This window comes from Anopheles cruzii, chromosome 3 (genome assembly GCF_943734635.1).
Source record: "Anopheles cruzii chromosome 3, idAnoCruzAS_RS32_06, whole genome shotgun sequence".
Taxonomy (NCBI): domain Eukaryota; kingdom Metazoa; phylum Arthropoda; class Insecta; order Diptera; family Culicidae; genus Anopheles; species Anopheles cruzii.
In genome coordinates, this window is record NC_069145.1 from 17,011,625 (window position 1) to 17,152,074 (window position 140,450).

Here is a 140,450-nt window from a genome sequence, read left to right on the forward strand (position 1 = left end):
GAAGAAAGTTCTTGTTCAGGCCCACAAAAAACCAACTCGCTTATCGCCAGTTCGCCAGGATCTGTGCGCGCGACGCCGTGGACTTTCTAAATCGTTAAACCCATCCCAGTCGTTATCAGCCACGGAACGGTCTTCGCGCGGGTCTTATATGCGGGTTAAGAATTTATTTTTCTCTCGCGATTTCGTGGCCCCCTTTACAGCCCGACAAGAACCCTCCGCGGTGCGTAGGGAGCGGCGGTCGGTAATTATGATTTCCACCAACCCGGAGCTAGGGTCCCGGGCCGATTATCAGCCCGCGCCGGAGTCGGACACGGCTCAGTTGCTGCTGTTTTGGGGCGAGCTTATCGTGCTACAAACCAGCTGATACGCTGCTGCTGGGACCCGATTGGAGTCGTCCAAATTCACGACCCACGGACGTGTCAGAATGCGACGAGAATGGGCCATCGGATCGATTGTCCCAAGCCAATGGCTACAAGGCATTTTGTCCGGTCTTTATTTAACGTCAGAGTGGGCTGATTAAGGTTTCGATTAGTTTAGAGATATTAGTATGGCGAAAACGAAATCCATTATTTTCTCGGTAGATGGCTTTAGTGATCGATATGCCGTGAAGTATCGATCGTACAGTCTCAAGTTTATGCTCGTTTTAAAGCTGACATTTCACACCTTAAAAGTGCTTTCGCTTTTTTAATGTGTGCCATTCGTTTGTGAGTTACAGGGTGTCAACAATGGAAGTCAACCAAGAGAAAATTCGGTTCGGTTCGGAAACATTTTACAGTCTTTTTTTAAACATAGGCGAAAATTGACAGAAATCAAGAAGTTTTGATCCATTTGTAAAACGATTGTGGCCATAGCTTGGTGAAGCAGCTCAAACGGTGGCCAAATGGGTACAAACTGCAAGGAAGGTTCTACTGGGTGGGACTTGCAAGGAATCATTTATTATGAGTTGCTTCCGTTTGGCTAGTCACTAAATTCAGACCTCTACTGTCAACAACTGCAATGCTTGCGGCTAACGATTGACCAGAAACGGCGAGAATTGGCCAAGAGAAGAGGCGTTGTTTTCTATCAGGACTGCGGAATGTCACACACGTCTATAGTGACTCGCCAAAAACTGCGGGAGCTTTGTTGGGAAGTTTCAATGCATTCAACGTACAGTCCGGACCTTGCACCAAGCGATTATTACCTTTTTCGCGCATTACAAAACTTCCTGACTGATAAGAAGTTGAGATCAAGAGAAGCTTGTAAAAATAGATTGCTAGAGTTTTTCGCTAGTAACGACCAAGACTTCTATGACAAAGTTACCTTTAAAATGACAACAAATTATACAACAAAACGGTGCATATTTGACAATTATCAATTATCAATCATTTAGTCGACGATATGTCATCGAATAAAGCCTTTTGGTTACGGAAAAGTGTTAAACTGATCAATGCTCGTAGGAAAAGTCTCCATGACGAGTGTGCGTTAATCAAACCCAAAGAGAGACTCATCCTCCGAATCCGACTTAAAGCAAGAAATCGATTGACCTGGGCCTCGGATGGAAACAAAACCGTGCTTCCAAAACGGGCCCTTCGTCCGTTGCGTTGTCCACTCTATCAAGGTTAGTGGACCTTGAGCGGGAAATCCAGTAAAAAAAAGGAAAATCCCAAAGTGATGTAGAGCGTCACAAATGGCCGCTCGAACCGGCCGCCGAGAGGCCGAGTTCGGACGAGAGCAGACCCCCCGGTCAACGGATGGCCCGGTCAACGGATAATCCGCCGGCGAACTTCCGCACAGACCCGGCGGGGCCAAACTGCCACGAAGGACCCCCGAAACCGAACCGAAAGGGAGCGAAATAAAAACTCCGCAACCGACCAACTACTGACCGACGACTCTAAACGGCGACCGATGATGATGATGACGCTGATGACCGTGGCGCCGTAAACGCATTGTTTGCCGATCCCCGGGGGGAGAGGAAAAAAAGGGACCGTTGAATCCGAAAAGATGGATTCCATCACCGGTGTGGCGCGCTCTTGCCGCCCTTTGGAGTGCTAAATTAAATCCAATTCCCCCGGAGGGCCAGGCCGGAAACGGGCGGTGAGGGACAAAAGGATAAATCTCTCAAAACACACATATTTCTCTGGACTGGACGCAAAGTGTGACAACGGACCCACTCCGGACGGAGCCGTCCCATCCGTCACCTGCCACACCGTATCAATCGAGTGCCACAAAGGATGCTTCCAGCGACATGATGGACATTCCCGCGTACGTGTGTGTGTGTGCGGTGACCGTTTCCGGACCGGTATACCGGCGGTGGAACGGAAGTTCACCGGCCCCCGGGTTGGGTTGGGGACCTCTGGAGGACCACCTTTGGGTGGTCACAGTGTCAGCAAAGAAAAGCCCCACCAACACACACACCGGCAGGACTTTCCAACGGCTCTTCACACATCCATAATTCGATTTGTCGTGGCCTCCGATCGCCGAGGGCTTCAGGCGCCGCTTCACAGCACCTCCGGTTCCAACGATCGCCCGCAGGGTGAGTTTTCCACTCATTTCCCTCCCCGCCCGGCCGCACGGATTTTTTCACCCCACCATCACGACGTTCCGGACCGATTTCCCCGTCGGAGATTCCGTTAGTTCCGTTGCGAACTACCGGTTCCTGAGCTTCGTGCGCGCGAGTGAGCGAGACAGCCCGACCCGACAGAGCACTGGGCGTCTCTTTCGGACGCCAGGCGCTCGTCGAACAGTTTTCCCACTCCACACAGGACAACGCCACCACCCCACCGCGCCAGTATAACAGTTTGCGGTGGCTCACCTCACATTACACAGGGCGTGGCCTCTGGCAGTCACCCTTGCAGCACTCTCTCTCGCTCTCACTCTACGGCTTTCTCTCTCTCGCTCCCCCCGTCGCCATCGCTGTGATTCGCCAAATCAGTCCGTTGCCGCTCGCTCACGCTCGCTCTCCCTCTCATGGTGCTCTTTCACCTTCACGGCGACGGGTTACGCGAACTCACTGAACCCCGCCGCCCTACCCTTCCGCTCGCTCCACCACACTTTGCCTGGTGGCTAGCCGACGGCGAAAGCGAGACGGGACAGTCCGGTGTCAGTCGATGGTGGGCCGTGAGCGCGAGCGGGACAAACGGAGCGGCGACGGTGGTGATGGAGGGTCGGTGGGTCGGTTGATCGCGCGGTCGGGTCGGGTCGCGTGTACCTTTAGCACCGGTTCAGATCCGGCCGCACGGTTAGTCAGAAACGGAAAGGCCATTCGGATAGATCCTCTGTGCGTCTGTGCGTCGTGCGTTGCGTGTCTGTGTGCGCTGCGCGGTTTCACGAGTCACGAGACGACGTCACGGCGACGACCCGAGTGTTTTGTTTTTCCTCTCTCTGTGCTTTGTCAACAACAACACAACAACAACACAACAAGTCACGCGGAAAACTCGTGAGCTTTTCCGAGCTTTTCGCGATTCCACCGGATCGTGACCCGTGAAAAAGGTGTGTGTGTGTGCGCGGGATAATTCTGAATTCTGCGTCCCGTTTCCCGTGAATCGCGTGAAAATCCGGGGTGAAGGATAACGAAGTGAGTAAGTGAGACACAGCGTGACGTGACGAGACCGATCACTCACCGATCATCGGTTGCACGAGGATAATAGTGATCCGTGGTGCCGCGCGCGCGTGTGTGCGTGTGTGTGGGAGTGTCCGGTGTGAAGTGAAGTCGGTTGTGATCCCCACACACTCCCACTCCTCTACATGTGGTCTCCTTCGACGATCGTGAATCCCGCGTGACGTGTTGGTGAGCGAGAATAAACAAAAAAGGAGAGCGAGCGAGACAGAGCCACCGCCACCCGCCTTTCTTGTGGCCCCGGGGTAGCGAAAGGCCGGAAAAATTTTCCTCGACAGCGTCGGCCCCCCCGATTGCGGGGCCAAAACCGGAAGCAATATTCTGGCACACAACACGCTCAGCATGTACGGCGGAGGCGTCCTGTGCCCGTCGCCCTCGACCGCGACCGGGTTCTACAACCCGCGCGGCCAGGGCTCCGAGATCGGGGCGCTCGAACTGGGCTTCCCGCGGGGGATGGCCCTGGTGCCGCCACCTCCGCACCACGGCGCCTGGCGCAGTGATCCGGCGACGCTCGGCGGAACCCACCTGCCGGTGTCGAGCGGTGCCGCCGCCGCAGCGGCCGCTGCCGCCGCCGCCGGATCGGCCACCGGTGACGACATTACCACCCTCGGCCCGTCCGTCATGCAGACGTCCTCCTCATCGTCCTCGTCCGGTGGGGCGACGGCCCAGGACAAGAAGGACTTCCTGTCTTCGGCGTCCAGCGGACCGGCCGGAATCGGCCAGCACCCGGGTGGGTTGGGTGGTGTGGGCGCGAATAGTGCGATCGAGAAGAAGGAGTTCCTGTCGCTACAGCAGAGCACCACGCCCGGCTCGCAGAACAGCATGGCCTCGCAGAACGGCAGCCAGCAGGACCTGAAGGCGCAGAACATCGAGTGTGTGGTGTGCGGCGACAAGAGCTCCGGCAAGCACTACGGACAGTTCACCTGCGAAGGTAAGATCCTGCCCGTCGGACTAAGCACGTGTACGGGAAATTGAGTGATCATTTTGAGAGTTTGAGTTCGGAAAAACGGAAGAGTGAAGCAAACTGTTCCGCCGCCTAAGACGGCCGTAAAGAGGTTCAAACTCCCGCCCGGGGGAAACCGTTTATGGTGTATCGGTGGCTTCGGGTTCCGCCGCAAGATCCACAATTAATCATAAGAAATAAGCATAAAAAGCATAATCACTCATGCAAAACCCGGACCCGGAAGGAACCGCCAGAGTCGGAGGCCGCAACCCGCCTCCGACGATTCTAATGGGGGATTTATGGGATTTTTTCTGCCCCGCAAGACGCCGGAACCTTAGGGGCGGCGGCCGAACAGGTTCAGGAGGCGATAGCTTCCGCCGTATAGTAAACGACAACATAATCATAAAGCAATTGACTTCTTACATCGGCGCGCACTTTCGGCGGTCCCCTCGTTCCCGGAGAACGATTTTCTTGCCACTTTCGTCCCCCTTTCGAAAGCAATCTCCGGGCTGCTGCGGCCCCGTCTTATGCTCTGCTTGGTTGTTGTGATTTTATTTAAAAGGATCGTTGCGTTTTATGTCGCTTTTTTGCGCTCATGTCCTGCAGCTTCGTGTGTCGTCTTCGAGGATCCCGCCGCTCGGTTGGTTGGGTGATCGTCGCAATGTTCGCTGTGGAAGACGAAGCAGCTCGAAACGCCGTCGCCGTCCGTCGGCTCGCCTTTATTGATGGCAATCCATTTGTCAGCCAACCATATGGGGTGGTGTTATGGGAGCGAAAGTGACTTCTTGCCGAACTGTGCGTAAGTGTGTGTGTTCCTCCTTCGGCCCGGGCCCGGAAGAGTCACATAAAAACTCCCCACGGCTGCGTGTGCGTGTTGGGGAACGATAATCCCGTTTTCCCGACAATGTTGGGCGGCGCTCCCGGTGAAATATGGATATGCAAATCAATCGGCCTTGGACCTGGAGCGTCCGGACGGCCCATCCTTGAACGGCACTCGGCATCCTTCGGGGCTTCGTCGTCGTCGTGGTCGTCGTCGGGCGGAAGGATGCATTTCCGGAAGGATAATTTTCCGCCTCAGTTGATTGATATCGGTGCTTTTAATCAAAGTCCTCCTGGACTGGCCCCGGGGCGGATTTGTGTCGGAAGCCCCGAACACAGGAGCAGAGCACAGAATCTTACATAATTAGATGGCTTATGTAAGCCGGTCGCTGGGGGAGGCTGGGTGGGATTGGGAACGCCTTGATGTCGGGCGAACGCGTAACAACTGGCGGATTACACGACTCTCGGAGCATTGTTGACCCGTGTTTCGGGTGCAATGGGTAGAAGGATTGAAGCAACATTTGTCGAAAGGGGACACGCAGCGCGGAGTATGTGTTTTGGTTAATGTGAAATGTATAATCCGTTCGCTACACAATCAGCATAATACGACAATCGTATTGTGCGCATTCAGAGATCATTGTGAACGGTTGCGGTTTTGGATAATGGCTGTTTATATGGTGGTTATCGGTACATCAAGCTAAGCGATCTTAACCCAAAAGGTTTCTTTTGCCTCAAAAAGTATCAACAACAACAAACCTGTTGTGGCTCGTCCGTAGATCATCCCTCTCCGGTAGCACCGATTAATCGGTTTCTAAGCGAAAGACGTTAATTCGAACCCTGACAGTGCCATTATCTTGAGTGCAAAACTTTAAGTTGGCGCTTAATACGGTTTCGTCGTTCGTTCTAGTAATAATAATTCATAAATATTTAGTTACCTCAAAAGCTCATTATTTTCTTGTCTAACAACATTCAGTTTTTATAAATACGGACCGGGCGGTATTCTTGTAAGATAAAAAAAACATTCTGGTTTTGAATTTCGTTTTGTTTAATCGCTTCTGGTCTTTTAAGTTCGTTCGAGGACACATTCGTTTTAGATTTTCTTAACGCAAACTTTTGTACAAAACATCTTCAAGCATAATTTATATTTGTTGAGTTCAATGCCTACTTTGTCCGTAGGCGTTCACAGACCATCCGTCGGCGCTGCCCCGATTTATGGGTTTCGAAAACGGTAGTTCGAACTTTGACAGTTCGCCATTAACTTGAGTAAAAAACTTTAAGTTAATACGGTTTCTAATAATAATAAATAAATAAATAAATAAATAAATAAATAAATAACAGACCTTTTAAAAAAGATCAGAGCGTAAATCTAACAAACCTATACTTCAAATTCACATAAAAAATACAACAAAGTGGGAATTGTTACCCAAAGACTGTTTCACTTTAAAATTTTTGTGTTAGAAAGTGAATACTAACATTAGCCATTCATTTTAAATGTTTAAAGCTCGCAATATTCAGTCATATTGGCAACTGGCCGTAACACCAAAACACAGGAAGCACATCACAACATAGCATAGCATAGATAACAAATAACACACAAACTCCGTCTCTCTCAATATGACGAAAAAGGGAGCGAACAAACAAACGGTCGGTAAGTCTTGGACAAACTGACCAATCAATTTAAAAATTGAGAAAGTAACTCCGATTGCAAAGAACACAGAGCTAGCACAGTAAACATCACACAAAATAAAGTTCATTGGCAACTCTTTGATCGGATCTGCGAAAAAGAGTCCCAAAACTAATTATTACCGGGATTTTAATGATCGTCTCCGGTTGAGTGCAGTAATTGATGGAGATGATCAACAGATCGACCGAAGAACCTTCATCTTGCACTACACACAATGAGCCTTGTAAATGGAGGTAATGTCGGCTATAATGCTGTCGACCCTTGCCCGGCTGTAATGCGATGCTCGCCTCTTCACACCTCGCCACCACACACACACACACACACACACACACCGGGCGGAAGGAATGAAGATCTCCGATGCACTTCATCAAGCGGCGTTTAGTGCGCGCGACGGAAGTGAACCGGTTTTTGTCGGCCAGGTTCGGTGCGCTTTAGTAGCGCATTTTTTTACGGCCCAAAGCACCCCAAAGCGTCACCGATGGAAGGAAGGGAAGGAAGCCGGTATGGAAGCCGGTGTGTCAAAAAGGATCAAAAGCCCTGCCCTGCTCGGGCTCGGGAAAAAAGCCCCGGAAAGATGAGAAGACAGGGACCAGCGAAAGACCGGTAGCCGGGGCTCACGATTGATGATACGATCTTGGCCCCGCGATCCCCGGGGATCGTGTCCTTGCCGTGCGCGCGCCCGCTCCTGGATGCTGCGCCAGAGCGCCGGTCAAATGTCAAACACTGCCGAGCCGCACACACAGTCAATTAATCTGTGCCCTCGGCCCAGAACACACACACACACCGGGCCCGGGTGGCCGGAGTGAGGAAGATTTTTCAATCCGTAGTCGAGGCCGCCGCCGCCAACCCGTTTTAATAACCCGTTTTTCGCACCACGCCGAGGATTAGGCGTTGTGTGAGTAGACCGGAACCGGCTCTGACTGTTTTAGGGCGCCGCCGCCGCCGAGATTGCGTCACGTCAACCTCGTAGCCCGTTTAGTGTTTTATGATTTCCGATTCTTTTCCGTGCAGCTGAAGTGAAACTTCGGATTATGATACGTGCCCCAATCGATCGTTTATGAGCGCGATGGGACCTTCGCGAACCTGACACAACCTCAACGTAGGGGAGTCCATCACCCCGCCCCGGGTGACCTCCTCACTCCCGGAGGCCGTCGCGGGTCAATTGCGTATTTGTGTGGTGTGGCAGATTTCAGACGTTCGCGTGGCGTTCCTTTTTCGGCCCCCTCCACTGATGAGGTTTCCTTTCGCGGACTCGAGACTCCGGACCGATCGGTGCGCGCGTGTGTGTGTGACATCCTTCAAAGTTTTTCAATCTTTTAATAATATTGGACTTCGATGCGTGGAGCACATTCATTATCAGCACGGAACCCGAGATTAGTCGACTCACCCAGAGATGGAGCAAAAACTTCGCGAAAATAAGTAAATTCAAGACTCTGCTTTTTTTATTTGGTTCGGTCCATCCGCCAAGCGCCAGAGCCTGTATCGGCGGCCACATTATCGCCGGCCGCCATCGAGGAACGGCGGACGGCAAAGTCCATCCGCGCCCAGAATCCTTTCCGAACCATCGCTGTCACTGATAACGTATCGGCCAATATATTCGTATCGGCGAGTGAGTGAGTGTCTCAATGCCAGTGTCCGTGTGTGTGTGTGTGTGAATTTATGTGATTGTTTACGCGCCACGATCTAATCAACATGGCTTCCAACGGTGCACGACGGAACAGGACCTCCGCCGTGGACCTCACTTCGACAGTGGCCGATAAGCCCGGCAAGGAATCGCGCGGCAAATGGCGGTTCGATTGTTTTTTTTCTGGTTGTTGTTTCTTTTTTGATCGCTTCGCTATTATCAGCTCTGTAGTGAACTGTGGTGTGCTGTTTCGGGCCGTGAGGCGATGTTATTTCCCCCCGGCCACAAGCCAGCCAGGAAGCCAGGACAAGTTAATCGTGTAGTGAGCCAGAGTGAGAGAGTGAATCCGGGGTGCCAGTGACACAATTGCTGTGCTGTGAACGGTGAGTGCGTGACACGATTCCGAGGTGCCGACGGTTCGTTTTTGTCACTCTCTCGTGGCGTGGCTCGTGCGTTGGTGTGGCCAATTATTGCGATCAGCTGAGCACGGCCCAGGATGGCACAGTTTTTGTGGCCTTTTCGTTTACGGTCCGCTCGGTGGTCCGCTACTTGCAGGGCGTAGCATATCGCTATGCTGCACGGGCGATGATTATGATCGTTGCAAGGTGCACCCACCCGAAGTTACCGGCCGGAACAGTAGCCCCACACACACAAGTGGTTCAAGTTCATGGCGATGAAGGCAAACGCCGATTGCGCCGTGTGCGCTGTGACGCAACCGGACGCGGCCAACGAACCCGCTGCCGGGCTGGCCGCGAGAGGCAGGGGACTAGAAAATTTATGCCAAACATGTCGGTGGGGTGGTAATGAGACCCGGCCTTCGGGGGGAAGCAAAAGATTCTCTTCCGGTCTTTCCGATCGGCCTTTTTTTTTGCTTCTCCGCCTTTAGAGTTTAGAGGAGTCCCGTCGGAACCTCAAACTGTGTCGTTATCTCCCGGCGGCAGCGGCGGCCTCCGTCGGGTGGTGCATCGATGCACTCACTCTCGGGGTGCGCTCGCTGCTGGATTTATTAAAACAGAAATTAATTATAATTAAGTCATTTCGCCGCCATCATCATCATCATCATTCGGCGCCATAAAGCACGCCTTTTCGCAACGCTGGCCTCGGTGTGGAATCGGAGCGGCCAATTAAGGTCTTAGCGCTAACGGTGGATACGTTTGCATGCAAGAGCAGCGCCTAACCGCTTAGATAACTCGCCGATCTGATAGACGGATCCAGGAGATACGGATTAAGGTTGCGAAGAGTTGGCGAAGGTGCGACTAATTAGCCGCCTTCCGGGTCCGTGTAGCTTCCACATTTGGCAAGCGCCTCCAGAAACCCGCAAACAGTGGCCGAAACTCCTTCGGCCGCACACGATTCCTGGTGACCAACTCCTTCTTTGCATCTTTCCGCAGCTATCGAGAGCGGTCCCCGGTGCATCCTCCGCAGTGCGATCCAATTAAGCGCAACACAACCGCAAGCGGCAGCGGCAGCATAATTCGTCACGATTCGTCACCAAATGCGCGTAATGCGCGAGGGTGGCGCACATTTCGCTATCGCCTAATGGGGACTGATTGGCCCCGAGGATTGGCCCCGGCTCGGAATCGGTATTGTTCCGAGCGCGCCCTCTCGGTCGGGTTTCGCCGACCCGAAGGACTGTGAACTACCGGGTGGGGAGGATCCTTGTAAGGAAGTGGTACGGCACCGTGGAGACAATCCTGCGGGGCATTTTCGGGAGACGGTTTTTATGAACCATTAACCCGGAATCGGCCGCCCAGGGAGGGTGTCGGTCGGATGGCGGCCACGCGGCTCACGACCTCGATCGATTCGATTTTAATCCAGTTGGATTAAGCTGTGGGATAGTTTGCTTCCCCCACCGGCCCCCCGGATCAGCCCAACCCAGATTGTGGTGTGCGATATCGGCGGCGACCCCAAAGAAGAAGCGGCCGAAGAAGAAGATCCGGATCCGAGACGGATCCGGGAAGATCTCGGGCGCGAGGTGAAGTGAGCAAAAATCGTGACCTACTCGTGCCCGCGATCAACTAACCCCCGCGCCCCACGTGACCCCGACGCGACGCGAGGGTGGGGTCCCGGTGAGGTGACCTCTCTTCCGTTCGGGGCCGCCTGCCAGCCCAATCCCGATTCCCAATAGTGCATTGTTTCGCGCTTGTATGCGCTGCTATTTAGCCTTTTTGCTGAACCTTTCTCGGCTCTCTCTCTCTCTCTCTCTCTCTCTCTCTCTTCGTCGTGTTATCTTCCTGTCACACACACACACGGATTGAGCGAGAAAATGCGGAAACCACCCGCCGATGGGGCGTGCGATGGGCGATCAATCGATCGATACTTTCCCGGCCGCGATCAGCGACCGATCGATCGCCATCCACTTCAGCACCAGCCCCATCACGGGCCGGCGGTCCCTTCCTTCCTTTCGTCGCTTATTAATAATAATCCGCGAGCCCTCCCGTCTCGCTCGCACGCGCCTTTAGAGCGCAAACGCATACGAACGCCCGGCCGGGACCCGCGACGCACCGCCCGATTACTTGCGGATGAAGCGGATGATGATGATGATGAAAACGATCAATATAATCGTTTACCATTGGCATCGCCATCACCATCATCATCATCATCATTATTATTGTTGTCATCACCAGCACCATCCAGTCGGCCAGCAGCGCGCCCTCTGCCTCGTGATTTTGTGACTAATTATGGTGATCGTTCGATCATATTGGCCCGATTGGCGCGGCGCCGTTTTTGGAACGTGGGCAACGTTTAAAAGGGCTGACATTCGATTTCCCCGTCCATCGCCGGCGTTTTTGGGGTGGACAGGAAATGCCATCGGGCGAAACTGGGTTCAGGAACAAACAAAATATGTTTGTGCGTGGCCAGCAAAAATGCCATCACTAATTTGCATCCAGCCGGCAATCGGTCTCTTGGCCCGATGCTAAATTGATTTTAATTAACTGACCGCTTGGCGGACTCAAGGAGCTCTTGCCGCCCTTAACCTCGATGGGGACGATCGAAACGACCGAGCAGTCGACGACGATCAGCACTTGACGCGGATGTCTTGGGTTTCGCGATGTCTTCTTTAACTCGCTCTGGGCCCCGAGGTCCCGGTGCCAATAATCTCCCGCCGCCGATCGTCAAGATTGTGTGGGGTGAACGAGCGTGATTAGCGAACGGGACACACTTACGGGCGGGCCCTCTAGCTGTAAAAAGAGCGCCCCCCAACCCCGTCAAGAGTGATGTCGAACCCATCGATAGTGACACCGCAACAACGCACGTGTCCACTTCGGAAAGCACGACCCACCGAGCGAGCCGGACCGGGTCCTGTGTTTGTATTTTGGGCAATTTGCGTGTAATGACACTTTAACCTTTTAGCCCCCGAGGCGAGTGTAAATAGAGTTGTTGTCGGTTCGGATACACACCAGCGGGGTTCGTGGAAAAAACTTAGCGCAAAAAACTGCCCGTCCTGGCAACACTGTTCCTGGCGTCGGTGATTTACGTGACACCCGGGTGGGCGATTTTCGCCGGCCGGGCCGCCGTAAAAGTTAATGAAAAACGTTCCCCCCACCCCGCCGCCGAACGGCCTCGGATCATTACCGTGGTGGCCGACGGGACGGGCACTCCGTGTGTGCCGCGAGAGGCTTAATTTCTGCGGGGCCCTGCGCTTTGCTGGGATCGATAAATTTCAGGCGGGCGAAAACAAAAACCCAGCGAAAATCCGAGCCCTTCCGATGGGTGGAGCCCTCTGGAGCTGGACTTGGACTGGCCTGAAGGGCAAATGTTTACTTTGGAACAGTCCTGCCGGAGGGAGATGCTGGGGGCCAGCCCGCAAACAATCGGATCGGAGCCCGACGGAGGTGGCAGTGATTTATTAACAATGAGCGCCCCAGCAGCACACTCGGCGGCGGTCGCGGTGATGATATTGTTTTATTAGTCAGCGAGTCAGCGAAGATCGACGGCGTACGAAAGTGAACGATAACTTCTTCCTCTCCACTGGATACCGGAGGACCGCCGGAAGAATCGATCTTGAAGCCGCACTCAGTGGGACGTGGAACATCATAGACGCGGACACAAAGTTGTCCCTACTCAAGAGACTCTGAATTGGGGGACGCCCTATTTAGGTGTCTTTTTATGTTGCTAGAAAGACCCATAAGTAATGTAATTTTCTTTCAAATTAATCTTAAGACAACAATTACCAGACCCAAACCCCGAGACCCGTTCTAATCGCCGGCGAAGCCATCGCCGGCGAAGCCATCGCCGGCGAAGCCATCGCCGGCGAAGCCATCGTACATCCGTCGCTTGTAGAGTCCCCGGTTAAAGGGCATCCTGCAAGCCAGCGCACAATCCCAAGCGCCGGCCGAGCGTAGTTCGATAATTATCGCTAGGTTTTGTGTGCAATTGTAACTGCTACAACTTCCAGCTATCCAACATGACACTCGATCCCCGCCCGTCCGTCCGTCCGCCCGGTGCAACCGGAACGACCGGAGCCGAGGGAAGCCTGGGAACTGATTGCACGCCACCGGCTTGTAGGAGGCCGTCGCGCGCGCGCATCGTGGATTTCCTTCCCTTTTTAATTCCCCTTTCGCAGCCGACAATCGATTTTAATTCAATATTATTTCGCATGGCTCCGCGTGAGGATGTTTCGGGCTGCCAGACCCGACCAGACCGAGTAGCCTCTGGCCAGCGGTCGCAGCCGCAAGGCGGTCAACCGGACCGGTCTCCCGCCGTTGCCGTTGCGCGAAGATAATAGTGGCCCGGTAAGTCACCGGCACTCACCGGGCACACCGCACCGGTGCCTGCTACCTTCCCATCTCTGTCTCTCTCTCACGATGGGATTTTAGGAGGTTGTGCGGGGGTGGGGGGCCCGGTCAACCACCCCCGGATTAAAGAGGCTTCTTCTCTGACCAACCAACCGGTCTCTCGGAGGGAAGGAGTTCCTGCAGTTCGCAGGAAATAAACTCATAAGTACCCCGGCAAGTCGTGATCTTATTCTTTATGCGCGGCACCGCGGCAGCAGCAGAAAGGAGACGCTCTGAAAGAGAGAGAGAAAGAAAGAAAGAGAGATGGCATAAGTGGATGGCACGCGGAAAATCGATCGGGCGTCTGTGTCGCATGGTTTAGGCAGAAGGCTCACTACCACCACCGGCCCCAGGGCCCCAGGGACCCCCTCTAGGTAACGGTTTAATTATGCTTTAACTGCAAAACGATAATAGGGTTAATGAAATGATTTGGTGCGCCGTGTGCCGTGATCGGTGATCCCAAAACGAGACGATGGCCCGGCCCGGCCGGTGGGAATGGGAATCGATCGAGCCCGCGATCACGGGGCGAGGAGGACGACCCGGGACGGAATATGCTCACACAACGCTCGTTCGCAAGCAGAACATTCACATTTTATGCTCCTTCGTTCGCGGGCGCGCGCGCGCGCGCCCAGACTCTTATCGTGGCGCATCGATCAGCGAGAAAAATAATTTATTATTTCATATGCCCTCCGATTTTATTAACTGCCGCACGACCGACCGAGAGAGTGGGCAAGGGGCTGCTCGGTTCGGCAAGAGGCAGCAGCGGCGATCGGCGTGCGGTCGGATCGGATCGCGAGCGGACGGCGCGAAGCGATCGACCTTGGTGTTTGCTTTGGCGAAGCGAGCCAAACCGGCCAGTGATCGATCGTTCGCTGACGTACCAACCCCCTGACACCGTCCCCTCCCCCCCGGCATCAGCCGATCGGAGTCGGGTGCGATGAGTAGAAAATTGTAAGACCCAGGCGAAAGCTTTCTTCCTTCACGTGGCGCAGGATCGTCGATCGCGGTTGGTGATTCGCGGGACCCAAAAACCAAGTGGTTGGTGGTATTGTCAATTGTTTCTCCATGAGTAACTGACCGAACGACCCCTTCCGGACACAGCATTGTCGCGCCAAGTGTGGTGCTGCACCATCGCGTGTGTGTGTGTCTAAATTTTGGTTTGCTGATTTTTAATCAAATGCAATTCAATTAAAGACCGGCTTGACCGCCGTGTCCGAAAAGGCGTCAATCCGATGCGCAGCCGTCCGGTCCCCGGGAATGCAAATTTATGCAAAATTAGCCCCCCTGTTAAACATGCTCGCCGGCCTTATGTTGCTGCGGCGGCGGCCGCCGTGGTTTGATATCGATATCCGTGTTCCGGGGCCGGCGCGACGGAGCGCAAAAAAAACCCACTCTGGTCAACCAAAGCCCCCGAGGTGGCCAAATTTTCCAACTGACAACTCATTCATGTTCTATCTCCACCCCCGGCCGTTCTGTCCACCCGGCTAGACCCGGAGGGGCCCTAGTTACAGCATGTGACCGTGCGCATAGTTTATGAATAATGTATTCATACATCAGCAGGCCTGTGTGTGCAAGCTCCCCCCCGGGTGGCCGAACCCTTTTGTGCGCCTTTTGCATACATTGACAACCCCCAGCGAGAGAGGAAGGCAGACTGTAGGGAATGGGTGTTCCAAGCGCGGACATCTTCGGGCGACCGAGGTTTCAGGATCCGCCCGGGATCCGCCACCGCCACCGGCACCGCAAACTGTCACGTTTTCGGTTCCGGATGCAGAACCGAACCCCACGTGGGGCGGGTGGCGTGCCCCCCGGGGGTCGGGTGTGGTTCATAATCAATTATCTTCCAACGAACCACAAAATTATCTCGTTATGCATCCGGCACCGCCCTAAGGACATCCCGGCCGGCCGGACCGGCCCAGCCCGGCGTGACTAGGCTGCTCGGTCGGCCGATCCATCGTTTACCATCGGTGACCGGCGGGGCCGGCAGGAGATTTCACTTACGCCGGATTCTAGATAAATAGGTGTATCATCGGATTTTTTAATTTAATTATCCGATTCCGAACGGGTCCACCGTTGCCGCCGGCGACATGATGGATGGTGCAGCATTAAAAACCCATACCCGTGTCTGTTGAGGTTGGTCCACATATTTTGCCGTTTCCGAATTCTCGACCGTTTTGCGCCGGTTTCTTTCGTTTCTTCGCCCTTTAATGCCGAACGACCGACCGAGCGTGGCCGGAGTAGTGCCTCGGTTCCGCTTTAATTAGCCTCGGGGAGTTAACGCCCGCCCGCGATCGTGTTATCTGCGGACCGCGAGCAGCAAACGGAGCGTAGCAGCAGCAGTACGGGGTACGTGCCCGGGGTTGTTGTGATTGGAAACTAAGGCTCGCAATGTGATAGGCCCGGTTATGCTAGTTCCCGAAAAGGATGAGGAGCCGAAGGATTTAGAATCGATCGCGAGTAGACCGTGATCCGACCTGAAGTTCCAATATCGAGCTCATTTGCAGATGCGGATTGGACGCATCGCTGATCCGACGAACCGCGCACTATCAACCACCATTGATTAGCCGCTGGAAGAAGGCTGTCCGGTGGTAATGTGCTACAAATTGGGCGATAATCCTAAATGAAGCAATTTCCTCCCCCCGGTGGCCGGTATACGCTCCACTGACCAAGGTGCATTACGCGCACCGAACCCACTCGGTACTCTAATTAGCGGACGAAACAAGCGCAACAATCGCGCAACGCCTTCGGGCGCATCCTACTCTGGTCCGGTGCCGCCCCGGCCCCGGCCGTTCCGATGGTAATGAGATAAATAATGAGAAACTTTATTGCTCTGCTCGCCCGGTAAGTCTGGGCGACGCCCGCCGACGTCTTTCTGTTACACAATTTGGCGTCGCTTCATAATTTCTTCATCACCGCGTTTCGATTGCTCGGGTTTTTTTTAATTTGAATTCTTGGGGTCCGGTAAATCACCGAGCCGCGTATCCCGACCATCAGGACCTCCGGCAGAGGGACCTAATTGACCCGGCCGGCCGGCCAGCCGGTTAGGTTCAGTAATGAAGTGACCCCCGCCGCCGAAGTGCGGACATCGGGTTCGGGAGTATCTACCGGTCCGGCCGAGGCCGAGGACTACCGGGTATCGGTTGCCGCCGCCACAGCCGGCGTAATCATCTCGCCCCGGGCCGCGCAAGTGTCGGCATCAGTCTTCATCATCATTACTGACACACATATTACTATGATTATGCAGATTATTTTCGCCGATCGCAGGGCAGCCACACGTGAGAGTTCCGCCGGCGGGGATCGGCCAAGGATACACATCTCACAAATTTACAGCTCTTTGCTGCGGTGCGCTCGGCCGCCGGTTCCAGATGTCTGGGATCACTCAGCCGAAAGGAGCCCGCACCGATCGGTCGGTCGGTAAAGCCATAATCGTCTGTGGTCGCGCCGGCTACCCGTGGGTCCGTCCCGGCGGTTGCAGTTTCACGTTCGTCGTTCTTTAATTTACATAAAGAAAAACGAATTCCGTTAATATCCCATTACGCGGCGGCGTGTTTATGCGGCATGCTTCGGGTTTATTGTTTTTCGCGGACCCGCCATGGACTCAGGGCCGCGCAGTTGAGGTATGATTTATGGCCAACAGCTTCTTGTGGAGCCCTGCACCCGAACAAAGCTCCTCCTGGGCCCTGTGCAGATCCGAATCCACACTCTCCGTCGTGGAATCTAACTCCGCGGATGTTAGCCACAGTGAGTTGTTATAACTCAATTTATCACCCATTAGACGCCGGCAGAGAGATAGGGAGCCACCTTGAAGTATCGTGGCCGGTGGCCCACCAGAAGCCGGAGCACCCAAACCGGACCGAATCGAAAACAATTGTCTTGCGGCGCGTTTTTGCGGTCGCAACTTCGTGCGGCGATTTTACGACGACGACGAACGGACCCCAAGACACCCGGTGTCAATTGGACACGGATGTCCCAATCGGCAGCCACGTCCAGACCACCGGAACAGAAATTTATGGCCTACCCCGCGACTCGTCTGTGCGGGGACCGCAAATCAATCCCGTGCACCGTGGCGTGGAGGGCACGGCGATGCAATTCCCGTCCGCCACCAACATCGGGGCGATCTAAAAGGAGAAAAAGAACCGGGCATGAGTCTTCCACTGTCCTGCGGTGCGGTGGTCCTTACAAGGCCAACCAACCGTTCTAACTTACCGTCGTCCACGGAACCGGACCGACCGAGCCGTGTGATGGATTTTATGCAAATCCCAACAAAGGCCACCTGCCTTGCGGGGACAGGCGCATGCCTTGGACGTGCCGAATGAATTTTCCGACACGGTGACCACCGAGAAACTGCAAGAGCAACTTTCCGTTGCATCCAAAGGACACCCGGACCCGGGTTGTGCGTGAAACTTACCGCCGACACCACCACCAACCTGACGCACGTTCGAAGTTTGAAAAGAGAGAAACGATGAAATATCCTGTCTATCCGGCAACGTTGCACTCTTGGGCATGCAATTCCCTGGTCCTTCCGTTTGGTTTTTTGATGCGAGATGGCGTAAGAAAGGCGACCTAGAAGAGGCCACGCCTGGGGTCCATTTTGCTGCATCCGTGTGCGTACGTGCGTGCATTTATTCTCCCGTCAGCGGGAGCTCCTTGTTTCGGTCCTGTTCCCAACCAGAACAGGAGTTCCCGGGGCCCCGGGGCAGATTGACGTCGGAATTGTTCCTAATTAATCGAACCAATCGCCGCACAGCTCGGACGGATTGTTACATTGTTGCCCGCTGCTGTCGGGCTGCTTTCTGTCATTGTTGTCCCCGCCAATTGTTTGACAGTTTATCCGGATCGACCCTCCGGAGTGCGCGGCGGTCGGCAACGGAACAACGGAAACCGGGCGAACCACAGCGTGTGCTTTGCATTGTGCCGTGCCCGTGGCCCGGGTCGGAAAACTCGGCTGGGAAAACGTGGCTCCGATGACCTCCCGTTGGTGCGTGCCTTGGTGTGCCAAGAAAGCATAACACTGGGCTCGAGGGCGCCGCCTTAAAAAATAACAGGAAAACATAAGACCAACCATTACAAATTGCTCGCGTTCTCAACGGCAGGGGATCACGAGACGCGCCGGCGATCACCTTTGGCTTGATGAATGATTAAAACGTTTTCTTGAGCCCTCGGTGGCCGGTGGGTCCTCGATCGGGTCATTATCGGACCATAGGAAGGCCGCCTGCCGCCAAAAAGATCACTTCTGAACGCGCTCTCTCTCGCTCTAGTAGCGAGGTTTGGCTAATTACTTCGACAGCGAGGTTAAACTAATTAATCTTTGCGCGCGCGCAAAAGCTCACGAAGGTCGGGCCGCGAGGTGCCGTGATGGTTCCGCCCAGACTTTTCAGAAACGTGTCTCAACATCGATCAATCGGTCATCAGTCTAGGGCGTCCTAGGCAGGCCGAAGCAACTGTTCGATTGAAAATAGATCGACAGCGTAGAGGTCATTATGTGCGCACAAAATGAAACCCAACACTTTATTAAAATGGGCGCGTGAAGGCGCACCATGAACGATAATAATTCAAGGGCTGATAAAATTAAGCAATGCGAGGTAGAATAGGTTATTACATGTCGTTACAGACAGAATTCTGGAGCCCATAAACTAAATTTACATCTTTTCTGCGCAATGCATCTATGGCTACGTTTGTTCCATTTTTCAAAACGGTCCGAGAAGTTCTTTTTAAGAACAGCCTTCAAGACATTCCTCGTTCCGGTTCCGATCTCAATTATTCACTGTAAAGTATGATGTAGGTAATTGCGAATCTGGATCGAATTGCGCCGAAATTAGCACGAAAATATGATGTAAAAAACTTCCTCTAAAAACTACTTTAAACTTGCAAAAACTAAATTGGTTCTGCTTATTGTTTTCCCTCAGGCTGCAAATCGTTCTTCAAACGCTCGGTACGACGGAACCTCACCTACTCCTGCCGGGGCAACCGGAATTGTCCCATCGATCAGCACCACCGGAATCAGTGTCAGTTTTGCCGTCTACGAAAGTGCCTCAAGATGGGAATGCGACGTGAAGGTAAGTGCTTCTGCGCGTCTTTTTATATCCGCCGGCTCGCCACAGCGCATGTCGCTATCGTGGGCCCTAAAAATAGATTCGCGGCACTGTCGGATCTGTGTCCTTCAGATGGTTCTTCTGATGAGAAGCCTAAAAGCTGCCGTTCGGCGCCTTAGAGGCACCGGCGCTGACACTTCAAGGTGTAAATAAGCGCGTACTAAATAGAGGAGCTGGCATCGTTTCGCGGATGAAGCATAAATCACAAATTTCGTCACCGAACGCCCGAGGCATCTTGGCCGGCTGGCTGATCTGAGAACTTGCTTAATTAGTCTCCTATGCCCGGGCTGTTCCCTGGCCGTCCCTTTGTTGTCCTTTTCGAGCTCGTCACAGGGGAGAGCTTTTCTTCGGTTCTCCCGAGGCGTTTCCGCACCGAAGATTGAACCCTTTCCTTATTTGCGTGTGCGCTCGCGTTAAGTAATTATTGCATGGGTTTGCGCTTTTCTCAAGATCGGAACGTGAACGACAGGCACAATAATATCGTTTCGCGACCACCTCCGGGGGGGTGCCATTCTTCCCTACCCCGAGGAGGATGTCCTGTGGCGCGTGTGCCAGCAGTGGGCATAAACGAGCGCATAAGAATGCGATTGTTCACCGCGTGCAAGCGCTCCGATCGGGCCAGGGACATTCTATGGGAAAACTGGAAACAGTATCGATGCTCGATCGCATTTTGATACACTTTTTAATATGGTGCAACACATTAGTGTGAGGTCTTAGTTCTTGGGTACCCTATTCTTATGCTGCGCCCTTCTTGCGACCGTTGTTTCTTGGAGTGTGCGATTGTTTTCGTCTGACCCCGTGATTGTGAGAGCCAAAAATGGTTTAAAACATTGTTGACTTTCGATGGGCGCCTCCGAGGGCAGTCCACGATTGTTGAACGGTTTGACATCAGCCATCGTCAACAGCCATTAGCGTTGAACCGTGCGAACCCGTGAAGGACATCACCCGCTGACTGTTCCGGCACCCGGATCGGGTCGAGGACTATTCTCACAACGCGGCACGTTTGCGTGTCGAATGGAAAGTGCTTGTCAAGAGGCGACCATCAAGAAACGACGCACGAAAGCCTCACCAACCGTTGTTGGGCGGTGCCAGGACTTGGGGTCGGGAAGTGTAAAAAACGGTCAATGATTTATGAATTCGTTATGATTTTTAATATTTAAAACAAATATACGCTAACGGGACGGGCGCTCGGACCGGGTCCCGGGGTCTTCAAATCGTGGCGACGACGACGCACTAAAAAGGGTTCCTATCCCTTTCTTTAGTCCTCCACGGAGGACGATTATTGGTTTTAGGCAGTCGCGGCCGAATTGCGAAAGTTTTCTGGACTCCGGACATTAGACCGCCGGTGCACCGTCATTCTCTTCCGATTCCGGCACGGAGATTAATAGCTTCGCCCGTTTGTGCGCCTTTGGGAAGAAGAAACAAAAATAGGCACAATTCCTCAGGGAAAAAAACGTAATCATAATAAAGGCCTGAGACCCGCATCGAAAAGGATGACCACCGGTCATTAATCCGCTCCGAAAACTGGGAGACCCGCGTTCCGCGGACGGAGCCCATCTTGGGAACCGGTTTTTCCGCCGTCCAGTTTCCCGAAAGGATTTCCTTGATGGATGGTCAGCTCTCGCGTCGCTGGGAAACGGGCGCAATTTGAAACCGGACCGGAGCTCGGGGTCAGAACCGCCCGTCACCGTTGGTCAAGATGGGCAAGGATCTGGAGGATAGCAAGCTGACCGTTGGAATAAATTAAAAGCCACCGAAGACGAGGTAGCTGGGTATGTGAAACAACTGGGGACGCCCGGGATGCATTGCGCAAGGACATCGTCATCGCACAGAGCGGATACGGCGGCATCATCTCCCCGTACGAATGAGGCACCCTTTCAAGACGGTCGAGGACATTCGACCACCGAGAACAACGGGATTTGGTGTGAGGATTACGGGTTTAGAAGTTTTGTTTCCTACGACTACGGACGTCAGACTCACTCATCCCGGGGTGGCGTCTGACGACTGACCACAATTTGACAGATGACCGACGAAGGTGAAAGCGACCGATCCGACCGGCGTTGGCACACGGTTCAAGGAAGGCAGGGAAGATCATCGACTCCTAGATAGTGGCCTCTCTAATTAGCGTCTTCTCGCGGGTTGGTTCCGAGCCGAGTCAAATTTATGCCCCACGCCACGCCACGGTGAGCCTTTTCACACGCCCGTGAACCCATTCCGCGCAGGTTTATTGAATGCATCGCGCACCAACCGATCCGCCGATTGCTTCCCTGCCATGTTTTTTGCTTGCTCCTCATTCTCGTCCGCAAATTGATGATTATATTGTTAACAACTATTGGCAACAATCGAGCCACACTTGCCGGCGAAGGCCAGCGAAGGCGAGCGGCATCACTGCATCATCGCTTGTAATCGACGGAATATGAACATGATCGAAAAAAAGACCAACGCAAAGCGAGGAAACTGCAATCGAGTTCCACAAGTGGGCCACCGGTGGGTGGAAAGCAACATAAAACATAATCATAAAATAACACTCTGGCGAGCGCGAGCGCGACACGACATCCACGGGTCGCGGCGGCGGCAACAAGGTCCACACCGGCGGACACATATTCTTACACCGTACCACCTTCTTCTCGCAGCTGCTCCAGATTGTCGAGGACGCAGCGGAACGAAAGGTGGGGTTCCCCGTGTGTGTGTGTCGGAACAATCATCCCGCGGTGTGTGGGTGGTGTGGCCAATAACGACGACGACGACGATGATGATGAGCGCGCAGCATGATTATGATGTTGTTTGGGGCTCGTTCGATCATGTTTTTGCGCGCGAAAGAGAGAGAGAGGGAGAGAGAGAGAGAGATGGTTCGTTGTGCAGAGGAAAGTGCGTACCGAGTTCCTGGCTTGGTCGGCTTATCTCCTGAAGCGAATCACCTGAGGAGAACTCAGGAGACTTTTCGGTACTTCTTACTTCATTAGGTCTGAAAGACATTCCGCGGGCTTGGGCTGAGATGGGCGAAGGTACTTGAAGACAAGCGCTTGGGTAGGTCGAGTTGAACACGGTTGTCTCTTGAAGTGCCCGATTATGTCCGTGCCCATCGGAGAATAGAACAATAGAAAGCCACATCTACTCGAATCGATCTTGGATCGTCGGAATCGATAAGCTCTCGCTCTCTAGGCCGATCCGCGGCCACGGCGATCCAGGGACCTTCTCGCAGGACAAAAGCCTTGCCCTGACTTCCCTACCGCAGGCCCCGGAGACAACACCGGGGGCCACAATCGGGTCCTGCTAGTCCGAACAATCTCCGAAGAGGTTCCGATTTCCGCGTCCCAGCTGGGAAGTGGTCGCTATTCCTTGAGGATCTCCCCCTGGGGTTCAGACATTAAGGGAACTGTTTTGACCACTGGTCATCTGGCGCAATCATCAAGGTGCGCACACACAAACGCTCGCAGACAGACAGAGGCCACGGCTGAATCGTAAGGGACCTCGGTGGTCGGGTTTGCTTTGCTAAAGGGTTCGATGGATCCGGTTCCCAGCCGATCCGTCCCATCACGTGAAAAACTTAATTAAAATAAAATGTCCATTTTTTAAATGACAAAACAGCGTCATAAATAGCGTAAACTTGCACCAGGAAGACGGGACGGACCGCCGGGCGCGGCGGGCCAGTAAAAACCGGCGTCCCATCTCTCGAAGGTCGGCTCGAAGAAAGGATTAAAGTTGCGTCGCCGGCCTGGGGTCCTGCCAGGTAGAGTGCGGGTACGGCGACCCTTTCGGTCACGTCACGCGAGTCTGCCTTCACGGGGCCCTTCACCACACGGTTTACATCAAACCCCTTTTGTCTCTCAACACCTGAAACTAATAAGTGATCATAAATTTGACCTTCGAGCGGTATGTTATCCGTTCGCTGCCGACCTTCAGGAGGTCCGGGGTGTTCTGCTCCGGGCCAACGAGGACGCGCAGGACACTGGAGTGTCCCTTCGGCGTCCGGTTCGCGTCCGGAGCCGAAGCAGCGACCGGAGAGGTATTTGCATGGGAAATTGTGCAATTAGAAGGAAAAATACCAACCGAGAAGGTCAGACCGATTTCGGGGCTACACTTCGGGGCTACCAGGAGTGATGGCAAACGATTAATCAAATTAGGCTGGCAGAGACCTCCCGGGAGGAGGTGTGGCCCGAAAAAGCCGTTGAAGCCCGTGCAACAGTGCACCATGTGACGGAGTTGGAAGCCGAGCCGAATCCGAGCTCTGCACCTTTTCCGGACAGTTCCTGGCGTGGACGTGGATGTGGACATTCCGGACATTGTACAATACCAGTCCAATCAGCACCCAGCTGAATGGCTCACCTTAAGTTGGCACTTCAAGCCTACGCCGAGAAACTAGAAACACGCCGCCCGCGAAGAAATTGAAAACAATTCTTCGCCCGACTTGGCCCGTGACTTGTCGTTTTTATTGTGAACCCCCCGCCGGTACCCAGTACTTCATAGAACCTTGCCACGTCATCCCGGCTGGAGTTGATACGTGGAACTAACGATACCGTTAGCAACCGACCGACCCACCAGTCGTTGCATCCTCCCTTGGCCGGGTCTCCTCAGTCCATAGTTCTGGTCTGGTCCTTTAAGGTTTACGCCGTGGCTTACAAGCTGCACACGCATATGCAAAGGCCACCCGAACCGAACCCGAGGATCATAAAAACCGGGTCCAGAAACATTTGGCAAGATTGGCCGCCATTGTCCCACCGTAGTCCCATTATCGGTGTCAAGGGTTCGCCTGGCGGTTCGCCGGGGGCCCATTATGAGAACCGCATCCGCGTACATGGGATCGACGTAATTCTCCCAAAAATATTCAGCGATGCAAAACATTCCACGTCCAAATCTGGGCTCTAGAACTAGGGTTCATGCTGCGGGACCGTTCCGCTCAAAAATCCCGTTCCTTTTTGGCGAGCATATTTTGCCCGCTCATTATGCAGGGGCTTTCGGGGCTTTGGGTGTTTTGCCAAAAGATCCTCCACTCCCAATTCACGGCAGTGTCTTAAAGACGGTGCTTTGCTCGAAGAATAGAACAACGGCGCGCTCCCTTATCTTGTCGGCCGCGTGCAGGGTTCGACCGAAACGAAGCAGAAGACGCACCCGGGGATGTGGCAAAGGGCTCTTCCGTTTGCACAATTTTCGGACGACAAAACACGAGAGTCCACACACAGAGCGAGAGAGGGTCCCCGGGTCCGGCCGATAATTATCTTGGCCCTTGCCGAACCCCTGGCCGAGTTGGAGAGACAGAGAAGAGCTCTTCTTCGGATTTGTTCGTTGGCCCAAAACGCACGCACCGCGACGCCCGGCCCGGACCACGGTACCCGGTGCGCTGTCTCGGTGTCTTCCAGTTCCAGGGCTTGTCTAGCTGTCTGTCTGTCGTCCGCGCAGTGGCACGGACATGATGCTACATGGCTAGGCTGGAAGGATCGGAGTGTTCTGGCTTCATAATACCACCGGGAGAAAAGTATCCGCTTACAGTCCGCCCGGGCCTGGCAGACCCCTTGGATCCTGGATACCTGTGTTCCACGCGTTCCACCTTGGAGACATCGCGCCGAGAGACGGCCGCGGGACGCGGGACGCGGCCTGGATTCGTTTTACTTCATTCGCTTCATTTCCGTTCCGTTCTCCTGCGACCGGAGGTAAATTAGCTCCATGAAGGCCCCTGGTCGCCGCGGTACCCGCTTGCCGCGCTGGCCGCGCTCGGCGGACGTTGAAACTGATTCGGTTATTCGATACTTTTTTCCGCTCGCTCGCTATCGCCCGGCGCAGGGACAGCACGGGTCCGGGCGCCGTGAACGAACTGTATCCGCTTCGCGCCGCTTCTTGACAGCTCACCGCGAGGCCTGCAACCGCGGCTCGGCTGGGATCGGCAGTAATTTGAATAATTGTTCAAGATGGCGTAATGATATCGGCATGGAATCACAACACCGCACCAAAACATGGCACCAGCGCGCGGGGCCGGCGATGATACTCTCGGGCCCGAAACCCGTTACACCCGTCCATTCCAATTGGGACACTAGTCCCCTCCTCAGCCACTTTGTTGCCTGCGCCGGGCAGCGCCGGGCGCGAAAAGAGAGCCCGCGATCGCAGATGGTGCAGAGATGGTCGTCGTGTCGTGACCTACAACACAGAGAACACAAACACGTCCGACACCCGTCCGGTGGGGGCCCGCCGGGAGGTTAAGCGAAGGTGACGGTAGTACCTCTGATTTTTCAATCCTCCTCCGGGAGGCTCCGGGCAGGCTGGCTGGACAATAACTCAATAGCCAATAATGCGTCGACACCTCCGCGTTCGATCGATCGTCTCGATCTCGCGCCTCACGAACGCACTGTCCACTTGCTTTTCTTGCCCTGGGGTTGGGCTGGGTGGTCGGTGACGGCTTTTTGACGTCTTCTTGGACCGCCAAACGATTACTTGCCGTTCCATTAACGGTCTTGGATCGACCCAACGCGGCGCACGTGCCTCTCAGAGCTCAGCATGATCCGTGGCGCGAAAGGCGCAATAGAAAACAGTTAATCGAGTTATCGAGTGCCTTGGTGCCTGGGGCCGGTGGCCTATGGAATGTGTGATGGCATGAGACGGCAACTTTCTCGGTCCGTCCACGATACGGAGAGACCAAAAGAACCCGAAAAAAAAAAACACTTTAGCAACATGTTTTTTGGGTTGATTGTGATGGTCAGCGAAAAATTCTGACCACTTCTGGTGGTGAAGTGTTTCGAAATTGGTTTGCCAAAAACCAACCCAGTGCGGTTGACCCTTCCTTCCGGTAGCGGCCCTCTGGCTACCGAACCACACGTCGGTTGCACTTTTCGGTGGCGGTGGCCATCATCAGCAGCAGCGTGTCTTCGGGAGCGGCCGTCGAAACGCAATAATTAACCTCTCGATGGCTCACGCTTGACTCAGCAAGAAATCGCGTGCCGCACTCCTCTCGACTAAAGAGGATCCATTATGAGGTTTTTTTTTGTAAGGCTCATCCATCTCACGACACCCGGTTTAATCCCCGCCGGTTGCCGGGAAAAGAAACAAGATCCTGGCCGAGTGAGCGAGCGAACGAGCGAGGGAACGAATAAATAAAAAACAACAACCGAAATCCACCGGAGGCTCTGTCTCGGGCGCGCTAATGTGATTAATCTTCACCTTTTATGTTGGCTTTCGGTGCGCGTGCGTGCGTGTGTGTGCACCCAACGTTGACACAACATCACCTTACCCCGTGGCGTTCAGCACCGGTACCGGTTCCGTCCGGAGAACCCCGGGGGCCCATCCTATTTAAACAACGTTTAGTCCACAGGAAGCAGCAGGAATGGTAACACAAAAAATGACGTCGCACAATATGCACGCGGCACACGGGGACATCAAACAATCTCAACAGGACACCATCAGATCGAGCGTCGGGCCGCCCGTAAGGATGCTTCGCGACGCGAGAGAGAAAGAGGTTTTCTAAGCAATAAATGTCGGCGCCCTCCGGCAGACCAGCGCCTCTAGTAGCGTCCTGAGATTGTGTCCTGAGAGCGAGCTCTGAGAGTGTGTCCTTTTGGCTTTCTAGCACAATACGACTCCTTCTTCATTTTCGAAGTCTCTCGTTTTGGGTGCATTGGCTTCTCTTGCACGATGTGTGGGTTATATGTTTTTAATATCTCCCAAGTTTTTGCAAGCATTTAACGTCTCATTTCGTAAATGTCAAAGATTTGACTAAATATTTACAATTTCCCGAATGAAGTTCGACGATTCAAAAGTCAAGTAATCGGTAGTTCCAAAATCCAAACACTAGATGGATCATCCTATCATCATTCACGTTAACAGGAGTTACTTGCCGTGCAGAATCCTATCAGCGCCGCACCAGACATAACTCCTGAATCGGCCCCCAGAAGTTCCAAGAATACCCTAGCAGATAGCAATACGCGCATCTGCTTCCTTCGCGCTCGGCCGGGAACGGCCTCTGGAAAACATTTTACTTTCCAAACAGCTCTCGGCGAGCGAACTGATAAGCGGCAACAACTACGGTACAGCTGCGCCAGTACCCAGTACCGGTACCGTACCGTTTGAGTTATCGCCGCGCTCCGACGCAGCGTTCCAGCGTTTATTTATGACCCACCAGTGCGCTCGGAGAAGAAGCGGGAATCTGGGATTTTTCGTCCGGCCCTAAAGCACCCGGACACCGGGAGGATCCGATCCGTGGACCGATTTTTATCTGCCCTCCAATCAGGGCGAACGCATCTCACAAGTGGCCCCGCGATAACTTATCGCGAGTGATGATGTGAAAAGTGTATCACGATCAGTCAGGACTTGCGCACACAGCCGGGCGTAGTTGGTCGAGGAACCACTCCACAAACGGACAACGTGTTCCGAAGTGCTCCATAACTCCTATATCTTGACGCTCGCGAGAACGGAAGCACTCGGCGATAGCCCCCGGGGATGCTGGCGGTTGGGTCCGGAGCTACATGACCCACTGCGCCCACCTGGGGACCGTGCACTCCCTGCCTGCGTGTGTGTTGCCTTTTTAGCCCGCACAAATTGCACCTCGCCAAACACAGCACAGGCCGGCCGGCCAGTCGCGACGGCGAAAGAAAAAGGCCCGACCCGATCCAATCACCCCCACAGCCCAAGACCACAGCTTGCCGGGGCACATGTAGCGGGGTCAGTCGTAGAGCTGCGCGCTGGAACCTTCCCCCGTCCGACGGAACGTAACAGATATGTAATTATGGGTAAATTAGTCGGTATTCACCTTGCCGTGAGGCAGTCTCTGCCGGATCCGCGGCTTCCCGCGCGATGATCCTCAAGGGGATGCTGTGGTCATCCATCGCTTGAAACGCTCTCTCTCTCTCTCTCTCTCTCTCTCTTTCTGCTGGTCTCCTTCGCTCGCTCGGGAACGCATTTGTTTCTCGAGTGCGTACGCGCCGTTGTCTCGCCTCTCAAGTATCTGCAACGAGGCTGTGCAACCTTTAAGGGCCCCCGCCAGAAGCCGAAGCCAGCCAGCTGTAGGGCCCTCTCCGTAGGAGCCCATGCCACGATAACTCTTCACCTCGAGCCGTCGTTGTCGTGGACTTACTCTTCCGCCATCCGTTGGACCTTTCGCTTTCTTGTGGTCGTGGCTGTGACGTGTGTTTGGAGGGTTCCTTCACACATCGAGGCACACGTGCATCCGCGGAGAGGTCAGTCCGGCTGACAGTGCATCCGTGTGTGCGTGTGTGGTTTGAAAATCGATTATGAACTGGCTGGCGGCCGTGATATGAACACATCAGCAGCGACCTCGGGGACAGCGAGTCTCTGCGAGTCTCTCCGTCTGTCCATCGACAAGATCGATGATCGAGTCGGACATGTCGGACAAGCGGCGGAGGGCAAGCAGGAGGGAGCGAAACGCTCCCCGCTTAACGTCGGGGAGAACATTTGTTTTTCCTGAGCGCCGCTGACGCCTCGCCTCGCCTGGGTCGTGTGTAGCCTTGGTCTACAAAACGGAGCTCGCGGAGCCGTTTGATCGTCGTTTCGCGCCTTTCGCGCGCACCGAAGTCCCTCTCGTTTGGTCTGTGTGTGTGAGTGAGTGGCAAGTGTTTTGATTGATGCTTTTTTTTGTGGACTCTTCTCCCGCCCCCGGGGGGTTTCACCACGGGCTGTGTGCGATGATGGGGCGATTTATTGGGATGTGACAGCGAACGCGGCGCTCACCGCGCGGGACAGATTGTGCGTCTCCTTTTTCGTAGATTTTCTATTTTCGATCACGCAACACGTGAAAGGGTGACAGATCCTGTGAAAACGGCCAAAGTGGGTCACTTTGATAGCGCGAAGAATATGGTTGGCTTTCTGCTTTCCGTGTGCGTCCAACCCTTTGGTGGTCCCGGCGATAGGGTTGGTTGTTATCGCGTCCTTTTGCGGTCACGGGTTCGATTCCCGTTTAGGGATGAGATTTGTTTCTGGGTATTCTGCCAGTTCCCATTTACCAGCACACGATGATGATTAGAGAACTCCCAAGAATGCTGCTGGAATGCTTTTCAACAAGCTGCTGATTGCTGGGGAATGTTTCGAAAAGGTCAACACGACAACCCAAACAAAGGCAAACTAATCACTGGAAACACTTCTACAAATCATCGGGAGCTCACTTCACGGCAATTCGCTCACAAATCTCATAACAAGCCCCACAACAATTTCACACATTCTTCCGAAATGCTGAAGCCACGCCGAGCCAATCAATGCCTTTTTTCGCGCCACTCACGCATCCGGATGAGGTCATTCACATCACGTCGCCTCCTGGTGCGTTCGGTTGCCGGGGCGAAGGATAACGCACTCGATGGACATCTGCTCGCGTAAGACAACGCGAAGGTGCTCGCGTTGCTGCAACAAACACAGCGCGCAACGTAATACCGCGCGATGCACGACAGCCAGCCACCCGCACCCGACTTCACACGACTTTCCGGCGCGGCCGGTCCGGTTCCGGGGGCCATATGGTGTAAATTCAATTTGAAGCCACTCGCAGCCTGTTCCCAGCTGCACGCTGTGGCCGCGTGTTCGTCTGTTCTCCCTTTTATCGGGCCCCCAGAAAAAAAAACCCCCGGCGCAAACCAAATTGCAATCCGAGAAACCCGTCTTCAGGACAGCGAAACCCCTGCCGGAGAGCGAGAGAGAGAAAGAGACCAATCGAGCGCCGAAACGTGCTTTCCATACCGAATCGCCCAAAAACTGTATCCGTTGGCTCGACGACGTAGGTGAAGGAGACCGACTCGCCCAGAACTCAACGCCAGGGATTCTTTCGCCAAGGATTGACCCGAATGTTGTCAATTTGACAAACGAATTTCCTCCAAGAGGGCTAGTAATCCTTTCGCCAATTAATCAATAGCTGTCCTCGAAATTGGTGCAGCGATCCGGACGAACGCCCCTACCTGGAGTCGCCTGGGGTCGAGAGTCCCGTCAAAACCATTAATCACTCCAGTAAATCACAACTCCCGGGGTGGACACTTCCGACTTCTTCGGAACGTTCTCACGGTTCTCGTCGATCGGTGTCGCCCGGTGGTGATACCGAATTCCGGTGACCTTTCCGAGAGGCTCGCCGGCGCTTCCGGAGTGTCCTTTGCTAATTGATTCAATTATGGTGCGTGATTAATGGTTCACCGCGCGGGCTGTCGATGCATATTTGGGTCGGTTCTTCGCGGGTCCGGAATTGGCAACCGTCAATCGATGTAACACCGAGACGCCGAGATGTTCTCGGTAATACGATCCTAGGGAAGCGTTCCAGCGAAGTCGGGAAAAACGCGCGAATTATGCCAGCCAAAATGGTGCACCGCCGCACGATGACTATCATCACCACAACCACCACAACCACCACCACCATCATCATCATCATCTGCGTCATCGTCTTCATCGTGGTCGTCGGGCGCGAACAGCGAACCGCAACAACACAAGAAAAGTGCATCGTGTGGCCGCACCGAGCGGCGATGCACCGAGGAGCCTCTGTCTCGGAGACGAGGAGAGATACCGGACCGGTGCCGGCCCCGGTGTGCCGTACCGTGAGAAAATTCCTCAACTTTTATGATGTACAATCTGCACCGCGGCGTGATAGCGCGCCGCGGAACGGGGCCCCCAACCGCGCGAGCGCGGCCAGCCGCCGATCGTTTTCTTCGGCGTCTTTCTGCTATTCTCCACGAGCTCGATCTTTGGCGCGCCGGCCGGACCGGGCCGAGACTGCCCTGCACTCGCACGTGCCTCGCGATCTTTCACGCCACGCCACGGGGATGCTGCTGCGATGAGCAACTTCCGCGCAAAAGAGTCCAAGTCCAAGTTTCCGTGTTTGGGGCTCCCGAGGAGCGTGTGATAAGACGGAGACACTGCGTTCGGACCCTATCGGACGAGACAACGACCATAAGATATTAGGGGAGGAAGGACTCTGTTGCCCTTTCAAAACACCCGGTTGAGGTGCTGATTCGTTGCTGATCGCACACCATCGATCACTGCGGGCGGGCGGTCACTAGACGACGATGATCGACTGCGATCAGCGAATTGATTTCGGGTTGCTGATTGCGATGAAAAATTGACGCGAAATTTTACGTCTATTCATTTATCAAACTTGTGTTTTACCTGATAAGCTGCAGAAAGGGGGATTTACCCGCGAAAGGTTTGTTGCCTGGTTCCATGCTTCAACCAAGGGCTGCGCTGCGGGTACGGTGAAGTGGAAACAACCAATGTAGTGACCAATTGGTAACAAACTCCAATTTTTAGGGCACAATAAACGTTCTTAAACGTTCCTGACTCGCCATGAATCTCTTCTTCTTGGAGCGGCTGGCTCTTCTGCTGCAACGGCCCTTTTGTTGCAGTTTGTTGCTGTCCATCGGCCCATCGTTTACGGAGCTGCTGCTCTCGGGGGGCTTATCTCTCGGGCTGGCTGAGAGCATACCCGTAAGCATAACGCGCGCGTCTCAGCGCCGCGAAAACGCAGAGCCTCACCGCGAAAGGTGCGCCTCAGAGCGAGCGAGAGCGAAGAATAGAGAGATAGTGAAGCGATAGCATTGTGAAGGGGGCCAGCTGGACCCCGGCGGGAGATGAGGTGAAAGTACGACCCAGCGCAGTGGGTGGGTGGGCGAGGGCGGAGCATAAGCCGCGGTTCAGGGTATTACAATCCTCCGGCCGGCCGGCCGGCCGCGGCACAAGTCAGACAACAATGTGCGTCGTCGTCTGCGGTGCGCGCATGTACCAACCACAACAACAACAACAAACGGAACGTCAAAAAGAGAGAGAGAGAGAGAGAGGTGGGTGTGGAGAGGACATGGAGAGACAGAGCGAACGAGAGTAATGAAAGGACGGGCCCACATGTGAAGATGGTCGCGGCCAGCCCAGCGGTCAGCATAAAATCGAACGGCGCACACGCGCGACACACACCACCATTCCAAACACACACACACAGTCACACAGTGAAGTCCGTACCGAAGGAGTCCGGAAAGCTGGCAGGCCACGGGCAATCGAACGCCGCGCGCGGGAAGAGTCAAGTATCAAGTATCGTGTTGAGTTTATAAGATTAACATTATTATGTATCAGATTAAAAATAAATTATAATTTTTTTCTTCTCTCTGTCCCCGCACGTTCCACTCTCGCTCTCTCTCCCTCTCTCCCGCGTTCGGGGCACACTCCTGCGTCACGCACGGCCCACGGTCCATTGTGCGCATGTGTGTCGTATGGGTTGGCGAACCGGCGAATGCTGCACTTTTGGCGATTGCTGCACCCGCCCGATGCGATGCCCTCTTATGCTCTGCCCATTCCCGTTCCCGGGAGCGGCGCGCCTTTCGTCCGTTTCGCTGCACAACATACTTTCCTTTTCCTTTCTATTTCCGGGACGGGTCGCGAATTTCTCGCGAAAACCGCCAAACCGCTTCGGCAGATTTAAAGGACGGCGGCGGCCACGGTATCCCAGGGAATCGATCTCTCCGGGCCCCACGGGTCCTCGGGAAATGCAAAAACCGAAATGCAGGGTACGAGAGAGGGAGAGGAGGAGAGCGTGCAATAAAAAACCGGAGAAAAAGGAAGCGATCGTACGGAAAGAGCAAATAAAAATGCGCTCTTTGTCGACGACCCGGCGGCTTAAGTTTATGCTGTGTGAAAAGATATAAATAATTCATTGCACGCCGGCAACCGGTCCTCGGACGGCTACGCCGGCCGGGCGGAGGAATTGAAACATATAAATTAGGCCAAACGCGAAGCGAATGCAGGCCGAACGGCGCGAATCGGCCGTCTGCTGCGCCGCCGGGTGTCCTTATGCTGCGCTGATTATGCGCCGGCGGTTGTTAGTCAATTGAATGATTCGCTGGAATGTTTATTTGATGGGTTCATTTGATTCCGAGAGGACAATCGGTCGATTAAATTATGCTCATTATGAGATGCTGGGGCGAGACCCGCGACTGGAAAGCTCCGCATACCGTAGTTCCGTCCCGGAAGATTTCTGTTTGAAGAAGAAACATAGCAGACATTTACCTTCATGCGTCATAATCTGGCAGACCCTTCCCCTGCAGATGCCGGGAAAGTCAGACATCTTGGGCCCGGACACAACTCTCGCCCGCTCGCTCGCGTATCTACAAACCTATAAAATTTAATGTACTTTCCAACTTACTTTGTCGCGCGCGGTGCCGGGCCGAGTTTTGGGCCAGAGAAAAAAGACATTGCCTCCCCCAGAATTGCCCATTAGACGCTTATCTTACGCGCCGGGGAAAACCCATTTTCCGCGTACCAACACAAAAACAATGGAACGGCAGCAAGATGCTGTCCATAAATTACGCCGAACAGCAGCGCGACCGTCGCGCACCGATCGGCTTCGGTTCCGGCGCCCGACGAGGGAACTTTCCGTCCACTTTTTTGTGGCCCCCGTTGCTTCCGATGTAAATTTTCCAGCGAGAAGGAGCCAGGTGCGGGAATCTCGGTTTCCACGATTCATTTACGCTTCCTGCGCTTCGGTCGGGTCGGGAAATGAAGTTAATGTCTTTTTCGGGTGCGACCTACGCAACCAACCGGCGACAGACTGTATGCATCGAGCGAAGGACCTGAATCAGGAACTCGGGCTCGGGACCACCACCGACAAGTCGTGGTTATTTTTAGGCGGTAATGAACCCAACCCACCTTATCAACGGCCGATCGCCGGCCGACCGACCGACTGGTGGCGACCAGGAGAAGAAAACGGGTCCGGAAAATTGACGAAACGGGACTCGGACCGTGGAGAATTGATTGAAATCACGTACAGCCGGGATCCCGGCAGCCCGATCGGTGATCCCATTCCGCGCTGCGGCTCGTTACGTTACGGGCGACGGTCGGTCTCTTGGGCCGACCTGACGTGGTCAGGCCGTGGCGGGGCCTGGGTCGAGAAGTTGAACATAAAATTGATTCTCTATCAGCGACCGATTAGCGCGGCACGACCACGGCTCTGCGGTTTCTGTGGCCACGGAGTGAAAGCAGCAGCTGAGGTTGCGCCAAGAAGAGCCAAGACACTGGCGCAAGTCCGACAGAGCTCCGTGGGTAAATTGGAAAATTTCGCATAATCCATCAACGGGGCGCACGGGCCGCGAAAAACGCTAAAACCGCAGAACGAAGGGCCACTTTTCGGCCAACTAGCACACTCGGCTGGAATGGTTATGGCGGCTTTTATGGCCGACATTTTTCCCCCAGTTCGCGGGTATTCTTGGGCATCGAGGTGTAAATTGATCTCATTCACGTTGATTAGCAATTGGCGATTGGCGTGGCCGACGGTGAAGTTTTAAGGGCCATTTTTTCCCCCAAATAAGTAGCACGTTCCACGTCTGCCCAGTTCACGATTGGATGGCCAGTACGTGCCGGCAACAATGTGGAGTGGTTGGGTGTCATTTTGGTCGCAATCGAGTCCACCAAGATTGGGATACGGTGCGAAGAAATCACCTTATCGTGGGACTTTACATGGGCTGGCCAGTTGGCCCTTTACGGGTAATCCGATAACTTTTTTATTAGTTACAGAACTATGCTGGGCCCTCTGACTACTTTCTTATCAGTTTGTCTCCCCTAAGGACGGTCTAAGGAGACTTTATGGGCTGTTCCGTCGTCCGTCGCCGTCTCATGACATGACCAGCCCACCGAAGCATGGCGAGACATATACGCGCTGCACGACAAAAAGCAATCCGAGTATCTTCTTCTAGGGCGCGGCTAAGAGGGTTTTTTAAGACCGAGTTCATGTCTCAAATATAAAGATTCTGTATAGCTCAAACTTAGACTGTCTCGACAAGAGAAGAGAGCGAAAGAGTTTGACCAGGACCCATTGGCTGCTAACATCCTACTGGACACTCTGCCGTGTTAAAAACCATGATTCGGGCAATCGGAGCCGATCGCTCTGAACACCCAAATGTGTGATCTTCCATAAAAAACAACATCAATTGAAGATCCCGGTTCCATGAGATATCTGACTCCTGTTGGATAACAACATAATGGACGGACACCACGCTGGCACCGGGAATTATTGACCTATGCATTACCTATTAAATATTAATATTTAGTAACAGGAATTGATGAAAACCTCTTCTCCAATGTTTGCCAATGCCGATTAGTTGCTCACATGTTGAGTCCTTTATTCGCGTGTTTTTGGCACCAAAACAGTAGCTCGAACGCGCCCTGTCGCACGTGTCCAAGCAAATTAACCCCGCGGTGCGTTGCGTCCTTCGGCACGGCAGAAAAGTAAAGACAAGCAAAGGACGAAAATTACAGCGAAAACAAACAACTTACACCGAGAAGCGGCGACAAGAAGCAGGGCACGCAAGAGATGAAGATTTCACGTGAAACCCGGTCGAGCCCCGAGGGAAATTCGTGAGTTTCCATCGGACCGGAGACGTCAGGCGCCGGATGAGTGAACAATTAATTACCGACCGAAGGAGCGCTACCAGTACAGGGTTGGGTTGTGATTTTGATCGAATGTCGTGCTTCGACGGTCGGTAACGATGGTCAGAGTTCCGAGAATGACGGGGTGTTCCTCTGCGACCGCGAACTGTCAGCTCCTGTGATGCACACACACAGCTCTCAACCCCAACATAAAAAACCGGTCGACCAGCAACACTTTTCCGGTGCTGTTTCCACTTGTTGCACGCCCGAAACTTACAATAAACTGCCAACTGGTCGGGGGCCTCAACCGGGTGACAATTTATTGTAAATCGTTTGACCTTTATCTAAATCAATTTGCGGTCGATTTTTTGCGGAAGCCCAACACGCCCAGGCCCAGGCCGGTTTCCATTTTTTGCAGTCAAGGTGTGCAGCAAATAAAAAAACGGTGGACCCGATATTTATGCACTTTCAATTGACACTCGACACCGACCTGTCGATGCTTTCGTTTCGTTTTTTTTGTGAAGGACCGCCATTTCCTGTCACTATCTCGCACCGTTCCTCGCGCTCGGTTCCGGTTGTTCCGATTTTTCCGACAGCGACGCTGTCGCTGATTGCATCTCGTCGTTGCACCGCGGTGCAGTGCCACTGCAGGGCGCGCGCGTTGCAGTAGAAAATATTCTCATTCCTGTATTAAAAAAATCAAAATCGATTCACGAAGCAGAAAAAAAGGACGGCCGTAGAATATTAAAAAGCGTCCCACTTCCGGCGTCGGTGGACGACAGCCCGAACAGAGGATGCGCAGAGTTCACAGATGCAAAAAAATGACGCCACGTGATAAAATCACCAGCGGCCAGGCCAGTCCAGTCGGAAACCGTGACAACCGTGCACCTTCGGACCCGTATCCGGCGATGGCCGCCAACCGCCGACGGTTCGTTAGTTACGCGCAGCGCACCGAGCGACCCATTTTATTGGCGAACATTGGCCAAACGCTGGAGCCCGTTCGTTTCATCGACCAATTAGGGAGGAAAACTATTTTCCCTTTTTGCCCAAACGGAGATCGCACCTGCGGCAGCACCTGTGAGTGTAAGTGAATGTAATGCTAGCCGATTGGCCAACTGAGCCCAGCATTCCGGAACGGAAACCGTGGGCCACGGAGCGCCGGCTAGCTAATCCGCTGGCCAGAGAGCCGTAAATCTTCAATTTCATGCTAATTTTTACCTCTATCGGCACAAAAACACCTCCCATAAACGACGAGCCGACCCGCCGCACCGCTGTATTGGGCCGTGGGTCGGCCAAAGTCGGCGACCCGATGGGACTGGCGCAAAAAGCAATCAAAATCATTTCATATTTCCCATGCGACGCCGTTCAGTCGTGGCCAGACGGTGGGAGGCACATAAAACATGGACGAACGAAACAACGGCAAGAATTAAAAATGTACGTAAAACCGCCGACGCCTCCGCCGCCTTGGTGCCGTATGGTTACCCCCGCCGGGCGGGTCTTGCCCCGGGTGCCGGCGCTGGCTGGCATCGCGCGCAAGATTTATTGACTATTTTATTTCATTTTAAATAGCATTAATAACCGATGCTCACCGAGAGTGTGTTAACATGAATAGCAACAGCAATAACATCGCGTGCGTACTCTTCGGATCGCCGAACCCGCCCGCCGTTGGCTTTGTTTTGGATTCCCTCCTTTACTGCGGCCCCCAAACGAAGACGTCTCGGGGCACACCACAGGTGGAGAGGCCAGCTCGGTGAAAGCTCTTGGGCCGCTTAGTAGTTTATTGCAGTCTCAGGCAGGCCAGTGGACTTGAGAGTCCGCTGTTCGCTTCAGTCCAGGTTTGGTGGATCTCCACGGACAGATATGATTATCGGTACAGGCTCCTGGCAGACGCTGGCCTTTTTGCCTGTCAATTTGATTCAATTACCAAAGCTTATCGGTGATTGGTCCAGTATCTGGAGGTTATTTTGGGCCATGATTTTGAGGTGCTCCTTGATAAAGACCCGTCAAAAAATGGGACCAGATTGCACCGACGGTCTCAGACAGTCGGTGTTGAGGTCCAAAAAGTGCTGCGAGATAAGCCAACTCCGCCAACCACTCTGGACCTTAGAGTAGACCTCGGTCCAACCGCGATCGCGGGCCCCCCGGCCGATTATTAATCTGAACACTTTGGCCGATTGGCGACGTCTAATCAAAGTCTAGTCTGGGCCGACGGCGACGATCGATGTTGACGATCGCGGGTGCGCAACTAGCGGAGACCTGCCTGCCTGCCTGCCTCTGCTGGACACCAGTTTCCACTTCATCTACTCCCCACACACATACACTCTGCTCGGGCGCACTCGTTGATGACCCTCGTGGCCTCTACGTGGCTGCTAGGCGCGAGTCCACGAGGCCATAGTCATAAATAATTAATGCACCGTTTTCCCTTTTTTTCCCCAACACGCTCCAAACTTCCAATTGTTTGCCCAACACACTCTCTCAAACGTCCCCGGGCATGAAGAGGCTCCGTCATGCGCTTTTTGCTGCGTCCGCGTCTGTCAACGTGTGTTGGACTCGGCTCGGGGAGTTAATTGTTGCTGGTCGCGGCGAGCTAGGTGAAGGTGAATGAGGCTCCCGGGACTCCCTGGGCCTCGGCGAGAGTTCAAGAATCAATAGACTGGGAAGCGGATTAACGCGGACGGTGACGCGATGACGCGAACATCATAATCATAGCACCACCACTTCTGGGATCGAGGTCTTCAAGAGGTCCTCGAAGACACACACATGGGGCGATCGGAATTCGTCGCCGCTGTTTTGAATATTTAAATCTGTCTGTGTGAACAAATGAAATTGAATGACAATTGGAGCTCGCGAGAGACCCAAAACCCGCGACACGTGGCCAGTTTTAGATTCGGCGACTAACTTCCACCCTTTGTCCCCTCTCTTTACAGCGGTTCAGCGAGGACGGGTGCCACCGTCGCAACCTCCGGGCATCCCGTACGGCCAGTACTCGATACCGAACGGTGACGCCGTGGCCGGCTTCAATGGCCACTCGTATCTCAGTTCCTACATCTCGCTGCTGCTGCGGGCGGAACCGTACCCGACGTCCCGGTACGGGCAGTGCATGCAGACGAACAACATCATGGGCATCGACAACATCTGCGAGCTGGCCGCCCGGCTGCTGTTCTCGGCGGTCGAGTGGGCCCGCAACATCCCCTTCTTCCCGGATCTCCAGGTCACCGACCAGGTGGCCCTGCTGCGGCTCGTCTGGTCCGAGCTGTTCGTGCTGAACGCGTCCCAGTGCTCGATGCCCCTGCACGTCGCCCCGCTCCTGGCCGCGGCCGGCCTCCACGCGTCCCCGATGGCCGCGGACCGGGTGGTCGCGTTCATGGACCACATCCGGATATTCCAGGAGCAGGTGGAGAAGCTGAAGGCCCTGCACGTCGACTCGGCCGAGTACTCCTGCCTGAAGGCGATCGTCCTCTTCACCACAGGTAAATTGCTGGACAATCTGTTCGGCGATGTCCCCGCACTGCTTGCCAAAACCGCCACCCAGCTCCCCTCCCTCCAGTCCGAATCCGAAGTCATCCATCTGGTGCAGGTGCACCAGTACCGCCGGGGTTCCGGCGCCGGTTCCGGGACGCTACCCACGGAACCTAGCCGATCCCCGAACACCTCCTCCCACAACCACACCCTCAACTCGAGCTCCAGTGGCAACTCGTCGCTGGGCTCCTCCACGTCCATGGTCTCGACGTCGGGTGTCGAAGGCACTGGCGCTGGCGGCGGCGCCCATGGTGTCCCTTCGTCCATTGCGTCACCCTCGGTGACGACGACGACGACGATCCTGCCGCCGGCCGCAGCGACCGAATCGACGACACCCTCGTCCTCCACCACCTCCCACCTCCATAACAACAATAATGACCTGAAAATGGTCAACCACAATCTAACCCCGCACACGACAATACACCCCGGCACCGGTTCCGGCCGCAGCGTAGCGTCACCCTCGCTGGTGGCCGCCGGTGTTGGGGCGCTGTTTGGCAGCAATGCACAATCGAAAACGCCACCGCTGCCGCTGTTCAGCTTCCACCAGAACACACCCAACCGGTCCTACCACGGAACGTTGGATGACTTCGTGAACCTGAGCAGCAGCAGCCCGTACGGGGCGGCGGCGTTCGGGTCGCCCAGCTTCGGCACCGGCGGCATCTTCAGCCCGTACAGTGCCGGAGGCGGTGGTGGTGGTAGCTCCGTCGGCGGCGGTGGGTCCAAGTACACGCCCGGTGTCGGTGGCACCGTCGCCGGCGCTGACTACAAGTTTTCGCCCTACAGCCCGTGGAGTAGTCGCCGGTAGGGCGCTAGGAGCAGCAGCAGCAGCCACAGAAGTAGTAGTATTAGTAGTGGTACTAGTGGTTGATGCTATGGTCTTTCCACTGACCGGCGTGTCGGTCACTAGGAAACACCATACCATCGCGTAGCCTGTAAAGAGTATGCCTAGGGTACACCTCTAGAACGCCTGCCTTAGTTGGAGGCTCTGAAGTAGCGATAAGCGCCATTGGGCTAGTTACCAAAAAACGAGGGGACGAGCTGCCATATGTAACTCTAGTATTAGTCTGTAGCTATTTATTGTGGTGTCTATTTATCTAACCTATGAAACTTATTGATTAATCTTCCGTTGGACCCAAGAGTTGGTTATGTAGCTTCCTAGCTCCGTGTACATTCCCGTCCCCGTCGACCGGTTCTGTTCCGTCTCCCTGTCCGCCCTGTCTGTCTCCCCGTCGGTTCGGCTGATCGGATAGGATAGGTGGGCCGCGGATTGGACACAGGTCCGTCGTCGTCGTCCCCAAGAAGTAGAAATAAATGCGCTTTTCGTTAGTACAAAAATAACCCGATCCCGTGTTCTGAGTTTAGCTTCTTTCGCTCTCGTTTCCCGACCGCTGCTGCCAAATTGCGGTACGCTGATCGTCCCGAACAAGTCGGTGAGCCATCGATTGATTTAGTGTCTTGCTGTGTCTTGCTGTGAGTAGAGAACGTAGAAGTCCCCCGTAGAAGTTGGTAGAACAAATCGGTACCGTACCGTCACGATGCCATGTTTGTCGCATTTTTGCACATTTGATGCAATCTTCACCCCGCGCCCAGCGCCACACAGTCACAGTCAGTTCGTCAGAAATCGTGTCGTCGTCCACCACGTTGTTCCGTGTGCCCAGGTCCTCCTCTTGCCTTCGATAGGATTAGGTTGTACAACTTCTCGAGAATTTGCGTACACTTCTTTGCGTGGTCCCACCGGCAAGACGGCCGGCGGACGGATACAGCGACGCTACGTCACATACTCCAAATTCCCAAGCATCACCGCAAGCCGAAGAAGGATGCGGCACACACTCTCTGCAGTCGACGATTCGCGCGCCATGTATTCCGATACCACGTCGTGTTGAGGGGGACACCGATTGCACCGCAGACCGGCGAGACTCTGTTATGTCTCCTCCGGTTGTGCGCCTCCTCTTGAGGAATTCGTTGTTTGCTTTGTACTTGCTGGGCACCGAGGGCCCGGGTCCGGGTCCGGATCTCTTCAACCGTCCAAGAGGGTGTCGTCGGGAGCATACTTCGGGGCTTGGCGCGATGGAAGATGTGAAGTGAAACAAACGCAAAACATGAATTCATGTCTCGTGCATTTTCATCTTCATCATCATCATCAACGCGCGCCCGGTGTGCGCCCGCCAAACGGAACGTCCGTTTCGTGACGTTGCTGCGGCTGCCCATCACTCCCGCGCGCGCGCGCGCACGCCAGCTGAAGTCGGTAGCCCACGCCGCAAGGGTCTGGCCGCCCGGCCGTAACTGGTGCATAAATAAAACGTACCGCGCATCGGGAGACGTTCTACCGAAACGGAAGGATCTCGCCGCAAGATTAGAGTGCGGTGCGGGTCCGCCGTGAGGCACGGACCGCCTCGCGCGGGTCGGTAGTCCTTTTGTGGATGCGGATTCCAACTTCCCAAGACCCGATACACGGGCGGAAAGGTCACCGAGATGGTCACACCACCAGCCCAGCACGCCACGGGGAACAGCGACGCCGCCTGACCGTAGTGCACCCGGGAACCTAGTCGCTCCCGGGACCGAGTGGACGGTTTTTGGACGGTGCATGTTTCGTGGAAATTAAATTGAAATTATTTCACCAAGCCCGACCGAGCGAGTGAGCAAGCGAGGGCAAGGTACCGTCCGATCTGACCTCTGCCGGAGCCATTCGTGCCAAGATGTTACGACTCTTGGCGCCTCTTTAGCGACACGAACACGGAACACGCTGGCTCCTAAGGTTGGTCCCGTTGCTGGCCGACTGGCTGCTTATCGGTCGGTGGTAAATTAGCGGTGTTTACATGCGCCCAATGGTCACGCCGAGTCCGAATCCGAGGGGCCCGCCCGATTGGAAAGCGCCAACGAGAATTGGACTTGTTCGGTGGTTGTCACGTAACTCCTGGGGAATCTGGCGGCGCATCCACCAGTCCACAACGCTACTTTGCCGGGATCATTATGATGCTTTTATCAACTCGACATTCATTATTTATGGGCCGGCCCTCGGCCCACGAGCGGAAAAACTTTTGATTTTCCACCCAACTCCAATTCCGGATTCCGGTGCGGGAAAACACGACGCAAAACACAGACTCGGGAATGCGGGAGCGCCAGAGATCTTGGCAGCCGCGCGGAGAGTCATAAATAAAAATCAGCAAAGCGCAAGAATTATTGTAAATCAATTTCTTCCGCTCAATAAATTTGGCCGCGCCACACCACGCCACGTGTGTCATGTGTGTGTCTGTGGGATGTTTTCCCATTTTCTCCGACTCCCGGCCCGGGGAGTCCAATCCGATTTTTCATCCCAGCCACCCGGTGGTTCTCGGTTTTGTTTTTTCCGATTGGGGCGCAACTTTAAACCACATCAAACACCGGACCAGATCCGGCCACAGTATCGTGGAATGTGTCACATCTGCAACCGGAACACTGACTCAAGGTCTCTGAGTCACCACCAACAACAGTATCCCATATCCCGTGAAGGAGGAAAAAGAATGTGGTCGATTTGTTGTAGCGATCGTTGTTCGTTTCTCTGTGCGATCGCGGCGGAAGTGGCCGGGTAAAAAAGGCCATGACGTCAGGCAAGAATTTTTCCAAATGTTTGCCGCTGCAATTCGCCCAAATTTTGGGCCCCGCCTCAGGGTGGGAGTTCCCCATCGGTAGTGTCACGTGCTGCACGTACGGACGATAAATTCCAATACATCGCGCGCGCCCGACAGTGAGCCGCTTCCTTGGGCAGCGGGAACCGTACCAGAAATCATTAAACTCCTGATAGAGAAAGAGACAGAGAGAGAGAGAGACAGGGAACTTGAGATTAATTAGCATGCACAGAGGTATCACTTCCTTGGCCGGAACATTCGACCGTAGCTACCTCCAAATTGATTCCACCGTTTTATCTCCCGGTACGGCTTCGACCGGTCGCCACAAAATTAGGGCTACGGAGATGGGTGTTCCAAAAGTTTCTCTTCTGCGACCGGCGACCGGGTCCGGGGACAAAGTTTGCCTACTAGTTGGGACTAATAAATTAAACTGTTTGCCCCGTACGCCAACCACCAACGCCAACATGTGGACGTGTGCAGGTCGATACGGAGGTCGACCCGTTCCCCGCGGGCGCATGAGGTGAGGCGCATGTTGTTTGCACTCTTATCCAGTCAACTAATCTTCGACCCCGGAGCCGTTACAAAGCCGGAGCCGGGTCGTGTCTTTATCGTCGCTCCCGATCCCGACGATCGAGCACCGCATTGTGCGCCGCCTGGTGTGTAATCTTGGCACCAAATTTACATATCAAAACTAATGCCACAAAACAATGGATCCGGCGCGGTGGTGGTCAAAGGTGCTATGCTAATAACGGGGCCAAGCGTATCCCTTCCTAATTTAATAACGCTCTGCTTCTGCCCTTTTGCCGGCTTCCGGGTCCGGTGAATCTGGTCCCTGGAATTTTGCCGCCAAAATGTCAACTTCCTTTCGCGAAAGGTCTGCTGACATGCTCGACAGCTCCCACCACCGCTGACCGTAACGAATTCTTCTGACACTTTCCCGAAACAAAGCGGGGGCACCGGTGACAATGACATTTGCCGATTGGTTACGCTCCGCGTCCAAAAGGGCATTCAACGGGGAGTTCTGAGTTCTAATCAAGGAAGCAGCGCATTACACGCGCCCTTCCAGCGAGGCAGAGCGCATAAGGAAGCAGCTTCTGGAATCCAGCTGAAGTCACCCTCAAGTTGCCGACTGTCGCCAGCCGGGATTCCTTATCTGGTTTCTAAAAATGGCACATTTATTAGGTTACGAAATAAATGCTGTGTGTGACCCCACGCGCGCAAAAAAATTAGAAGCCAACCCGGGAGAGCAAAACAACAACAGCTTAACCCCTCGGAGTGTGATGATGCCGCGATCCGATTAATGGCATAAATAATCAACCCTAAGCCAACCCTTTTCGGGCGCTTCGCAAACTTCGCTCGGGCTTCAATTGCTTCTGAGTGGTGCTTCGCCCTGAAGGGACTTTTCGGCTGGCTGCGGTCAGGCAACATAATTTACATACCCACCCCTCCGGCCAGGTTGCGGGCGGCCTCACTTCGCAAGCCTATCCGGTACAAATGGACGACACACGACCCAACACTTGCTACCATTTAGCACCTTCCGCCCCAGCCGGAAGCCAGGCTGGCTGGCCGCCCATTGCCGGCAGCGATAAGGGCCTTTGACCGCCACCGGAGGATAATATGATTTAGCGGCGCGTACGCCACGCCAACTCCCGGTGGAGAAACCTTAGCGGCCGGGCGGTGGATATTTTAATTATAATTTAATTCATTTGGCATTCTGTGGCCGAGCAGCTCGGAAAGAGAGGTTAATTATCACTTCACTAAACTCGCGCTCAGTGAAGTCATCGTCAGGCATCAGGCGAGGCCGCGGGTCATAATTTTAAAATTTTGTCACCTTTTCGCGGAGGGAGCACACGCGTGCAGAGCCGCGTGTTGCAGCCTGGCACTTGAGTCGAGTGAACTGTTTGCACACGTGAGCCAAGCGTGGTGTACCCACCGATGGCTTAGGTCGTCACCTCTGGCCCGCATTCGCTTCACTCACACTATTACTGTCTCGTCCCGTAGGCCGATGCAGTAAATTGCGGATGAAATTGCATATAAAACTGCAGTGGAAAAAAACCCGACAGAAATAGGTGCGAAAGGTCGCGGCCGGGGATTAGGCTTGCGTCGGGGACCGTTACCCAGCAGCGCGCGACAGGCGACACTGACACTTGACACTTCACCGCTACCCAACGCTCTCGAGAGACTAGGCACGCTCTGCATTGTTATTGGCGACCGCAACTACACTGGCGATCGCCAGATAGCATTACCGGCATTGCAATATTACTGTACCGTCGATTGTTAATAAAATGGGACGCGCTTTTATCAGCTTGCGCTTCGTTGGCCACGCTGCGTGTGAAATTCGGCTTCCGTGTAATCAATCGGCAGGAAAATGCGGTCCGGATAGCTTGTCCCGGGCTAATTTAGGCCATTGCCGGCCGGCTTCCGGATTTTGGAGCGCCGCTCCAAAAGTCCCGCTAAATCCTTGTTAATCTGGCTGCCGCCAATTCGTCACCTAAGGCTCACTTCCGGTGGCACCGCACCGGTGTAACTCCCGAATTACAATGCCCGTGAGTTAGGCGGGAATTGGGCTGCACTTCCGGTCCGGTGCAGCTTATGTGATTCGGCGTCGCCGACGACGGGGAAATGGAACATAAAAATGGGCACGGACCGTGTAACGTGACCCGATGCGACCCGTGGGAAGTGCACGATAAGCCGCTCGCTAGTCAGCCAGCCAGCCAGCCAGAGTAGTCCAGATTTACTAGCCCAAGGTAAGCTGCCAAAGTTGGGGAAGTGCAGGGATAGTCAAACTGGCCACTCAACTAGCCGCTGGTTTTAGAGTAGTTTCCGTGCTCGTTCACACCGATTGGTTCCGGGCGGGGTGAAAGGTGATCGCTTTTCTGTGGACACTTTCCAAGTCGGAGGTCACTTCGGTGGGTCATCCTGCTCACCGGATGGCCAGTTTCCTGCATCGTAATCGTCGTCGTCGTGGCACCCGAAAAGCCACTCGGCAATTACATCGCAGTACGGCCAGGAGCCAACCGAGATGGTCCGCCGGGGTCCGGAGTGTCTAACGTAACCTTAATCACCTTAAATATAATAAAATAGTATAATCCTCGGGTTGCCTCGGGTGGCTTTGGAAGGTCGGTCCAGACCGCGATAGACCGGCGCAGGACCGTGGTCGTTGCATTTCGATCACCCCCCCCAGTAAGCCGGCGGCCGGTTCCGAAAACAAAATGAAAACGTTAAGCTCTTTAGTGGCGCACCACAAAGGCGCACCCGACCCTGGAGTGCTACGCGCGTCACAAAAAAGGGCCGCCCTCGTACGGATTTTGGACGATTCCGCAAATATCGTCGGTCGGTCCTCCATACAGCGGCCCAAAAAAATGGCGGCCACCAGGTCTCGCCAGGCCTTGTTTTCGGTGCGGCCGACAACATTGGACGGGGCTTCCGCGCGATATCTGATGGGCGGACCAGCGGTCAGGACGCGCGATGATGGCCTTTGGATGCCGAGGGGCCGACCGAGACCAAAACAGGACACCGCCAGACTAAAAATAACATTCAGCGCCACACCACGCGAACTCATCGCGCCCTTTAGCCCGCGCGCCCCGTTGGTGACATCACTCGCTCGGAACTGCATCGCGGCCAATGGCGCCTGCCGCGCCGGGGAACCGGAACCCCCGGGAAACCTTGAGGGGTGGTGGGCCACTGAAATCGATGCCGGTACGACCGGCAAAATCGGTCACCGTGCGACGAACCCGACAAAGAGAGTTCCGGTCCGGAGGCTGACAGTGAAAAATAATCCCCTTCGTAAGCCATATTATTAATTTTTCCGAGGTTTTCCGTTACACCCAGAGGAGGTTTCGGAGGTTTTTGGCGGAACGGGAAACAATGGTCGCCGCCACCGCCACAGCCAGTGCAGTGCCGAGGCGCCGAGACGCAGTAACACACAGCAGGGCGGCGGCCGTTGTTTTGGGTGTTGAACTTTTTTTTCCGCTCGGCGGCTCGGACTTTAACCTAAAAACAACAAACGCTTCCGCCGACGATGATGGCGAATGGCAGGGTCGGGCTTTGCTGTGGGTTTTTGGCGTACGGCGACTGATTCCTGGCGTGGCGATTCCGATAGCGCCAGCGACCGAACGCGTGGGCTTAACTCATCGATAGCGGTGGTCACGGTCTAGATCATGGCTGGATGGAAGCGACCAACACATGCCTTGAAGTTGAAGGGTGCTATCCTTAGGATGGAGCCAGATTTTCTAGTTCTCTGTGCTTGCAAACGGAAGTTAATTTTAGCTAAACTATTAATAATTCCAATAGCATAACAGAAAAATCAGTTTAAGTGAAGTATCTTGTCGATAAACAAGTCACTGAGCTTCCCGTCGGTATGTTGTCGTTCTATAAACAATACAAACCAAGCACATAATTAAACTTTCGAAGTCATAACCTAAGGTTTTCCAATGCCAAAGAAGTGTTAGGGCTCGACGTCGCAACTTGTTCATCCCTTGTTCCTGTACGGTTATCCTATTTTTAATACCTCCAAGGTTCTTAAGCTTAAGTAAACTTTGGATGAATTGTTTAATAACCATCCAAGAGAACATTTTTGGCAAATTAAATTGGTTATCGCATTGGCACAAGGAATACGTCAGTAATCAACAATATAAAATCAATAATTATTCGCCTCTAACGGCAAAGCTGGTCTACAATGTTTGCCCACGCAGTACAGTAACTAAAATGTTCAAAATAAAACTTCACCACCAAGCCATTTGCCGATCCCGATCCACAAACACGCCGGGGCTTTACAAAAATCCACCGCAACAACACCAAATTAGAGGAACCCCTAACCTTTTGCCGAATTTCTCTGCCGAAAAAACGGCACGGCGTGGCGTGGCCGCTGTGGCACAATGAAAGCGAATCAAATTAAGAAGATAAATAAACAACAATAGACTCCGAGAGACGAGGCTGCCGCCTCGAGTGGGTGATGAAATTTAACCCCTTTTTTGTCGCGGAAAATCGCCCCATTTTTCCCGGGCCGGGCCAGGCCGCGGTCCCCCGGCCCGGTCCAACTGAAGACAGCCGCGAAGGTTAAACGGCAGACCGAGCAGAAGCAACGGCTATCCGTGAGCAACATTTCCATCATTTCCGGAGCCGTTGGAGGGATCTGGTGTATGGCTGCCGGCACCAAGCTTCTTCTTGTGTCCCACGGGGCCATAGATTGAGGGAAGGAGCAGCGGCGAATATCCTGTCCCTGGAAGGATCCACACGCACAACGCAACCGCGAACGGACGAAGTTGATATTTTTATTTAATTTTCACCAGAATATTATTATCGCTCATCGCGCGCACGAGAGCGGCGCTATCGCATCGCCCGACTTCCGGCGGACGGTCGGGCCGCGGGGAAAAATCCGCCCGGAACGGCGGCGGTTTGGGGAGGTTATTTTCAATTTTATCATTTGAGTTACACTTTAGCCATTATTTCGCACCCATGCACAGTGTTTGCGCCGGTGTCGGTGCTCGGTGTTTACGTTAACGGTTGCACCATGTTTGCGATGCCGATTTTCCGCCACAACGGCCGCGCACTGCCGGGGTGAGGGTGTAATGTAAACGAGGTTGCGAGGTTTCCACTTCAACTCACTCGAACAGCCAGCCAGCGAACTCGCTCCGATTCAATCAAATTAAAATCGTAATCGGACGGGAGACTCACGCGGGGAGTTACACATCCCACGCGTGAGGTTCTACCAACCATCGTGCCCTTCAAAGGTGAGAAGAAGCGTACACTGTGTTCCGATCGGAAAGGAGCTTTATGGCCTGCACATGCACTCGCCGACTGCTGCACGACTGCAGACGAGGGCAGTAAAAATGACACGACCCCACGACTCGCCTAGAAGGAGATCAAACTCGGCCGCGCCCGCAGACGGAACCGATTCTAACCATCCAGGTCCAAGGGGTCCAGGCAGTCGAGTTGGCCAGGGTCAGGGCTAAGTCCCACCATAAAACCGCGGGGAGCAAACCGTGGCCTCGCCAGCTCGGACACAACACAATGCCCGGCTAAGCCAGCCCGAGAGGACTGGCTGATTGAATCCGCGGGTCGTAACCAACAAGGAACACGGTAGGTCGCCATTACACGGCTCATTAAAGGGCACCCGAAGGCGACCATCACACACGGCATGCGGTGCAGGTGCACTTGAAAGTGGAGGAAGGTATGTGGAGTGGAGTGGTATGGCCAGGCAGGGCAACAGGGTTGGAATGTCCGATAGAAAGCGCACCGCCGGCCAAAAGCTTCTTCGCGCTTCTTCGCGCGTGTCATAAATGATTGATATCTGGGGTTGCGTTTCTCAGGACTCAGGCGCTTCTGCAACCCGGGAAGTGGCTGGTATTTGGCTTCGCCCCGGACCAACTGACTGCGAGGTGAGAAAGTGAAGCCTCTGGGTGATGGCGGTTCCGGACACTTTTCAGTGCGTAACAGAGAAAAGGTTATCTCGCAGGATGACTCAGCTGATGGCCAGGCGTACGTACCAGGTCGCAAGTGGTGGCCGGCGGGGTTCGAACCCTCGGCCCCCCTCGGCACTCCCGGTGGTGGCGCAAAATTGAATAAATCATTAATAATTAACTAATCGCGCAATATTTACACTTCATTTCGATGCCTGATTTATGACAGGTCGCCGCAGGGTTCCACCTGGCCGGTCACCGGGTGGCTGACGATAGGGCACATCCTGGAGGGCACAACCTTGGCTAGCCTCCGGCACTGTCCGGAGTTCGGGCGCCCGAGGCGTCCAGAATCGAAATCAGATAAGGCACACACAGCCGGTGACGGCTCGGGTTCGGGAAAGCGAAAAGCTGCTTTCAACTTTCTTGGGAGCTCCCGCTGGGTCCTGATTTGGTACCCACGTGAAGACCCACCCAGCTTACCGTCGGGGGAACGTGAGCGCGAGAGAGAGAAGGCCTAGAGCGCGAACCTTGAGCAAATCGATTTTGGACCGCGTCTTAGCGAACGGTGTCTTAGTGTCTGGGCTGATCGGTCGGGCACCTTGTGGAACCCCCAAAAGAGTTCACCAGACAGAAAGAGCAAGAGCTACACAAATATTTATTATTGAATAAACGAAAATGACAAAAACTCCCGCTGCGTCGCCCGGGCAAGATATAACTATTTTTTGGACTGCAGTATCCCTTGCGGTCTACCCCAATATGTGGTCCCCTTTCCCGGAGCGAGGCTGGAAGAACTTCAGAAACCACTGTACTACATCGTGTTCTCACACGAGGTGCGCCCCGGACATTACAAGCCTCGCGCACCAACCTCTGGCGGACTCTGCGCGGAGTGCAATTTATAAATTTAACACCTCACAAAGCAAAACTGCTCGGACTCGGACTCTATCCGGGAACGATCTGAGGGCGCGGGTTTCAGGTTCCGCGAGTTTCGCGATCCCGCTCAGGTCGGCTCCAGCAAATCCCATCAACCCCCCGATATGGATGGACGAGGTGGACCGATTGCTCTCGGTCCACCAGACCAGTTCACCGGAGCCGGTGGTCATAAATCATACGTTCAGTGTCTGGGAGTCTGCCCCTGGCCCGCGTTGCTTCTTCGGGTGAATCGGATTCTCGGAGCGAGGAGCGATAAAGTGGAAGTTTCCGCGCAGCGCGGCGAGATAAGCAGCGGTCCAGTACCATTATCGTTGTGCGCCCGTCGGCAGCCGCTCTAGGGGCCCCGGGAGGCCCGATCCCAACAGGAACACTGGGTCAGAACAATAACGGATCGTTTGTACGACCCATGTTAGAGCGATCTCCGATCCTCCAGAATTGTGCTGTGCTTTCCAGACACACACAGGATCATCGGCGGTGGAAGAACTGGCAACTGGACTGCTGGCCGACCATAAATCGACATCCACTCGACGATGCGGACATCTCTTGGAACGCTCACTGGCAAGACTTCAAACGGTCCCGATCCCCTTGCCCAGCGAATCAACAGTTGCGTTGCGCTTTTGTCGGATGCAGCAGCGCGGACCTAGACCGTCCCTGGAACACTCATTTGTAGTTCCATTCAGCAGCGCAACAGCGAAGACCGGGGAACGGGAACCAAAACAAAATCATCTCTGCTTTGACAACCACCTCTGTGCGAGGAGGATCCGAAGGTGCTGCTGCGCGTCTATTATGTCCCGCCTGAAGTCGGGCAACCCGGGCGAAGATTTATCGAAACAAACCCAAAACAACACCTAAAAACATACCGCTCGGGGGCGCTCCGGAGCGTGGAGTGTGTCACTATTAGGGCGCCTATTATATGGGCGCTGCGGGGCCGGCGTTTCGGGAACCCCGGCCACTGGAGACAAAGCGGTGGCAGCAGCGTGAAGATAATAAATTAGGTGTTTACCTTGTGGCGCTGATGACTGTGTTTCCCGGGGACGCTCCCGCCACTTGGGACCGGTGTCCTGTTCGGCCCCGGGCTCGGCCTCTAATGGCTTCAATTATCCAAAAGTCATTCAAGTCGATTAGATAAATGGGCTCTCCAGGAGACAAAACATTGCCGCCGGACAGCGACAGCCTGCTGCAAACAAACACGCGATCAACCGGACTCGGGTCTTCGAAAGACGTTGAGAGTTGGACACTGGACTGGACAGCGCAGGTGTCCATAAAGCTACAAATTGAATGAAGCGTGCGCTGGACACGCTTGTTAGGGATGAGTTGAGACTTTTTCGGACACCGGGTGACGTATGACGTCATATCTCTGGAGGGAGCGAAGATACAGTACAGTTTCGTCTCGGATCTCCGGTGATCTTCGTGTTTTCGCTGGAACGACTTCGCTGGCTGACGGATAAAAATAGCCCAAGACATTCCAAAAGCACCAGACAGACTCGCGTGGAGATCTTTAGAAAATGGAAACACCCCAAAAGCTACCGCCGCGCACGATTGCACTTTATGTAAAACGGCCGCCGCCGGGGGTTGGAATAAAAAGCCCCATAAAACCCCAGGACGGAGTAGGACGGACCTCAGCGGCTTATTGAAGTCGTTAATGAAAAACGGCAAAATAAAAAAAAACAGTGAAAGGTCACACACGGCCCCACCCACCCCACGACACCCACACGGTTAATGAGTTTATCGAACTGGCAACCGGCATCTTAACGATCGCGCCGCGTGTGGCGTAGCCAATATTGGGCCCACCATTTGATGATTGGGCGCGGATCAAGCGGCACGGGAGATCTGCTTTTATTACCATGGCGAGGGCGGCGCACGGTGACACACCTTCGCGGGGTGGGGGCTATAAAACCGTGCGCGCGGTGGTCAAGTGTCACGCGGATCGGATCGGGCGCGATCGCGCGCCATTAAAGAAGTGTTAATATCTTACCCCACGAAATGCGGAAACAGCGCAAAGAAAGTGACTCCACCGGCCGTGAGGGGGGAAGGTGGGACGGGGCCATAAAAACGGTGTTCCCGTGCCCGTGGATCGTTGGCACAGCAAAGCGATCGATTATGCGTTTTTACGACCCGGGTCAGGAATACCCGAAACCAGCATAACCGAACTGTCTCTCTTTAGCCATTAAGGCGGGTTGCGTATTTTTTCGACCACTCTCAACTGCATCCCCGGGGTGGTCCTTGCACACTGCAACTCGCCCCGTTTTGTGTGGCAAGTTTTGCTAATTAGAGCGGACCACCATCCGGACCATCCGGCCGGTCCGTCCGCGAAGTCCGTTTCGTTTTAATTTCAATTTCGGAACCGTAACATAAATTCGCGAAACGCTCGACCGGACCGGCAGCGGCATGTTTGCGGTCACTCACTCCACCTCTCCCGGCCGGGGGGGAGATGATGCTAAGCGCAGCTTTTGGACCATAAATCACACGCAACCACCCTGGCGGCCCACCCTGGTCCCTGAGATGGTTGGCCGGCGACTTTAATCGATTTAATCAGCCCCGTGGCTAGTGGGCAATTTGTACGGTCGTAAAATGGAATCTCTCCCGATCGATCGATCGATCGTGGACCGCGGGATCATCTCGCCAGCATCTCGGCGGAACTGACCACCGCGCGGGCACGGGCGCGCGCGCGGACACATGTCGGCCCAACACCTTCGGCGGCGATAGAGACGGCCATAAAACCCGGACGGCCGATAGAGTTCCCCGCCGGATAGTTCCATTTTGATGTGTTTTTGTGTGATGCTCCGGAGCCCTGCCCGAATCCGCGCGGTGTTTATGGGCTCGTAAAAGAGCCACGCCAGAGCCCCCCACCCGACCCGACCCGATCCGGGGCGGGGGGGGACAAACTTTCCGGCTCCGGCTAGCAGCGCAGACAATCCGCGGTCAGAAATCGGTGCCGCTGTCGCCGCGAGGGAATGGTCACCGGCAACAATAATTGTCAACGGCTATGCGTCGTTTTATTACACTTAGCATAAATTATAATCTCATTAAATCCGAGCTGCTCAATCTTGCCCTGGTACGCCCCCTCTCTTTCTCGCGCTCTCTCTCGCTCTCTCTGTCGGATGCACAGTGTCCGGAATGCAGCAAAAAATTGTCAATCCGACACCGAAAGCGTATTAAATCCCGAACCAAAACCAAACGGCCCCGCCGACCGTAAAGTGGTCGCGCCGCGGTGCAGACGGGGTGCCCGGTCCGGCCCCGGTTGGAGCATTACTGTTGTTATTAACATTATTACACGTATTATTACCCTTCTTATTGGACCAGGGTGCCCACTCTCAGGAGGTCCCGATATCTTGCCCGGTGCACACCGCGCGAACACAGGCGGAAACGTTAATCCGGGCCGGCCGGCCGGGGACATCATAAACGTAAAAACACCGAAATAAAAGCGGAATTTGAATAATTTTACCATCACATAAAATCGATTAAACGCTGAACCTGTTTGTTTTTAATTGAAAATTAATATCAAAAAGCCATTCCCCGGGCCGGGCCGACCGGGCGCGCTTTTGGGTTGGGCCGCGAACCGGCCACCACACCCAATCTCTGTGTGGGTGTGTGTGTGACTGAAAAAGGCACACCCAACCGGCGTGACACGGCGATGAATTTTGGGACCCAAACCGCGTCTGCCTGGAGATGACCGGATCTGTGCCATGCGCTGAAGTTGTGGTCGGCGGGGAGAGGGTTTTGCATTAACGCCGCACGCTAATGTTGCCCCGGCGCACCGGCGATGGCCGAATTTATTCATGGCTGGCCCATTTGTCACTTCATTCACCGGTTCCAACGATTCCGATGAGGCTCTAAATGCCGCTTTACGGGGCATCAACGATCGCGGCTCACTGGGTGGGTTATGTTTATTTTATGCTTACGTTCGATTGTTTATGCTCTCGCAGGGGGGCGGCTGGCCGTATAAGCAAAAGAGGTCCGTTGCATCTTCACCTTCCGTGCACCGTTCTTCATCGTTCATTAATTGTCGTTCCGAGCTCATCAACAGGCCGTTTTCAGGCCGTTGGATTAGAGGGAAAAGAATGAAATGTTCCGATTCTGAGTTACAATATTTGATTCCTCAATCAAAGCACCAATAACGAAGGAGGACCCTAATGAGCGCCGAGCATAAATTGTCGTAGAATCGACATTTAGAATGGCTCAAAACCACCGGCGACACCGAACGGCCCCATCAATTGCAACCAATTTGCTCAACGAGCAGCTAACTGGCGCCCGCCGGGCGCGCTTGGCCACCGGTGGTGGCCGGGAAGATGGCGTTTTGCGCCACAAAATAGAATGACAGCAGCACACCGCGCGGCTTCCGTCCGCAGGAGCCTTTGCTCTGGGTGTGAAAACATGTCGCGCAGCATCCCAACTGCGCGCGCATCATTAGCTTCCCGCTGAGGGACCGTCCGCAACCGGTGGGTGGCGGGTGATTTACGGCTCGCGTGCCAATAAAAGTCGGATTTTGTGGTCAGCGTGCTGGGACGCGTGCAGCGACCCATCCCGACAATTGCATGCCGGGATGGGCCGCCAGTGCGGTAAACTCCCGTTAGTGCGATTGACGTCCGTCCGTTAGATTCCGGCAGAAATGTGCCACCTGGAGACGTGAAGCGCCTCCTCTTGACCTGACCTGCGCCTCGGTGACCAAATCCGAGAGATGGCGAAGACACACACCAAAGCACACCGCCAGCCATCCGTTCCGGTGGCGCAATCGAAGATAATCGATCGGCTTTCCGGGCCAAATGTGGTCAAACGGTGCCCGGCACCGGTGACAGATGGCACCCGGTCGAGTCCCAAACAGGATTAGGATCATCCAGATCTAGGCAACCACATCGTCTGCCGAGCGCTGCCGAACACAGCTGCCGGCACCCAGGATGCAATCTGCACATAAAATCAACAACTTTTTCGGACCTTTCGGACGGTCGGCCGCTGCACAGCTTTCTCGCGTAAGGGCCCCGCAAGGGTCGCCGGCGCAAAACAAAGTCTTGCTGAACGGCCACGGCAAGGCAACGTAACGCGTGGTTCAAGGTTCTCGCGGTACCAGCGGAGAGTCGCCTCAGCTCCGCAGGTAGTTGTTAATTTTCTCACGCATCCTCTTCATGTGTCGGGAGCACAGGCAGGCAGGGAGAGTGACGAAGGGCCCACCCGCCGTCGTTCCGAAATCCTGGGCCCTGCGCCAAGACGCTGGAGTTCGAACACAACCGTTTCTGTGCTTGGACCCGGCCCGGACCGGCTCGCCGAAGAGTTCGTCGCCTTTTTTGCATAATCTGTTTCAGTCTCCCGGCCGTCCGTAGCGGCGGCGAAGCGAAGGTTCGGGCGAGCGCGCGCGCGCGCGAGATGAGCATTATTACATTATGCAAATTAATCATATTTGCAAGATTTATTTCTTAGCCCCCTCTACCCACGGTCGCCCGTCCCAAACCGGGGTCTCACACGGACCGCAGCAAAAACAATGGCAATGCGCGCAATCGATTACAGGCCCTGGTGAACAGATGGAATTGTCTGCACACCGGGCCACGACTGGAATGTCTAACGAGGTGCGTCACCATCTCGCGGGACCGCCAAGGACACGGCCACAGAGTGCAGTGTACAGTGCATGAAAATTAATTTCACTCTCTCTCCCTCTCTCTCTCGCTCACTCGCTCGTCGGTGGATTAAGTCGGGCTCACGAGGATCAAAAGTTCCTCCTCGGCCAGCAGTCCAAGCGTGACCCCTGTCCGGTCGATTAATGTTCACCGGCCGCCGTAGACCGCGGCCACCGATCGGCAGAATGGGGCTTTCTTGGCAATGTTCTAATCAGCAATTTTAAACTCCCACTGACCCCACTGGAATCGGGGTTGCCACCGGTTTACTGCTTTATTACCAGAGCGTTTGCCAAAAAAGCAAAAATAAAGATGCCCACCATTACCACACGCTCGATATCACCGTAATTTACGGTGGTTTTATGATTGTCCTGGAACCGGGAGCAACCCTCTATACTGACCAGCTCGCTCGCAGTCGGCACCCTCCTTCGACAACGTTCAGAATGCGCCCAACATTACAGGGGCAGGGGTCATCGATAGGTGGTATCACTCGGTAGCCAGGAACAAGTCCCGGGGTTTTTTAGGCCCCGGGTTGAGGGTTTTTATTTGCAATTCTGGTCCGCTTGTGGTTCCCGTAATAGATTTTTCAACTCCACCCCGCACGGAGAGAACGTCAGATGAAAATGCATCCCATTTCGGGCGGACATATATTGGTCATTTTGGGGTGGAAGCCCGAGCTTCGGGACTAGGCGGTGCGGCACGGAAACGATGCACAATCTCGGCTGCGACACGAAGAGGGATAAGCCCGAGTTATGTTTATTGCCGGTTGCAGCGGCCTCGACGGAACATCGGTCGGTTTACGCACAATAACGCTGACACTGGCCGGTCTCGAAATTTATGTTTATGCCTCTTGATGTAAGCGATTTTTTAAAGGAGGTTTCCTACAACCAAATAGTTCAGGCAATCCAATTGTTGCCATGTTTTTGTATGCGGAGCGCGTCTTACTTGTGGGATGCTAAGAGTTCAGCCATAGAATAACAAAGCTTGTCCGGGCTGTAGTATTACCGCACGGTCGCCATGTAAGCCATCGTCACCATGAGGAGAGGTTGCCCGTTTCGAAAATTTAGAATCTAGACTGTGGTTCAATTCTGTGGATCCATGGTCATAGTGTATTTTCGTAGTTTAGGTTATTATATTATTAACAAAAATGTCAAAGATGACGTTATCGTTTCTTCAAATCTATTTCTGACAGGAACAAGACCCAAGTGGTTTCTCCATTCCTGTCAAGATTAGCCTTTTCTAGTATTTTCTTAATTTTAGATAAAACCTTATAAAATACCAACAGCACTTTGGCTCAACGTATAAAATACTGTCAAAATATTGATGGACATCGATGATGTGCTCAGCTTTCACCGACCATAAAACCAAATATGCTTCACGTTATGATAGCGAGCGCAAGTGCGCTGCCAGGCTGCGAGGTCAATCATATGGCTGCCCCTTTCGCCATCAAAACCTCGGTCCCGGGCCGCTGCCGAAGCGATTGCAATCGGTGAACGATGGTGACGAGGCGCATCGGGTATCAAAATGGCCGTTCAGTGCAGCTTCCAGCCCTGCCGCCTTTTCGTCGCCCCACAGACGTCGACGGTGCGCCGTGTCCATTACGTTAGATTATTGTGATTTTTATTACATTACACCACCGAGACCCGCCGCCCCGACCGGGACCTCAGGAGCCCTGCTGCGGGGCACGATATTTGCGTGCAAAAATCTCGACCCCAGCGGCATTCGCTTTCTTCTTCTCGGCCGCCGACGGCGCACCGCGCGTCCCTAACGAACAGGTATTGAACACACTAATGATAGCCCCTGGCGACGCGCGACTTGCCGATTTGCAGCCTCTCGGCTCGTCGATCCGCGGTCCGTTAGTGTCACGCGCCGTTGCCTTGAAGTTCGGCATGGTTCTTCGGAGCCGCCGTGTAGTGCCGATTTTATAGTGCTGACCTCCTTATCGGACGGGTGTATGGTTGGGCCAGCGGTATGTGTAACCTTTCGCCGCGCCACGATGGAAGGATCCTCCCCGGACCCGCCGAACGATGACGATGATGATGGTGATGGTCGATAGAGCGTGCGTTAGAAAATTGATCTCCAATTTGGTGCCCCTTCATGCACGTGACACGCCGTGATGGATAAGGCATTCGCGCGGCACGGCGAAGATGGATCGATCCGACCGACCGACCGACCGATCGATGACTAAAGTGGGTCGGGTCGGGCATGTGAATGATGTTTTGCATAAACCCGACGCCCGTTTGGCCTTTCTACACTGGCGTGACGATGACTGGACTCGGAGAAAAGCCCCCGGTGTGATTGATATTTTGCGGCAGGACCCGGGACGCCGTTAGTTCGCGGTGCTGGAAGTGTTGTGCATGCTCACGTTCCTGCTGGGCAAGAAGTCACGCTTTCAATGTCAAGTTCAGTCGCCGCCTGTCTTCGACCTTCAAAAAAAATGGCCGAGAATTCAGCGAATCATCCGCGCCGGGCCGCAGAAAAGGCCGGAAATGGTATCCAACAGACGGGAAATGAACATAAACAGACAGACTGACCGAAAACAAGATCATCGTCGGTTACCCGGCCAACAGGGCGTCCGAGGAGTGCGCGGCTCCGTGACCATTCCGTTGCAAAGTGCGAAAACCCGGAACACCAAGCCAACCCCGAAATGTTGGTTTCTCGTTGGCCACAACAACAGCTCGTGAGGCTGTGTTTCCACAGCGTCCCCTGCTTTATGCTCTTTCGACTCGCTCTCTCTCGACCACCCTCCGGAACTGTACTGCGTCTAGGCTGCTGCAGTCTGCGGTGGTGGTGGTGGCTGGCATCCTGTCCATGTCTGGCCCGCGCCCGAAAGCCACTAAGCCAATAATCACCCCAATAAACGCAAAAAAGGTGGCCCGCACCGGGGCCGAGCTAAACGAGCCAAACGCAATCGTCACCCTCCACGGTCGCCATCCGGGTTTTCCGGGCATTTGCCGTTTTTTTTTTGTTTGCCTTTTCCTTCTTGTTTTCCGTCGGTTTCTGTTTTACGCGAATAGATGGACCACGCGAAAGGACAAACGGCCTAACAGCGCGAAACCAGAAGCTTGCGCCACCAGAACGAATTAAAATAATTTCATTTAACGGCCATCCCTGGCGGCAGGCAGGCAGGAGAAGTTCCGGTCGCTCCGCTCCGGGAGGATGGTTTTTGGTGGAGAAAAAAGTCCACTGTTGGGGTGTGTGTGCTAGGGCCACGTCACCTGCCACCGTCCGATGGCCGTCCATCCCGCGAGGTGGTTGCCACTTTCAAAACATGTGTTCCCAGTGGAACGTGGCGACCGTTTCGTCCTTGCGTCCTTTTTCGACCCGACCGATGGCGGTGGCGGTGATCGCAGTTACCGCAGACCGCGGCATTGTCTGTCGGACGCAGATTAATGACTTGTTCGACACCAACCACAGGACCGCCGCAGGGGATGTGATGCAGCGAAAGGTGGTGACGTTTACAGGACATTGCCCAAATGTGGAGGTGTTTCTATCACCGCGGAGCCATCTTTTTCCCTTTTTTTTTTGTCCTTGAAGAATGGCAAAATGAATCCGAATCGCTATCGGTCTCCCGTTTTAGGGACAGTGCGACGTGGGCAAATAATGGCGCTGCCTTCAAAGTGTGTTGCCTCTTTCCGGTCAATCAAATCGCAGTTTCAAGTGCGGCGATGGCCACGTATAACCCTACCCTCAGCAAGCTGTGCTTCGTGAAGGTGTCAAAGCGATTCATTTACACATTTCTAGCACTCAACGCTATGAGTAACCTGTTCTACAAATTTCCCAATTGGAACCCATTGGCTTGAAATGATGAGCAACTTTTTGTTTTTCAAATCGTTACGCCAAACTAGACTCCTGCGAGCTGTCAATTGTCCTTTCCGGTGGGTGGTTCCGGTGTTCCGGGTTCCACCAGAAAGGTGATTGCGAGAAGGACCAAGTACACAATTACGAGTGTCCTTCCAAGTGCACTAACCTGGAAAGCCTTTCGCCACGAAGATAAGGGAGCAAACTTTCGACTCACCTCTGCTCGGGTTGACGCAACAGAGAAGTTTAGCACGGTATCATTACCATTACGGGCGATTTAACAGGAAGTGAACGAATGTTCACTCTGAACCGGTAGTACCGGAACAATGACAACCGGGTTGTCATTCCAGTAACTGTTGGCGCGACGGCGCGCTCTCAAGATACGCCCAGCAGCACCCAAGGAGTAAGGCATTTTTTCCGAAGTACATCATATAAAAAATCGATTGTACGGTGCAGGGTGACCTGTCCCAAAACGGAAGTGGGTCGATAGTATCTTCTAGCTTGAAAAGTTACGCCACACCATTCCCGCACACCGTCAGGTGTGGCGGTGCGGGCGTGTACCGCTCCTTATGCGCCGTATTAAAGTTTTGCCCCGAAACGAGCTGCAGCCAACACAACTAATTAAATATTTTAATTTGATTATAATTGTTTTGTCAGAGACCGCAACATGGTGGTTCGTGGTCGGGTTGCGTTGGGTTGCTCGTGCCTTCCCTCGTTGCCTTCCCCCACTGCCAAACGTCCCAGCCGGCGGCCCCACGTTCACAAAACAAGCAACTTGAGCACGTTTTACGAGATTCTTTTCAAACATGAAACTTTAAACGGCCTCACGCACTCCTTCTTCCTGGCACCATCTTTGACACCACCATGTGCTCCCGGCGAGCGGGCGGGCGGTCTGTATAAAGTGGCCGTCGCAGCGTGTGTAGACATATGTTTTACACCCGATTACCATCATTATGATTAGCCATTTTCCCGTGATTAAAATTATTGTTTTACGACTCTGCACCCCGCATCGGCGTATGAGCCCGTGTGGGCAACGCACTCAAACCCGGGCAGACTCTTTAGGCGCGTGATGGTGCCGTCGGAAGCAGACCGACCGACCGACCGGGGTGCTTCGGATGCCATTAAACTGTGAGCCATTAGCTTTGCGATGGTGCCTTGTGCGTTTGTCTAAATCTTTGGATGTGCCCTTCCTGGCTGTACCTCCCCTCCCGGGTGGGGTGGTGCTGGAGCACATTAGCTCTCATATTAGCATCGTTTAGGTAACCTCCATGTTGTTCCATTTTGGCACGAGCCAAGTGGCAATGGGCCACAGGATCCTTAGAACCGAGGTAGAGAGAGACAGAGGGCTCACCGACCCGGCACAGTGTCAAGATCAAGAGCACGGTCGGGCGTGATGGAACAAAGGATGATGTCGCAACGGCCGGAGAAGTTAGTTTTTCGGGTTCGACATGGCAAACATCATCAACCCCAATCCATCAGGCGCCTGGCTATCATCACTTGAAGACTTCCGATGATGAGACATTCCAGAAATGAGCATGTTCTTCACACGTGCGCCACGTGCCTTTCGCAGCCCGTCTTTACCGGAAGTGCACGTACGGGGCGAGCACTTTTCGTTATGCTACGCAGAAGGGCTGATAGTGCGTTCGTAATTAGTTCTAATGTGTACCCTGTCGTTGTGCCGAACTTGGGTGACAGAACACGACAGTTTGTGCGTTGAAGCTGTCAGTGTCCTAGGAACCTGAATTGTGTTGAGTGTGCTCTACTTTGTACTCATCCATTTGCTACGTTCGGACAAGCTCGAATCGATGCATCCTTGTTGACACTGAGTCTTGTGTACTTGCGGAAGACTCATCAACATTAGAGACTCCGGTCGGGTTAAATTGATGATAGGGCATTTTCGAAACAGTAGCAAGTGTTCCTTGGCACGAATTATTGTTTCCCTTTTTTTTACTGTAAAAGATATGCAAAAACCGTTCAATTTGAAAATTAGTCCACAATGAAATTTGGAAATTCATTAATGTATCAGAGAGAGTTTTCGTGGAACTTACCTTACACGTTTAATGAATCCCTCGTGGAATGCTTAAAGGTACTGCACCAACGTTTCATGCCAACGCCGAACACCGCAAAAATAAGGGAACAGAGAATCCATTTCACGCAATAAATCTCGCTCACCTGCCAACGCGGTAATGGCCCGATCGTAGTAATAACAACGCTGACCCGACCCGGACCGCCGATCACACCACGCTAATCACGTTAATAAAATATCGGCCGAAGGTTATCGGGAGGGAAATGTCAAACGTCCACCGGGAACCCGGCCGAAGCGGGGGGGGACGGTCCATCGGACATCGAAACTCACTCGGAAGGTTCATCAAAAATGCACCCTTTAATTTTGGAGCAGCCACGGAACCACTGAAACCCCTGCCATCTTGCGGTCACACGGAAGCGGATTGTCCGGATTGCACGCTACCGCACGAAGAACGTAAACACAACCTTTGCCGGATCGTGACCGAACGACCGTGATTCGTGAGACCCTCACACGTCACAGGCACGGAAGCACTTTTCACTACAACAATGTCCGGGTACTCCATTGTAGTTTGCAGAAACCTCGTAAAACTATTGGGAAAAACCGCAAGCGTTGTGCAAATGTCAATCAACGACCGAGAGAGAGTGAGAGTGAGAGTGAGAGATGAGCGGTTTTAATCACTTGACGTTTGATCATTAGAGTCCATAAACACCTGTCACTGTTTGCGTGCGCTCGGCTCGGTATCGAACATCAAAGCACCAGGTTTTTCATCGGCCAGCACAATGTCGATTATGTCGCTTTTCCGCAATGGTCTGGAAAATGGCATCGGTGGTGGCAAACAATGCAAACACCGACGGCGAATCGCACAATATGCGCCACGGGATACTATTCGCCATTCCCGGTAGAGCACATTAGAGTGTGTGTTTGTGCGGGTTGATAAAAGAGTTAAAAAACGAATGCTTTCCGGTGGTTTAGGGCTAGAGAACATTCCGCGGATAGGTTTTTACTTATCAAATATAAGAGACAGAGAGAGAGAGGGAGAGTATTGTCCGCTTCCTGAACACGGAAACATTTAGGACCAAGCCCGGCCCGGCGTCGCAGCGGGTGCTGCTTGTGAAAGATTAAAAAGTCAAAAATCCTTTCAAGCACGTCTCCGCCTTCACCGGCTGATCTGACTTCCGGTCGGCCAGACCGGTGGTAGCACGCACAATTTGCTGAGCGGCTTACGATTGAGTAATTTATTATTGAAAAAACCACAACCGAGCCCATTACTACACGGCTGGGGGTGCGTTGTGGGGTTGAAAGACTTTATGATTTTTTATTATTATTTTTATCATTACCCGTGCCGGAAGGCCTTTGGCTGGGCTTCTAATGAAGTATTCAGGAAGTAGCTTTGGGGGCGCCATCGTGTAACGGGAAAGTCAAAAATTAATCTTGTCCTACGCTCAATCGACATCGGGCGACTAAAGAGTCACGGTTAAGGGGTTGGAATCCTGTTTCTGATTTTCTTTTATTATGTTATGCGTCGGAAATAATTGAACCCATGCCACATTTTTTATAAGACATTGTAAAAGTGAGCGAAATGTTGAAACAAGTTAGGCCACTTGCCAACGAAACATAGATAGCAAGTCGAATGCTCCAAAACCGAACGACATCTAACCAATTTCAGTGCTTCTCAGTCACCTCTCTGGTGCTCCCACGTCGGTATTCAAACCTGTGGCCCGGCCACGGCAGTTGGTAGCGGCCAGTGGTTTTAAAAACAGCAATAACAGTGTACGTTTTACATGTAATGAACGGCAATATATCACTGATGGGGAATCGGCGTCCCAATCGACGACCATGCGGGCGAACGACTTCGGAGCGCAACCGAAACCGAACCTCGAAGAGGTCCAACACCGAGGTGGCGCTGTAGTTGGGAAGAGGGAAAACAAATGCAACTCGCGACATGAAAATGTCAGCACACCACCACGGATATGCGGCCGACCGGTCGGATTGGGATGTTCTCCAGTGCGGCGGCCCGGGAAGGTTAGCGAGCCAAGCCGATGTTTGGATGGTCTACACCGAGAGGGCGTTCACAATCACAGTGTTTTTGTTGCCTTCTCCAACCACGGCCCCCTCGCTGTTCGACCGCCGGTAAGGCTCCACATCGTTGTCACCTTGGCCAGCCCCCCAACCGGTGCTGGGGCGCGTTTGGAAGATGGCCAGTTAACGCCCCTTAACGGAACGGTACCAGCACCGACTCCACTTTGGAGCAGAGGACCCGGAATGCCCGGACGGAAGATAAACATTTATCGCTTCTCGGCCAACAAAGAAGGGGGCTGGAAGAAAAAAAAAGAACATGAAGGCATACCACATATAGGACTTCAGCAACCTGACACGGCGTCTGATCGCTCCTAGCGCAACACAATAGACAATCCTTCGCGGCCGGCCGTTGGATAACCAGATTTTCGCCAGTTTCGAAGCAAACTTTAAAACGTCTTGTGCGAAGCAAAAACTAATAAAACTACAGTCGGAGGCGAAGTCGCCCGGAACAACACGAAGTAACAGGACGGAAAGAGACCAACGATAAGTCCGCCGTGTGGCGGGAAGTTTATTAATGGCAGTTGTGCAATCAGCACCGCGGCAAACAATAAAACATTTCAAATATTTGTTTTTACGATCAGTTTCGGGCAGTCAGACTCTCTCGACCCGCGCTCTACCGGTTACCGCCGGGGCGACGGAAAGGCAGCACGGGGTGGGAGGCGCAGCAGTCATGAACCGCCCATGGGAAAGGAATCAGTCGGTACGGGGCGATGCGCGAAGCATATTGGCCTGGCCATCAGCATCGCCACCACCCATCGCCGATATCGCCAATGAAATTTAATAAAGTGCGCTATCTTTTATTGGTCGACTGCCCAGAGCGCAGGGCAGAGGTGGTGATCGGCGGCGGCTGCGCGCGCACGCGGGGGGTTGTTTCGTGAGCCCCCACGGGTCAACCGAGGCGGCGGCGGCGGAGCCTCGGCAGGGATTGAGAAACGGTGCGTCTCCGACGCAGCATGGAGCACCGGGCGAACGCAAACGTTTATCGATTGATGATTAATTGATGGATAAATGGATGGACGGAACGGGGCGGGTTCGCGGTTGCGTGAGACGTTTTGCAGCCCATTCACGACAAACACCGTCACCACCAACTCTCCAATTACGGCAAGTGCACCCGGCAGCTTGCCAAGTTTGTTTACACACGGAATGAAGATTGTTGGCCCCACACAAAATGGCGATCGCATTTTGTGGTGGCGTGATGGTAGAGAATTAATTACAAATTTATCGTAACACTTCCCGAGCAGAGGTTATTGGTTTTGGGCGGCATCGAAGAAATCAAGAATTATGTTGAATAAGCTACACGACGCTACAGTTTCCTTGTTGCGTCAAGGCTCTTAAAGTCAAAAGGTTCAATTCAAGCAAGGCTTGGCTACCGTACACCAAACACTTTATATTGAAAACATACAACCTCTCATCGTGAGGTATTTCAATCCAACGCCATTTCAATCTTGCTTCAAATCGCCTATGTTTTAAGCCAAACAATGACTCAAGAAATGTCAAATAAGCCGGTGGCTATGCAATTGACATTGCCGCAAATAATATTTATCAAAAATGTAATGTAGTCGAAAATCAACAAATGGGTAATGTAATGCGTGGCATATAATCTCATCGCTGATCAAGTGCGTCAATCTTCCTAGTGACAGCAGCAGCAGTTTAAACTTAGCATCCCCTTTAACGCACTAATTGACAATTATGTAACGTGGAGCCCATATTTAATTACAACACTCCGCGAAACATTATTAACTATGCACTCCCAAGAAAGCACTCTCACGCAGAGTTTTATGCTGACCCGCCCATGGGTCCACTCCAGCCCCTGAGGCTGGCCACGCTACAAGAAAGGTCTAATATAATTAATTTAAACCGTTTCATCGATAGCTGCAGAGGCGCTCGTTGGAGTATCGCGTGTCGGCGCGGAGATGCAAAAGAGCGACCCTTTGGGCCCTTTGTTAGCCTCACGCGCGCACACACTCACACACGCGTTATGATGGCACCCTGTCTCGGCACTAGGGAAATGGGGGAAACGACAAGTGCTACTGAAGCCGTCGGGTGCCGGGCCGGCCTTAATTTACCATCTTCAGCCAGTACTCCTCGACCACGTGCTGCGCGCCACACGGCCCATCGCTGGCGCGTCTGGCTGGATGTGATCTATTAACGCCCCCCCCGCCCCGGGTTAGGCTCCCGCATCGTGGCCCCGCGCCGACACGACGATGACGACGGAAGAAAGTGGTAATAAAAGCGTAATAAATACTGGCCGCGCTGACACTCGAAAACAAATGCTAAACAGGCCGTAATGACTCGATCGTTTCTAGCGTCTTCGATCTCGTCCCCGAGAGAAGTGGCTAATTTATGTGCTCAATTCTGGAACGAACGCACCCGGAGTCGCTCGGAAGGTCGTTCCTAGGTTGTCTTTTCCTCATTTTCTCGCTTCGTTTTGTTTTTCGTTAGAAAATCTCTGAAATTGATCATGCATCAAAGACGGGCAATTTTGACGGCTTAAGGTCGGCGTCAGCCCGCGTGCTGCCATTTTCTTTTTTATGTCGTCCCCCGGCTTGGGGGGAAAATTCATCATCATGAGATTATTAACTGCCGCTTAGTGGCAATGTTTAATCCACCTTCACTCTCCCTCTGTCTGTCGCTGCGCGCGTTGCCAGCGCGAAATGTCTTTGATGTTGAGCCTTCCCTTTCGGGTGCCATGTCAGCATGGGGCCGGAAAAATCTGCGATAGGCGGTTCGTTTGTTCCACTTTTTTTTTTATTCATTTTTGCACAAAGTTTTCTCACTCCGCATCCCGGAGTGTCATCATTCACCGGCGTGCGGACTTTGGGGTAATTGTACCAAATTTCATATCGCTCAGCAATATTTAAGCAAGTTTTAATACTTTTCGCAAGCAATCCTCTCTGGTCCGGTCTACGGCAGCGTGCGCTTCCACGGCGCTGGCAAGACGATGTCGAGATGGCTTGAGGAAAATTTGCTCATTAAAAATGGCGCGCCAACCCGGTATAAAGGATGGCCCCGACTCCGCCGGGTTTTTGGGGACGTCTTGAGCAAAGTATCGCTTACATCATTAAGACGTTGCAAAATTTCGGAAGAATTGTGGCCGGTGAGCGTGTGTGGTCCTTGTGCACCTCCAGTAATTGGCAAACATTATGCGTGTTTTCGGTCGATCCAAGAAATGTGATGAATTAGCGATCGGTACACTGCCCGCCAAAGGTCGGCCATGTTTTCAAATGCGTTTCAAATCAACTCAATCTAAAGTCTGGCTTGCTCCGTGGGGGCACAGGCCGTAGAAATACTTGTCCGCTTTGACAACTACACAAATCGCTCGGTGTGTGTCCCACTGTCACTCGTTGGTCGTCAGTCGCCGATCGACCTACATAAAGTGTCCGTAATCAGTAACAATTTGCACTAATTGGTCCGAATGGGGCGAAGAATGTATGGCGACCGTGGAGGCAAACGAGGCTCCCAATCCGTGGCACCCTGTGGACGCCTACCCGGTTGGAGGCAAAATAAAGATTATTGTCTTTAATTTGGTCCCCGGCCAGCGAGTCCGGGGCGAGCAAACGTCTCGCGTAGATCGCTAGCTCTCGAGTTCGATGCAACTAAATAGGGCTTCATTTTTCTAGATCATCGCCTCTATCGCACTCCCTTAGTCAATTACGACGTCGGCGTCGCGATCGGCGCCGACTACACACTGCACCCACTGGACTGGGCTGATATGTCACGCTTCTTAGGTTCATTAAATTGAAGGCAGTTTAATTGAATTTCATCACTCGCGAGCGCATACCAGCTCGCGCTCATCGAAACACGACAGTCGATTGACTTACGCAACCCCCAAGCCAGTCCTTTGGGTAAACATTGGTAAAGCCTCCCCACGGTTCCACGTTGCCACCGACAACGACGACAACAGCCAAATCTGGCGCTTTTCGCGGGAAACGGGACAAAACGGCAGATCAATCAAACCTCTCTTTACTACGCTTCGCCAGTACAAGATCACTCGCTTGACCCCTTTGGGCAAGTGTGCGAGACCTCAACCTGTCACAACCGAACGGCGGCCCATCCGTGGTCCGTGCCTTGCGGGGCTTCCGTGCTGTGATTTTGGCTTCTGATTCTCGGTGGACGCTTCCCCGAAAGAGCCCTAATAAGACGCGCCGAGTGGTTTACGGTTCTCGCGCATGATGGAAAGTATAAAATGTAAGCCCAATTAAGTTTAGACACTCCGGCATGCCCATAAACGCCAAGGAGGAAGCCAAGGCCGCGACGCCTCGGCGCAAAACAGGTGAGAGCCTGGGTCTGGGCTCTCCAAAACTCTAAAACAGCCTTCAAAGCAGCCCCTCGTGTCAGATCCCGTTCTCCGTCCGTCCGCCTGGGTGTTGGAGTAACGACATCTGTGAAGAGTGGGAATTATGTTTTTCATGTTCCACAACTAGTCCCCCTGCCGCGTTACCATCATCATCGTCATCACAATCTTGAGAGCATCACCGCAGCGATCGTCCCCGGCACTTAGAGGATCTCTCGGATCCGTTGGCTCACCCCACGAGGCCCAAACAGATGTTATCTGTAGAGTGGGCCAGCTTTATTGCTGAACCCGCTGTGCAGCGAACGGCAGGAGTCAAGTGGCCTTTCTTACGAGAGACGGAGAGAGAGACAAAGAAAGGCGAAGAGAAGCAACCAGCGCACTCCGTTGGAATGTCCTCAAGAGGCCTGTCAGCGAAGATCACGCACGCCGTTCGATCGGTTGCCGTGCGGTACCGTGAAAGAGTTACCCAGCCGACGTCAGACGGCTGCGATGAATAAATTTTAATTACCCATGCGCTACTTGATTAGGCCAGTCACTGTTCGACGCACCCCCACACCGTGTCCTTCGTCATTTGCGGCACGCGACTCTGCCTCAGTCCTCCAAGTGTGTCGTCTGAACTGCCCGTCCCCCAGTAGAAGTGTTGGTGGACATAAAGTAATTGGTATTTATGCTTCTGGTGACGCTAGTGGCCACCACAATTGAACTCGGATACCAAGAATTGAGATTCGCCACAAGTTTGCCCGAAAGTCGCTATCGTCTCGTCCGCAATTCGCTCGGCCAAGAATTAAAACACAACCTCAGTGTGTCAGGCGGCCTGTTTTGGGGGCTGTAATGCTGAAATCTTGTCTGAGCCAGACCTTAGAGGGTGCTTTCGCCTCTTCACGGACTATGTTGACACCGCACCGCACATCGACGACCGCGTGATGAGGGAGATGATGCGTGCGTCAACCGTTCCGTGATTTATGGGCTGGGTTCTCCACCAGAGTCGTCGGGCATGTGGAATCCACCATGAGGCATTGGCCGCCCGTCTCAAGTGGAGTTCGTTCGTTCTTTTTTCTGTTGCGATTTTCGGGGGTTTTCCCTGCATGTTGTGTTCCTGGTTCCCACTGCTGTGTATGCTAGTCTAGTGTCGTGTCCCGTGGTAGACAGTTGTAAGTAATTTATGCCACTGCTAATGGCAGCCACCGCTAAGCGCCTTTGTTTGGGGAAGCATTCCTTTAGCGACGTTCTCAAGACGACGTCCAGTGCTTAGTGGTCTCGTAGTATTTCTTGGTAGGTTTTTCGTTACTTCCGGTTCATCCTTTATCGATTGCTTCATGTTCACGCGTTACGTTACCTTTACTAATCGTTTTTTTCTGTTTTCCTTTCCAGACAGGTTATTGGTTCGGGGTATTCTTTGGTTCACTCTTCTTTTCATTTAACCATTTCACATTTCAGTTTGCGCTTTCTATCGCTTTTCGTGGATTATTAATTTATTTCTTCGTTTCATCAACCATTTAAGAAGGCACACACACAAGCACCACTCATCCCAATTGCACCACTAACTGAACTCATATGCTCTCTCCTAACAATCAGAGTTAACACACACGGTAAAAGGTGGATATCGTTTATTATTTTTATTATTATGATTTCTTTAACACACTACCCTCCAAGATCCACAAAACAATCCTTTCCTGTACGGTCCTCTCGCGTCACAGCAGCCCGTGTCGCCAACGGAAGGCTAAAGCACACTAACAAGAACCTGTTTCTCTTTGCATTTTCCAGATGCTTGCGGACTTTCCGACGTGGCACATATCGAGTCGTTACAGGAGAAGTCACAGTGCGCCCTGGAGGAATACTGCCGATCACAGTATCCCAACCAACCGACCCGCTTCGGCAAACTATTGCTACGTCTTCCCTCCCTACGGACGGTGTCGTCACAGGTAGGTGGAGTGAGTCACCGAAGGTCCCACCAAGGGCTGGCCTGTAATGATGTCCCGAATGTGTCCACTTGCAGGTCATAGAGCAGCTCTTCTTCGTTCGGCTTGTTGGCAAAACGCCCATAGAGACGCTGATCCGCGATATGCTGTTGTCGGGCAGTAGTTTCTCCTGGCCCTATCTTCCCTCGATGTGACACACAGCCGTGTGGCGCCAACTGACAACGACATGATCTTCACTGACGATGGGCGGCGCGGCTTCTTCCGCGGTAGCGGCAGCCACCCTCCAGCAGCAGCAACAGCACCAGCAGCAACAGCACTTGCAGGACCTGCAACATCAGCAAACCCATTCCACCAACCAGCAGCAACAGCAGCAATTCGCTCAGCTGCAGCAAGCACAACAACACCAGCTCCAAGAGCAACACGGTCAGCAGCAGCAGCAACCATCGAATCAGCACCAGAACCAGCACCAGCAACAATCGCTTGCCTTGTCACTGGGGCAAAGCACCACCCAGCCGCTGGCCCTATCGCCCTCGTCCAGCTCGTACTACAGCAGCTGCTGCTCGGACATGGCGGCGGCCGCCCTTTCCTCGCTGATGGCGACCACGAGCCAGTTTACGCAGTTTCAGAACACACTAAACTTTGTCAGCGGTGGTGGCGCCATCGTTACGGGTAGTGCCGCAAGCACCAGTAGCCACGTCAGCACGAGCAGTGCTGCCAGCAGCACACGAAGCAGTGGTGATGGCAACCACTCGGCCGCCAACGGTGGTGGTGGCGGCGATAGCACTTCCAGTAGCTGCCCCACGACGATGGATGGCAACGACGATGGTGACCAGGGTGGCCAGGGAGCGCCGGTCACTCCAGCATCTGCCAGCCAGCATGTGAATACCTTCGACAGTACGCTGGCAGCACTGGCCGCCACGACGGCTTCTCAGATCAGCAGTTACGATCCTGCGCGTAGCCTGCTACGATCCACTGAGACCGAAGGAGGTCGCAAATTGCGCACCCACCAGACGGACCTGCCGGCCATTCTAATGCAGGCCAACCTTCTGGAGGGTGCCGGTGGCCACCTCAACCTACTCTCCGACGCCGAACGGAGTGCCGACAGCGGCTCGGGCCGGCCACCGAGGCACCATGACGAGACGACGACAGTCTCCGTAGTCGATGATGACGTTTCGTAAACCAAGGCAGGACAGCATCCTGTTCCCGTTTCCCGTCAGCCACCTTTAAGGAACCCCCTCCGCAGCTGGTAAAGCATGTGCGTGCGATGTAATGTTCTCCAAGAGAACTTTGACCAGCCCTCCGTCAGATTGAACCCGGTCTGTTCGCGATAAATGTCCTCTCTAGTGCTATCTAGCCATTCTCCGTCAAGGTGCGTTAAATTATGACTAAATTTTAGCTTTCGTGCAATCTAGGACAACACAGGTAACGATGCTTCTGTTTGGATGTCTTCTGTTCTCTCTATGCCTGTTTTGTATTCGTGAGAAAAAGCAAACCATCTAATCAAATGTGTGTGTGTAAATTAAGAAAACCTTGAGAAACTCGCAGCCCAAGAGCTGGAAAAATTGATATTGCAATACTAACACTAGTGTAAGGGACGTGTTTCAAAACAGAATAGAAAACTTGTGGCATTTCTCCATCGTAGAAAGTTATGGCCAGAGGAGGTCCAGCAAGTGGTAGAACAGGTGGTTGTAATGAGAGTTTTTCCACGTGACGTGAAAAATGGAAAAGAAAAGGCAAACCAATGATTTATCAAGTTAGAGGAAAAAAACAGGAGTCAAATCAAAACTGTTGGCCGTCCAATTAAAGGTTCACTTTGGGCCATTGCCGTAGCTCGTTGAAACTTGGTACGCACTTCTAGAGGACCTATCCCCAGCCGCCCCTGTCCGACATGTACATAGCAAACCCCAACATTCGCGCATAACTTGCAGCATGATTCCTTTATTCTTTGCGGCAAATTCTATGCCGCCCGCCGGCGATGTGCGTGCCCAATTCTTTGGTCATAAGACGAGCGATGATTGCATAAGGCGCTAGGAGGTGGTTCGAACGCTGTAAAAGGAGTACCGTGTGTGTTGTATTGAATAGAAAAGGGGTGAAAAAAAATAAAGAAAAACAAGAAAATACGAAAAAAAGATGAAAATGTGCAAACACGTTGATTCTAACGTGTGCTCGCTGCTGGACGGAAATTGAGGCTCATGATGGAATTAAACGAAAATAAAATATAGAGCAGAAATCGAGGGTTCTATACACACAATATGGGTTAAGTTAATGGACAAACAAAGGGACTAGCCCGTAACAAGTTTCTGTAAATAGACCAAAATGTTTGACAAAAGTGCTAGGAAAATGTGGCGCTGTGGTGCAACCAACTAGAAGCGTTATGAATCAAAATAGCTTAGTTAATTTAATTGAGATTTGTTTTAACGGTTACTAGCGACCGAACAGAGCACAACGTTCGTTTGAATGTCCGAACCAAGAAGTCTACACCCACTATTATTATTATTATTATTAATTTTATTACTCCAATTAACGTTATCCTCAACGGGTCGACGCAAGGCGCAGTCTAATCGCCGCAACACCCAGACTCACCACCTTCTCTCTGCAATACATTGTATTGCGCTGTCCCCAAAAATGGACGATAGCATCGGCCACTCGTGGAGAGTGAACAAACACTAGTTAAACAAAGGTGAACAGAACATAAAAAAGCAAATGCAAACCATGTTACGGAGAGTGTAGAAGCATAATGTAAGCATAAAACGGAGAAGTAAAGATACTTTTAAAACGAAAAAAAAAACAAAAAACAACATATGTAATATTTATACACCATGATGATTGATTGATTCAAGCGTGTCAGAATACTGAAAAGAAAACAAGGAATAGCAAGAAGGAATAAAAAACCGTATAAACATGAAACAAAGTGTTGTAAACTATGACGAGAAAACACACTCCGTGAACTGACGATAATGAAAGAAAGTGTGGGTTTGATATTTTAAGATGCTGCCCATGACAATAGAACAACCTTTGTGACTGTTTCTTCCTGTACTGTTTGGTCAAATCAAACTGTGCCCTCCACCAGCCTCGGCCGTTTGCCCGTAACATATTCATGAAACCAATCCCACCCACCCATCACGTGTAGATGTACAAAGAACCATCGGTTTCTTGCCAGGGCTACGAATTTCCAATAAAATGTCATTAATTATCATTCGATATCATTAATCATTTGCTCACCTTTCGCTTTAGTGCGATGGATAGTTACGGCCGACAGCCGAACGGTTACGGAATTTGTCCGGCCTATGCAATCGCTTTGATCCTTTCTCCGAATGGCCAGTACCGAAAGAAAAGGGCTATTAGGGCTAGATCCGCGCAAGCAAGTCCTAAGCAAATACATTGCCTCGAGATGCCTCGGGGTCAGCGCCGTTTAACCGAAATAATGGCTCAAACGTGTCGCCGTTTCCAATGCCAAACTAAATTAATTACAATGATGCAAAAATTTCCCCACCGATTTCCCAGGGTTTTCCCATATGGTGAAGCATATTTACCATGGAGTAATTTGTCATTTCATCTGTTCAAAACTTCAAGGGAAATTAGCCAAACGCACCTAGCCATATTGCAGAAGTACAGTCTTTCGCGAATGCAATCTACGGAGAAAGTTGAAAACCGAAATGGATCTTAGAAGAAAGATAGATGACGATTGTTATCCTCTCGCGGTAACTAACGAATTGAAGAGTCCCGGAATATTTAAGGTTATGGTTAAGGTCTTGCAACTCTTGTTCTTGTTAAATTTTAATACTTTGGTCCTGCTTGAGTAATGTAAATCCTTTTTTCACACCATTTCATCACTAGTCGAGATTTGTGCCTCTTTTTGGGAATTTCAAATTTTTGGGAATTTTTGGCAAGTTTTGTTCCAACAACCCACTCAAATCCAACAGCCGTTTTTTAAATGGTTGAAAATTGATTAAAAATCTTCTTTACTCGTTGAAAAAAGGTGACAGTTTGGCAACACTGGAACACAAGGGCAGTTTGTCGAATCAGTTTGTTTATTTCTCAATTGTGGTGGCTGCTAAATAATCTGCCGGTCCCAAAAGCTAGTTTAATTATTTTTCCTTGCAGTTCGCATTAATGTTACTTCTCGGTGCATAGAAAATGATTAAAATTAGTAAAAAGTCCTACTCAGGCGTAGAGTGTCTATTGGCATTGGTCATAATGCCGGTTCTTTGCGGAACTTTCGATGTTCAGAGTGATTTTCCGTTATTTGCAGGGGCTGCAGATGTTGAAAAGGGACCGGAATTGGATCTGAGCAAAATAATCAACTATAATGTGTGTATCCTTTGCAGATGAAACCTCAAAAGCACATTTTTTAGCTGACCGTTGATCCCTTCCGAACGACACGTCACTGTTTGCGATCAATGCTTATCAAACGATTCCATTTCTTATCGCGTGTACGCGATATGTTTTCCTTAACGACCGATGTTTTAGATTCAAAGATATTCGTACGTAAACGAGAGGAACATAAACTACTGGTGAACCATTTCCAATCGATCGACGATTATGCTAAGCGCTACAAGTTGATGAAACTTGGCATAGATGAAGTTATTCGGGTGAGCGAGAACTGAAAATATATTCATCGTCTGGTGATGCTAATCAAACGTATAATATGTTTGTAACAGGTCATCCGAGAGGAAGGCGGCAAGCTACGCGGAAATCGCATCACGGCTGATTCCGAGTTTCCCAAGATACAGGAATTGATGAACGCACTGGCTCAGTTTCTCGAAAATACGTGTCTCTTCGGTGAAATTGTGCTGCACTTTCCAGACATGTCGTACCGTATGCTTAAAAGTGTTACCGATTGGCGTGAGCTACTGACACAGGCATTGACCTACACGGAAACGTTCAAGCAAGTTCTAGACGATAAATCGATCGAATTGCTCAATCTGTTGAATCAGGAAATTAACGAGGACCAACGCACCGCCGATTACGTCAATCCGTACCGCGACCAAGAGCAAGACCCTTCGGATGCTTCTAAAAAGAAGAAAGGTAAAACGAAACCCAAGAAAGGGCCATCGCTGATACCTCCGAAGAATGAATTATGAAATGTGGCTGAAGCTTGTACCTTTATATCGTTGTTCAAATACACTCGTACCTACGACTTAAGTTGTTGTGTTTTGTAGAGATCTCTTTAAAAGAACCCCCTCGAGTTTTTTACAGGAAAATTCGATTACATATATTTATGTGAAATGTACATGATAGCTTAAATAACCTTAAATGAGGCCACGCTTGTCCGCTAATCGCGCATCGTCGGTGCACCGAGCTGTCCCATCTGCACCATTTTACCGTAACCTCCTCGCCCGAGATCGTGGTCTTGTCGGTACTCATCTCGCACCTGCCCACCGGTTTTGCCTCTCCCGAACTGTCGGCCCTCCAAGAATCCTGCATCCCAATCGACACGCACAATACGATCGTCAAGTCGTGTGCCGTTAATATAGCGCATCGCGTGTTCTGCGTCCATCCGGGAGTAGTATTCGACAAAGCAGAAGCCGCACGGTGTTTTCTTGTACTTGTCGAGGCCCATGACGATACGTCTCAAATCGCCGCAGCGAGAGAACAGCTCGTGGATCTGCTCCTCGGTGGTGTAAAACGACAGATTGCCTACGTAGAGGGTTGCAGAGAAGCGTAGCAACTTTTCTTGCTCTTGCCGGGTACCCTGTTGAAAAACAGAATGATAAAATTGAAACAGTTTTTGTGTCGGCTTGCCAAGCCAAGCTCGCCTCGAGTGGGCGTGTAAAATGCACCGATCCTTTACCTTGAAGTGTTGGTCCCGATATTTACTGAGTGAAACCGAAGGTGTATGAACGGCGCTGATCTGAGAGGACATTTTCCAATGATTCCTGAGCAGATGTATGAGAAATTAAAACCATGCAAAAACCATGCATTAAACAACAACGAGTTTACGTTTTGAGTAACAACAATAAAAAAAACAAACATGACAGCTGCGTTCTGTGCCCCCTATATTTCAAAATACCAACTAATGCTAATTCATTTTATGACACATAGGGTACGCTGCGAACAGTTACCGGTCATATTATAAATTCGGTGAGAAAAGATTTGATTTATATTTTCGTCATTTTATTCAATAATTCATTCATTCATTTACGGACAATATGTTTAAGAGCTGATATTGCCTATTATCCATTGCAAAATACCATTTAGGGGAAAAAATGGAACAATTAAAATTACACGAAACAAAATGTTCGCGTCTCAAGCGATTGGGTCCGAGAAACATTCGGTACTTTGCACCCCTGGCAGGACATGGAATATTAAATGATCAGATGTTCGTTTTAACAAACACAGCTGTACCCGTTAAACACAGTAGCTACGTGCAATGTATAACGGGTGAGTATTTGCACACGCTGCGTAACCATGGCGACAACAACTAAACAAATGTTACCATGTTTACATGCCTAATGTTCTGCCTGTGACGAGTCCTGCGAACCATCAGCCAGTGCAGTAGGCTACGGAGTGTCCTAGGGGTCGCAAGTCGCGGTGTCCTTTACTATCGGCTTCCTCTAGGAGTGAAAGTGAAAGCCCCCTAGAACCGCACGGCGACGTACGATGAGTGATAGCACTTACTTCGACGGCACGAGACTGATCAGATGTTAGGATACGCTCAAGCAAGCCTCTCGGTGCCTTGCGCTGCGATGGGATCGGTTTCTTTGGCGCGAATCCTTGCGCTGTTGCTTGGTCTATTAACATTCACGTGCAGCGAGTGGCTGGTTTCGGCAAACGTAAACTTTTATAACTCGAACGATGAGCAGTTGTACGTCACGCCAGACGATTGTAAGGCGAACGAATACTTTGACCTGTTTGCAATGAAGTGTGTCCTGTGCGACGATGGACTACATCTGGTGCCGGCTAGGGATAGTGAGTATTGGGAGGATTTCTTCTTTTGCATCTCTTGAAATCAACGACCTCCGGCATATTGATTTAACAAACTGCTCAAGCAGCGGGGATCCATGACGAGCCCATAGATTTTAAAGCACTTGCACCATTTTGTTTTTTTTTCGGCCAGGCGGAAACACCTGTAATTGACACAGCCCATGGCCACGTGCTCATTTCAGCACCCCTTTTTTATAGATTTATCCAACACAACTACTCAATATATAAATACGGCCCGGTCCGTTCTACTAAAGAAAAAAAAAAAAAAAAAAAAACAACTCAATAAAGTTCTATACTTCTCTTTTGCTGTATTTTCTTGCTACAGAATTGGCCTGCATGTGCAACGAACAGTCCGTGCCACTACGTGACCATGAAAGTACCCTTCAGCGTCCGGTTTGTCAAAACGTGAGCGAGTTCTTCGCTCAGTTCGTGGCGGCCGAGCGCTTTAATACGGTGAACTTTTGCAAAACCACCCAAATCGGCATCGTCAATACGACAAAATCATCGAGGACCGTTTACCAGCGACGCCGCACGTTCCCTCCCGGCAGCGAGCGCAGCGTGTGCGAGTGCGACCTAAAGGCCAACACCCTGTACGTTGAGCCGGATGTGCGGCTCCAGCACGGTGCCGGGGACTCGCGCGGTGCCCATAACTTCTGCCTGCCGCATGTTTTACTGCGCGACGTGCAGAACTATCCGCTGTTCAGTCCGAGCCGGCATCTGCACCAAGGCCGGCAGAACGTGAACGTGTACAAAAATATCAAGTATCTAATAGTGTTTTGTCATGTGATGCGAAGCCCGCGGCACTGCCAGCAGTTGGCAAATTTGTGTGTCCTCAGCTTCTACAGCCTGGACCGGTACTCGCCCTGTGCCATTTTCTATGCCTATCAAACGTACGACGTTACTGGGATGGGGGCTGGCGGGGCTAGCATTCCTGGAGTGGTCAGCGCAAGCCAGAACTATCTGGCGGGCGACGGAGGGCCGGGTGGTGGTGTCATGCCCAAAACGGCACTCGATGTCGTTCGTCCTGGGCTATTCTATCGGCGCGGGAAGTACGTCAGCGAGTTGCTGGAGAAGTATCTGGACTTTGAGTATGATAGCAGTGAGATTAATCAGGTATGTTGGAAACCCTCTTTCCTTCTGGACAGAATAACATAAACGATGGCGTAGATATTAAAACCAAACCACTTCCCTGTAAGCTTCTGTTCTCGGCCAACAAGGCTTCCGGTTAGCTGTAGAAAACTGTTAGTTCTGCACCCTTCCAGCAGTCGCCTATTAAAAAGAGTCCGGCCGTTGCGTGACATTGCGTAAAAAAAAACTCCTGTCCCAGAAACGAAAGTAGGAGAGAGTAAACAGAACGCAGCAAAGTCACGGCGAGCTAAAAAAAACTAACGCTCCACTACACATACTCCTCATTAGGGTGCAAAGCTGTGCGATAATTTATGCGTAATCAAATGGTAAATGTAACGATAACGGCAGCGCTAGTTGGCTTACCCGGTACCAGACTGGTCCAAGAATCCAGGTCGCACAAGAGTTAGGGAACCATTTCTAAAATGATCTCAATATTGTTTGAAAGGTCGAAGAACTGTGCGACTCCATATACTGCCCTGACTGACTGACCCACTATGTTGACCCACTATTCGAGGGATTATATTTGTTTGAACGAAAGTTGGGCGAGCTACTAATTAGCGACCGTTGTTCCACGCAACATAGGACAGCCGTGTTGATGATTTTCAATGCACGAGAAAGACGGTTTATGTCCGCGTATCATGGTCCGTAGGTCGCACGTAAGTGCGTTTTGATCGAAAGTAAACGTTTCAACCTACGAATTGAAGGTCAATACCAACTGATCTTCATTAATATTTGAACAAAGCTTCATAAGCCTGCATCGTAACGTATTGTCGTGTGTGGCTCTATAATGCATAAGTCGGTGCGTTCCGACGTGCCCCCGAGCGATACACTGTGGTAATCGATGCAGTAAAATGTAATTGGCCGCGCTCAGGCAAGGATCGACGCTGCAAAGCTATGAAAACATACTAAAAAGCTTCAGAAGGTAGGACCCCTCAGGTTCAGGAAATTTCCTTCAGGTTCTGTGGCAGGAAAATTATAGCTAGAAGAGAGGGAAAAAATCATTAAACTTTTCAAAGTATACTCCATGGACCTTACGAAAAATACCGAATTGTTTAAATCTATTCAACGTAATTAGAAGCTTAGAAGAACTACGGTGTAGTAAAGGCCGACTGCAATGTATGTCACCCACTAATTAATGGTAATATAGCTCTTCCACGTCTTCATTGTATGCCCTCTGTACCAACGATAGCATGTTCCTTCCGTTTATTCTTTCCTCGTCAAAGGACCGCCTATCGCGGACATTTGTAAATGACTGTTGCTGTACACCTGTGTCTTGCGCTTAGTTTATCAGTACGTCTTGATCTGCTCCAAGTAACCTTTAGTGCTATTAAATGCTCCCTGCATACTCTACTTCGTGTTAAGTTCCTTCTTTTTCCCCCACAAATGTCCTGCTGCACGAACATGTAAATGCTTCACATTTAAGGGGTTCAGGTCGGAGTCGTGCACTTAACTTCCTTATCGATTACCACGGTTCTAGGTGAATAGCACACTCAATCTCACCCTTGTGAGCTACGATTTGGCCGGACATTTGCGACAATTTCGCGAGCTACGTTTTGCCGATCTGAATCTATGCGAACGTTACGATGCCAGCCAGGAGCAGCGTATCCGGTTCGGCCAGCGCTACCACCGGAAGTGTCGGCTAAACGTGAACCGGCTGGTGGACGATTTTCGTGACTTAGAGTTCATTTCACTGTACGTCAACTATTACGAGCAACGGGTGCGTCTAATGCGCCCTGTTCCGGTGCACATTCGAGGTGCGTTCAGCCAGAACAGCGACCCAGAACCGGACAGGTGGCAGCTGGTTAAACGGTTTCTGCTAGTTGATCCCGTTTCCGGTTCGAACGAGCTGCAAAGGCCAAAGCTGTACGGGGAAGTTGATGTAAAGAGCCAACTTTTCTTCGTAAGATACGTGAAGAAGGTGCACTTGGAGTTTAAGCTCCATCCGGACCATGGCAAGTATCCGAACCGGATCTCCATTCCACTCGTACGATTGGAGTATGGGCTGCTCAACACTTCCGAGGCCCGATTTTCGTTCTACGGAAACACCGTGGAGTTTGAGTTTAACATTTCGTTCACTAAGGCATACAGCTACACGTCGTTGCTTGAGGTACGTGCTCATTTTATGGGAAAATTCATTCACGCTAATCTCACAAACCTTTCATTATACAGATTCTTCTTCCAATCTTCACATTGCTTGCGTTTTCTGTGACCATTTTTCAAACGTACTGCTACAAGCTGCGCCAGAACAAGCTGTACTACGACATGGAGGTCTTTTGGAACTTTTTCATCTACCTTGGCTCGTACCTTGGCACGGCTTTCCTAATTGTACTGGCCATCGTAGTGCTGCACGTATTCTTCACCTATAAAACGCAGACCACGATTCACCTGTTGCTTCCAGTGGAGGTCCAGAATGTCGTAGAGGTTTTCATCTACGTGGGATTGGCGTTTAAAGTAAGTTATGCTTGGCACGCGATATTTCTCGCGGGGTAATTGTGCTTCCTCTTTACAGTTACTTAAATTATTGCGAGTGTTTTGTTACATGGGAAATGTAGACATTTTCTTCATCGACTGGGAAAGACCGAAGATATTCGATATTGGTACCGTGGGCCAAAGGATGCACCAGTTGGATACGCCGTCGATTGCATCTAGTACAAATGTGAGTTCCTTTCTAAATGAACCCAATTTCCAGTGGCTATTAACGGTTTTATGTCTCCAATTCAGACACGTCCGACGTCCCATGATAGCGTTTCCGCATGGAGAAATTATTTCATTGCCAACGAATGGCAAGAGTTGGCTACTAAACGGAAGATATCCATGTTTGCCCACATCTTGTTGCTTGCCATTCTCTTTGTGGTGTGTGGTTTTGAGAATTGGTCTTCCAATGCATTTCACCTGCATCTACACCGTAGCAAAGAGGCACTGGGGCCGCCAGACAAAATGCTCCTGCTTGCGGTCGGCATACTGATCTACACATCGGTCTACGCCGCTCAGCGGCTGTACAAGTTTTTGATCCACGACCGATTCATAGAAAATGCCATCCAGCAGTTTATCGATGTGGCGTCGATTGCAAACATATCGGTGTTCATACTGAGTATGGAGTCGTACGGGTACTATATTCACGGTCGGTCGCCTCACGGTTTCTCCGACACGGACATGTGCTCAATGATCATGCAGTTTAAGCGGGAAGAGGAAAACCTGTGCGGAAACCGGGGCTTGCTACCGGGCTCGGAACAGCAAACGTACTCCATCCTGGTGCCAAAGAATCTTCGGTTGTTCTACGATAAACTGATCACTCCGCTACGCAATTCTTCCTCACTCGGGCCACACCAGCATCTGAATCAACCGCGACTGATTGGGAGTGCGAAAATGAGTACGAACGAAGTGTTTACCAGCCCAGGTGGTGGACGGTTGGAGTACAACTTCGAACGCACCATCCTAACGTACTACAACGTGAACCGGTTCTTCGCTGCATTCGTTGACCATGTAAGTTCTCGAAGTGCATTATAATGGTCCCAACGGATTCACTGACGATTTATCTTGTTTAGGCATTGAAAGATCTGGACTACATCATCCAAGAGCGAACTATTTTGGAGAATATTTTGAACTGCGAATTCCAAAACTTTGTTACCGATAGTAAGTAGCATCAACCATCCCGGACTAGCAACATTAATTCAATTTCAAACAATCAATTTCCCAGATAAAGGCGTGTTTTACATTGATAACGGCCACTCGTTCGACCAGATTCTTTTCTACGGCAATGAAGGTGTATTCTTCCAGGTCGAACTGCTGCTTTTCTGCTGTGTTTTGTTGCTGACCGGCAGTTATCTGCTAGCCGCGATCGTGATTGGAATCCTCTACAAGTGTTTCGAAGTAGTTATGAATTCGGTGTTGAAAAATAACCTTGCCAAGAAAACGCTCATCGACAAGCGGTTTTTGATTTAAGCCTCCACGCGTGTTGTTACGCATAAATTATTGAATAAAATGATGTTTCAATGATGTTCTCAAAACGAAAATATAAAACAAATCTTTTCTTACCGAATTTATAATATGACCGTTAACCGTTTGTAGCGTACCCTATGTGTCATAAAATGAATTAGCATTAGTTGGTATTTTGAAATATAGGGGGCACAGATCGCAGCTGAAAAACGTGTCAAACGTGACTTTTCTTTTTCTTTTTCTTCTTTGCTGACCATTTTCTTTCGCTCGTGTTTTCGATTAGATGGACAAGGATTAAATTTTTCCCACGGTACGGACGGCACGTTTTTCGTTCGTTCACCATTTCATCACTGAAACCGTGCCTCTAGCGGGCTCTCATTTGCTTCCGGACACGCTCCGTGGTCACAGGTGCGCACCGTTTGCTGTGAACCCGTTCGAAAACTGCCGGTCGGTCACGCGCTCCAGGTCCAAATATTTCGCGCAACCGAATCACGGTTCGTGCGGTGTGAAAGTTACGACACTAAAGAACGTGCTCGACAATGTTTGAGGAGGCAGACAATTTTGCAGACCTGTTCCGCGGCGGGCTGCCATACTATCTGCTGATAACGCTACCGATCCTGATCATCTGCTCCTCGAACCCGGTGCTTGCGGCCAGCGAGTTCAGTGTGCAACGCATGTCACAGTACGACGTTCACGGTGCTCCCTACGGTAAGTGGCCGAAGGAGCTGTACGCCTGCTCATTTAGACGTTCAATCGATTGGACATTAAGATTAATTTTCTCATCTTCCTCCTGCAGGCTGTCGGGCTTCGGCGCTAAACCTGGAAGCCAAATCGCTTTACACCTGGCAAACATCGAGGCACTGCGTGCTGACCCGGTTGCAGGATATGACCATCGAGCACTTCCGAGAAATTCGTGCCAAAGCGGGCGGACTGGTCGTTCTGTTGCCAGAAGATACGGCCGCCCTCAGCTTGGAGGACAAAGAGGTGCGTTGGGGAGCGCGGCGCCAACTCCTAATCCTATTATAAATAGCCTTCTGGCGGAGACCTAATTTAGCCTCTTCGCCACTAATGCAATTATGCTTGGCGGTGCCACTTTTGGTGGAAGCAAAAATAGTTTACTTTCCAGTTCCTGACGTAATTTTTTTTGTTATCTCCCTTTTCCCGCTCCCGTGCAGCACATTCACCTGCTGGAGCAGGCGATGATGATGCAAGAGGTCCCAATTCCGGTGTACTTCTCGGACTACGACCCCAAACTGAACGCCATCATCGACGAGGTGACGCGTACGGCGGTGCGCAGCCACAAACCGAACACACCGAGCCGCCCGTCGGCTCTGAGCGAAATGTTCAGCTCGGTATCGGCCAACGGGTACCAGATTGCGGTGTCCGGCGCGTCGCACGCCATCAACAAACAATCGAAAATACCGATCATCCAGGGTGAACTGGCCCCGAACAAACCGGGCAAATCGCACGATGCCGACGGCAAACTGCCGCTCATCATCGTGACCGCCCATTTCGACACGTTTGGATTAACGAACACCCGGCAAAGTAACTCGGACGTGGCCGCCCTCCTGACGCTGGTGGAACTGTTCAGCAAACTGCACGCCAGCATTCCCAAGTATCGGCTCATGTTTCTCGTGTCCGAGTCAGGGTTGGTGCTTAACTTTCAGGGCATGAAGAAGTGGCTCGACTCGAACTTGGACGAGAACGTGCAGATCCAGCACGCCGAGTTTGTCGTTTGTCTGGATACGCTCGGACAGCTCGCTGCACAGGACAGCCTCTTTATGCACGTCTCGAAACCCCCGAAGGAAGGCACGTCCATGAGTGGGTTCTACAAGACACTCCGAACAGTCGCCCAGCGCTACGGAAACGTTACCGTCGAGGGTGTGCACAAGAAGATCAACCTGGCGGACACATTGCTCGCCTGGGAGCACGAACGGTTCAGCATGAAGCGAATGCCCGCATTTACGCTGTCCAATGTGAAGGTGAGAGCCAATTGTGTGCCTCCGAAAACCGCTACAAACCCTGTTCGATTACTTTTTCGCACGCTTTGCAGAGCCACAAAGATCCGCTACGGAACACGATCTTCGAAGACGATACGCCTGAGGAACGGCTAGATGCGCTTGAGCGAAATGTGAAAATTATCGCCGAGGCTCTGGCCAGCCATATCTACAGTGTGCCAGCGGAGAACGGTGCCGCCGGAGAAATCTTTACCGGCTCGATGGCGATCAGCCGGGAGCAAATTCTTCCCTGGCTGCACATTGCTTCCACCCAGCAGAACAACGATCTAAAGCACGCGTTCGAAAAGTACCTGCGCAACGTGAAGGTGACATTCGACAAGCCGGACGCCCGAGAGCCCGACTTTATGCTGTACGACGCACGGGACGCTCTGCTGAACATCTACAGCGTGAAGCCCGCACCGTTCGATCTCTTCCTGACCTTCATGATTGCGCTCTACCTCACAGCGATCTACTTCGCGATCTTCCACTTTCCCAAACTGTACGGTGTCGTGTGTCGCATGACCGTGGTCAAAACCAAAGTGAATTAGGCAGCGACGTCATCCGACGCCCGGTCCTGGTGGCAATTGTTTGTTTCTTTTTACGTACTAGGTAGCTGGTTGGCCTTAACTCATGTTCTCCGTTTTGTTTTCCTCAATGAAATCCATTTATGCTAAAGAGGGGCTGCCATCAAATAATCCTTATCGGTTCATAGTAACGCCATCCTGGAGCTCGATTCAAAACCGACTGCAGTGTCCGTTGTCCCTCTTTGAGATTTGGAGGTTTGCTACCACATTCGTTCCTCACTGTGCGTTTCACCATTAGAAGTAGTCGGATACCCCTATTTATTAGTTTTGGTTTGCGGACAACACGAAGCCCGGTGATAGAAAGTTATCTTCGCTGGATTTTGTAGTTTAAAGACGGTTTGATCGAACAAAACCAAATAAAGGAAATTATTTGCCAATCTAGGGTGTGTTATAGGTTTGAGCAAAAATAGTACCACAATTTGTATTGAAATTTGAACCGAAAAGGCGAATGCAAAAATGATGTTTTCAATGGGGACCATTGTTTCGCACTTCTATCAGTAGGTGAATTCTTTCGATCCGGCTGACGGCCGCATATATTATTGCTTCTACGGAGTTCAGATTAAGAAAGAAGTTGTGAAATATTGGTGCTTGAAATGTTTTATTTGCTCCAAGTTAGTACGGCGTATGGCGCGGTTGACGACCACCGCCTCCACCACCTCGCTGTTTGCCTCCACCGTAGCCACCAACGCCTCCTTTGCCCCCTCTCGGACCACCCGGACGTCCTCCTTTCATGTAATCTCCGTCGTAATCGCCATACCCGTAGTCATTGTAACCGCCACCATACCCCTGCCCGTAACCGTAGCCCCCGTAGCCTGGCCCGCCCCAGCCTTGACCGTAGCTACCGGCCGGTCCACCACGACCACCTCGCATTCCTCGGGGTGGCATACCACGCATACCCCCTCGGCCGCCCATCGGTGGGTTCGCGCCCATATGTTCCGGCTTGGGTGTAGCTTTCTTTACGTCCACTTCTTTGCCGCAGATGGTTTGCTTCGGGGTTTTTAGAACCTCGTTTACCACCTTCTCGGAGTCGTATGTGATGAAGCAGAAGCCTTTCCGTTGGTTCTTGTGTTTGTCAAATGGCATCTCGACCTCGACGATGTTCCCGAACTGCCCAAAGAATGTCTTTATCTCCTCGTCACTGATGTCCGTCGTTAGGCCGCCGACGAAAATTTTCCCGTAGCGGGCCTTCGCTTTTTTGGGATCGACCTTCTTGTTGTTTATGACATGATCGCCCGCCGAAATTACCTTCTCTATGGCGTCCGCACTTTTGTAGACAATAAAAGCGAAGCCACGGGATCGTCCGGTGTTCGGGTCCGTTTTCACATTGATGCTTTCTATTTCGCCGAAAGTGCTGAAGTGTTCCTTCAATTCCTTGTCTGATGTTTCCCAGCTAAGCCCACCAACGAATAATTTTCGGTCGTCACTGGCTTCGGAACTGTTTCCTCCGTTGGCTGCGTTGCTTGATTCATGCGCAGCTTGATCCGAGTCCGGCTGATTATTCCCATTTCCGACGGGATTTTGTCCAGCATCATGCATCTCGGCGTCGCTTGCGTCTGCCATCTTTTTTCGGTTACGGTTAGCTTGTGGCTTGGTTGTTTGGGTAGGCGGTGATAGGCTTGATCTAAACTTTCAACTTAATGCGGAAACAAATGGCCGCCACCGTTATATCTTTCACTTCGTTTGGCTTGGCGTGATCGTTGCCAGTTACCTGCGAAAGTAGCGTCCGGCTAGAAAAATAACCTTTTACAGCTCGTTTACAAGCGCACACGACGGTTCCACAGGTAGCGTGAGAAAAATATCATCGAAAAATGTTTTCATCGATATGGCGGTAACAAAAATAACATCGCTCAACCATTTCGCCCGTTCCATTTGACGTTCAACATTTCGCCCGTTCCATTTGACGTTCAACATTTCGCCCGTTTATCAACGGTCGATCCCAGCAAACGTTTCCAAATAGAAGCGTCCATAGCGAAAAGAGTGACGACATTCTGTTCGCCAACAACGTAGAATAACACAGTTTAAACAGTTAATTTTCAATAAATCCTACCCAGTGCACAGTGATTTGTGACGCGGTACAAATTGGGATCATTTGTGTGTGGAAGTGTGGTGCTCAACAAACTCCGCTTGGGACGATTCCGATGCATTGTATCACCGCGATCGCTGCTATCGATAGAATCGTTCTTTAGCGCACCTTCGAAAGTGATGGCTCATCCGCATCCTGAGTAACTTGACCGAAATCCATGCTTCGGTGAAAAATGTTAGTAATGGCTTTTCTTTTTGTGCAGATTTCCCCCCGTGCGACTATCGGATATCGATGGTTTGTTATCGGAAAATGTTCTCGATTCGTCCAGTGGAAACAAGCTGATAGAGTTCATTCGCAACAGAAATGGCCAGGCAAAACGGCCCAGGCTAAATCAGTTGTTTCGCGAAGACGACGCACCGATTCAGTTCCGGTTTGACAACGTCCTGCGGTCTCCGAACAGGGAAACTAAACAGTCGGGTGGCGCTGGGGCAGTCGCTAAAGCAACCCCGATGGTGACCCCGGTGGTGTCTGTACAGTCAGATGTGACTATATCGGATGATGGAGTTGAGGTGTTACCACCATCACCCAATCCACCTGTGTCAGTGTTACAGATCGACAGCAGAACACCCTCTTTTCTCAGTCCTCGTAGAGGGATGCCTTCGTCTGTTTCAAGCCCTCGCAACCAACGCACTGCAGCTGCGACCATCGGCGGAAACTCTCCGAACCAGAGCAGATTAGGCAGAGTGCCGCTTCGTAATTCTGCCATCGAATCAAATCTCAACCGCTTAGCAGTGTTGAGAGAGTGCCAGCGGTCCAACCAGTTGAAGTGTGAAAGATTGCGACATCTAATATCGAGCACACCCAACGCGGGCGATCGCCAGGAGCGAAGCGATGAAAATTTCCTAAGTATCAAAGAGACAATTTCTCCCATTTCGGAAAGCTCTCCGGCGGTGCAGTGTAATGAGCCGGTACCGACTGGTGCTCCAAAATCGTCTATCCCCGACGCTGCTCCCAATGACAGCTTCGTTCCGGCCACACAAGATCAAGTGGACGGTGATGAGCGAAACAACCGGGCAACAACTCCACCCCGTGGTCAAGATGTGCTTATTGTTCCGGAAACGCCTAGTCCAGTACGCAGAGCACCCAGCGTATGCTCCACGCCCCTCAGTGGGTTAAGGGTCTCACCCGGAGGCCGTTCCGATGTACGCAGGAAGTCCATCCAACAGCTGCTGGAGGAGGAAAACCGTGAGGTCCTTGGGGATGGGAATAGTTTCTCGACGCCGAGACAAAGCATTTTAAGGAAACCCGTTTCCGATGGCTCGACTCCGGTGCGGAATCGTGTCAGTTTTGCCGCAAAGTTGCACGAGATTCGTGAAGTATCCCCGAACTATTTAAGATCACCGAGAGATTCAGATATAACATCGGATGAAAGCTCCGAAGAAGAAGCTGCAAGAGAACCGAGTCCCAGCCCTAAGCAGTTGAAGAAAGCGACGCCGTCCGCTCGCCAGCAGCGGCGAGGTGATTTAGAACGATCTAGAGACAAATTGCAATCTTCTGCGGCGCATAGGAGGCTCGAATATGTTACGCGTAGCCCTGAACTGGCCAGGAAAAGTATGACAGTGACCGCCAACACCGGTGCCGCGAAAGAGCAACTAGCTTCTGAGCGTTCGGAGGATAACGCTCCTGCACCGCTTATCAGTTCACCAGCCAAATCATACCGAAACAAAGGTGAAGGTGTTAGCAAGGAACTGCAGTCACCGAGATCATCGTTACAAGGGCAGCAACATGATCACGAAGAGCGTCAAGAAAGCAGAGCCCTCAGATCGCAAGAAACCATCGACCATATCGACCAGATGGAGGGCAACAAAGAACTAGCTGATTCATCGGGTCCTCAAGGAACTGCAACAACGAGAGCAAATCGAACTAACCGGAATACGATTAACATGATCGTCGACGAGTGGAGTCATGAAATGTCTGCCGGAAGTGGGAACAATTTAAATGCGATGCGTAACAACTGCTTATCGTCGTCTGTGACGAGCCCTGTTCCGATCGCCAATATTGACACTCCGCGTGCTATTGTGCACGAGATCTTCGAACCACCGTCTGCATTTGGCGATGACACTGATGCTGCACACGGAACTAGTGAGGCAACCGGAATGGAAACGGCTGAACGCCAGAAGGATCATGTTTCCCCTCGAAAGCGTTCTCACGAAACAAGTTTGGCACCGAACGCTCGTGATGAGACTACTGTTGAACCGTTAGAGACTGACTCCATCGTTCGCAGAAATCGGATCATGGGCTCCTCGCCACACGATCAAGTGTCGGTGAAAATGCTCGCTTTGGTGGATGAGATACTCATGAGCCAGGACGGTCCACCCGTTAATACAGGCAGAGGCCAAGACGAACGCCGCACAACGTTAAATATGCAAAAGAAGAAGAAGCGCACCGCAGCGAAGGTGGATGCGGAAACGGTTAGCTACTTCAAAACGGTGGAGGAAGCCTGCAAGGAGAAAGTGGTAGAAAAGCTGCAGACACGCAGGGACCGTCGCAAGCTGTTTGGTAAGGAGATTTCTGCGAATGAATTGCCCGAATCAGTGGCCGTCGGTGAGCTGACTACGGCGGAACCGATGTCGATGGTCGTAGACGAAGTAGAGGTTCAACAATCACGCCTGGAGAATGAAATGCGGCCATTGCAAGTGCATGTTACGCGACTATCAAAAGAAACCATCAAACGGGCCCTCAATGTCAGCCAGTCGTTGGTAAGTCACAACAGCAGCCCACCAAGGGTGACAGCGGTCCCTCACAGCCCAGTGCATGAGAAGCAAAACACGGAAACATTGGAGAAGCGCTCTGTTACGCTCGTTGGTTTGAGCGCGATAGAGGAGAAAGAAGATTCAGTAAAGGTGGCCAAACCCTCAAAGAAGCTTGGCAGACCAAAGGGTAAAAAGAATTCCGTGAAAGCCCTACCGATTACGACGAAGGATTTAAAAGATGCTGCGAATGGGATTCGGCAGCAGGTGGACAGCAGCGTGGACACTAACGGCATTCGTCGGAGTCATCGTAACCGACGCATGCCGATGGAGGTACTGGCCCGTAATCCGATGATATCGCAAACTGATGGACCGATGTACTGCAATCCTAATGTGCAGGAAATCTTTAAGCGCTGTTGCGAGCTGGAAAGGGGAAAAATGCCCAAAAAATCTTCCAAGAAACGGACGAAAGTTGCGAAAAAACAGTCGGCAGCACCCTCTCCGCCTGAGGAGACAGACGGTAGTGAGGGTCATAATGTTCATCAGAAGTCGAACGAAAAGACGCAACCGGAAGAGCAGTTCGACAATGAAGGCTTTAGGATTCCATCGGAGCTGCCTAAGAAGAAGCAAGCTGCCAAGAAGAAATATCCGAGGCCAACCGAAGAACTACACTTGGCCACCCCTTTGTCTTCTTTGTCATCATCTCTCACGCACAGGAGTGCATCTTCCAACGGACATGACTCTGGCCTTGGTTCGGCAGTCATGACGGTGCGTACCGAGAACAGTACATGTGGTCAACTTTTATGTCCTCGTTTTGGCCTCTTGATCGTTCGTAATGAAGGGAAGTAACACTTTCACTCTCTTTCCTCAGACCGTTAGCGAGGCGCACACGGTGGTATCCGGCGACAGCGGTTCAGCTGCCGGGAAACCAATGCAAGCAACAAACGCCGGCAACAGTGAGGATCTTTTGGCGCAAAAACGACAAACCATGGACTGGATGCTGAGACTGATGGACAACCAGCAGCAACGAAGACCGCAGAAGGTACCATCGGCGGAAGTAGGCTACCAGCATTTCTCGTTGGATCATTTGGAGTTCAAGCAGCTGCGAGATGTAGAGTACTCTTTCTACACCTTCTCAGAAGCGGAACAGTTTGGGTTCATCCGGTTACCGCCGAATGGAAAGAAGAACTTGACGCGTGCAAAAAAATGTTTGCTGGTACGGCGCACTTGTTTGGAGTTTGAAATCAACGCGAGTCTGACGGTTGGTTTGTTCTTTTACTTTCACGATTTTGCAGAGGTTTCTCATCCTCAACGGTGCACTTACTTTCACGATCGAAAACGGCCAGTTGCAAGTTAAGGGAGGCGATTTCCTGATATTATCCCCTGGTAAGTGAACTTGTGGGACATTCTTCTTACACTTGGAATGGTAACCGTTATTTGGTATTTTGTGTTTTCACGCAGATTCTCGGTACGAGATTCAAAACGGACCAGAAACGTCTATACTGTTCATGATGAAGACCATTGTGCCAAAAGACCGCGTGGTGAAATAGGCGACTAGTACTAGGTGAACGAAAAATTGAGAGAAAGCTATAAAAAGATTGTTATTTTTCCGATATAAATAAATGTTACAGCGGAACGACTCATGTATCGGTTTTGGCCTTCGTCTTTAAGAATGCTAATAACCTTATTAATCGAAAGCCGTTTTAGAGACAGTTTGTAGGCAAAATTGTGAACTTATGCTGTTGAAACTGACATTTTTAAATAAATTTTTTCTGGTTCAATGCTATGCAGGATATTATTGTGTAATCCCAATCGCCATCTGGCACAAGGAACATCATCTGAGCTAGGCTAGGCATGGACAGCTAGAATCGAAAACTTGTGGAACGGTTGCCTGTACCTAAAAGTTTGGTTGCTTACACAATTTTCCAGCCCATGGGACACGACTCGTTGAATTTATGATCATAGCCCACCCACGAAACCAGTTACGAGTTGTATGGTGGTATTTTACAGTTCTAAAAAGTTCCCCAGAGACTCGCGGCATGCGCAAGAGAGTCTCATAGAAACCTTGTATATAGGAACGTAGCTCAAAGCCTGAAAAACCTATAAACCACATAACTGTTTTCTTTAAACATTGATAGTCTTACTGTGTGTCCAAACATTACTAACCAACAAACGATGCTGAAATTAGTTTGCGTGAGTCTTTCTGCGCTCTTACAGACCGGTTTGCTTACTGCCCGAATCTGTAAAGTGTAAAGTTTAGACAATTACTGCGCCCAAAGATCTCATGGGGTGTTTAGCTCTAGTTGTTAACCACAAACAACCTTTCCAGCACTGCCATGTTTTGCGTATCCAAGTCCTACTTTAGCTTCGCTTCTGGTGCTAACCGCAAGCCGGAAAATGTAGGCCAACGGGCGCAGGTTCGTCGAACGTACGCAACCTGCCGTCTCTTTTCGGTACGAAGGCATTCTCAGCGACGTATGGCGCATCGATACGAAGTGTTGGACACACGTGTGGAAGTTTTCATTCCGGCACCAGGTTGTTGATGTTAGATTTTCCTTTCCTTGTGTGTAGTGTTGTTAATCCACAGCCACCCACTTGTGGCATCTTTACGCTTTCCATCGGCGTGGGACGGAGCATCGTTGCTGACACTTTGAAGTGTGGAAAATGGATCGCTTATGGGCCTTTGCCAGAGTGCCATTACTCGGCCCCGTAGGTTTACCAACTAACTAATGGCTCTCGCTGTTTGGGGCATCCGAAAACGCTATTGTTTGTAGTTTCAAGTACATCGAAAGCATGAATGGAAAAGATTCAAGCAAACACGCTTCATCGAGGCTGTTTTAGTGCATATGGTAATGTTGCCGTTATCAGTTTTGGACGAATTCCACAAATAATTCAAATAGACACTATCGCGTCAATTTCCTGTAGCCGGTTGTTTGTCAAAATCATGAATGAAAATTACACAATATTCGGTCTTCACCTGCGTTTTTGATTAGCTTTTCTTATTATTAAGTAATGCGAGTTCTCATTGCTCGCTGCTAACCCTTTTCACTTTACTGCGGTTGCATAACACATTTAACGTACACTTTGTTTCCATCCTTCAAGCCTGTTGTGGTAAGCCATTTTCTTTTGCTTCGCTATTTTCCTATTTTTTGCTTCACTCCAAACCCTCTCCTCCCAACGTGGCGGCGTCGACAAACGTGACCGTTCGGTCCCGTCACGCACGTGTTAACGTGCCGTGCGAAACATTGGCCTCGTTTTGGTCATCGTGCGCTCACCGAAGCGTAATCTGCAATTTATCAGCTGGAAAGACATTTTCCGAACCATCATTCAAATTGTGGCGCTTGAAGGTGAAATTTTAACCGGAAGCAAACCGTACCATGGTCGGCCATCATCGGGAGACTTCAGTCCAATTTCAACTTTTGTTACTCACTTACGATACTGTCGCTACATTTAGAGCGCACCGGAGTTCGTATAATGCTCTTCAACTTCAGTCTGCAACCATCGCTAGTTGAGCGTTAGGTTCGGATTTCCCAGAGGTCCATCGTTGCCGATGGGGCCGAAATTTGATCAGGAAAAAGGCTACTAGTCTAACGAACACACGGGCGCGTGCCGGCTTTTTGCTCCCATCTGGCAGGGAGTTAATCTGAGCGCTCTTGCTTCCCAGAACTGTGAGTGCTTCTGCCGGCGTGGTGGATGCTTAGTAAATAATGCGAGATTTTCCCAGGACACCCTAACACGCCCGTTCGGACGTTCCACGAAGCAAACGAGTGAGCAATTCTTTCTCCGTACTGATTATGCCGAAAGGATTCAGTTACACTCCACCGTTCCGTAACCCAAACCTCGGCGCTGCGTTCGTGTCGTAATGGCTTTCGAACGTACTGATGCCTCCGCCAAGAAGGGTCGCTTAACATTTCCGAAAATTCCCAAAACCCTGCAGAGACAAGGTGGTAAAAGAGGTGAAAAAATGATTAATGAAGGATAATCCCACCAAGTTATAATCTCTAGATCGAGGGTGGACTGAAGAAAGAAAAAAGCAGTACATCCCATGCCATTACGCAGACACGTGCGGTCTGTTTCTGCTTTGAAAATCAATCAACTTTGATATCCTCAGCCGACTCGGTAAGCAGCCGAAAGCAAAGCATAGCGCCGTGAACCCAAATTATGCATTCATCGAGGCGAAACATTCAGCGCGCGTGACGGATAACAAATCTAGCAGACTTCAGTGTTTGAGGACACCGGGTTTTTGATAAGCAAACCTAACCAGTTCGCAAACCTAAACTAGAGTTTGGAGAGAGCGAGCGAGTTTCATAACTGCCGCGTGCAAGGACTTGTCGAAAGTAAGGTCAAAAATCAGTGCCAATCTGATTTTGTAATAAAATGTATGAACAGCTTTTGTTGCTCAAACGGAAAAGGCAGAGATCATTAATAAAGGCGTACCGCGAAAAGGCCGGACTCGTTCAACCGATCGGCGCGTTGCCAGTCAAACAATAAATCTTGGCAAAATGGCTACTACTACTGTAGGCATTGCATTCCGGGAAGCGTACGGTGCGTGGTGCGAAAAGAAAAAAGTGTTCGATGTGCGCCGTCAACGAAGACGCGCCACAAATTGGCAAAATTCTCGGAAGGCACGTGCTCCGGCGGATGCTGTCGTCGGGAAGCAGAAATGCGATAAGATGGAAACAATGAAAAAAACAACAGAAACCAAACTCCAATCGGTGCGCGGTCCGTTTTCTTTACAAGAATAGAAATAATATTGTTTCTCTATCTCTCTTTCGTTCTTTTTTTCGACATTAACCAGTTGGCGTTGGTTTTTAGATTATGTTTTGACTGTTTAAGACATTTACGCTAAGAATAAAGCTGACCATTGGCGGTAGCTTTAATAAGGGCTCCGGATCGGCGACCGGAAGTCCATTTCATAAACCGGAGCCACGAGAGAAAAAATGAGGCCTCACGCCATCCGGGTCGGAGGCGATGAACTGCGCGCCATATGCTTGCTTCCCACCCAACCGCCACTTAGGGCTTCCCGGGTTGTTATTGCAACGAAACCAGCGGATTGTTGATACGGCTGATTAGGAAGCTGCTGCAGAGCTGACGGGCCGGCGCGGTGTAAATTTGTTACCAAAAAAGCATCGGCTTTCGGTTTTTTTAGCGCCATCAAAAACCTGATTCGTACCACCCGAAAATACCGCGGGGGAAGGTGGAACCGTGTGTGAGACGATTAGCGAAGCGAAGGCGTGAGCACGTGTACTGGCAGCCTTTCCCGTGACTCACGCCACCCACCACCCACCGTGCAGCGGGTGGACCGGTACGGAGCGGAAACGTGTCAGACAGACCCCTCACCTCTTTCGTTGAGGGCCCCACGACCCGGCTATATTACGAAGCAACACCATCCAACACAAAGCAGAAGGAACAGGGTGGGGTTGGAAACGTGGGGGGTCCCCGCGCCGCCTGTCAGACAGATCGATACCGAGAAGTGAGAGCAAGCCGCGCGGCAAATAAAGAGAGCGATCCTGGGAGGCCACACGATGCATAACGTATAACATAACATAACAAAATTTGACACTTAATCGGTAAGCATGTGTCAAAAGCTTTGTGGCTCAGCGGACCCTGTAAAACATAACACATAACACGTAACAACGAGCGTTTGTTTACAAACGTAAGGATAATGTAAGTTCTTATTTTTGAAGTTTTTATTAATTTTAACTATACATTTTTATTATATTGACACATGCTTACCGATTAAGTGTCAAATTTTGTTATGTTATATATGTTATGCATCGTGTGGCGCCCCAGATCCGTGTGCGCGCGCTTCTCTCTGTGTGTATGTTTCTGAGAGATATAGAGAGCGAAATAAAGAGGGAGAGAAACACACAGCACACTGCGATCGGTATGAATTCAGCATATTCCCGCGCGTGTATTGTATCGCCATAGTCGCCGCTGAGAATTTCTACGAGCTGGTTGTGTGTTTCGTTGTTGGAAGGATTTTTTGCTTCGGCCTACTCCTCTGTGCCCATTACGCGGTGTCAGTTCGTGGGCTAAAATACCGTCGTTTCGCGTTACGCTGCGTTATCCTACGCGGCCATTAGCAAGGAGTGTTTCTGGAGGCCTAAAAAAGAAACGAAAAGAAACGCGCTAGGTGTTTTCGGAGTGTGTCTAGTTGGCTGTTTGCGAGAAACGGCATCAGATCCCATTGTTGTGCTGCGTGTGTGTGTTAGGTTTGGTGTGCTTTATTGTTTGTTGTTCGGTGGGAAGACGCCAGAGCTGCAACAAGCTGGCGAACGATTTCTCGGCTGTGTGTGCGTGTGTATGTGTGCTGCCATTTGCCAAACAGAAGGGTGACGTAGCGTCGGGGGCCAAAAATTAGAAACCATTTACCGTGCAAGTGAACCGGAGGAGGGAGATAAGCGAAGCCATAAAAGAAGCGTACTACTGAAGCGGCCAAAGAAGAAAGGGGAGCATTTGCGGCCATTTTTTGTTACGGCCTTCCCGGAATTTCGCATCTCGTTCGCGACGCCATTTCGTATTGTTGTGTGCACAGGGCGCGCGGTTTTGCTAACCCGGTTCAGCCGGCGTTCGTAAATTGGTTCAGCGCCGCAAGTTGTCAAACGGGAGCGTGTAACCGGATACCCCGCTACCATCGCACGATCGACGCCACCGGAAGCCTTGAGCTCTGCAGGTGGTTGAGTGTGGCCGCGCCTACCCAGGTAAGAGTCGTTGAACTCGACACGCGATGTTCTAACCTTTGGGCTTTATTTTAGTTTCGTTGTGGTTTCCTCTGCCTGACCCATTCACTCTCCGCCGTCAGCATAAACCGTGGACTTCGTCGCCTAACGATGTGTTGTGTCCCCGGTTGGTCCCAGGCCACTGCCTAAGCACGTTCCGATGCTTGGAACCGCAACGGTTCCCCGGGTGGTGAAAGCTCAATTACTTTGCAGCCGCCTGGAGCTGCCAGACTGCCTGGAAAATGATTAATTGAAGCTATTTCGGGGAGAACCATTTTTGGCTTTCCTGGTACGGGCGCGAAATGATCGCCGCGACGAAAAGCAGGACGGTAGGCTCGTCGGCATAGCAACCGTGTGGCGTGTCGGGAAGGAGGTCTGATTGAAAATGGACGTACATTTCCAAACGAAGCATGCTGTGAAGCTGCGTGGTGCACGAACGCTGCAACCATTTTGGTAGAGTTTATTTAAGGAGCCCAAATTTAGCTGCACTAATCATGCGGTGTGCCGATGAAGTAGATTTGCAATTCCTCTGGATTCCGAGGTCTTAAAAATAGCCCCCTCCTTGGAAAGAGAACTGCGATGTTTCTCAACACCCCTTACCGCTATCTGTGCCACGGTACTGCCATTTTTGTTTTCACAACTGTATCACCACCGCCAACCGGAATGGTAAATGTTCTTTTTTGGTAATTGATTCTTTGCCTTTCAATCGCCTATCAGGCGAGGCTAGGCACGAGATACGCGCAACGCTGCGTGGTTACCAAGGGAGCGGCTACGAAGAGGAAATAATTTGTAAAACATTGAACGGGAACACTGCTTTGGCAGATACGACTGAAGCGTATATAGACTTCAGTATAGATTGCGAGCATCGACCCCGACCGAGGGGGGTATCTATCGGAAAGAGTCTATCACCAACATGCACCAAACTATCAGTCGTCTTTCGTTTCATTAATGCGACCAAAAGGAGTTCACAGATTCGGAATAAGAAACGAGTGGCTATCAGCTGCCGAGTGCTAGAGCTCGGTGGACTAATAAATTGCTGCGTACAACGATTTAATCCCATACAATGCCAACATTATCATCCCTCTAATTAACGTGTTCTCCCTTTGCTTTCCATCTCCGTAGACAATCGTCTCAGTGCCCCCCGCCTGCGCTGAACAGAACAAGCGAGAGGATGCCTTTGTCCACGCAGCCACGAAGTGATCCGGCGCTTGACGATCTCCAGATGCCGTCGCCGGCCCGCAGCGAGTCACCCATGTCACCGAGCCCTGCCCAACCAACCGCCGGTGGTGGTGGTGTCGGCGGCATTCCCTCGCTGGCCAACTTCTCCGTGATAAACTACGGTACGTAAAGCGTGCTCGCGACGCTATACGATCGATACGCGGCTGATTTCGAAACCATTGCTTCCCCAAGCACAATCCACCGCTAACACGTGACCGGAACGAACTCTATTGAACTGCTGCTGGAGGTGGGGTTGCGATCCAGGTGGCGATCGTCAGCAGCGGCACCACGCGAGTTGTTCAGAACGCGAGAACGCCCAATGGCCATCAAATCGGTGATGCGTGAAATGATGAGGCGGAAGGATCGATGAAAAAAGGGTCGGTGCGCGTGAGAGAGAACGAAACAGACGCTCAGGGTGATGCCGCTCATGATGGGGCGTAGGGCAGGTCAGTTGAGAAACTCGGAACTGCGTCCAGAAGCGGTCCCCTTGGGCGCAGGTGTGAGAAAGGTGGTTGGGAGCGCGGCGCGAGATAGTCGCGACTTACGGCATCACGGTGTCGTGCACGGCCATGCGAGCGATCCTCGTGCTTTGCCGTGTGTGTCGGACGCAACCGGCGTGTCGAGCCGTGGCTGGCCTCCGCGCGGCAGAACGAAACCGAGAACGGGCTCCATATGTTGTCCGGTCCGGTTGCTGCAGTTCACGTGCGTGTGAGAGAACGAGAGCGCGCAACAGAGCGATAACGAGGAAGAGGCAGTTGGCAATGGGGTTGGCCAGTCAGCCAGCCAGCCCACAACCGTTGATTGCTCACGGTTCCGTTTCATGACGCGCTCATCACGTGTCGCAGCAAGTGTACTGGTCTCGTTGAAGCGGATCATGGCGACCGGGCCGAGGTGCAACGCTAACTTGATCAGATCGACCGGTTAGCAACACACACACGAACACGAAGAATCATGGCCACGACGTCGGCTGCGTTTTCGTGTCCCTCGTCGCGGATCGAGTTTCGTTGGCGAAACCAATTACGACCTTAATGGACTGACCGAGATTCGAGAAGGAAAGAGAGAGGGGCCGAGGGCAAGATAAGACACGCGAAAAGAACGAAAGTAAAAGTTTGTTCTCCTTTTGGCCTGGAAATGGGCAACGACGGCGTCTTGGTCGTCGGCGACTTTTACGATGTTTACACTCGTTGTCGATGGCCGATTTTTGTCCGAAGAACGAGAAACCGAGACGCTACCGTGCTGTGTAAACTAACCTCAACTCCGGTCTGCCAGCGGCCACTTTCGGTTTCAAACTCTAATTGGGACTACCATAGCCTTTCTGCCAAAGGCAAGACACCGAATCACTTGCTACTACACGTGACGACGCTGCGCTGATACGGGCGGGGAGGACGGTTCACGCCCGTCTAAGTACGTTGTGGTTGTCACTTCCGGGGACCCCCTACGCTTGCGGTCCAGAGGTGTTGCTATTTCCACACCGAAACTCGTCTCACATTTCATCTGCTTTTGGCGGCAGAAGATTCAGTTTCAAGCGATGACAAAAAGTTATCAGCCCAAAACCATGGTGTCATCGTCGTGCTAAGCATTAGAACATTCGTTTTTATGTTCTAATGCAAAATCAATGCAAACTGGCGGCCAATTTGCATGTACCCGGCGGATGATTATGCCGACGACGGGCGCGCACCACAGCTGGGTGTACATTTTGTATTCGCCTTTCGACTCCGCACCGCGAAGCCGGCGCGACGGTAAACAACGGCCGGCGGAACACGTGACACGACCGGCTGTCGAGCGGCCGGCCTCGTGAAGAGAAAAAAGAGCGAATAACTAATGCATACAGCCGGTCTGGCCGCGGGTGCCGGAAGAAGGATTTAATGCCCCATGGCGCGGCGACAGCGGGGACGAGCAATCGTTCCGGGCGTGGGCGAATAATCTCCTTCAAGGTTCGGTGCGCGCGATAAGAAATTCACCGTTTCTCGAGCGCGGACTCGACTCTGGTCTGTTTTGGTTCAAGACGCAAAGAGAGGAACCCGCGGTGAGAATGTTATCTGAGGAAGGCTGGAGGAATTTGTTTTTGGCCTCGACGGAGGTGCGAAGCATGGGTCGATGTTTTAGCACCTCGCAGCGGAGACACCAGAGAACCTGGGTTGGAGTGGTGGCGGCACCCGGTGCCGTTTTCCATTTCGAGAGAGCGGACATCGTCGTGCCACACATCAGTATGCGCGATATTAGCGCGCGGTAGACCCAGACAAGCATATCGGCATCGGTCACGTCCACGTGGCCGCGCGTCGGGTTGAAAACAACGTGGCCACAACGCGACTCCCCGAGGATGTGTGGTGGCAGAGCGTGTGCACGTTGCTGGCCGGATGGTGTGGTGTGGCGCACATGGCACGGCGTTGTGGTGCGTTGTGTTGGCACACCGTGGCTGTCTGTTGCGTAGCGGTACCGGAAGCGGTACTGTTTGCGCATGTCCGAGCATGGGATCCCACCAAGGGGTGCGTTACGCCGGGCGGCAAGCGACACCGAGGGTCAGAAGGGGGGTGCGATGCAATTAAGTTTGATGATGATGGTGGGAATTCGAAGGTGCCCCGATGTGTGTATGTTACGGCAGCGTCGGCGGCGCCGTGGCCAGCGGTTTAGCGCGAAAGCAGTTGTTCAGAACGCGAGAACGCCCAATGGCCATCAAATCGGTGATGCGTGAAATGATGAGGCGGAAGGATCGATGAAAAAAGGGTCGGTGCGCGTGAGAGAGAACGAAACAGACGCTCAGGGTGATGCCGCTCATGATGGGGCGTAGGGCAGGTCAGTTGAGAAACTCGGAACTGCGTCCAGAAGCGGTCCCCTTGGGCGCAGGTGTGAGAAAGGTGGTTGGGAGCGCGGCGCGAGATAGTCGCGACTTACGGCATCACGGTGTCGTGCACGGCCATGCGAGCGATCCTCGTGCTTTGCCGTGTGTGTCGGACGCAACCGGCGTGTCGAGCCGTGGCTGGCCTCCGCGCGGCAGAACGAAACCGAGAACGGGCTCCATATGTTGTCCGGTCCGGTTGCTGCAGTTCACGTGCGTGTGAGAGAACGAGAGCGCGCAACAGAGCGATAACGAGGAAGAGGCAGTTGGCAATGGGGTTGGCCAGTCAGCCAGCCAGCCCACAACCGTTGATTGCTCACGGTTCCGTTTCATGACGCGCTCATCACGTGTCGCAGCAAGTGTACTGGTCTCGTTGAAGCGGATCATGGCGACCGGGCCGAGGTGCAACGCTAACTTGATCAGATCGACCGGTTAGCAACACACACACGAACACGAAGAATCATGGCCACGACGTCGGCTGCGTTTTCGTGTCCCTCGTCGCGGATCGAGTTTCGTTGGCGAAACCAATTACGACCTTAATGGACTGACCGAGATTCGAGAAGGAAAGAGAGAGGGGCCGAGGGCAAGATAAGACACGCGAAAAGAACGAAAGTAAAAGTTTGTTCTCCTTTTGGCCTGGAAATGGGCAACGACGGCGTCTTGGTCGTCGGCGACTTTTACGATGTTTACACTCGTTGTCGATGGCCGATTTTTGTCCGAAGAACGAGAAACCGAGACGCTACCGTGCTGTGTAAACTAACCTCAACTCCGGTCTGCCAGCGGCCACTTTCGGTTTCAAACTCTAATTGGGACTACCATAGCCTTTCTGCCAAAGGCAAGACACCGAATCACTTGCTACTACACGTGACGACGCTGCGCTGATACGGGCGGGGAGGACGGTTCACGCCCGTCTAAGTACGTTGTGGTTGTCACTTCCGGGGACCCCCTACGCTTGCGGTCCAGAGGTGTTGCTATTTCCACACCGAAACTCGTCTCACATTTCATCTGCTTTTGGCGGCAGAAGATTCAGTTTCAAGCGATGACAAAAAGTTATCAGCCCAAAACCATGGTGTCATCGTCGTGCTAAGCATTAGAACATTCGTTTTTATGTTCTAATGCAAAATCAATGCAAACTGGCGGCCAATTTGCATGTACCCGGCGGATGATTATGCCGACGACGGGCGCGCACCACAGCTGGGTGTACATTTTGTATTCGCCTTTCGACTCCGCACCGCGAAGCCGGCGCGACGGTAAACAACGGCCGGCGGAACACGTGACACGACCGGCTGTCGAGCGGCCGGCCTCGTGAAGAGAAAAAAGAGCGAATAACTAATGCATACAGCCGGTCTGGCCGCGGGTGCCGGAAGAAGGATTTAATGCCCCATGGCGCGGCGACAGCGGGGACGAGCAATCGTTCCGGGCGTGGGCGAATAATCTCCTTCAAGGTTCGGTGCGCGCGATAAGAAATTCACCGTTTCTCGAGCGCGGACTCGACTCTGGTCTGTTTTGGTTCAAGACGCAAAGAGAGGAACCCGCGGTGAGAATGTTATCTGAGGAAGGCTGGAGGAATTTGTTTTTGGCCTCGACGGAGGTGCGAAGCATGGGTCGATGTTTTAGCACCTCGCAGCGGAGACACCAGAGAACCTGGGTTGGAGTGGTGGCGGCACCCGGTGCCGTTTTCCATTTCGAGAGAGCGGACATCGTCGTGCCACACATCAGTATGCGCGATATTAGCGCGCGGTAGACCCAGACAAGCATATCGGCATCGGTCACGTCCACGTGGCCGCGCGTCGGGTTGAAAACAACGTGGCCACAACGCGACTCCCCGAGGATGTGTGGTGGCAGAGCGTGTGCACGTTGCTGGCCGGATGGTGTGGTGTGGCGCACATGGCACGGCGTTGTGGTGCGTTGTGTTGGCACACCGTGGCTGTCTGTTGCGTAGCGGTACCGGAAGCGGTACTGTTTGCGCATGTCCGAGCATGGGATCCCACCAAGGGGTGCGTTACGCCGGGCGGCAAGCGACACCGAGGGTCAGAAGGGGGGTGCGATGCAATTAAGTTTGATGATGATGGTGGGAATTCGAAGGTGCCCCGATGTGTGTATGTTACGGCAGCGTCGGCGGCGCCGTGGCCAGCGGTTTAGCGCGAAAGCAGGTGAATAAACTCAACCGATGGCGCCCAAGCATTTCGTTTGAACTCCTCCGTGTAATGATGTCAGTGGGGGATGATAATTAAATGGCGGCCGATTCGAATTTTCGGATCATTTTCAGTGTGGGAAGTTTCGGATTTTGCGGGTGAATAAATTGTTGCCCGTGCTAATTGGGAAATTTGAGCGATTGATTGCGATTGGCATAAGATTAATTCACTCCTAAGGAGATTAATTCACTCCGAAAGTATTTGTGTTGAATTTCCCGTTCAACAATTCAGTTCTTGCTTGGTGCGTCATCTGATGAATTCCACTGCGGCTGACGACGATTTTTGTTCAATATTCGCTAAATACAACTTGATCGATGAGCGACTGTGACGCATATCGACTTTTAAACGAACTTTTTTCTCGTGCATCATGTTGAAAATTTATGTTTTAATCTGCATTGTAAGTTTTAAACATTGTTTAAAATGAACGGATGATGAACAGCATTCAAATACGGCCAAAGATTCTAGTAGATTTGTAAAATCGAATGCCAACACCAAAAACACGTCAGAACCCCGAGGAACGGCCCGTGCCGTGTTTCGTAATTGTTGTTTTCACAAACACTACGCTCTCATTAACGAAAACCGTATGGCAACCGTTGGGACGAGCGGCCCACCGCGAGCACCGATCCCCGGGTGGTGGTTGGCGTGGTGGTGTCCGTTCGCAAGTGCTTCGGAACGTGATCTCGCTTACGGTCCGGGTGCGCGGGGCCTTCTCCTGCGGAGCGTCGCTATATTTACTTGGTGCCCGCACGGCGGCCACCGCCTGGATACGCTCCAGGAATGTGCTTCGGGGGCCATTATTTAAATCGCCGTTCGCGGGCAATCGGGTGGGTTTTATGGCTATACAGTCCACCAGTTGTCCATCCAGTAGTCTGTTGGAGGGTTTATGTCTTACGTCTCCGCACCACTCAGTTGGGCCCGGGTTTTTTTAGTTGTTGTGCTTGGCGCTTTGCTCGTCGCTAGTTCGAAATCCTCGTTGCCGAGTGGCCGGCCACTGTCGCTGTCGCCAACGAGAGGCCCCCCACCGCCCATGGTTTTCGTGGCGCTGAGTCGATGTAACGTGACCGAGTTGATAGAATTTATCGCGAGTGCGCGCGATTTCCCGTTGTAAGCGATCACGTAAGTGTGTTATGGCTCGCACCGCCACTTGGAACACAGAGAGACAGCAGCAGCCGTCGCTATCTATCGCCGCACCGGATTCCGATTGTTTCGAGGGGGCCACCGTTCTCGGTTACCGTTAACCACCAGGGGCGCGCCCGGGTTGTGGCACTGTTTTCTAATTGAATAAAACCGTTTATTCATCACATTCAAATCGGGGGTGTCTCTTGGGCTGCTGATCGCATTAATTTCCCCGGGCCCCGGTGTCAAGGGCAATCGATTTAAGATCAGATTCGATTCGATTAGTGTATCATGGATCTCGCGACAATGGCGGGTAATGGTCGTGGAATGCAAGAAGGATTTATTCTTCATTATTTAGACTCTTTTCACCATATTAATCTGCGGTTTTTTTGGTCTTTTGTCGTTTTAGTTGGTAAAATTCAGAAGCAATCATCTTACAAAACATCCGTCCGTAGCCGGACGCCGTACGAGAAGTGTAGCTTACGTTCCGCTGCTGCTGCCGGTCTCGAGCCGCTGGTGGACGACACGACGAGCTCGTCGTCGGAATTCGGGTGCGGTAGCACCGTAAGTAGCGGTAGCGGTGGCCTTCCCTGCGGAATCACCAGCCCCGAACCGAGCGATCCGATGGACAGTATCGATACGACCGAGGATGGCAGTAGTTGTACCACCGCCACCGCCGCCGCCGGACAGAACCGAGTTCGGAGTCGCCGGTCGATAAGCGTCTCGTCGAGCGGGTGCTCAAGCTCGATGGACGATCGGAACTGTGATTTTTCGCCCCTGGGAAGCATCGTCAGCTGCCGGTGCGTTTAACGGCAAACAAGCGATTTCGAATCGCCACGAAAAAGAGCGTTTTAATGACAATTGTTTCCATTTTCGGTCCGCGGTTTTTACAGATGTAACTCGTACAGTATGTCCGACTTCGATGACGATGGTTTTCGCGAGGACAGCAGCGTCTCGACGTACGCAGTATTTTCCGCCTCCCGGTCCTACCACCATCCGTTGCACCATCACCACCAGAACGTACCGCACCATCCGAACAACCACAAGGGACTGTTCGACATCGCGCTGAAGACGGTCCGGCTGATCCGGCGCAATCAGGAACTGCAGCTGCGGCTCTCGGAGCTACAGGACGAAACGAACGCGTTCATCGAGTCGGTGATGGCCAACCCGGAGAACGAGCCGCTGCGTAATCACTTCTACGGGGCGCAGAACCAGCGAATACCCGTGGCGCCACCCGTGGCGGTACAAAAATAGGCTGCTGCTCTCCTCGTGCGGAGCAAACCAACCCCAAAAGTCTGCAGAAATTAAATGGGAAAGGAAGAGAAAGCAACCAAGCGACGACACAAAACGGATGGAAGACACTTGTGAACAAACGCATCAATCGTTGGCCAGCAGCAGCATGTGTTGACCAGAGACGACGCATCGTCAAAATGAAGCGCCACTGCGCCTCTCACCGGGCTACCGATGATGAGGGCCATTTCGTTTTTCTCAGAACCGACCCCTTCAACCGCTCATTTTCGCACGCTAAGTGGAGATTATTTAGCCCGATCGTGGTGCGATCGTTGGGTGGCTGATGATTGTCTCAGTTCCGGCGACTAATTGTTTAAATTAAATTCGACGAGAATTGCGCACCTTTAGCCGCTGGACCCGCTACTGGGTTCGTTTTTAATTTATTGGCCACCACGGCCGCCGGGCGGTATTCGTTAACTGTAGGAGATGCTTTTAGGTTTATCATTCTTTCGGTGTTAGCAAGTAGCAAGACAAATCAGATCAAGGGTCTGTAGAGACAGCGTGGGGCGTTTCAAGAGATTCGTAGACCACCAAAGGACACACAGTCTATACACAATCGCCAACAGTTGCGCCGGCGGGAACACGCACCTGCATCAGATGCTGGTGCGTTTATCGTTGAAACTAAGAAACCACCCTTTCGAGAAGCAATCAATCAGTCTGTTGTGAGACCTACCGAGTACCATAGAACGCTAAGCGATAAACGGGAATGGCGGTGGAATGTTCGTGTATCAGCGCGCAAACAATGGTTAAACGCAGATTTATGTTTCGCTTTTAAATGTCTGCTTTCCGTGTTTGTTTTCTTAATAGATTGATAAAATCGATCCAGAAAGTGATACAGAAAAAGCAAACAGTTAAAAGGATGTGCAACATCCAATTTGGAATGCAACAATCAAACAATATCCTTTTGGCGTGCGTGTGGCCAGAGCAGCAGGTTACTATTAGGTGGTGTGTCGCTTTAGTACATAATCGATCCGATACATTCGCATTTGTGCCGCTTTCGTTAAACGTTTAGGTGGTTTGTTATAAACCACAAATGGTTTATAAGTTTGGTACTCGTACTCTTGCAACAGATGCAAGCCTCACAGACTCGGTTTCTAATATCGGACGTTTGCGCTTTGTGAATGATTTTGGCGAACACACAAAAAAAGATACATTATCACCGAAAGCAAATAATAGGAGTTTTACTAGGGAGCTAGTTGATAAGATATGGACATTTGCGCGCGCAAGCTAATCAAAATCACATTCATTGCTACATCGTAGACGATCATCGTATGGCCCGTAGATCTATAAAAAAGCGAAAAAACGAATGTTGTTTCGTGTATGGCCATTCTTCGCCAAACACAGAAGATGCGATCGTGGAAACATTCAAGTTGTATTTATATTTAACTATCTTTAGCAGGAAGTTAGGAGAGAAATGTGATTCCATGAAGTAAACTGGATGGAACCCTGTTCCATTCAATGCCAAACACAAATGCAGTTTTATCAATCAATTTCAATCGAAGAAAGAAATTTCAAGCATCTTCTTTTGCATGTTTCACAACAGGTAGTGTGAAAAAGAAACGACCATAACGGGGATTCGAACTCATTACCTTCGTGTGCTTCGCATCTCAGACACAAACCTACCGAGGTATGCAACTAAGCTTGGAAAAGAACCATCATCCGTGCGACATTTGTAGGGTTCTACGGCCGATTCCATTCAAGTACAAATTCGTTTTAGTAAACTTCATTATTGCTCTCGTTTTTATTGAACAAATATTAAAACCGTTTCTTTTCGTGTCATGTCGTCTCTTACAGCTACGTTTGAAAGTATCAGGCTGCTGCCTGACGATGAGCCTGACTTTGTCCTGCTACTACTATTACCCGGTTCCGACACCGTTTGACTAGTTTAACTTCCCGTGTGGCTGCCTGCCACTGCTGCCACGACGCGCCACTACTGCACTCGGTTGGCCCAATGCTCCTTCACCATGTCGGCCGCCTTTTCGCCGATCATGATGACCACGCCGTTGGTGTGGGCCGACGGGATGATCGGAAAGATGGACGCATCGACCACGCGCAACCCCGTAACGCCGTGTACCCGCAGCTCCGGATCGACGACGGCATCGGGATCGGTGGCCAGGCCCATCTTGCACGTGCCCGACTGGTGCTGAATACTGGCGCCGACCCGCCGCAAACAGCAGCGCCAATACTCGTCCGACCGGAAGCGATGCTGTTGGCAGCCGAAAAACGGAGTCTCGAGCAGCTTGGCCTCGTACCGGGCGAAGCTTTCTGACTCCCCGATACGCACCGCCAGCTTGATGCCCTCGACCATGGTCGCCATATCGTCCGGATGGTCGAAGAAGTTACCCTCCATGTGCGGCCACCGGAACGGGTTTCGACTCTTGAGCCACACCCGGCCCCGGCTCTTGGGACGCATCAGCACCGGCGCGATACCGAAGGCGTGCTGACCGCGGGCGCCACCGAACGTCCGCTCGTAGAACTCCGGCGTCATGCCGAACGTGTGCCGCAGCGACCCCGACTCGTCGTTGTTGACGGCCCCGGTCCCCAGCACCAGCTCCATGTCCGGGTAGTCGTCCGGCGACCGGGATCCATTGACCTTCACGAAAGCAATACCCTCGGCCCCGCCGGGCAGCGTGAACGGTCCGCTCCGGGTGACGAGGTAATTCAGAACGTTCAGTGGCCTGCGCATGTCCCGTTCCCGGATCGTGACCGGCTTGTTGACGGTGAACACCAGCCCCGAGAGTGTCTGGTGGTCCTGCAGGTTGTAGCCGACCCGAAGGTCCTTCACCACCGGTATGCCCATGTCGTTCAGGTGTTCCCGGGGCCCGACCCCGGACAGCATGAGGAGCTGCGGCGAGGCAATCGCACCCGCCGCCAGAATCACTTCCCGCCGGACGCGCACCGTATGGGTTCGCTTGTTCTTCGTAAACTCCACCCCGAACGCGGTCTTCGTGAGCGGATCGATCAGGATCCGGGTGGCCCAGGAGCGGGTCGAGATGTCCAGGTTGGGCCGACCGGCGACCGGCTTGAGGTACGCGCGGGCCGCACTGCAGCGCTCCCCGTTCACCATCGTGGCCTGCGTTTTGTAGAAGCCCAGCTGAACCGGATCATTCGGAGCGATGTGGCGGTACCCGAGCCGCCGGCCAGCCTCAATGTACCGCCGGAGCATCGGCGTCTCGAAGGAACTCTGCTCGATGTGCAGATAGCCGTCCGGGTTCGGGCGGCCCCCCTTCACCAGCTCCGCTTTCTCGAAGTACTTCCGCACATCCCGGTAGCCCCAGCCGTAATTGCCCGCCTGCTCCCACTCGTCGTAGTCGCGCCGGTGTCCACGGCCGTACAGCAGGAAGTTGAGTAGGCTCGTGCCACCCAGCCCACGTCCTTTGGGCCAGTAGCAGACGCCCTGCTCGAGCCCGGTGCACGCGTTCCGCATCGGATCCGAACGGTAGCCCCAGCTGTAACCTGCAACGATCGTGACACACGCCAGTCAACATGGGACCCCCATGAGAACCCAGGATTGCCAGACGCAACTTACCAGTGATCGTTGTCAAACCCGCCGTCAGGGGAACGTTCGAGACGGCGTTCTCTTCCTTGCCCACCTCGAGCAGCAGCACGTTCCAACCGGCGACCTCACTCAGCCGGTTGGCCATCACGGAGCCACCGGAACCGGCCCCGATCACTACGAAGTCGTACTCTTTGCGGATCCGCTTGGCCTCCGCGATCGGTACCGATGCGTTCGGGCCGCGGCGCATCATCAGGCTCAGCTCGTCGAACAGACTCTCGAGCACGGTCGAAGCCGCTCCTTGGCCGGCCACTTCGGCCGGCAGCGCCAGCATCATTAGGCCAACGAGCCGCGCCATCGCCACGATGGCATTCATCATTCAACGGGGGCCCTCTGCGAAACTCTGCCGACAGAAGGAAACATTTAATTATGGCAATGCCAACGGCCATGGACACATGTGGTATGCATTGGGGTTGGCGGCTTTTTTGGTGGCTCTTCTTCAATTGACTGACGGCCTGACTGACTCCCCGGTCGGGTGGCCGGCCGGCGGGGAGGCACTACACAATCGATTAATTGCACTGAGCTGAGTGGCGATCGACGCAAAAAATACCTTCAACTTTCAAACGGACCGGGTGTTGACCGATCGCGGCGACCGATGGAGATCTTTCGCGAGTGTCGCACCGACTGCGGGCCCAACCAGTTTCGGGCGGGATTGGCCAATATTCGGGCCCCATCGAGGAAGCGCACGGATCGAATTCGATTCAATGTCTGCTACGGCGTGGCGCCGTCTCGCGTCGCGATGTTAATGTCGAGGGTAACACCCGCGGTGTCGTGTAATGGCACGCACTGCACTGCGAAACTGATTTTTATTAGGATGACCAACGAAGCTAAACGAAGAAGACGCCAGAGGGCACGAGCAACGAGCGAAAATGCCAATCACACAGAACCGTTTTTATAGAGACCTCTAGCAGAAGATCTCGTTCGCGCATCCGTTACCTAATTATTCTACCCATTCTACCGGGTCACGCGCGGAACACCAGTAATGGATCGGTCTAAGAACGAGACACAATTTAAACCTGCCGGCTGAACTAAAATGTCAATAACTATTCGGCTAGTCCCACGAGTCAGTGTAACGGCCTCCATTAGCGTTGCCTTGGGCTCACTAAATAGTGGTCATTTCCTTCCGTTGCCCAAACTAACAAGAACGATTTCTTGAAGGTAGTTGATCTTCACACACGATAATGTTACGGAACTAGACGATGGTCACCGTGGGTGTTGGGGTTTCTTCTTCAAATTAAACAGCCTTTGACACTGCATCTGATGTGCTGCGGGTTCTTCTTCTCGGTTTGATGATCTCCAACATAAAGTGTGTTCAGGTATCAACTATTCAATCTAAATTAAAACTCATTTGCAGTTGGGGCCATGGTTCCACACCATGACCCCATGGTTCCACACAAGGTTTCACATTAAGAACTCAAGATGGTTGATCTAAATTAAGGCCAGTAGTTTTGGATTTAGCACACGAATATTTAAAAGTCAAAAGAATTACATCCGACCGACACTCGTTAGGGTTCACTAGTTTAGCATCTCAGATCATACGAACACACGTACCACTTCACTGGAGATTCAATGATGGAATGCAATAACACACACTCATTTCACATTGTTGTAGCTGGACCCTCTTCAGCGAAACACTTCTGAGCCGTCTTCTGCCCCAAACGATACAATGCCGAGGGGCTTCCTTCAAACGGTTCTTCACTGCACTGACCTTGGGAGGCGGCAGCGTTCGGCAACAGCGGCAGGCAGTAGCACTCCAGCAGCCGCAGCACACTCCAGCAGCAACACTTCAGCAGTGGCCGACGGCGGTTCGTTCGCACATCAGTTTTCAATATCGCACCTTGGTGGCCGGATTAGGCACACCTCCGTTCGCCGTGGGGTCCAAAATGCAACTAATGGTGGTGGCGCACCGTTTAGTAGTCACCAGGCTGCCAGAAGCTGGCCTCTCCTTCTACTTCGTTCAAACGTGAAACCTTATCGCACACCTCCGACACCCGGCCGCACCGCTGGCATCGGGTGCGTGACCATCGACTCTAAGCGAAACACGTTCGTCGGTCCTAAACGCACGATCGCGATCGATCGCCTCCTCACGGGCCCTGGCTGTCCGCATTTTGGAAGGTGGCCGAACGTCTTGCGGCGTCTTGTTGGCGATCTTGGCGGCTCGGATGCAGTTTTAGCCATCCGATACCGATCCGGGCCCCGAACGTCTTCGCGATTAGCCCGTGGCCTGTGACGGGCTGACAAGGTTGAACGAAAGCAAAAAAAAGAGCGGTGGTCATAGAAGTCGCGTATCAAGCGCAACCAATTGCATCAAATTGTCGATTATCGTCGTCCGCTCGTTGCAGCAGACCCGCCGAGCACCGTGTGACGCGCGGGGTCGCGGTGGAGACAATTGTCCGGCCCGGCGTTGCGTAGCGGCAATTTTGTGGCACGGTTTCCACCGCTTGCCCGAAGGTGAAGTTCACGACGGCTTTCGTAAATAAAAATACCTCAAAACGCACACCCAACCCAACGCGAGACACCTTCTCGCGTTTGTGGGATTAGCGAGTGTTTGTTCGCGCCGCACTGCGACAATGGCGTGCCGCAGACTTCCGAGAGGGCGAGCAGGTTGATTGAGCGGGACCGGCCAGCCAGTAGTCGAGGACAGTAGCTCGGTCCGCGGCTGTGACCTACATGGGACAAGTTCTCGGTGGCTGCTGGGTACGCGAGCTTCTGCGATGTCCGACATCGATTAGAAGGTTTGCCGTGCCCAGTCGTGCGGCTGCAAGGGACAGGACTTCGGCATGGGCATGACCGAGGATCCGGTTTTTCGACTCTACGCCGGACGACTGGCGCAACCAACTCCGTTTTTAATCGCAGCTTACGCCACACGTGCCATCGAGCGTGTTCTGGCAGCCGCTGCATTCTGGACGGTGTGCGGCGTGCTTCGCGATTCGGTCACCGTCACTTTCAGTATCAGCTTGCCTGCCGAAAGGTTGTTAAACCGACTCGCACCGAAGTCAATAAACCCCGTGGCGGTTCACCGCGGTCTCGTCGGACTAGAATGTTAAAATCTAGCATCGTTATGCGAAAGGAATTTTAATGGGAATCTTCGGCCCATTTGCATAATCGTCGTCTCACGAGTGACAAAAATGGCCGTCGGAGCGTTTGCAGATGAAGTCACTATACTAGGCGTACTAGAAGGGTACCACCCTGCCAAACATTGATTTTCTTCTGTGGGTTTCTCGGGTCGCTCGGGTTGTGGGTGACGAAACGATCGGTCCGGTGCCTAATCGGCGCCCGACGAAGGTTCGCCGTTTTTTGCGTGCGCGCGTGTTCATTCCCGGGTTTTCGGTTTCGTCCTCGGTCGGCTGTGGCGCGCAGAAAAAGCAGGTTTTTTCGGAGCCGATTTTGGGGCGGAATAAATGCCTCACGAGAGTGGGACCGGGGACCAATCGGCGTTGTTGGGTAACGTTTGCCGCGAGATGATACGAGTAGGCCCACTGTTGTTTTCGATGTGTTTGTGTGTTGGTTTGGGTATAAAATTGGGACGCCAAACTGCATTTCAATGTTGCCGCATCTGCAAAGCCGTTATCATCTGGCGCGAAACGCGAAGTGACTCAAATGGGCCATTAGTGAATCACATATTTTTTTTGCGAAGAAGCACAAAAAGGGGTACGACCATTATAGTTGTTTGCAATATAAAATAATCAGAAACAGTCACCAAAAAACATGTAGCTCCAGTCAGTAAGTGGAACTGTGGAATTCGACCAACACACCAACGGGGGCCCATTAGAAGGTGACATATGAAAATGATCACTCGTTGACTTCATTTTCATCCGATCGGGAAGCCTCCCGATCGGGGTCACTAACACCTCGTCGAAGTGAATGTTTGCCCAAAACGGAGGGATTGTTTCAAATGTAGGTGGATACATAAAAAATCGACCTCGTCGCAACCTTGAATTCGTTCATAAATCGAATCGATGCCGCCTGCGCGGGGGTATTGGGGCCAAAACGCGAAAAAAGTTTTCTCTCCACTGTGTTCACTGTCACTCTCAGCTGTCCGGTGTCCGCGGTGTGGCGCTTGATCACTAGACTGGATCGGATCGGACCGTGAACGGAGCCCGGTCACCTGCGGGTACAAATTGTTTTTGGGGGGGACTTTGGGCGTCGCTCCGGCATACGCGCAGTGGAGAGGCGAACGGGTTTCTCATTTAAGATGCTTTGTTTCCCGAGAAGATTGTTCGCTTTATTGTCCGAGCTTACACTTTCCGGCGGTGAAGGTGATGATAAAAGGAAGACGAATGTCTTTACGGTGGACCGTGCACTGAGATATGCAAAGTTATGCTCGGCCCAGCACTACGTGCGTTCGGCCACGTCGTTTATCGACGTTTTTTCTTCTCGCGGAAGGTTATCGAGTGGCGTCGGAATTAAGTGACTAAACTCGAGAAGGGTTTATCGGTTGATGTGGCGTTGAAGTCACTTTCGATGTTTTTCAAATGAAAATTCAAATTTAATGCTAATTTGCATCCGGACACTGTTTAAGGCACGTAGTAGGCCTAAACGGGTGTTCTAAGCCTTGTCCAAAAAAACTTCCGACCATGAGTTGTTCTAAGCAAATCACGAATGACATTTATGTACCGAGCGTTTAGTACTTTTGGTCGAAACATTAATATTTAGAGTAAACTCAAATTAATTAGTTGGTTTTTTTAAATTACGATCAATTTGTTTGATGTCGTTACATAAGATTTCCTATTTTATTGCTAACATATGGTGGGTCGTTTGTAAAGTTCGTGAATAATACGTAAAGTCGTTATCTTCGTAACCGCCATTCACCTAGATTGACGTTGCTGTTTATATGTTGCGATGCGTTGCACCGTATTCCGTTGGTTTCATCGATCATGCCCCTTTGCGCACGCAGAGAGCAACAGTGAACGGCGGAGACGAACGGACCGAGTAAAGGACCAGAGGACAGTTGCAAGATGCAGTTACGTGCACCGCGGAGTGCATCGAGAATATTGTTCGCCAGACCTTTTCTTTTCAACCGAATACCGAAGAAGTTATCCTTGAGGGTGCGATGCAAGGGATTGTCACTCTCTGTGTGGGTCGAAGCTGGGCGCGTGGTGTGTACGTGACTTGGCGTGACCGTGCTTCGTGAACACCGCACGCTTTTGGTAACAATGCCCACAGATCCCCCCACCGCACACAAAAAATGGTGCACACAGATGAGAAAAGCTGCCGCCGCCGCCGGCATTGTGCGTGTTTTTGCGTCGGCCACAATCGATGAAGATGGATCGTGTTCCGTTATATCGAAAAAGTGAATTTCTGCAAATCATCACCACCACCACCGGCAAATTATGTCATTTCCGTACCGCCATTATCAGCAGTCGGTGTGGTGCCATTTTTGCACCGAACGCGATGACAAATTGTTGGCCGTAATTGGGGATGTGGGACGGATGATATGTTGCCTGCCGCCCGATGGGCCACCCGCCGACGGAGTGCACTTCTGTTTACATTACTCACTTTATCATCCCTTCGATTCGGATTCGGACCATCGATGGAACACTGGTGGGGTCAATCTGGTGTCCGCTTTCGTCAAGGTGTCGGTCGGAAAAAGTCAAACCCGTCAGCGCGGTCCGCTTCAGGATGAAGTGTTCATTCTATTCGACAGGCGCTCGTTGCGTAACGCTTTACAAGAGAGCAATAAATCATTACCATTCACATATTTATAAACGTGTGTTTCGTGTTGGTAAGATTATCCTTTTTCGTTAAACAAAAACGGGGCCACTATTTGCACCGCCGTTTTCGCCCACGTTTCGGTCACTAGAGTATGCCTTCCAAATAAACATCAATTTCTTATACAACCTCTCGAATCACACGTGCGCATGGGCCTTATCAGCGAAGAAGCACCGAGTCGTGACGTTGGATCGTTACTTTGCGGGAGGCCATCGACTTAGCGATTCGACAAGAAATTTGTCCGATTGCGTCATCGCCGGCCGGCTTAAGGAGGTCATTAATTTGTTGACCCGCTAGCGATTGACCGATTAGTGCTCTAATCCAGCGCCTGTAAAACGGCCTGATTGGTGTCAACTGCGTGGGACCTAGTTGTCTATGGCGCAACTAGAATGAATACTCCAAGCTTAATAGCTACGTTTTCGTCCCACCCCCCCAAGGGGTGATTTTCCTACTTCAATAGCAAAAACGAGGCAAAAAACGGTTTTCCAATTTTCGACCATTTATCGCTGTGATCTTGAACTCGCTCGCTTAATGGCGTACAATTGTCGCGTAAAGCTATCGAAATTACGCTCTGCGCGCGAAACGGTTTGGCACAATTACTTAATCATCTCGATCGGCACAAACAACACCGTTTATGAGCATTTGTGCTGATACGCTACTAACTGCCGGGGCCAATTTGCTGTCGGCCCCCAACTGTTCAACCCACAAATCGACGTGAGCGGCTTCGCGTGATGTCGCAAGAGATTCATCAGCCATGAACGGTAGCGTGCCGATCAACTACTGCCGCCGTTGATAAAAGATCAACCGCACTGACCATCGACCATCGCGCACTAGCCGCCGCGGCCTTGGTGTACTAATTGCGAGCGAGTTTTCGCTCAACGCACCGCATCGTGTTGCCCACCCGATGCCGATCGTTGTTTCGGTAGGCTCAGGATGTACTTCGGTGGGCCTGGAATTTTTTACGTCATGAACACGATCGCTGTGACACACACGACGCGCGAAGCGTAGCTCGTGTAGCTCGTGTAGCTCGCGTAGCTGGTGCTAGCCACCGCCCGCCCCGGGGGGTTGCGAATCGTGACGATCGCGCGCTTCGTTCGTGGGTCGAGATCCGGTGTGCGTTACCGCGGTACGTCGGCCGAAGGCGAGCCCGTTCAGTTACTGATAGGGCGGCGCCGCGAGCAGGACACTCTGGCCGAAGCGGTCCTCAAGAGAAGCCGCAAGCTCTTGCGCGGGAAACTCGTTTGTGAAAAGTGCTCTTGAAGTGATCTTCGCCACTCAGGTGTTCAAAGTGTATTTGTGTTTTTTTTTAAATCGTGTGCCTATGCTGTGTGGCCAGCGTTGATCGGTAGCAGAGGCGTGATTGGGCCGGAAATGGACGACCTACACATTTAGGGGCAGTTGAAGAAGTGAAAGTGAAAACGGCATTTTTTCCGTCGATCATCGATTTTATTATCCTGTATCGTTTGCTGCGAATTTTTGTTGTCACCTTCAAGGAGCGGATCGTTTACTTTAACGCGTTGGGAAAATGGTACGTGGAGGATAACGCGTAGTGTAGAGAATAGAGTATTGTTTCCGGTGTTTTAAAAATGTTTAAGGCCATTCTTTCTTTTTTTAAATGTATATTTTATTTTTATAAAAGAATCAGGTAAAAGCATTCCTAAAGCTTTTTCCTTAACACCTTCACAACGACAAGCAATAATCAGTGTGTTATTTCGTGCGTCACCTACTCTGCAAACCGCACGATCTACCTTATTCAAAGATTTTATGGTCCTGCCCCAGAAACTGGTTTAGAACCAATTCCTTCTTCTTAGAACGCTTGGAGGATGTTCTGCATTAGTGGTCAAGGTGAATCTTGACGTTTTGGCATTCCACTGCCAGAACGAGGTTTTTCTTTTTGTGGCGCCATCGGCGGCGATGTCAACGAGTAGAACATTCCTGTACTTCCTGGCGGGCTGAGCACAGCACATGCTAATTCGTGCTAATTCCATAGGCTGCGCCAAATTGCATAACGAGGTGCGTCAGACAAACTGCGTCGAGTCGTATCGTCGTGTCGTGGGTGCGATCCGTGAATAAATACCATCAGCTGTTGACGGTACAGGAAACTGACGTAGAGTGATTTTTGTGCGGATCATCTTGTGGATACTTTGAACCCAAACATCGGAAGGAATCAATCTCTGCCGCCGATGGCCGAATGATCCCGAAAGTGATGTGAGGAATTCAGTTACAAAAAAAACGGTTCGTCGGGCATGATAATGGACGCTTGCTCGCGGCCCTGTCTGTCAATATTGGCCAACACGACCGGCACTCAGTGTCGCGGTGCGCGGTGTTCATTTTCATTTCAATAGCCTAGAGCCTCGTTTGGCGTCCGCGTATGAATTTTTTGACACTTCGCGCCCGGTCCGCATTTTATGCAAATCTCCCATTATCAGCATACAACTCCCTATCCTTCTGGTGCCTTTCGCATGTGTTCCCTCTGTGCACACGCATCAGGAGGCCTTCTTAAACAATTGACCGTTTGATTGGTGGACAACGCAGCGTCCGGCGCCAGTTGGTAACAGCTGACCAGTGGGCGGGTGACGATCCTGGTCCTAACCTTGAAACAGACTCGCAATTTGGGAGCCAACAAAACCGGTGATGGTGGTCCTCGGGTGGCCCAACAAACGCGCTGGCCCGTAAAAACGGGGTGAGCGCGGCTCATGGAGCCGAAAATTTATGCTGGGCCGCTCTCGCTCACCGTCGTCAATCCGATGACATTGTGTGGCGGTGTTGGCGAAGTCGAAGGAAAAGTTAAAAAATATTATCCGCAGCTTGGCACTGGATCCACGTAACAGCTCGGAAGCTTGACCGACTACTGTGAGCCCTAGATAGCTCCTTCGGTTAGGGCTTGTTGTTGCTGCAAGAGCGAATTGATGGGCAAGAAAGTGACCCACCGGTGCCGGTGTTACATGAGTGCGCTGACCCTGCGTGAAGATGGGCTTTTGTTTTGGTCAAAAGTGTTAATATAACCGCAGCTAAGTGGGTCTCTTCTCGCTGTTCGATAACGACCCCAAGAAGCACAATTACACGCGCTGCTGTAACTGTAGCATTATAACGTGGAATGGAATGTTTCTGGGAGTCTGGGAGAATGTGAATATATTTATGAAATCATTGGCCAATCATATTTTTCCCTCTGAAGGCCACATGAAGCAATCGTGATAGGTCGGAAGGTCAGCACATCCTAGTAAATTGAAAATGATCATTACTTAAAAATTTAATTTTAATGAAGCTGTTTAAGCAAGATCTTTACAAAATATCTAATCAGATAGACATTTTTTTAATCAGATCATCATCATTCGAGATCACAATTAACAATGAATATCACTAACACCAATGAGTGAACGGTTACGTAGACCCTTAGTTTGGTGTTTGCCAGCCAATTAACACCAAATTAGTTTCTCTGGAAAGGCTCTGATCTAGCTTCGCTGGTGACGTAGAACTGGTACGCGAGTCGTAGAACCTCAACAGTTGCCACAGCTAGCGATAGCCAACCAAAGACGGCGGCCCTATCTTATCTTGGTCCATTAAAGAGCCACACTTCCTACGGCACATAAACGTTCCTACGATCCAGCAGATCGCAGACACAGGTGAATAGAGTTTGCTCGTGAATTCCCAGTTTAAGTGTGTTCTATCCTTGTGTTTGACCGTACACACCGGGACAGACAGAGAGTTTCGCGATTTCGGTTCTCTGCCCATCGGGTTGTCTGTCCTTCTAGTTCTGATGTGCAAATAACGCGTGCAGCCTCCATCTGGAGAAGACATAGAAAGATAAATATCCTCCGCGGACGGACCACCGAGAGACACGCGGAAAACATCCGGAACGACGGCGTTGAGTGCGAAGGTTACACGCAAATGGATCGAATGAACAAATAGCTCGGCGTTCTTGTGCAACAATGCAACATCCTTACCTTTCTAGTGTGTGTCTGGGTTTCTCTTCTTCTTGCCGGCACTTGCTGGCACTATCCACACCGGTCTGGTCTAATTGATCAATTATGGAACATGGCCCCGGGGTGGTCCGCTCGGGCTGTTGGCAAACAGACCATTCCGCATTTCCGTTTCGACTTTCGTGCGAATTTCCATACAATAACTCAGCAGCCTCCACCGAAAGAGGTTGACGAACGTGAAGTCGCCGAAATTATGTCATTTGATTGAGACACCGTTTGAGTTATTGGCGTCGGCAGTCGTATTCGATTTCTTTACGACCTGCCTGCACTCAGATTGCATGGCTGCACCCGTTCACCCGTTCCTTGAGCTCGTTTTAATGATGCTCGCCGACAATTCATTTCACTTTCGTGCTCTTGTAAACACGGCGACCAGCGGGGGCCAGCTCTCGGAACGGGATTTGGGCCCGCCGGTCGACCTAGAATGTCAAGAAATACGGCACGCGCCCGCGAAGGCTACCGCGGGGATAAAGCGCCCTCTCGTTCACCTTGAATCTGGAGCCGGCCGGGAACGCGGTCCGGTTGAACTGGTTTTCGGTCTCCTGCCCGTACGGAACCACCACCTGGATGGTAGGGACCAGTCTCCCTCGCCCGGCGAGCGGCTTGGGTTTCGGGGTTTTTGTTGGTTTTAAATAACCGGCGAGCGGTCCAATCCTGGGCGGCGAGAGAGTGTTTTGGGCCGCAAATCAAATTATACCCACGACACGACGGAACCGGAGCCAGAGCCTCTCCTGGTTTGGGTTGGTGGAGATTTCATGCGTGAAAGTGTCGAAAAAGAACGAAGTGCGTTAACCGACGGCGGACGATGATTCCGGGCGACGAGATGATGAAAATCACAAGGCATATTATTGGTAGCCATTGAACCGTGATGCCGTGGTGAAGAATCCGAGGGTCACAATGGGCAACTACCGTGGGCGACCTCTTTGGCCGTGGCGTCGACCAAAGCAAGACAGACAGATAGAGTCATTTTGACAGGAAAATTAATGATCTAATCGAACCGCTGGCTGGCACCAGATCGAAGATGTTGCGAACTGTTGCGTCTAATCTGTTGGCCGGCTGGGAGAATCTCACCCCGACACATGGTGCCATTCTGCATCGGAATTGCAATTGAACTGGTGCCCGGCGAGAATCTGATAAGTATGCAGCCTGTGTCGGTCTACGATCGAGCTGGTGGGTGTGGAACGTTCTTGAGCATTGAGCGGAGCAGGTTCCGACCGGACAGGTTTTTGTCGTGCCACGGAGGGGCCTAGTGCACCGCAAACAGTGACAAACGTACATCGATTACCATTAGTATGCATCATTTTCATTTCGGTGCACGCCTTCGAGGAGCTGCTGTGTCCTCCAATCGAACGAAGCGAGCTGTCAGTAGGGCCTGCTGACGCACCGTCCGCCAGCGCCAAGGGGAAGGTCACCCGAGGGTCCGCCAGCGTACGGAATGGTTGATGGAGGCACTCGGAAGAAGCCGGCACCACGAGCGTGACAGGTGGGGGGTTAGTTTTTCGTTAGACACTGTGCCTTAGCACAAAGTCGTGGTGAACGAGCATCGTTAAGTCGAAGGATCTTCCATAATACGGGTTGGCACGCGATCGATCGCTTGGTTTGACCCGATCGAAAATGATCCGAAAATTAGTTTTCGGTGTTGTAGATCTGTTTTACGACAGTTGCCGACAGGTTTACGAGATACGTCGTTCGATTCATTCGCTTCCTGACTGGTTAAGACGGATCAGGACGTTTATGAATGAAGTGTTTCTGGTGTTCATAATTGGACGTTCAGTTTGAAATCCGTGCCAGATCACGCCGGCAACACCACTACTATGTTGGCTCAACAGTCGACGCCCCAATTGCGCGTTTCTGTTTGGCCATCTCTGGTTAAAAATGACTGTCATTAAGTAAAACAGAAAGAGGCTGACACGTTGCAGCAACGGCAGATGTTGCATCAGACGTTTCCAAACGATTGGACGGTCGAGCCGAGCACGAGCGATGGGATTGGCAAGGGGTTGCCTGTCGACATTGAAGGCTAGGGCCATCGTTCCTGACGATGGATTATTCATATTCCTTTATTTAAAGGCACCTGTGCGCGGTTCGGTGGATTGACGCGCTAAATTTGCACCTTTTCTGACGACCTTGACGTTGCGCTGTTGCGAGCCGACGTGCGTGAGTGGTTAGTTTATCATTTTAAATGGTAAGGACCAATGAAGGGATGTTCTGTGGATCAACCAACAGATGGGCTGGACAAAAACAAAACAAAAAAACAGGATTCCAATGAGGAACACAGTCGATTGCCATTTACATTCCAATCTGGCTCACGGCTTTGACGTAAGCCTCGATAAAAACTAATTCGTTTCGTTCGTATCTGTCCGCTCCGCGGCTCGGACGTCAACCAAAGTGGACGTCGACCGGGGCCAAGGTGCTGCAGAATGAAGGGCAAGTCCGCCTGCGTTCTGCCTCCGGTGCATCACTGCCGGTGCCGAACCGGTCGAATGGGGAGTAATTTATCGTTAACCTTGAAACGGAGCAGACTAAGGCATCAATTTTCGGTTCCGTTTGGGGCGCCGGTCTAACTAAACGCGTTTTGGCGCCGGCGCCGCCACTGTGGTCACTGGTTTTTGAAGATTTCTGGGCTTGGGAGCCCAGATGGGCTACGGAGATCAGCTTACATTGATAATTTTCGTTCATTAGCAGTGCCGGCGGCTGCACGCACGTAAGTCGCCCCTAAAATGTGTCGCCCTGAGAGAAAGACACGCTAAACATGAAAGATTAGAACCATGGTTTGGGAACAGGTTTTCCCTGTTTTTCGAAATGGACGAAGGATGTACCGATTGGCGTCACTGAATCTTCGGTGCCCGTTTTGACGCAGTAGAAAAGCTTGGGTGGGAAATTCTGGATTTTAGACGTTCTTGTTGGGCATCGGGTATTTGCCGATTGACGTAAGCAATTGTCATTTTATGGCAGCCATCCACCATCAATAAACAAATCTCTGGCTGTTTAAAAGGTTTTGAGCTCTGAGCGCAAACAGACACGATGGCTTGGGAATGGCCATTTAGATAGTTGAGCCCAACACCACCGGGAAGGCTACGATTGACGCAAAATTAGTTCTAGCCACTACCACTGGCCGAGACGGCGCCGGCGACAGGCTGCGTTTGGTTGGTGAGTGGTTCGCTAATATCCGACTGGACTTTGGCGGATTAGGTTTTATAATCGACCTGCCATCGACCGGGTGACATTACGCTGGATGTAATTGTAATCGTCCTGTGCCTGGGCCACACTCTCTGGGTCGGTTATGGAGCCCAAGCGTGGAGTGGTTCCAATGGGTCGGCATAATTAAGGCGCTAGGAGCCCCGACGCTCCAGGTTCGCCGGCGCGGCACTGGTGACAGTAATTTATGCGCAACGCCATGCAGAGATGGAGAAGGAAATATGAGTGCGTTCCGTACTCGGTGGATGGCTGGTTATGAAGAAAATGGCAGCGCCAGTGAACGGGAGGGCGTCAGTTTAGCAGCCAATAGATCATTAGGCGGTGACGCAAAGCTGCCTTCATTCTGATCGGTTATCTAAGCGATCACCAAACATCGTCTGGGCGGCACTGCTGCTCAACCCTTTGGGTTTCCCTTTTAGAGCCGCTATTTTGAAACAAAAGTTCAAAAAGTGTGGTTTTCCCACACCAGGCTACAGGTTTTTTTTGGGTTGTTAGATCGATCTCTTCGATTGGGTCTCCAAGAGGCCTTCGAGAAAGTTCTGCATTACGATTCCACTTCCGGACACTTCCTCGTGGCGCTTCAAATCGCTCGCCCCAGAAGGTTCCACGCGACGTCAATTTCAGTCGCGTGGCCTTAGCCGGTGGCCTCACGGTTTTTCACGCCGGTGAAAATTGAAGAACCCAAGCCTCAGACATCCTTTCGCTCCGAGCCACAAGCCGTGCGCCATGGCGTGGCTTGACGGTCAAGGTCGTTGGCTGACAAATGGAGTCGGTAATGATTCATTTCCTTCCCACATGTGCCGTGAGTCCGTGCGTGTCGAACGGCGTGCGGCGTCCACCCCGGCACCGTCAGCTCCTCCTACCTTTCTGTTGGCGCAAATAATTAACGGCCGATGGCGAATTCAGAGCTGGTCAGAGAGTCAGATTCGACGCGCCCCGTGTGTGGTCCGTGCACGAAGAAGTTCACGCCACTTGAAGCGCCCGAGTTGTGTAGATGAGCTGAAACGGATGGGCTGACTGTTTTAAAATTAGTAAAGCTTGAGTTGTAATATTGTTTCTGTTAATTGATTGTATTTAGTAAGTTTTGTTACTAATCGTGGTAGGGCGGATGGCACCATGATTAGCCATGATCGGCAGATGACCTAGCCGATAAGTGACACGTAGACTTATTGACCACTTTCGCTTCCTTTCGTCGGTGTCGGTTTAAGTGAGAGGATTAAATAGCGCCCCAAGCGCCACCCCGTGACCCGAGATCGAGCGGAACGAGAAAACTTTAACACCGTGCCGCCGTTACGTCGTTACATAATCGTGTGAAGCCCTGTCATGGGGCATTCGGTCACCACTTTTTATTCCCATCTAAATGGGGTTAGTTGATGGATTAATTTATTGTTTCTGCCAAACAGACGCTTCTTGGCAGGGCCATTGGTGGGATATTTTTTTTTCTTACCGAAAGATCAGAAGCGGATGCAAAGTGACCCACTTAACGATCACTTCGCTTTGCTCGCCTCGAAGGAAGTGAGTGAAGGTCTCTCGAGGGTGATGCTTAATGCCCGACTAGGCCGGGGATGGAATTGGTTCACGAGTTGAACTAATTTTCGGTCAAACGGAACTGGTTTTCTTGTCTAAGGGCCGAATGGAAACGAAACCGAATGCTGACGCATCGCTCACCGTTGGCGAATGGAGTGCCTAGGAGCGGTCGCATCAGGCGTGCATAAGTAATGAACCTTCCCAAATCGACACACAGATGTGACTGTGTGATGCTCGCTACGGCAACCTTCGCTAAGGGCCGATTGAACGCAGATAGTGTCACCAGCTTCGTGTGGTTCGGTTTGGCGGTCAAGTGTAAGGCCGATCGCTGGCGGCTGCAGTAGCCGGAACCCCGTTGCTGTCGAATTGATAAAAAAACTGCTGACGGTCAGTCAGCTGGCCAGCCGGTCCGCCCGGTTTTATGCTACTGTTTCGTGACGGGCATGCTGCCAGTATTCGATTTATAAATAGCTGAGGCCAACCTTCTTCCGTTAAATTCACAGCTCGTTACTTCAATGTAATGAGTGCGTTTTTTTATTGGTTCTATCTGATTCCTCCCAAGGGCAAGTGGGCGATCCGTAGATCGCTTTTTTCTAATGCAATGCAATCTTGCTCAACAACTTCCTTGACAATCTTGCAGAGAACGCGATCGACAGTTGTTGCTGCAGTGCTGGTCGTGCTGCGGTTGCTGCTTTGCTTTCCGGCCAGGATCGGGGCCGACGACATCTTCCAGATGCTGTTCGACCAAACGAGCGCCCTGTTTGGGAACGCGTCGGACCGCATCCCGGATACGGTCGCCTTCCGGAAGGAGTACGATTTCATCGTCATCGGCTCGGGATCGGGTGGCTCGGTGATGGCCAACCGTTTGTCGGAGGTGCACGAGTGGAACGTGCTGCTGCTGGAGGCTGGCAAGGAGGGCAACATGATCACGGAGGTGCCACTGACCGCCGGCCTAACGTCCATCACGGGTAAGTAGCAACGGAAGAGCGACAAAAAATATCATCGTTGACCGATTTGGCAAAAGATAGTCGAATCTATTCTGCGGTCAATTCAATATTTCTGTAAGCGGTGTTGTAGCGAGAACACATTACATTATTATTGATGTTCACCTTATGTGATGCGGTATTACCCGCCTCGGCTTGGAGGTTTTTGTCTGTCACAGAAGTAACAGTGATTTTTAGTTATCCAACCATTGCTGGTTGCAACTACTTCGACGCGTTTGTAGGAGATTTAAGAAATCGATCCTGCTCACTTTATGAACTTTTGAAATTCAGAGGTTCGTAGGTTCATTAACTCAATATTAGGTTCAAACACAATTAAGTGCGATCCTGACACCACCTTGTGAGTTGTATACGGTAACTCAATCCGTTCAACCGTCAGAATAGCAGACTACCCGAAGAAAGACGCTACACTTGGGTGTATATATACTGCCAAATGGTCGACCCAGTTCTAGCGATGACTAACCGAAAGGGTTCTGGTCGGCTAAAAATAGCACACGCAATGCCGTTGACCGCGGTTTGTGCGGATGCTGCATTTGAAGTGTTCCGCTACCGCTTGGTATCGTTCGCATTGCTCCTTCTCTGTCGCTCTTTCGGCGGGGCCCAATGGAACCCTGCAACAGTCACTTTAATCGCCTGGTCCGAGGAAGTTTAGTTTGTTTTCAACCAATTGAACTACAAATGATTGGTACGCAATCGTTGTAATGGAACTATTTTAAAGCGTAACACGGTATTTCGCAGACTAAATAGAAAGCATCGAAAGGCGCGCCCCGTAAGCCATGGCTACCACCGTAGGATTAATAACCATCTCTTATATACCATCGATCGGATTCGACAATCGAACCGTCTGAAGAACGGATAACTTTTAGGCAATAATATTCCTGTTACTGACATCACGGTATTATTCTTTTTTTTTTAATTCCAACAGGCTATAACTGGGGCTACCAAGCGGACCCCATGAAGGGGGCTTGCCTCGGCCTGAAAGATGGACGGTGCAGCTGGCCCAAGGGCCGTGGTTTGGGCGGTACTAGTTTGATCAACTTTCTCATCTACACCCGCGGCCACCGCCGGGACTACGACGGGTGGCAGCAGGCCGGAAATCCAGGCTGGGGCTACCGCGAAGTGCTGGAGTACTTCAAAAAATCGGAGCACATCAACATTCCCAGCCTGCGCGGCTCACCGTACCGATCGACTGCGGGACCGCTGGACGTGGAGGAGTCATCCTTCCAGACACCGCTGCTGAAACGATTCGTCGAAGCTGGCCGGTCCCTCGGGTACGCCGAGACCGACTCGAACGGAGAGATTCAGCTGGGCTTCGGAAAGGCGCAAGCCACGATGCGCAGGGGCCGCCGGTGCAGTGCGGCCAAGGCGTACCTGTCGCCGGCAGCCCGCCGTCCAAACCTGGACATTTCGATGCACTCGCGCGTCACCAAGATTCTGATCGACCCGGTCACCAAGCTGGCCTACGGAGTGGAGTTCATGAAACGCCGCCGGCGATACGTGATCCGTGCCCGGAAGGAGGTGATCCTTGCGGCGGGTGCTATCGCTTCTCCGCAGCTCCTGATGCTTTCCGGTGTCGGTCCACGGGAGCACCTGGAGCAGGTCGGAATACCGGTCGTACAGGATCTGCCCGGCGTCGGGTACAACCTGCAGGACCACGTCAATTTGCCCGGCCTGGTGTTCCCGGTGAACCAACCGGTCACCGTTCGGGAGCGGGACATGCGTTCGCCGAAGTACGTCCTCGAGTACTTCCTGGAAGGCCGGGGACCATTCACCGTGCCCGGCGGTGCCGAAGGAATCGCCTTCGTGAAGACCAACATCAGCTACACGCGTAAGCCGACCGAGAGTGTCCTAGACACTGTGTCAGTGGTAGGGTAAATATCAATCATGCCTCTTTATTTTGCAGCTGCCGACTACCCGGACATTGAGCTGGTGTTGGGTAGCGGTGCGTACAACAACGACGAGTCGGGAACGCTCCGGGCGGCGCTGGGCATCACGGAGGACTTCTACCGGCGCACCTACGGGTCGATCTTTGGGCGGCACGCATTTTCCATTTCCCCGATCCTGATGCGCCCCAAGAGCCGTGGGCGAATCTACCTCAAGAGCGACAACCCGTTCCACTGGCCGCACATGGACGGTAACTTCTACGCGGATTACGACGATCTGGTGGTATTGCGGGAAGGGGTCAAGTTGGCCCTGTCGTTGGTGGAAAACTCTCGCAGTTTCCGGCAGCTCGGTGCGGAACTTCACAAAACGCCATTCTTCGGTTGCGAGCGATATCGGTTCCGTAGCGACGAGTACTGGGAGTGTGCCATCCGGCAGATCGGCAGCACACTGCAGCATCAGGTAAGCATCTGGTGGCCCCGTGCGGTAACTCATCTACTGTGGCCTGTTGTTTATGGAGATCCGTTTTCCGTAGTGCTGTACGTGCAAGATGGGTCCGGCCACCGATCGGCAAGCGGTCGTCAATTCACAGCTCCAGGTGTACGGTGTCCGGGGCCTGCGGGTAGTGGACGCCTCGATCATGCCCACCATACCGGCTTCGCACACGAACGCGGTCGTGTTTATGATCGGAGAAAAGGCCGCCGACATGGTGAAGGAGTACTGGGCCAACGAGATCCGCTGATCCGCTCGGCGGACGCTTTGATCGGACCCACTCCTCTAGTCAACTAGTCATCCTAAGTGGAAAACTACGGGTTTTCGGCCAATGAGCGATCGATTTCTGTGTGCGTCGGGTGTGAGGTGTCGATACCCCGATCCGGCTCCGGCATTCCATTGGTGATCCCAATTAGCAACGCTCCCCGCTACTACTACTACGCACTGCCATTAGACGATTGGATTCAGGCCGTGGCCATGGACCGCGGCCGGTTGGAATATTTAACGAAATAAAGAGACTGTTTTACTGTAAACAAACGGTGAGGGATCGCCGGAACGTCGCGCCCGGTCCGGTTTATTTGGGTTGCGGCGAACAAATCGAGCAACAGGAGTTTGTTGCGAGCGCCAGAGCGAGAGCTTTGGCAAGTGATAATGAAAGAGAGAGAGTATAGTCCTCCTTATTCGGTCGCAGAATGGCCGGCATTTCGGACTGCCAACAGTTTCGGTTCGTTTGCGTGTAACGTCCTTTGTAGGTGTACGTGGTTAGTTCAAAAAGTTCCGTTAATTTGTTTAAAAAAAATGTTTATTTAATCATGAATATCTATTTTGTCCCCTTTAAAGTAATACCCATCAGATGTTACACTTTTACCAACGGTTTTTACAATCCTCGAAGCACTTCAAAAATATTTTTTCGTTCCCTTGTTCAGCTCCTTCTTTGCAAATCGCGCACAATTTGCCGGTAATATTCCTTGATGACAGTTCTACCCTGTGGCAAGAACTCATGATACTTTTTTGTAATACTTTTGTCGCTAGCCTTTTTGGACAGCCCTCGTAGAGTTGCGAAAGCCGGCTTCGTATGCAGGGTTTCCGTTCTCGAAGGGCCGAGCCCGAACCCGTTACAATGATTACTCCGGCGCATGCGATCTTTTGCACTGCTGCATGTAACGTTGGCCGTTGGCAGGTAAATGGTCCCCACAAAGTTCTACGGTAAAGTGAACGGAATTCTGCCAAAGTCCCATGTGTTTCACCTCGGTTCGACACTTCCGTTTGTGCAAAAATATTCTCTCTCCAAATGCTGTGGCCGGTCCGGAAGTGCGATGTCTATCAACCAGCCAAATGCCGCGAACCGCCGGTCGGAGAAATCGGATGGGTATAAAAATAAAAATCCACTTTCCCGCGGTTGGTTGGTATGTAAACATTTTTCGCGCCAGTTTTCCCGCTAACACAGGGTGCCGCAGACACACGGGGGTTCCGTGCTCGAGATCACGCACACAGAGAGACGGCATGAACCGGAATGCTGCGATCGGAGAACTGTCAAAACAAACACGCGGAATGCACGCGGAACGGCGAGAAAAACGAAGGCCACCCGGAACGGGTGACGGATAAATGACGAGTTTTTCCGAGTTTTCCCGAACCCCGAACCGAGCCGATGTCCGGTCCCGGTTCGGATACGCCGCGCACAGCTGATGTCAGTTGCGTTGGGAAAGGCGCACCGTTCGGATGCTCGCAAAATGGCCGCCGGCGCTGTGTCCTGGCCAGGATTCGTTCGTTAGTTGTAAGCTTTCCCTTCGACACCGACACCGAGGGTGTGTGTGTGTGTGTGTGGAGTGGCCTGTGCGTGACTAGAGTGCTTTTCCGTAACCGATCCGATCCGCCGGTGGGCGACAGAAAAGGCGTGTGAAGGCGAAGAAAACGGTGAAAAACCTGCCATAGCTACTTACTACAATTACTGGCAAAAGGCAACACACGCAGCGCGCTGCTAATTGTGTTAGAAGCGGAGAGGTGTGTGGGTCCGTGTGGAACGCAAGGATCAACAGCCAGCCGCGGGTGCCCGTTGTTTGTTCTCCGAACACTGTGGTGCCTAGCACCGGCTGGGCAACCGGATTTTCATCGATCGAGACGAAGGTGGCACCACATTTGCGTACACGAAACTCCCCAGAGTGCTAAGCGTGAGTGACACCGGCATTATGAATCTTTAATACCGGGCCAAAGTTGAGGTCCGTTAAAGCTTTAGAGCAGAACCGCGTGAAGGATCGTTCAAACCCGTTCTCAATAGGTGAGTGAAAGATATGCGAATCGGACGCATGAAACGATGTCCTTAATCGAGAGAATAAGCATTCTGTGAAAGGGTATTAATTATTGCACCAGAATCGGCGGGTCGGCGAGCCTTACATCACGGCGTTAATCCATGTTTTCGGTTTGTAAAGTAATAATTACAACCTACAGCGAATTGTGGAGTGTGGCAAATTGTGTGTAAAATTGTGTAATACATTCATTAATTTTAAGCCCGCAATTTATCACGTTCGTTTGTCGTCGGTGGACATTCATTCTTTACCGCTCCATTCATCCCTTTCCGCGTGCTACCGATGGTCCTCCGGTGTTGTCCTAGCATAAAAAACTGGTAAACAAATTTTCTACCGAAAGGCTTTACGGAGGGCGCGGAGTTTTTAATGAAGGTTGAAAGCGAGGACCCAAAAGAAAAACGGTTTGTCGAAAATTATCACTAATTATAAAAGTTTAGCATCGAAAAGGATTCAACTTTGAGCCCTGCGAAAGTAGCAAAAGGAAAGGTTGGGGCCCGTTTTTTTGTCCGTTGTTGTCTGTTTGATAGTTTTTATGGAACCGCCCGTTTCCGATTTGATTAATGAGCGGTGGCGGTACGAATGAAACTAAGTTCAGATGCAACTTTTTCCGCATTGCTGACCGGACAGTTGACCTGCCGTATTATTTATTAAAAACAGCAGAAACCAGAGGCAGAGCGGCGTAAGCTGTAAGAATTTCAGAGCTCCACCCAAGAAACCCTCCGACGACATTGTTTTATGCAAAATCGCAAAAAGTCGTCGCGAATGTTGGCGCGAAGAAAGGCGAAAACGGAGCGAACATGCAACCGGTTCTATTCTCAACAAAAGTTTTCTCCGTTTTTCCTTGCTTTGTGCCATGGCCCATCGCGTTCCAAGGGGGAAAAAATCGATGCCAGGTTGTGTTTCGTGGGTCGCGCGAGTCACGCCCGCCATGATCGATACAAGTCACTATTGATTTCGGTGGCCTTACTTAATGGCGCACGGAATGAAACGAAATGCGGTGGATACAATGTGGATTGTTGGTCGCGTGGCTTTATCGTGACCGTTTTCCGTACACCCCACGCTCCGAACAACTGTGGCTTGGGTAAGTGTGTCTACAACAAAGAACCCCGCCTTAGAGTCCTGCTCCACGTGGCAAGCACGCGCCGAGTTCTTTACTAAGCATGTCCCACTAACGTTCGCTGGTGCTGGTGTCTCCTCCAGAAGGCGTAGGAAAAGAAGGTTGACGCACGACTCGCTACCATTGCATACTTTACGGGGCACTAGCGGAGAGACGAGAGTAAAAGTGGCCCTACATTTGCGTGCTGCCTTCACAATATCGATTGAAACTTTACTACGGTCTCCGTTCGGTGGCCCGCATTAGCTAAACTTCGCGCACTTCAAACGGCAGGATCCGTTTGGTGGGTCTCGCTGGGACGCTAATCTAGCTAGTATCGATCGCACAGTAACGTCAGGACCTACGGACGTCCTACGTGAGGTTCACCTTCGCGGAATCGCGTCGCGTCGGTGAATATTTGCACAGTGTAAGTGGAAGCGGTTGTCGGCTGACTGCTTTCTGATAAAGCATTAATTAATGAAACCGGACACGATAACGGTTAGTTTGACGAAGGTTCAGCGTTTCAGCTAGTAAGGGATTCGTTTAGAAACCCTTCGGAAGCCCTTCATTAGGTAAAGAGCACTGGTGGCCCACCGAGAGCGTACATAAAACATGCTGGGTCGCGACGCCTCCCGTGTGATTAGTTCGAATGCGCTAGAGAAAGATGTAAACAGTTTTCTGCAACTAAAATAATTCATAGCGTTATTACACTTACAAATATTGGTAAGCTGTACGTTGCTTTGGACTTGAACGGAAGATCATAAATTGTTCTCTACGTCAGATAACAATTATTTACATGAAGACGTAGCTCAAAATAGCTCTTGGCATTTTAATTTCTATCTCGAAGGTCCAATTTTGGTCAGTAACAATGTCGCAAACACACAGAGACGTAAACTAAGCTGAAATTTATCATGGAACAACATATCCACTCAGATGTCAGTCAATAAAACAGCCAACAGACCCACTCAGCACAGGGTCTAAGCGGCGCCATCTTGACACAAGCGATGACTAAGAGCCTTCCGTTCGGCAATCGAACAATGTGTCCGTTTGGTTGAGTATAGGAAGAATACATTTTCTGCTTCTTGACCTTTCGACAAACATGTGAAGGACCGCCCGGCATAATGCCGTGGGCCGTTCAAATAAAGCGGGGCAACGTGCGTTTGATACATTTGCCGAGTTACGGAATCCTAAATCCAGTTCGCGGTCTGCGGCGTGGGGTGCCGACGGCACCTTTTTTAATCAAAGTACGCAAAAGTGATAAAATGTTTTTGTTTGTCGCCCGAGCGCAACGTTGCGCTATTGCGGCGGTCCGTTGTTGGTGTTCCGGTTTTAGTTTTGAACTTTTTTACTGTAACCGTATCGTTTCGGTTAGTGGCCACTGGGTTCGTCAATGCTCGGTTTGGCATGCTCGTTCCGTTCTGGCGAGTTTCGGACCTTCGGACCAAAAAGGACCGTTGCGAGCTACGGGCGGGCGGCACGTGTGTGCTAATAAAATGAGCAAAATGGGGAAAATATGATGTCGATTTCCGGGCACGGTTCGGGCTGGCAATGTGGTCTGCAACGTTTCTCGTTCCCATCGTCAAGACGCACCATAAAATGGTGGAAGAAAATAAACCCCAACCCATGTGCCAGGTGAATTCGGTGGGCGCCGAACCAAACGGAACAACATTACGAAACCGAAGGCCGGTGCGTACGCACCGCGTGGCGGAGAGTTGCGCACCCACTGGTCGGCGCTGTGTCCTTTCTTCGATTCCTTTTTCCGCTCCAACACCCCAGTTGGGTCGATTCTCCCGAAGGCATTCGCTGGCTGGTTTATTTTCTTTCCGGCGAGTTTCCGCACAAAAGTCAGCTGGCGCCGGTTCCGGAATATTTTGCGCAGGAAAATCGGTGCAATTGTGGCGCAAACTTTTCGGAGCAGTGGATTATAACGTTTTACCGCTTTGGCTGTTTTTCGATTTCGAGTGCTGCTCTCTTCGCGGGACTCGAACTGCCGGGGCCACGTGGGAGGCTCGAGAGATGCCCGACAGTAACCGCAAATGAACACTTAAAATGTGTGGTTATAAACAAGGACTTACGGTGCTAAGCTGGATTGCTTCTAATTGGTTTACAAATTTCGCTTCAGCTGCGGGGCGCCCTATTTGTGAGCGGCACAAGTACGATTGTGCATGTGGTGTTAGGAATTTGAATACAAAATTAATATGATTGTGGGTACTGTGGGACTGCGTGCTGCAGATACGCTGGGCGGTGTACCATAAAACCCCATCATTTTACACTTTACAATTCCGGTATTCGCTGATATTATATTTGTGCGCTGCATCATCGCTATATGTGGGTTTTCTCGCTTTGAAAATTAGTATTAAAACGTATAGGTTATCATCATTTGTAAGATTTCATATTACGATTAGACCAATTTGCGCAAGGATCGGAGTAGGCCAAAGAAAATACTCTTTACAGTCAATCCAAAGTCTGAAACCCTGCGGCCTACGACCTAGTTAGTTATAGCTTCAGGCACTTCAGGGCTTCTGATAGCTAAAAGCAAGGGTTTGATAAACTTGTTACCGTTTTCTGTGGTGCTTCAGTCGTAACCGAAGCAAACTTTCCGAAAGGTGCGCTCGGTTTAGCAGTTTTGCCAAACGCAAAGGAGGCCGAATGTTCACCTACGGTGCTTATCGGAGTCCAACCGTTACACGGCGTAGAGGCATTCCTTTAGTTTTCATATGCAACACTGCTGGGTGTAACTCAACGCCATCCCGGATGCTTGGCACCGGTCCTTTTCCTGGAGCCTTATCTGGCTTCCTTCCGTAGTTGACTCGTCGGAACATCCTCGAAGAAATTTCCCAACAGATTTGCCATACCATACCATGACTAGTTGATATTTTGAGGATTCCGAGTGTGAGGTTATGTTGCATACCGTGAAGCCAATTAAGGGAAAGTTTCGTTAGCATAGACCATGTGGAAATTTTTGTGTGTACAATAATAATTATCTGATTATACTTTGGGTTATTAATTGGTTCATTGTGTTTGGCACAACAAATACATTTTATAAAGTTCGTCAAGTTTGTCGTTTTTGGTAATTTATAAAACCGGCTGATAGGTAAAATTTACTTCTCTGGTAGTAGAGTCAAACTAGCGACACAGTAGCGTTCATTACCTTTCAACAACATAATACTGCAACTTTGACCTCGCCACGCCACCGACTCCGTCGACCGTCCGTCGAAACAACAAGCTAACTTGTGTGAGGTGATAGCCGGAAAGGTGTTTTTATCGGAAAGTTTTGGGGTCTCGGGAAAAAAATGAAAACCCCGTCAACCACGCTGAACCAATCTGGAAACTCTGGCGCGGTAGTAAGTGTGTAATTAAATTTAATAAAACTTTGCACCAACTTTTTGCCAACCGTTTTATTTACGATTTTCTCTCCGTACACCGGTCGAACTACAAGCTCGTTCCTATTAAAACAAGCTCGGAGACGACTTGAAGACGCTTACCTGATTCGCCGGAACGTACGCCAAGAAACTTGAAATGAGATTATTAAACCGAAAGTCGATGCATTTTGGTTGAGGCCGTACATCGTTCAGTGATGGCGTTCTGATTCTTCTCGACGACCGCGATGCACGGAGCTGAAGTTTAAATTCAATTAAACGAAAACGTGTTCACGATACTTTTAGCTTTCCACTGCTCAGGATCAGGTCATTGTGATTTCAATTAAGTACAGTTTTAGGAGCGTTTCCTTTGAAAAATAATCAAAAATAGAACATTGGTATAAAACAGTCCTATTTTTTGAGAATGCACGTTGAAGTACAAGTATTGTAGGTCTCAGAATACACATTTACATGGACCACTATTGAAGCCTGCTCTCATAATGATGATCCATGGCAGCTCCATCGGTACGCGAAATGGACTTGAACAAATTAATTATGTTGGCCACAAATCGCTTCTCTAGGTGGCACCGCAAGAAGTTGCAGTCAATCGAACGTAGTTAGTGTAATTGGTCCTTTCATTGGCCCGCTTGACGCAACCACAGACTCTGATGTGGCCACCTTCACGTTTCTCGATCAGCAGCAATGTCCCTGCGGCAGTTGTAATGCGACAGCATAAGCTCTCCGGTTATCGCCTCAGCATTGCATGGCGGATATTGCGGTCCTACTGTCCTATGTGTGTGTATGTTTATTTTTGTGCACAACAATGGTGCAACCTGTCCGCCGTCGCCACGGGGGCCTGGGGGAAAATGGGAACTTTCTGACACATCAGACATAAGGAGGCGCGCCGGTTCCTCGGGCTTTCTCGGAGTATGACAAGGCCGATCCCGAGAGCGATTTTCGGTCGGTAACGATGACGGCAACAACATTGGCATACTGAGAGGGTTCGTTCGGTTCGTTATTTATTCAGTTTCAGTTCCGACATCGCGCCATTGAGGACCGGCTCGGAAGCTTGGACTCAATGGAGCGCTCTGTCGCTCTGTCGCTTCATGCACGCCGGCTAGCCGTTCCCAGCCAGCGCTGCGACCTGGGCCAGGACCCTCGGGAAAGGTTTAATGAAAATATGTTTATGTATGCTTTGTCGCAAAGCACGCGGCGCAAGTGGGTGGCGTGGTGCGCGAAGCGAAAGATCCCCGAGGCAATTTCGCAAGGACGTGCGGAAGTCGAAGTCGACTCGGGGAAAGGAGTTGTTTTCGCCCCTTTGGAGCCCAAAGAAAAGGGGAACAATGGTCGTTCTGTTGTCCCAGTTTTGAGTGAAGCCTTGGCACATGGCAATACTGGCTGTGACGTTGTCGTGTTTACCCGTCCAGGACTCCGGGGTCCGGATTTGGGTAGTGACGCGAGTAAATATCCTTATCAATTATAAATGACGGTGACCGGGCCCGCTCTGGCCATGGAGCGGTTTCGTTTCCAATTTGGGGCTTTCTTCGCGCCGTCGGCATTCCCCGGTTTTCACGGGTTTGATAATCGGGGTTGTTAGCAATTAGCAACATGTTGGCGACCGTTGTTCGCTTGCTGCAGTAGCTCGGGGTTGCTTTTAATGAGAATTTACCCGTTCTTTTTTTGGTGACCCTTGAAGCTGAGAGTGTCGGATCTGTTTCAACTCGTTCGTTGCTCAGGAGCTTGAAGACATCACGGCACACACAGTGCTGGGTAGCACTTTCAGAGAGCATCGAGTTTTCCATTGATGAATTGTGACTCTTGTTTGTTGAAAAGAATGAATTTCAATGTCCTTGTCTGGTGCTTGAGACCCACTGGGGATGTAATGTCAGATTATAATACCACTCCGTATCACATCACGTATCAGAACAAAATTAAATACATAGTAAATGAAGGTTAAAGTCTTAAGTTTAAAATCTTTCTAATGATGGCACCACGTTTGGTATGTTTATAAGATAATAAAACCCGTAGCATTGCATCTTGCGTTCCCAAATCCAATGTTAAACCAACGGCACTCGGCTGTCTGTAAAATCAACAACACTTTGTCCACCGCTTTCCCTGATGGCCTAATGGGTGCCGGCAAAAGCACCATGGCCCAGCCATTTTATCTTTACGCGGTGCTCAAGATGTTCGGGCAAAGCGTTCCCGCCAGCGCTAATGCTGGCGAGGGATCGGAAAGTACGACACGTCGCCGTGCGCCACCGGCAGCGATAGCAAGTTTTATGGTGTTAATGAAATTTAACTAAGCGAAGAAATTACCCAATAATGGCCGGAGCTTAGCAAGCCCTCGGTGCGCGAGCCCCGACTCACGGGGCTCGTGTTTCCCATTTAAGCTCGCGCTTTGTTGGTCTCGAAGAACCGTGTGCTGTGGCACACAGCTTCCGAAGTACACGGTTTCGATTTATCTTAACGATGAAGCTATCGCACGATGGAGGCCAACGTACGATGGGCGACCGATTCTGATGGACCACCAAATGTTGCCGCCATCGGTTACAGATATGGACTCAAAAAACGGATGTCACTGCGTTTGACAAATGTTAAAAGATGTTACTGGAGCACGGTGCTGATCCGTGTATCTTCATCTTCTGCGCCGTCAAACGCCCAAAAAATGGGCTCGTTCCGCGTGAAGGACCAGGCGTCTCCTTCGCTAGGCTTCCGTGTCGTTGCTAAAAGCTTCGTGAAATGGTGTTGTGCCTCAATTTTTTTTTGTTGAAACCGCAACGAGTCAGGGCGTCGACCGACCAGCGAGGAGCAAGGATCCATTTCGTAAATGCTACTCATTGGGCAAACGGCTCCCAAGACTGTTGGCCAGAAATTCGGTGAGCCACACCATCGTCCTTGGCTGCACTGCGGCGGGTGGGCCCGTTTACGGAATTTCGCATGAATTCCCCAACGAACCGTCAATGTTTACATCATCGAAAATTGTTCTTTCTTTCCCGGCACAGCATGACCACCGCGTCTTTGCGAACGTCAAGACAAAACGTCCCACGGCGCCCTACGTTGGGGGTGCTTGAACGATTTTCTTTCGATGCTTCTTCTGGTCACCGACGAAACAGACGAAAAATCAATATTAGTATAATGCCGGCTTCGAGGGCTCCGGCTCCCCGTGCAATTGGCCCCCCATCGAGTCTATTTGGATGGCGCGCCAAATGGTTGGACGGGCCACCCTTCGCCGCCGGCGTTTTGGGCTGGGGATGAAATTAGAATGGCAGAAAGGCTGATGGGGGTTTTCACGGGACACACGGTGGCGAAAGCTTTCTCGGTGATCATTGTTTGTCGAGAGACAACATTGTCCAAAGGACTTCGTAGGCTTCTCGAAACGATTGCCGTCGGTGGTTGAGATTGGCCAGTTGTTGCCTTCGCTTTCGCTTTCGACCGGCCACGCCGGGGGTTGATTTCGCAACCAAACCGAACTAGGAACCGGTAATGTGAATTCTGGGAACCGTGCAAACGATTCCGTGCTGCCGACCGAAAGGTGTCTGGATGCTAATGGAGGCGCCTGGTTGAATCCGTCCAAGTCGAATCCCTATCACCAGCCGCTACACCACCACCGGAGTGGGCTAGATCGTTTTTTATGTCATTTCCATGCCCAACATTATCTTGGCCGGGGACTTCTAGGAACTACCATTCATTAATAGGGGATAGAAAATCAAGTCCAATTATAGTACCCTTCATTCTGTGGAGTTTTAGCCAAGCGGCACGCAAGGGTCAGCAATTTATTGCTATTTATAGTTTGGGTTGATGATATTTTTGTGTCTGGTTACTACCTTTTCTATTACCATTGGGGACACACTATGCGCGTCCTGACAAAGCGTAGTACCGAATGAGCAAAAAGATGACTTCTCAAGGACACGCTTACTTCATTTACATGGGAATGTGTTCAATGAAAATAGGGCCATGTTCTGCGTTATTTAATAATATCTTAAAATGACAATCGCAATCTCGAAAGCTGCTCTAATAGGCTGCGTACGATTGGGCGCAACACAATGATGTGGATAAAATTGAATTTTGTTAAATCTGTCCATCGCACAGATTAGCAGTGGCTTTGGAAGGATTGCCCGGCTTGTTGTCCTGTTACCTGGCACCAGGACAATGGACCAGGACGGCCATTCAACGAAGGCTTACAAATGAGGTATACGCACCAGGTAGAAGTTATGATCCCAGTGCAGTAACGATGTCAAAGCATTATCCCTAGCTTAGCACGGTGGAAACTGTTTTGCTCCGGCCTGGGCTACTGGGCGGCCGGATTAGGTGGAGCCACTATCCGCGTGAACATGGGGCGAATTGGATAAAGACATCGGCCGTCGCGGTGAAATAGGTTTACCTTTTTTTGGCGTCGAACATTGAACCGTAGCGCGAGAGGAAGCGGCAAAGAATCGACCACAGCAGCGAGCAAAAGCTAGCGTCTTTAAGAACCACCAGGCGGAGACGAATTCCTGGCTTTCGGTGCTCAACACCGTACGGCCAACACTCGGCCAAGAAGTGCTGACGGAGCACAAAGAAAGACAGGCTGCGTGACGGGACCGACGGGAACATGGTGGCGTAAGAGCCAGTGAACGATTGGAAAATGTGATGAGAATGCAGAACGAGCGGGAATCGAGCCGGGCTCCCGAGCGAAAGTGAAACCAAGCGGTCGGTGTCGGTGGCGAGACGGAGGCAGTCAGCAACTGATTCGCAACCGTGCCGGGGAGGCTGATACGAGGATTAAGACACTAGGTTTTGCGCCACTCCTCTTTGTCGGTTGCGATAATCCTGCTGATTTAAATATTCGTAGTCCCCGATGGCCGATTCGAAGTTCGATTCCAGCCCCGTGTGGGATGCAATGCTGCTGATGCAGCATTAATTCCCTACTTGAAATTTGAATGAGTTGGAGAAGCGTATTAAAAGGGCAATTGCATTACACATTTATTTTCCTCAAAAGTATCTCCAAGACTTAGAATTATTCTCTCTTAAGAAGTCTCGGTGTAACATCTCGGTGACAGGGAAACTAGAGGAAGCACACAATCTTTTGCCCGAATGGAGTACGGTTTGCACCTTCTGGTGTAGCGATTTTAAGTAGAAAACCTTGTTTTACCTCGAACCATGTGCTGAAGACGCTGCTTAGCGGTTTCACTTCGCACCCAGAACACAGATTTTCCATATCCGCGCACCACACGCCCTAGTGGGATGTAGCGGGGTTTTGGTAGCACTCCTTGGCCAAGTGTTGATTCTACGAACGACATAATTCCTTTATCGGCTCCGTGGGGTTTTGGGTTTCGCGCGATGAACAAACGAGCATTATTTGAGCTCAGATTTCATTTCTTTTGATGCGAAGTTCGTCATCATCGGCGGCCGGTTTTTGTTTTATTTCCTTTGTTTGGCTGGCGAATGTTTCAAGTGAACGTGACAAGCGAGAACAGGACCGCGAACAGGAAACCAAGAATCGTGATTTTTGTGTCACTTCATACCACCCCGGCACCGCCACCGCTGGACGCCATTAACACATCGCGAAGGGATTTCGTCGCCGTGGTACGTGACCGGAATAAACGAGCATAAGACGGTCCAGTTTCGTTTTCGGCCAAATCGGAAGCCGGAGTCGTGAAGCTGAGTCGATCTAGCTACTTTCGCTTCCGCTCAGCCGATCGGATCGATTGCAGTCGAGCACTCCCCCGGGCCGACCCCCGGCTTGTTGACCATTGTTGCGCAAAGCCTACAGCAAACGAACATGTCGCGATCGACCCGAGTCACCCGTTGAGATAATTGGATTTCTTCTCGCCCCGAGTGTCCTTCCGGGGTTCATAATTTGCCCTACCGGTCCCGGAGGCCGTGGTGCTGAGATAACGAGGGCGCAGTGTCCCAGGTTCCGGGCCACTCCCCGCCACGGTGACTGTTTCGATGAAGGCACTCGCGACGGCTCGCAAAACACGAGCGGCAGATTTATGAGACGATCCTTTGCCTCGCGGATGACAGTCGTGACGTCCACGTCCCCCGGTGCCGGGATCATGCCGCTCACGTACTTGTCACGCGAGCGAAATGGTGATGACGGAAGGTGTCCTCACTCACACCCAGCGCTTTCAGCCCTTCAAGAGCGCACGCTTCGTTTCCGTTGGGGCAAAGTTTCTCCAACAGTTTCCAGTGGCCCACAAAACGTTGTAAGATTTGCTAATGAAAAATGTATTAAAATTAAAATTCATAACTAGCGCACTGAAACTGATTACACTTTCTGCGAAGGGTCTCGGAACCCGGCGGGACTTCTTCGGCGGATTTGGGCGCGAACCGCAGAATCACGTGGGGATTCACGACAACGGCTGCCTGCTACGTAGCCTGCTGCCAACTTGTTCCTCGTAAACAGCGACGTCCGCGATCGGAATGCTAAGCTCGATTCTTGGAAACGCTTCGTTCGCTCGGGAACTACCCCCGCGTTGCTGTTTCGACCAATTCCACTTACAACCAGCTCGTGGCGAAACCGAAACGTGACAGTTCGATGGAATCTGTCAGCTGCAGGTGGCTGCTGCTACTTGGGATGACGAGATTTATTATTCCCATTTCGAGGCGCGCATTCTCGATCGAATCTCGAAACTTTAATCCGCCGGGAGATTGGCCGTCGGATGAGATTGCCACCGTGGGGCAGTAAGAAGAAGGGGAAAAGTTTAGCATCGGAAAGGAAGCCCTTCGTTACAGTTTCATTGATGAGTGACAATTTTTCAAACACGTTTCGGGATTGGTTTCGAATTTGGGGTCTCGAGTAACAAAATGGTTGAACGAATGATACGCGTCATGGGAGAACGATAAGCTATCGATTTGTTGATGACTAAGTTAGGTTAGAAAATGCCAAAATGTGAAATCGATACAAGGACGTCAAAAATGGCTATGGGCAATTTTTTGTCTTCAATTTGGGGACATTGCCCCTTAACAAACTCCATAGGCAAGGAACGGAATCGTGCGAAAACGCCCATTTTTCCATCCAATACCAGTACGCTGCTAACGAAATTCGGCTTTTCATGCTTTCAAATTAAATAACCCGAAGGATATGGCGCATTTTCCTGCACGTCATAGATGAGCGAACGGAGCACAAAAAGGCTAATGTCGCGTACAGCCAAGGGTGAAGATCGATGCAGGAACATTTATCCTTCGTCGTTGCTATTATCGGAAGCAAAAGGGCTGCAGGGGTGCTACACTTTCGATCCGCCCCTGCCGGGGAAGATCGGCACCAGAACACCTGAAGCACCTGAAGCGAATCGTGTGTCACTTATCACCACGGACGCCCGCTCTTGTGCCAGCTAATAATAGTCCCGCCTGTCCCGCTTTTCCGTGTGGCAACATTTCAGCGAGACGTTCCGATACGGGGACAGGTTCTTCGGTGCCGTCGGGACTCTCGGTGCCACGGTGTGAGCATTATTAGCCCCGCGTTTGTTGCTTTGTCACCTTCGCAGCGTATCGCAGCGCGCGATGATGTATGCTTGTGTCATGTTTCCACAGGGATGGCCACGTAGCTGTCGTGCATAAATTGTTCGTACCGTCACTGTGGCGAAGGCGTTAGTCTGGTGAAGAGTTTTTCCTTCGGCCACCGGATACCGCT

At 51.8% G+C, this 140,450-nt stretch overlaps 11 protein-coding genes across 12 annotated transcripts; 8 read left to right on the top strand and 3 right to left on the bottom strand.

The window, feature by feature from the left end:
* The first annotated feature begins 3,780 nt into the window (after positions 1-3,780).
* On the top strand, positions 3,781-70,211 carry LOC128274092 (nuclear receptor subfamily 2 group F member 1-B). 2 transcript variants are annotated; one of them, XM_053012178.1, is made up of 5 exons: positions 3,781-4,526; positions 19,347-19,496; positions 38,768-39,310; positions 69,863-70,020; positions 70,095-70,211. In XM_053012178.1, exons 1-5 carry the CDS (start codon positions 3,938-3,940, stop codon positions 70,209-70,211), a joined length of 1,557 nt encoding a protein of 518 aa, XP_052868138.1. In that variant the 5' UTR covers positions 3,781-3,937. The 2 variants fall into 2 exon arrangements, with proteins under 2 accessions (XP_052868138.1, XP_052868137.1); XM_053012177.1 differs by lacking the exons at positions 69,863-70,020; positions 70,095-70,211 and having other exon boundaries at positions 38,768-40,539.
* Positions 70,212-70,259: 48 nt separating this feature from the next.
* LOC128269954 (ras-interacting protein RIP3-like) lies at positions 70,260-71,195 on the top strand. The gene has a single exon (XM_053007357.1). It carries the CDS (start codon positions 70,260-70,262, stop codon positions 71,193-71,195), a length of 936 nt encoding a protein of 311 aa, XP_052863317.1.
* Positions 71,196-74,113: 2,918 nt separating this feature from the next.
* LOC128273816 (coiled-coil domain-containing protein 134-like) lies at positions 74,114-75,144 on the top strand. The gene is made up of 3 exons (XM_053011862.1): positions 74,114-74,332; positions 74,488-74,609; positions 74,679-75,144. The coding sequence occupies exons 1-3, from the start codon at positions 74,155-74,157 to the stop codon at positions 75,099-75,101; spliced, it is 723 nt and encodes a 240-aa protein (XP_052867822.1). The 5' UTR covers positions 74,114-74,154; the 3' UTR covers positions 75,102-75,144.
* Positions 75,145-75,216: 72 nt separating this feature from the next.
* On the bottom strand, positions 75,217-75,955 carry LOC128273248 (nuclear cap-binding protein subunit 2). The gene is made up of 2 exons (XM_053011182.1): positions 75,812-75,955; positions 75,217-75,712 (listed from the first exon to the last, which is right to left on the bottom strand). Exons 1-2 carry the CDS (start codon positions 75,881-75,883, stop codon positions 75,293-75,295), a joined length of 492 nt encoding a protein of 163 aa, XP_052867142.1. The 5' UTR covers positions 75,884-75,955; the 3' UTR covers positions 75,217-75,292.
* Positions 75,956-76,706: 751 nt separating this feature from the next.
* Positions 76,707-82,014, top strand: LOC128269955 (meckelin). Its single transcript, XM_053007358.1, has 8 exons — positions 76,707-76,929; positions 77,270-78,057; positions 79,550-80,179; positions 80,242-80,523; positions 80,582-80,728; positions 80,794-81,555; positions 81,618-81,705; positions 81,770-82,014. The coding sequence occupies exons 1-8, from the start codon at positions 76,707-76,709 to the stop codon at positions 82,012-82,014; spliced, it is 3,165 nt and encodes a 1,054-aa protein (XP_052863318.1).
* Positions 82,015-82,311: 297 nt separating this feature from the next.
* LOC128271654 (nicalin-1) lies at positions 82,312-84,984 on the top strand. Its single transcript, XM_053009267.1, has 4 exons — positions 82,312-82,716; positions 82,805-82,992; positions 83,184-83,990; positions 84,062-84,984. The coding sequence occupies exons 1-4, from the start codon at positions 82,548-82,550 to the stop codon at positions 84,551-84,553; spliced, it is 1,656 nt and encodes a 551-aa protein (XP_052865227.1). The 5' UTR covers positions 82,312-82,547; the 3' UTR covers positions 84,554-84,984.
* Positions 84,985-85,186: 202 nt separating this feature from the next.
* On the bottom strand, positions 85,187-86,359 carry LOC128275697 (RNA-binding protein squid-like). Its single transcript, XM_053014287.1, has one exon. It carries the CDS (start codon positions 86,147-86,149, stop codon positions 85,202-85,204), a length of 948 nt encoding a protein of 315 aa, XP_052870247.1. The 5' UTR covers positions 86,150-86,359; the 3' UTR covers positions 85,187-85,201.
* Positions 86,360-86,791: 432 nt separating this feature from the next.
* LOC128269957 (uncharacterized) lies at positions 86,792-90,983 on the top strand. The gene is made up of 6 exons (XM_053007359.1): positions 86,792-86,811; positions 86,875-89,988; positions 90,079-90,130; positions 90,234-90,578; positions 90,658-90,748; positions 90,824-90,983. Exons 1-6 carry the CDS (start codon positions 86,792-86,794, stop codon positions 90,910-90,912), a joined length of 3,711 nt encoding a protein of 1,236 aa, XP_052863319.1. The 3' UTR covers positions 90,913-90,983.
* Positions 90,984-97,255: 6,272 nt separating this feature from the next.
* Positions 97,256-104,703, top strand: LOC128269959 (uncharacterized). The gene is made up of 3 exons (XM_053007361.1): positions 97,256-97,424; positions 103,859-104,249; positions 104,343-104,703. Exons 1-3 carry the CDS (start codon positions 97,256-97,258, stop codon positions 104,701-104,703), a joined length of 921 nt encoding a protein of 306 aa, XP_052863321.1.
* A 1,966-nt stretch (positions 104,704-106,669) lies between these two features.
* Positions 106,670-108,611, bottom strand: LOC128269960 (glucose dehydrogenase [FAD, quinone]-like). Its single transcript, XM_053007363.1, has 2 exons — positions 108,269-108,611; positions 106,670-108,195 (listed from the first exon to the last, which is right to left on the bottom strand). The coding sequence occupies exons 1-2, from the start codon at positions 108,609-108,611 to the stop codon at positions 106,670-106,672; spliced, it is 1,869 nt and encodes a 622-aa protein (XP_052863323.1).
* A 6,788-nt stretch (positions 108,612-115,399) lies between these two features.
* LOC128271928 (glucose dehydrogenase [FAD, quinone]-like) lies at positions 115,400-126,542 on the top strand. Its single transcript, XM_053009613.1, has 5 exons — positions 115,400-115,535; positions 123,347-123,674; positions 124,633-125,535; positions 125,611-126,050; positions 126,124-126,542. Exons 1-5 carry the CDS (start codon positions 115,533-115,535, stop codon positions 126,328-126,330), a joined length of 1,881 nt encoding a protein of 626 aa, XP_052865573.1. The 5' UTR covers positions 115,400-115,532; the 3' UTR covers positions 126,331-126,542.
* Positions 126,543-140,450: the final 13,908 nt, after the last annotated feature.

Coding starts and splice junctions, on each gene's coding strand:
- LOC128274092 (XM_053012177.1), top strand. CDS start 3,938: ATGTACGGCGGAGGCGTCCTGTGCCCGTCGCCCTCGACCGCGACCGGG. Junction 4,527..19,346: donor CGGACAGTTCACCTGCGAAG/GTAAGATCCTGC, acceptor GTTTTCCCTCAG/GCTGCAAATCGTTCTTCAAA. Junction 19,497..38,767: donor GATGGGAATGCGACGTGAAG/GTAAGTGCTTCT, acceptor CTCTCTTTACAG/CGGTTCAGCGAGGACGGGTG.
- LOC128269954 (XM_053007357.1), top strand. CDS start 70,260: ATGGGCGGCGCGGCTTCTTCCGCGGTAGCGGCAGCCACCCTCCAGCAG.
- LOC128273816 (XM_053011862.1), top strand. CDS start 74,155: ATGATTAAAATTAGTAAAAAGTCCTACTCAGGCGTAGAGTGTCTATTG. Junction 74,333..74,487: donor AATAATCAACTATAATGTGT/GTATCCTTTGCA, acceptor CCGATGTTTTAG/ATTCAAAGATATTCGTACGT. Junction 74,610..74,678: donor GCATAGATGAAGTTATTCGG/GTGAGCGAGAAC, acceptor TGTTTGTAACAG/GTCATCCGAGAGGAAGGCGG.
- LOC128273248 (XM_053011182.1), bottom strand. CDS start 75,883: ATGTCCTCTCAGATCAGCGCCGTTCATACACCTTCGGTTTCACTCAGT. Junction 75,713..75,811: donor ATCGGGACCAACACTTCAAG/GTAAAGGATCGG, acceptor GTTTTTCAACAG/GGTACCCGGCAAGAGCAAGA.
- LOC128269955 (XM_053007358.1), top strand. CDS start 76,707: ATGGGATCGGTTTCTTTGGCGCGAATCCTTGCGCTGTTGCTTGGTCTA. Junction 78,058..79,549: donor ATAGCAGTGAGATTAATCAG/GTATGTTGGAAA, acceptor CCACGGTTCTAG/GTGAATAGCACACTCAATCT. Junction 80,729..80,793: donor CGATTGCATCTAGTACAAAT/GTGAGTTCCTTT, acceptor TCTCCAATTCAG/ACACGTCCGACGTCCCATGA.
- LOC128271654 (XM_053009267.1), top strand. CDS start 82,548: ATGTTTGAGGAGGCAGACAATTTTGCAGACCTGTTCCGCGGCGGGCTG. Junction 82,993..83,183: donor TCAGCTTGGAGGACAAAGAG/GTGCGTTGGGGA, acceptor GCTCCCGTGCAG/CACATTCACCTGCTGGAGCA. Junction 83,991..84,061: donor TTACGCTGTCCAATGTGAAG/GTGAGAGCCAAT, acceptor CACGCTTTGCAG/AGCCACAAAGATCCGCTACG.
- LOC128275697 (XM_053014287.1), bottom strand. CDS start 86,149: ATGGCAGACGCAAGCGACGCCGAGATGCATGATGCTGGACAAAATCCC.
- LOC128269957 (XM_053007359.1), top strand. CDS start 86,792: ATGGCTCATCCGCATCCTGA. Junction 89,989..90,078: donor TCGGAGCTGCCTAAGAAGAA/GCAAGCTGCCAA, acceptor TCTCACGCACAG/GAGTGCATCTTCCAACGGAC. Junction 90,749..90,823: donor TTTCCTGATATTATCCCCTG/GTAAGTGAACTT, acceptor GTTTTCACGCAG/ATTCTCGGTACGAGATTCAA.
- LOC128269959 (XM_053007361.1), top strand. CDS start 97,256: ATGCCTTTGTCCACGCAGCCACGAAGTGATCCGGCGCTTGACGATCTC. Junction 97,425..103,858: donor CTTCTCCGTGATAAACTACG/GTACGTAAAGCG, acceptor TTGTCGTTTTAG/TTGGTAAAATTCAGAAGCAA. Junction 104,250..104,342: donor GGAAGCATCGTCAGCTGCCG/GTGCGTTTAACG, acceptor CGGTTTTTACAG/ATGTAACTCGTACAGTATGT.
- LOC128269960 (XM_053007363.1), bottom strand. CDS start 108,611: ATGAATGCCATCGTGGCGATGGCGCGGCTCGTTGGCCTAATGATGCTG. Junction 108,196..108,268: donor GGGTTTGACAACGATCACTG/GTAAGTTGCGTC, acceptor CGATCGTTGCAG/GTTACAGCTGGGGCTACCGT.
- LOC128271928 (XM_053009613.1), top strand. Junction 125,536..125,610: donor GACCAACATCAGCTACACGC/GTAAGCCGACCG, acceptor TTTATTTTGCAG/CTGCCGACTACCCGGACATT. Junction 126,051..126,123: donor GCAGCACACTGCAGCATCAG/GTAAGCATCTGG, acceptor CGTTTTCCGTAG/TGCTGTACGTGCAAGATGGG.